At 38.4% G+C, this 124,136-nt stretch overlaps 4 protein-coding genes and 9 non-coding genes across 18 annotated transcripts; 11 read left to right on the forward strand and 2 right to left on the reverse strand.

Moving 5' to 3' along the window:
• Positions 1-4,267: 4,267 nt before the first annotated feature.
• On the reverse strand, positions 4,268-10,331 carry LOC117296127 (hepatoma-derived growth factor-related protein 2-like; the record flags this gene model as incomplete). The annotated part of the gene is given in 3 exon segments (XM_033779000.1): positions 4,268-4,347; positions 5,475-5,834; positions 10,153-10,331. Coding segments are annotated over 2 exon segments (186 nt in total), but the record flags the coding sequence as incomplete, so codon positions are not given.
• A 6,411-nt stretch (positions 10,332-16,742) lies between these two features.
• LOC117295511 (beta-hexosaminidase subunit alpha-like) lies at positions 16,743-39,088 on the forward strand. Of its 4 annotated transcripts, none has more exons than XM_033778202.1 (12): positions 16,743-17,062; positions 21,049-21,263; positions 22,191-22,256; positions 23,720-23,763; positions 24,220-24,330; positions 26,524-26,625; positions 28,131-28,441; positions 29,469-29,628; positions 32,041-32,221; positions 36,932-37,022; positions 37,433-37,537; positions 38,348-39,088. In XM_033778202.1, the coding sequence occupies exons 1-12, from the start codon at positions 16,869-16,871 to the stop codon at positions 38,409-38,411; spliced, it is 1,644 nt and encodes a 547-aa protein (XP_033634093.1). In that variant the 5' UTR covers positions 16,743-16,868; the 3' UTR covers positions 38,412-39,088. The 4 variants fall into 4 exon arrangements, with proteins under 4 accessions (XP_033634093.1, XP_033634092.1, XP_033634090.1 ...); XM_033778201.1 differs by lacking the exon at positions 32,041-32,221 and adding an exon at positions 30,243-30,423 and having other exon boundaries at positions 16,744-17,062; XM_033778199.1 differs by lacking the exon at positions 32,041-32,221 and adding an exon at positions 32,797-32,977 and having other exon boundaries at positions 16,747-17,062.
• A 3,338-nt stretch (positions 39,089-42,426) lies between these two features.
• Positions 42,427-58,174, forward strand: LOC117296013 (snurportin-1-like). Of its 3 annotated transcripts, XM_033778849.1 has the most exons (8): positions 42,430-42,554; positions 48,315-48,495; positions 50,162-50,330; positions 51,563-51,667; positions 52,044-52,140; positions 53,200-53,375; positions 54,387-54,467; positions 56,999-58,174. In XM_033778849.1, the coding sequence occupies exons 2-8, from the start codon at positions 48,338-48,340 to the stop codon at positions 57,248-57,250; spliced, it is 1,038 nt and encodes a 345-aa protein (XP_033634740.1). In that variant the 5' UTR covers positions 42,430-42,554; positions 48,315-48,337; the 3' UTR covers positions 57,251-58,174. The 3 variants fall into 3 exon arrangements, with proteins under 3 accessions (XP_033634741.1, XP_033634740.1, XP_033634742.1); XM_033778850.1 differs by lacking the exons at positions 48,315-48,495; positions 50,162-50,330; positions 51,563-51,667; ... (2 more) ...; positions 54,387-54,467; positions 56,999-58,174 and adding an exon at positions 44,921-46,799 and having other exon boundaries at positions 42,427-42,554; XM_033778851.1 differs by lacking the exons at positions 42,430-42,554; positions 48,315-48,495; positions 50,162-50,330; ... (3 more) ...; positions 54,387-54,467; positions 56,999-58,174 and adding exons at positions 43,436-43,498; positions 44,921-46,799.
• Positions 58,175-77,288: 19,114 nt separating this feature from the next.
• Positions 77,289-93,091, reverse strand: LOC117296029. The gene is made up of 4 exons (XM_033778877.1): positions 92,966-93,091; positions 90,466-90,649; positions 87,901-87,974; positions 77,289-80,354 (listed from the first exon to the last, which is right to left on the reverse strand). The coding sequence occupies exons 1-4, from the start codon at positions 93,033-93,035 to the stop codon at positions 80,251-80,253; spliced, it is 432 nt and encodes a 143-aa protein (XP_033634768.1). The 5' UTR covers positions 93,036-93,091; the 3' UTR covers positions 77,289-80,250.
• A 7,953-nt stretch (positions 93,092-101,044) lies between these two features.
• LOC117296202 lies at positions 101,045-101,267 on the forward strand. Its single transcript, XR_004519726.1, has one exon. It is a non-coding gene; the product is annotated as a small nucleolar RNA U3 (small nucleolar RNA).
• A 1,222-nt stretch (positions 101,268-102,489) lies between these two features.
• On the forward strand, positions 102,490-102,712 carry LOC117296203. Its single transcript, XR_004519727.1, has one exon. It is a non-coding gene; the product is annotated as a small nucleolar RNA U3 (small nucleolar RNA).
• A 705-nt stretch (positions 102,713-103,417) lies between these two features.
• Positions 103,418-103,640, forward strand: LOC117296199. The gene has a single exon (XR_004519723.1). It is a non-coding gene; the product is annotated as a small nucleolar RNA U3 (small nucleolar RNA).
• Positions 103,641-104,345: 705 nt separating this feature from the next.
• On the forward strand, positions 104,346-104,568 carry LOC117296200. Its single transcript, XR_004519724.1, has one exon. It is a non-coding gene; the product is annotated as a small nucleolar RNA U3 (small nucleolar RNA).
• A 705-nt stretch (positions 104,569-105,273) lies between these two features.
• Positions 105,274-105,496, forward strand: LOC117296201. Its single transcript, XR_004519725.1, has one exon. It is a non-coding gene; the product is annotated as a small nucleolar RNA U3 (small nucleolar RNA).
• A 705-nt stretch (positions 105,497-106,201) lies between these two features.
• Positions 106,202-106,424, forward strand: LOC117296198. The gene has a single exon (XR_004519722.1). It is a non-coding gene; the product is annotated as a small nucleolar RNA U3 (small nucleolar RNA).
• A 3,304-nt stretch (positions 106,425-109,728) lies between these two features.
• LOC117296206 lies at positions 109,729-109,951 on the forward strand. The gene has a single exon (XR_004519730.1). It is a non-coding gene; the product is annotated as a small nucleolar RNA U3 (small nucleolar RNA).
• Positions 109,952-111,230: 1,279 nt separating this feature from the next.
• Positions 111,231-111,454, forward strand: LOC117296204. The gene has a single exon (XR_004519728.1). It is a non-coding gene; the product is annotated as a small nucleolar RNA U3 (small nucleolar RNA).
• Positions 111,455-112,728: 1,274 nt separating this feature from the next.
• On the forward strand, positions 112,729-112,952 carry LOC117296205. Its single transcript, XR_004519729.1, has one exon. It is a non-coding gene; the product is annotated as a small nucleolar RNA U3 (small nucleolar RNA).
• Positions 112,953-124,136: the final 11,184 nt, after the last annotated feature.

Consider the following 124,136-nt stretch of genomic DNA (forward strand, 5'->3'; position numbering starts at 1 on the left):
CTTAAAGGGCTTCAGAAAGCATGAAGTATTTTGATATTTAAGTGAAAATGTACCCTTTTTCCTCAAAATCTACGTTATTTTAGAGGAAGCCGTTTCTTACAATGTGTCATACTATCAACAGCTCTCCCATTGCTCGTTACCAAGTAAGTTACTATGTTATAATTATTTTGAGTAATAACCAATAGTGTCCAGTGCCTTTAAAGGATTTGGGTACTTTTTCAAAAATGTCCATAGATTTACATTAACTTACCGGCTTTGAAGATAATGATAGTGGAAAGCTTCCCTTCAAATCTTACTTACTGAGGTGCTGTAGTTTTTGAGAAATGAGTAAAACAATGTCATGAAAATCCGTTTGTAAAGGATTAAAATAATGTTCGTCTCATGAGACGAAAATTATTTCATGACATTGTTTTACTCATTTCACCAAACTATACAGCACATCAGCACGTAGTATTTTCAGGGAAGCTTTCTACTATCGTTATCTTCAACCTGTGAAGTTTTGTGTAAATCTGTGGACATTGTGTTTTTTGTCTTACAAAAGTTACATAGACCCTTTAAGCAATATATGTGAGATGATTGATCAAACTACAGCATTGCTCATCCACACACACACACAAAGGAGTAAAATAAATAAAGGGAAACAAAAGACAAACAAGGACGGACAGATAATTTATCAAGTGAATCAAATTGCCCGGTAACTGTTTATACAGCAATCCAGTGGGCTTGGTCATATTATTTTCTGAAAGTGCTCTGAAAGTAATTGAAAACGCAAACCGTGGACGGCAAATTAAAGCACACAGAAATATCATTTGGATAGACTTAAATAAGGAAATGTTCACAGAGGAACTGAGAGGTAGGTACGTCTTAAAGGCAGTGGACACTATGGTAATTACTCAAAAATAATAATTATTAGAAATCTACAAAAAACCTCGGCAAGTCGACATCGTGTGTTCAGAATGTTGTTAACCGGAGAACAATATTTAGGGAAGTCGACCCCCTTACTTTCATGATTTGTTTTCTTTCTTTATTTATTAAACTCCCAACAGCACAATCGTGCCAATAACAGGATGGATATGAAACGAGAACAAAATGTTCAGTATCATAAAATATTATATGTCGACAGGCTATCATACACTATGTGGACACCCTATTTTCATTATGTCGACATCCTTCATCCATAATGTCGAAATCATACTTTCACCATAGAGCAAGGAACAGAAGGAGTTACAACTAGTCGTCTTCAAAGGTTCCATGTGTGTTACCGCGGGCGTATAACGACCAGTGCTAATCGGCAGAAACATCTGTGGGCGCATTTCCTAACGAGCGAAGTATAAAGAACTAGCTACCCAGTTACGCCACAGAAAAATACACAGATTGCATTGCGTTCAAGCGTCCTTCTCAACCAACGACATACGGCAATGATTATTTTAGCTATGAATAACGACATTTCAATGATTTTGGCAAACAAAAATGCAATAGGAATTACCTCTTTGGAGTATTCTTATTAAACAAACACAAAATCAGTTGAATAATTACGGCTCTCTCAATCTTCTTAACCAAAAACATCCTACGCGAAATTGTATAAAAGAAAAGACGAAAAAAGAAAAAAAAATACTTTTATATTCCCTTTTTCAGTTTGTGTCTAATTGTGTCTACCGTTCAAATGCATATCCCCCGCTAGGAAAAGCGTTTGCAAACAATCTCAATTTGTTTTCAACGGCAGGAGACCACCGACATTCTTTTCATGATAAAACAATCAATACCACATATTTTATAACTTTCCCGATTAGCCAAACCTAACAAATGTCATAATTCATCACAGGAAAGGCAAAAATGTTTGCTTCAAAATTCAGTCAAAAGCTCAAAGTCTACAGTTTATAATGTAGCACTGTGCGCATGTAACGTAGGTGACATTGATTACTGCGCACGCGTTGAACTTGTGTGTTGCTACTTTACCACTCCAATAATTATGAATGGAAAACGACGTGATACCAGCGACTGCAGCGAAAGGCGGTAACACACATTGGGTACAAAGAGCTCGCTGCGGTTGGAATGTGTACAGCCTTTTACAGGCGCTGCGGTTCACATCCATAGTGTTTCCACTGGAGGTGGATGCAGCACTAATCGGTTTAATTTTAGCTTCGGGGATTAAGACTGGAGTTGTAACTCCTTCTGTTCCTTGCTCTATGCTTTCACTATGTCAACATTAAGTATGTCGACATCCGTCATCCATTAAGTCGAAATCATACTTTCACTATGTCAACATCCTACTTTAAGTATGTCGACATCCTTCATACATTAAGTCGAAATCATACTTTCACTATGTCAACATCCTACTTTAAGTATGTCGACATCCTTCATACATTAAGTCGAAATTATACTTTCACTATGTCAGCATCCTACTTTAAGTAGGGGCCTAGGTCGACATCCGTCATCCATTAAGTCGAAATCATACTTTCACTATGTCAACATCCTACTTTAAGTATGTCGACATCCTTCATACATTAAGTCGAAATTATACTTTCACTATGTCAGCATCCTACTTTAAGTATGTCGACATCCTTCATACATTAAGTCGAAATCATACTTTCACTATGTCAACATTCTACTTTAAGTATGTCGACATCCTTCATACATTAAGTCGAAATCATACTTTCACTATGTCAACATCCTACTTTAAGTATGTTGACATCCGTCATACATTAAGTCGAAATCATACTTTCACTATGTCAACATCCTACTTTAAGTATGTCGACATCCGTCATACATTAAGTCGAAATCATACTTTCACTATGTCAACATCCTACTTTAAGTATGTCGACATCCGTCATACATTAAGTCGAAATCATACTTTCACTATGTCAACATCCTACTTTAAGTATGTTGACATCCGTCATACATTAAGTCGAAATCATACTTTCACTATGTCAACATCCTACTTTAAGTATGTCGACATCCGTCATACATTAAGTCGAAATCATACTTTCACTATGTCAACATCCTACTTTAAGTATGTCGACATCCGTCATACATTAAGTCGAAATCATACTTTCACTATGTCAACATCCTACTTTAAGTAGGGGCCTAGGTCGACATCCGTCATACATTAAGTCGAAATCATACTTTCACTATGTCAACATCCTTCATACATTAAGTCGAAATTATGCTTTCACAATGTCAACATCCTACTTTAAGTATGTCAACATCCGTCATACATTAAGTCGAAATCATACTTTCACTATGTCAACATCCTACTTTAAGTATGTCGACATCCGTCATACATTAAGTCGAAATTATACTTTCACTATGTCAGCATCCTACTTTAAGTATGTCGACATCCTTCATACATTAAGTCGAAATCATACTTTCACTATGTCAACATCCTACTTTAAGTTTGTCGACATCCTTCATACATTAAGTCGAAATCATACTTTCACTATGTCAACATCCTACTTTAAGTATGTTGACATCCGTCATACATTAAGTCGAAATCATACTTTCACTATGTCAACATCCTACTTTAAGTATGTCGACATCCGTCGTACATTAAGTCGAAATCATACTTTCACTATGTCAACATCCTACTTTAAGTGTGTCGACATCCGTCATACATTAAGTCGAAATCATACTTTCACTATGTCAACATCCTACTTTAAGTAGGGGCCTAGGTCGACATCCGTCATACATTAAGTCGAAATCATACTTTCACTATGTCAACATCCTTCATACATTAAGTCGAAATTATACTTTCACAATGTCAACATCCTACTTTAAGTATGTCAACATCTAAGTCGAAATCATACTGTCACTATGTCAACATCCTACTTTAAGTAGGGGCCTAGGTCGACATCCGTCATCCATTAAGTCGAAATCATACTTTCACTGTGTCAACATCCTACTTTAAGTATGTCGACATCCTTCATCTATTAAGTCGAAATCATACTTTCACTTTGTCAACATCCTACTTTAAGTATGTCAACATCTGTCATCCATTATGTCGAAATCATACTTTCATTATGTCGACATCCGTCATCCATTTAGTCGAAATCATACTTTAAGTATGTCAACATCCTACTTTAAGTATGTCAACATCCTACTTTAAGTATGTCAACATCCGTCATCCATTATTTCGAAATCATACTTTCATTATGTTGACATCCTACTTTCATTATGTCGACCCGCTACTTGCTATAGTTTTATCCACAGAGCTCCATTGTTTAGAGAACACTATAAATTATTTGTGTATGCCTATACACATTGTATTTACCTGGGCATTGATGTTTAGTAATGATATAGATTCTACAGCACCACGTCGTTCTCTCAGCGGTTCATACTCATCTTCAAAAACTGAAAAAGGAGCAAGACAAGATGTTATGTTAGCATATTTCCATACATTCACCCCGGTGGCATAAACGTAGACACGTGTTGCTGTTGGGGCAACAAAATGCGAGGGGGGGGGGGGGGGGATATTATACTATACTAGGGTGACAGATAGTGATAGGATCATGCCTTTTGATGATGTAGTATGTACAAATTTTGCACATTCATTGGGAACGGGAAAGATATTTGCCTACAGGTCCATCGCTGATTAATTTGTCCTTTGAAAAATATTTGGCATTTTTTCAAGCACAGGCAGGCGTTTTATACATTTTTTAAATTGATTGATTAAAAAAAAGCAATGAACATAGCAAACACACACTTACAGACACTGGCCACTGATGGTAATTGTCAAAGGCCAGTAATCTCACTTTCACTTAGTGTATCTCAGCATAAGCATAACGTAACAAACCTGTGAAAGTTTTAGCTAAATTGGTCGTCAAAGTTGCGAGATAGCCATGAAAGAAAAAACTATCACACGAAGGTGTGTGCTGTCAGATGCTTGATTTCGAGATCTCACAATCTAATTCCGAGGTCTCGAAATAAAATTCTGGGAAAATTACTTCTTTCTCGAAAACTAAGTTACTTCAAAGGGAGCAGTTTCTCACAATGTTTTATACTACATGTATATCAACAGCTCCCCATAAACTCGTAACTAATTGACTAATTATCAATAGTGTCCACTGCCTTTAAAAACACTGGACACTATTGGTAATTGTCAAAGACTAGTCTTCTCACTTGGTGTATCTCAATATGCATAAAATAACAAACCTGTGAAAATTTGAGCTCAATCGGTCGTCGAAGTTGCGAGATAATAATGAACGAAAAAACACCCTTGTCACACGAAGTTGTGTGCTTTCAGATGCTTGATTTCGATACCTCAATTTCTAAATCTGAGTTCTCGAAATCAAATTCGTGGAAAATTGCTTCTTTCTCGAAAACTATGGCACTTCAGCGAGAGCTGTTTCTCAGAATATTTTATACAATCAACCTCTCCCCATTACTCGTAATCAAGAAAGGTTTTATGATAATAATTATTTTGTGTAATTACCAATCGTGTCCACTGCCTTTAAATAATGATTTGACATCCAATTTACCTATTTGTTCAACTGCCATCCATCGAGATATCATCGTAGCAAAGCCAAAAAGGTAGAGTACCAAAACGAAGCTGAACATCGATCGAGTGGTTGCTAAGAATGACATTTTGACCAACAGTCATTGGATTCACTTTTTAATCGGTATAAACTGAGAATACAGCCCTGTAAGCCGACACAGTGTAGTTCTTCCGGGTATATTTCCTATAATGGCGGCTTTTGAGATTTGAGGGGCGTCTCAACTGTCGGTGTCGCCTCAAAATTATTTTTCAGCATAGCCTGAAATTTAGATGAGTATTAAGACGGAGTGACGTCTTTGGCGTTGGTACAAGTCATCAGATCCTTGAAGAGTGAGAAACAAGACTGTAATGACAAAAAAAAGGATGGGGATGAAATGTACTTTATTTAAGAGACTGTAGTCCCTCATCAAAAACTGGCAGGGATGCTGTTCGCAGTGAACTAAAAAAAAAGAACTAAATAAAAAATAACGGCACTAAGCCTATTACTCAAAAAGAATGTTTCCATCCTTTTTGAAAGTGTTCTCGACAATTTGAAATATTTCAGGGTTCGGCCACTATATAATGATGAGAAGGTATACGTTTGATAATCAATTTAAAAATAATGACAATAGAAACATTTGGTTAGCAGCAGCTTTTGATAGTATAAAGCATTTCGAAAACATCTCACCTCGAAGTAACGTGTTAAGGTAAAAATATACCATTGTCGTTTCCCTAAAACTTGAATCTAAGAAGCGCTACCGCGTAACGCTTCTCATATTCTGTGGGTGCGTTCGTTTAGCTTCCCTGGGTCTACCCCGCGGTGCTCACTCGGGTGAGCCCCCGACAAGAGCTAAACGAACGACCACTCACCGCTCTCTTCGTGACGTCGTTTACCTGGGGCCAGCCTCCAAGTGACCCGATCCACAAACAGGGCACTGGGGGCTGACCCGGGTGAGCCCCTGGAATGACGTCAAAAGCTATTCAAACGTACCGGGGTAGACCAGGGATGACCCAGGGGAAGCTAAACGAACGCACCCTGTATTCCGATTAGAGATTATTCTTCCTGAGTGGACATTCACTCTATCCGGATTTTTCGGCGATATTTCAAAAGGACGCTTCAAAATCAACTTTCACAATGAACACTTCAGACATTAGTTTTATATAGGATTACAACAATCGATCGGTTCTAAAAACCAGAGGTGTGTACACGGGACAGTCAACGGAAGTTTTCAACTACAGCAGACCGATTTGCGCTCCAAATCACATGAAAAGTCGGTTTATGTTTTACGTTGATGATTTTAATTTAAAAAAATTACAAGTTAAAACTTGTGATTTCTTTTTGATTTTTTTTCTTCCAATTTTCAATTGGGTTTTAGAGGCACATTTTCTTTCTGACACCCTTCTTAACAATGTTCAAATATCGCTGGGGAATTACACAAGAAAATTTTTGCCCCATCACCGAAAAAGATTCACCTAAAGGGTCTATGTATTTAAATGTATTATATAGGCGTATTGTTGTATAATCCCGATAAATTAACAAACTAAGCACGTCCACAATTTCTAAACGTTTCATAACTGATTCATATTATTACAGTATAAAATATTTTGTTATTTTCTTTGTATAACAAGCAGAGACCGTCCAGGTTAAGGCAAAAGTAAAACTATGTACCCTCCCTGACCATATTATGCTCATTTAAAAGAGATAATACTATAAGCCAATACATAACACGGAAAATCTAAAATGATAGTGAACATTCAAACGAAGATGGCAAACTTGAAACACTCAAATGTACAACAAACACCGTATTAAAGGCAGTGGACACTATTGGCAATTACTCAAAATAATTATTAGCATAAAACCTTCCTTGTTGACGAGTAATGGGGAGAGGTTGATGGTATAAAACTTTGTGAGAAACGGCTCCCTCTGAAGTGCCATAGTTTTCGAGAAAGAAGTAATTTTACACGAATTTGATTTCGAGACCTCAGATTTAGAACTTGGAGGTCACGAAATCAACCATCTAAACGCACACAACTTCGTGTGACAAGGGTGTTTTTTTCTTTCATTATTACCTCGCAAGTTCGATAACCGATTGAGCTCAAATTTTCACAGGTCTGTTATGTTATGCATGTTGAGACACACCAAGAGAGAAGACTTGTCTTTGACAATTACTAATAGTGTCCACTGCCTTTAAGTCAGAGAATAAACTCTAAAGTGTAGATTTGTGAATACAATGTATAACACGCCTTCGGCTCGTACATTATATTCACGAATCTACACTTTATCGTCAATTCTCCTTAACGTAATATATCCCCTTAATTCTTAAAAGCTGTGAGATTTTTATGTATTTTTCGTGTTTTTTTAATTTTTTAATTTTTTTATTTATTTAGAATTTTCCACGGTATGCTATATGGGGATTTATTTAGCGGGGTGCACCCACAGGTGCTGTTCACTCTTAACGGGCAATATTATGGAGTCCGCGAGCAACGTGAACGAAAACGTCAGAAAATTGTTGTCGTTTAAGTGGTGGACACTATTGGTGATTACTCAAATAATTTTTATCATAAAACCGTTTTTGATTACGAGTGGGCCTAATGGGGAGAAAACTGATAGTATAAAACATTGTGATAAACAGCTCCCTCTGAAGTGACGCAGTTTTCGAGAAGGAAGTATTTTTTTCACGAATTTGATTTCGAGACCTCAGATAATAAATTAAGAATTTGAGGCCTCAAAATCAAGCATCTGAAAGCACAAAACTTCGTGTGACCATGGTGTGACAAGTGTGTTTTTTCCCCCTCGCAACTTCGACGACTGATTGAGCTCAAATCTTCACAGGTTTGTTAGTTTATGCATTATGTTAGATAGATACACCAACTACGGTCAAGACTAGTCTTTGTAAAAAAAATCGTTTTAATCATAAACCTATACACGTGAAGTTACCAGACGGTTGGTCTCATTTTATAAATATTTCACAACATAAAGAGGCATTAATAAGGAGTAGAAATCGGGGAGCCACCCGTTCGCGCGAGAACAGTGATCTCGCGAGAGCACCGCCACAACTCGGCTATCTCACCGCGTAAGACCGATTTAACGACTTGTCAACAAGTCTAGAAGTTACCAGACGTTAAACGTGAGCATGCAATAAGGCCGTGTCCGAAACGACGACTTCGGCTACAGCTACGTCTAGATCAGCGCGTCTACCAGTGTTGAAGAATAGGCAGACGCGCGCGATCTAGCCGTAGCTCTAGCCGAAGTCACCGTTTCGGACACGGCCTAAGCACGAAGTGGTTATGTCACAACAGTGACGTTCACGTGTTGCTCGCGTAACTCGGCCCTGTCAATCAAACTGTGCGCGTTCACCCATTTGACCAATCACAGCAATGATTGTGGTCGGACAAACTCGGTCATGCGTGCGCGTATATTTGGCACGCGCGGCAGAATCGTGCAGAATGTCATTGGGAGTGATTGTTGTACACGTGTCTTGCTCACGTGCGCGGTAGGTGGAGCTTAGTGGAAAGCCGGAACGGTCCATTAAGCTCAAGCAAAAATTTCAACAAAACTATTGGAAATAAAAATAAAATTAAAATTAAAATCAACTTTAGAATCAACCAACGCTGCTGAAAAAAAAATCAAGGGGCTGCAATGGGATGATTAATTGACCTTTCTCTCTGGTAGTTCAAACTAGAACCATTACATATTATAACCCATGCACAACATGATTTTAAAAAGATTGGTGTTTTTAGACAATATCGGGTGAGCCCCTGACAAGAGCTAAACACGACACTAATCGCTCTCGTTGTGACGTCGTTTACCTGGGACCAGCCCCCAAGTGACCCTCCACAAGCAGGGCACGGGGGCTGACCCGGGTGAGCCCCTGGAATGACGTCAAAAGCTGTTCGAACGCACCGGAGCAGACCGGGGATGACCCAGGGAAGCTAAACAAACGCACCCACAGTGAAAACATGCAGTTAATGATTTTCCACCGAATTACTGTTCCCAAATCCGTCAAGAGCGACAACATTAATGTTCCAAGTCGGTTTCCAAATGAAGAAAACAAAAAGTAGCACTATGCGAACAGCACGAAATTTCCTGGAGCCATTTCAGCAACAAATTTCCTCAACAACTATATTGCTTGCTAAGCGAAACTATAAAGCAAGAAACCACGTGCCAGAACACGCGACATTGTTTTTTGGCTGGTTGCGTTTATATTCAAATTAATGCTTGGCGACTTTGACACTGTGCCCATTAGATAAACAGATTATAGATCCACCTTATTACACGCATTCGTTTCAGATCATGGACGTTGATAAATAAAAAAAAAGTGGGGAATAAATGCAGAAGAACATGGCATTTCGACATCGAGTCATCCTATAATTGATTTGCAGACCTCAGTACTATAGTGCTGAACTTTGGCAGTCCAGATCGAAAACATCAACATTAAAATACTTCAAATCTTGCGTACCTACTTCCATGCTTGTACATTGTTGTAACTTTGACATGGGTTGAATGATAGCCACAATATTATTATAAAAAGAAAACGGTTCTTATTTATACGACGACGGTTTCAGTAAAAAAAGTGGCGAGTGACACCCTTTTCAACATTTGTTTTATTATGTTTCAGACATGGTTTAAAAGTTGTTACCATGATGAAAAACATTACTCTATGGTGTACTTACCCACTTACCCACTTCCCTGCAACCTCCAACTTTCCAGTCGCAAAAGTGTTATGACCGGAAGCAATTAAGGACTTTGACACAAATGTTCAGCATGGCCATGTTGAGTCAGTCGATCCATCTGTCAGACTTGTGCATATTCGAACTTCATCATTATGGAGGTATGGTCGTACACACCACACACCCCATGAACATACATACTACATTTACTGAGCTGGCCTCCATAACTTATGCAAATGCCTTAGACACACAAGATACTCACCGATGTGAAATCAATCTTACGTAACAACTCTCATTGTCCACCTTTCTCAAGAGGAACGAAGCAAATGCAAGCAGTGGAGCCATTCTCTCAGGGACATGGGTGCACCCATAACGACCGCTGGGATGGGCTGATGAGCTTCAACCAGGTATGGAGGAAGAATTCTACCTCTCCATACCAATGACGCTCTTGAATGCTTCAACAAATTATTGTTCACCTAAAATGTGGAATGCTCAACGGGGAGCGCTCACCTATGTGGAATGCTCAACGGGAACGATTTTCAACGGCGCACCCAATGTCTTGGAATTGGGGAGGTTGGACAACGAAGGAAAGCCATAAATGCTAATCAAAAACAGATAGCCATAATACATGTAGTTTGTAAAAATGTTACACAAATATTTCAAAAATACGCTGAATTTGTTTGTGTGCATGCAGGCGTTTTACTCCACATTAGGTGGTATTTGCTACTAGCGCAGAAATTCGGCTCTTGAACAGTTACCGGAGGGATACAAATTATTAATAACAGTAATAATAATTAAAGATTATACACAAGTAACGCTTTACAAAAGTAACAAAAGTTCAACTTGAAACTTCTGAAAGATATGATGAAGGGCAACAAAACATTGGCAAGCTGAATATTATGTTATCTTTCAAAAACTGTTTCCAGATTAGAAAATTCACTTTAGTAACACAAGTTATTGTTAGCTGAGCAAACTGTACTCGATAATGTTGCAATGCAAGCACTAAAGAATGCCTCTTTATGTTGTAAAATATTTATAAAATGAGACCAACCGTCGTTTGTTAACGTATACGAAATTAGATAGACTAGTGTTGTAACTACTGAGAAACCTAATTCATTGAAACTGTACCCAATGGAGGAAATAGATTAAGTCGGAGAATAGACTCTAAAAAGTAGATTTGTGAGAGTACTCGCCTTCGGCAATACATTTTATTCACGAATCTACACTTTATCGTCCATTCCCCTTAAAGTCACCTGGAAGTGGTATTTTTTCAAAATAAAGCATTTGCCACTAATATATGTGTTTTGATGAGTGGAATATGAATAAAATCAGTTCTTATGTTTTTACAAATTTGAGAGTAGACCCCGACCCGAGAGGGCGCTGTTCGTGACGTCAATCGAGGCAGACTTTGCCCGTAATGCGTAGAGTAAACACAATTGCAAAGTACATGTACGGACCAAGTCGTGAGTTTGTACGTTTCAAAAAAATATATATATATTTTTTTTTCCGGCAATGCCGACCAGGTGTATTGCTGCTGAATGCAGAAAAACACTTTTGAAAACGTACCATCTCACGACTTGAACGAACATGATACTTTGCACGTGTGTTTACTATACGCATTGCAGGCAAAGTTTGCCTCGATTGACGTCACAAAAGGGGTAGGCGGAGTCAGCCCCACAAACAACTTTATATATTTTTTAAACATATAAATCGTGACAAACAATTACTAAAAAAATGGTTTTATTATTCGTAAGCATATACTCTTATGTTTGAAAGAAGAAAAAAATCTATTTCCAGGTGACTTTAACATACTATCCCCTTAATTCTTAAAAGCTGTGAGACTTTTATGTATTTTTTTTTTTTTTTGTATTTTATGTTATTATTTATAATTGTTCACGGTATGCTTTAATAAAATATGGGGGTTTATTTAGCGGGGTGCACCCACAGGTGCTCTTCACTCTTAGCGGGCGATATTATGGAGTTTTTTTTAGCGACACGTTTCTAAGTCCGCGAGCAACGTGGACGAGAACGTCAGAAAATTGTTGTCATTAAAGCGGTGGACACTATATTGGTAATTAATCAAAATAATTTTTTATCATAAAACCGTTTTTGATTACGAGTAATGGGGAGAGATTAGTGTTTTTAGACAATTATTGGCAAGTGTATAGGCCTATGTGATTTATTCCGATAGAGTCATTTAAACCTAACAAGGTTTGAGTGATGGAGTCGCTTGATGAGCTTATTCGCTGACTTGTTGGTACTATCAACATTACTAAGCCCAACTGTATTCTTCGATTAGGCCTATAATAGACTTGATGAATGATTCTAATTATTGTGGGCAACACTTTATAAGCGAAGCCCGAGAGCTCGGGCATGCCAAAACAGTACGTTATTACACGTGCGGCCCGTATACTAATAGAGGTAGAAATGTTCCATTTACCTCAATGGTCTCATACACCAATGGAAACATTTTATTGGGAAATGTCAAACTTCAGGTTCTAAAGATCAGAGTGCCAACTGCAAAGTTGCTCGTGTATGTATGACCATGTATGACCTATACCTCTTCATGATACAGTGAAAACGATCATGAGGGAAACCCATGCAGTTAATGATTTACCACCGAATTACTGTTCCCAAATCCGTCAAGAGTGACAACATTAATCTTAATTAACATTAAGTCGTTTTCCAAATGAAATTTCATGGAGCCGTTCCAGCAACAAATTTCCTCAACAACTATATTGTTTGCTAAGCGAAACTATAAAGCAAGAAACCAAGACTCAGAACAGGGGTACACTGTATTTTGGCTGGTTGCGTTTATAAATATTCAAAATAATGCTCGGCGACTTTGACATAACTGTGCCCATATTTTAGATAAACAGATTATAGATCCACATTATCACGCATTCGTTTCAGATCATGGACATTGATAAATAAAAAAAGGTGAGAAATAAATGCAGAAGAACATGGCATTTCGACCTCGGTACTATTTCGACCTCGGTACTAGAGTGCTGAACTTATTGGCAGAGATCGAGAACATCCAAATTACAATACTTCAAATCGTGCGTACCTACCTCCATGCTTGTACATTGTTGTAACTTCGACATGGGTATTATAAAAAGCAAACGATTTTTTTTATACGAATTAATGTATGTACTAACGGTGGCCAACAACGACGATTTAAGTAAAATATAATGGCGAGTGACACCTTTTTCAACATTTCTTTTATTAGGGATCATGCATGGTTTAAAAGTTGTTACCAGTGGTGAAAAAGGAAACCTCTCTGTATGGTGTAACTTATCCATCACTTACTGATTCCCTGCAACCTGCAACTTTCTAGTCTCAAAAGGGAAAAGTTTCCGTATGGCGCCACCACTTTTTCATTCGATATAAAATAATATAGGAACTTATTTACCTGATTGATATATCCCTTTTTGTAAAAATGAGTGAAAAAGTGGTGGCGCCATACGGAAAGTTATCCCTCAAAAGTTTTATGACAGGGAGCAATTAAGGACTTTGACACCAATTACCAGCATGGCAATGTTGAGTCAGTCTATCCATCTGTCAGACTTGTTCATTATTCGAACTTCATCATTGCCACACGGTCGTACATGGTCGTACCATGGAGGTATGGTCGTACACACCACACACCCCATGATGAACATACATACTACATGTACTGATCAGTCCTCGCTTACTCTATGGTCCTCGTAAGTACTTTATGCAAATGCCTCAGACACACAAGAGACGGGCTCAACTGATGTGAGATCAATTTAGCTTACGTAACAACTCTCATTGTCCACCTTTCTCAAGAGGAACGAAGCAAAAACAAGTTAGTATACATTGGGTGCGTTCGTTTAGCTTCCCTGGGTCGACCCCGGTGTGTGACGTTTTTTTTTTCCCAGGACGAATGTGGGTAATTATCTGCACACGTTCGTCCTGGAAAAAGAAAACGCCGGGGTCGACCCAGGGGAGTTAAACGAACGCACCCATTGCAAGCAGCGGAGCCATCTCTCAGGGACATGGGTGTACCCATAACGATCGCTGGGATGGGCTGATGAGCTTCAATCATTGAGGTAGAAATCAACCTCCATACTTCAACCAAGGACGCTCTTGAATGCCTCACCTAATTCAAGGTGGAATGCTCTAATTACGGGGAGCGATTTGCAACGGCGCACCCAATGTCTTGAGATGGGACACCTAAGAAAAGCCATAACTGCAAATCAAAAACAGATAGCCATAGTTTGTAAAAATGTACACAAATATGTTTTAAAGAATACGTTGAATTTTTTTGTGCGCAGGCAGGCGTTTTACTCCACATTACTAATATGTTAGGCGGTCTTAGCTTATCTAGCGTAGAAATTCGGCTCTTGAACAGTAACCGGAGAGATAACAATTATTAATAACAATATAATAGTATAGGTTTTATCGGTCAATTTCGGCAACTGAGCAGCCAATTTAACCACCAAGCTATTCTACTAAAAAGGGTCATTCGATTTCGTTTTATGATTTATAGTCAAAATGTAATGTTGCGTCGTTCGATTTAACAAAATAATCATTCAATATTTAGCAATTCATAATAGCAGCATTCAAATTCGCAGACGCTTCTTGAGGCGTGTGCGTCACGAAAAAGAATGTCGTTATACGCTAAACTGAACAGAGTGCTAAAGGAATTTAACTCGACTCAAAACGAAATTGAATGGCCGGATTCTAAATTTGAAAACGCAGAACAACTGGAGAGAGAGGAAACCGCAATGGGGAGAGGTTGATAGTATCAAGGAGGAATAAATTATCCTCCATGATAGTATAAAACACCGTGAGAAACGGCTTTTTCTGAAGTGACGTAGTAATTGAGAAAGAAGTAATTTTATAACAAACGGTTACAAGTGCTTTTTATAGACCAACTCGACCGTTTCAAGGCAACGTGTTCCTTTAACCATAACGAGCAGGTTTAGCCTGGGCTATAATGTACAATGTGATGCTTAATTTGGACTTGGATGTAGTCTACCTCCATGGGTAGGGGCATTATACTAGAAGTTTGTAATCACTGCACAAGTTATCCGAACCTTGCGAACTAACACGGTCAGCCAAGTTTATGGTGTCAACTTTTTTATTGACTCTACAAAATGGCGTGCCGTGTTAGTTTGTTGATAATGTGTTTAAACATTTATTTCAATATTGACAACAACAACAAAAACCATCAAATTCAATAAACAAACCGCCTTGGTTGTAGCCACCATCTCAAGCTCTTCGCAGATGACTGTCTGTTCTTCCGTACCATCGAAACCAATTCCGAAACTATACGCAGATGAAAGCACACAAGTTTGTGGAACAATGATATTTTTTTCTTTCATTATTTTTTTAGCAACGTCGGTAATCAAGTTTTCACAGAGTTGCTATTTTATGCAACCAAGTGTACACTGGTCTACATTACCAATGTGTCCAAACTTTTGGAACAATATACGAAGTCTGTGTTTACAAAAACATGCATAGCAAGTTTCATTTAGCCTTGGCCTAAACTATATAAATGAAGGACGTAAAGTGGTCATCTCTTTTCTGGTATCAGAATAGCAGATTTTATGGGGGTTTACATGAATTTTAGGCAGATTGAACGTTTTGTAAAAATGCATTTTTTACTTTTCTACTTCCTGTTACCAGAAAAGCAGCTTTTACTTCATCTCCTAATGCTGGCGGACGAAAAGCGGCTTTTACTTCATCTCCTAATGCTGGCGGACGAAAAGCGGCTTTTACTTCATCTCCTAATGCTGGCGGACGAAAAGCGGCTTTTACTTCATCTCCTAATGCTGGCGGACGAAAAGCGGCTTTTCTTCTACCAGAATACTGCTTTTCTGGTACAGAAAAGTAGAAAGAGTAGAAAATGCATTTTCACAAAACGTTTAAAGGGAAGGTACACGTTTGGTAATTACTCAAAACAAATATTAACTTAAAAACTGACTTGGTAACGAGCATTTGAGAGCTGTTAATAGTATAAAACATTGCGAGAAACAGCTCCCTCTAAAGTAGCATAGATTTTGAGAAAGAGGTAATTTCTCACTAAAATAATGAAAGACTTCTATTCATATCTGAAAGCACACAAATTCGTCCAACAAGGGTGTTTTTTCTGTCATAATTTTCTCGCACCTCCATTTTGAGCTCAAATTTTCACAGGTTTGTTATTTTATGCTTACGTTGGGATACACCAAGTGTGAGAAGCATGGTCTTTGAAAATTACCAAAGGTGTAAATTCCCTTTAAAAGAGTAGAACATGCATTTTCACAAAACGTTCAATATGCTTTTCAGATAGCAGAAAAGTAGAAAAGGAGAAAAGTTGATATAAACCCCCCCATAAAATCTGCTTTTCTGCAATTCTGATACCAAAAGCAGATGTCCATGCACTTTTCGTCCTCCATCTAAACCGGAAACAGCGCGGTGCTCCCCGACGGTCTTTGCACGTCTAATAATAAACACGGCTGAACTGCCTTCGATTTGGTCTCACACTTCTTTGATCTGTTGAATAAAACCCGCGCATGTTAGAAACTAGCACTGACATTTCGCAAACTGCGCGGGAGGAATAAAAATTAGGCGCGTGCGTTCTAAATTTGCGCTGGTTTTATTTTTGCGCTCCCTTCCCCGATTGATCAGAACATCATGGACAGAGTGTACTGAAAGTAACAAGTGCAAGATCACGCCCCCGGTATATTAGCATTTATTTACAGAAGTGCAACTCAAAATGTCGTCAATACTTTATGGACTTGTCATTATTGTGATGCTTTCTAGTATTGATGGTAACATTCAGCTTAACTCGTTTGACCCATCATTTGGAAAGGCTGTCCAGCCGCAGTCGGTTGGCTCACCATGGCCAATGCCACAAGTTATCACAACGACACCAGTGACTTGCAAACTCGCAGATCAGAGTTCATTCCGGTATGTATAGCCTTCAGCAAGTCCATAATCCCATTTCGATGCTAATATTTACTATACAACCATATAAGGACATGTCACTCTAACTATCAAGATGGTTTGAGTCATTTGAAACAAAGGGTCCAGACAGGCCTGTGCCTATAGCATGTTCTGCATGCATGATCATGCTATCATGTAGCTAACATAACAAACATGGAGTGAAATTTCCCTTTTATTATTTATAGGGCTTTTGAATAACATCCAAACCACTTGTCCGCATTGTATGCTACAATCTACAAAGTACAAGGCCACTTCCTCACCATTGGGAATATAACAGTTACTGTACGTAGCCACTGCCAGGTATAATAAATTAGCAGCCTGACCCCTGAGTTGGCCTATGATCCTTCACGTGCAAATGACAATGTTTTATTCTGACTATTCTATAAAGATAGCTTCGAAGGACGAAAAGTGGCCATCTGCTTTAGTATTATCAGAATAGCTAACTGCAAAGTCATACTAATTAATTACATTTATACGGTAAAAACCGTATCTGAGTAAAATTTGCTCTTCCGGTATCGAAAAAGCAGATAAAGTAGAAAAATGCCCATTAATTGACATACATAGCCTCTGATTTTCTGCCACAGGTGGCAGATTTTTCGGGCACCAGAGTAAAAATGTATTTTCATGTGGCAGAAACGGAGAAAGTTAAAAGTCAAATCGTTCAATGTACATGTGTACTTTTATTTTATTCTGATAGCGAAAAGGCCAACGAAAAAAGAGGAAATTGAAAGTAAATGAGTTTGCTTTTCTGGAGTGGTAGCAGAAGCACAAAACATTCAATCCCATATACTTGGTTTTTAATAATAAACAGTTTGGGGTCCGACAAAGGACAGTTGATTGGTTCCATCTAGAAATTGTTCTACCCCAACTTGTCAGTTTTTCCTTGTGGTTTAAAGTTTTCTGCTGGTTGCTTGATTATGAAGTAAAGACTCTCTGACCACCACCGAAAGCAAGACATACTAGGCCTACTCTTATCCAGGCATGTAACTATTATATACAAACTTTGTAAAAAGAGTAACAATTTTGGGGTCCTCTGAACAAAAGTCTGCTCTAACTTCAAGTTTGAAGAGAAACTAGAATCTGTTTGGGTTTTGTTCATAAACCTAGACTGCCTGACTGCATCTGATTCGGAAAATGCATGGTTCAGTGCATAAACTCGTAGACCTTGTAATGTGTACGTACATGTATACATGGACGTACATGTTTACATGTAGGCCTACTTCTACACTCCCCAAATTGGAATGCCTCCACTGTCCCTGAATTTGAATAAGAATAATGCTATGCAATATTGCAATGAGTTGATGGAGTTAAACGATTTTGTACCTTAATTGAATGCAGAGCCTCAACAGGAAACTATTGGACCAGGGAGACTATTATGCATTACTCACATTAAGTTATTAGTTTTTTAGTCACAATAGCCCCTGGTTGCCCAAAGTCATCTTGAAGGTAGTGGACACTATTGGTAATTACTCAAAGTAATTATTAGCATAAAACCTTACTTGGTTAAAGCCGAAGGCGAGTTATACATTGTATTCACAAATCTACACTTTAGAGTTTATTCTCTGACTTAAAGGCAGTGGACACTATTGGTAGTTGTCAAAGACCAGTCTTCTCACTTGGTGTATCTCAACATATGCATAAAATACCAAACCTGTGAAAATTTGAGCGCGAGATAACTATGAAAGAAAAAAACACCCTTGTCACACGAAGTTGTGTGCTTTCAGATGCTTGATTTCGAGACCTCAAATTCTAAACTCCGTCGACCAATCAAGCTCAAATTTTCACAGGTTTGTTATTTTATGCATATGCTGAGATACACCAAGAAAGAAGAAGACTGTTCTTTGACAATTACCAATAGTGTCCAGTGTCTTTAAAGACCTACTTGAACGAAAATGGCAAGTCGTAATCTAAGTTGCTGAATATCACTTAAAGGATACGCTTTTTTCAAAATGTCCACAGATTTACATTAAACTTACAGGGTTTGAAGATAATGATAGTGGAAAGCTTCCCTTCAACTACTAACTGAGGTTGTGTCGTTTTGGAGAAATGAGTAAAACAAGTCACACACAAATTTTTCCCCGGGAAAATGAAAATTATTTTAGCATGTAAAATCCCATTAACCAGTTATGATATTATACCATAATAATAAATAATAATAATAATAATAATAATAATAATAATAATAATAACAATAAGACTTGTAATGCGCACATATCCACCCTGCTGGGTGTTCAAGGCGCAGAACCATAACTGGTTAATATGTTTTTACAATTACATGCTAAAACTGAGCAGAAAAATGTTTGTTTTACTCATTTCTCAAAAACTACAGCATCACAGTAAGTAAAATTTCAAGGGAAGCTTTCTACTATCATAATCTTCAAACTGTGTAAGTTTATTGTAAATCTGTGGGCATTTTGTTAAAATGTATTTAATCCATGAGAAACTGCATTGCTCAGAATCTAGCGCCAAAGAAATACGCAGCACATAAAGTTATAACAGATACAGAAAAAACAGATGACGGGAAAAAATGATTTCGTTCCTGCAAATTAGTAGGCAGGTAGGGCCTTTTTTATTCCCTTAAAATTGTAAATTTGCATGTAACAATAATATTTATTTCTTGATAGATAATAGTTTGAGAAAATTTAACATTTAAGGGAGCAATTCCGAGACCGCGATTTGCAGAGTACCGTGTCATCACACTCGCACTCGCATATGCATTTGATATTGATTTTATTCAAATTCTCCAATAAATGATTGTCAGGTGGTAGTGGTCAATGTTTTGGGGCGAATAAACAGGTGTTCGAGTGCAAAATTAAAGTGGCGCGTGATCTCCGAATATCACAACACGTGATACCGTACAACCTTGGCGGCGCGACTAGACTGTGGTGGCAGTTTCTGTCAAGTGTTTTTGTCTGCAGCCAGGTGTACAGTTTACTACATGTTTATGAACAACATTCAACGTACAATATGTCGGTTGCCCTTATTGTAGCTGCTTTAGGGATGTTTATGATGAATGTTCATGGAAATCGACAGATGACAGAAGAAGTAACTTGCAGTGGTCAGCAACCGATCAACACGAACCGCCTGCAACATCAACAGCAATCGGTCGGCTCACCTTGGCCAATGCCACAAACGCTCATCACAACACCAGATATTTACACATTGGAAGATCAGAAATCTTTTAGGTTTGTTTAGAGATGTTGGGAGCCAGTAGTGTACTACTGATTTTAATATATTCGAAAAAGTTTGCGTATTCTGCCACCACTTTTCATTCGTTGGAATACAAAAGTATCTTATTCTAAATTTGCTCAAATGACTCATTGAGACATTCCTTTTTTCTAAAAGTTAGTGAAAAAGTGCGTGGCACGATTACCCAATTAGATTGGATGTTTTCCCTCCTTTTACCTTCATGGTCTGACCATTATTTACTTCTAGAAACTATAAGGCTCCCCCGTGAGCCTTGTAGGGGTCTAACATTTTGGGCGTCCTTAACGCTATACATTTTCAAAATCATCGTTGATAGGTGAATATTTTACAATCTGTTTGCCATCAATAACTTCAGTTTCCTTTATATACTCCACAATCAAAAGTTCCCCCACACACAATGTTCATCCATAGTGCTTGCTTTGCCTTTTTGTTGAGTTAAATAAAAAAAATCTTCATAAAAATTATTTTTTTACATGGTACTTACTGTTGCTTTTTGTCGCACTGCACGTTTTTTGTTAGTGCTTAATTTTTTGGTCACCAAGCGCTATACACGTTGATACCAGCTTACTGGATCAACGAACTGCTGAACCGCGACCGTCAATTTTCACAAATAAAAATTAAAAAATACCAAAAATGTTCTATCCCCTCCCAACTACTCCCCCAATCTTGAGTGATGAAATTTTAACAAATCTTTTTTAACCGGCATTATATAACTCTAAGTTTTACCTTTTATTCTTCTGCAGATTTTACCAGAAAACAGCTGTATCTTGCCCAGTCTTGGCTCAAGCATTAGTTCGCTATAAAGAAATTGTCTTTTCTCAACTGCCTAAGCCATTGGCCAAGCAGAGTGAGAAGAGACAAGAAGGTACTGATGAGGCCCCTCTTCCTCTGACAGGTCTTGCAGTCAGCATCACTGACTGCAGTGAGCTCTACCCTTCACTCGAGTCCTTAGAAAACTGTGAGTATTATAGAATAAAATAAAAAGAAAGACCTAAAAGAGTTTTGGAATTTTAAGACCAATGCAAATGGAAATGCAAATGGTTTGGGACTTTCAGCGGTACTGGCTGCTTATACATAGGATTCAAGCTGCCTCTAGCTACCGGGCTAGCTTGGTGGTCCAGTGGTAAGACATCAGGGCCCAATTTCATGGCTCTGCTTACCGTAAGCACAGAATCGGCGCTTACGGAAGCAGTGAATTTTGTGCTTACAGCAAGCGTATTTCATGGGTTAGGGGCGAATTTGGGCTTCTACGCTTACAAGGCTAGCGTAGAAATTTAGCGCTTGCTCGTAAGCGGGGAATCGTGATTGTAAGCGCAGAATTCGGCGGTAAGCAGAGCCATGAAATTGGGCCCTGCTCTAGCAAAGCAAAGACCGATGGTTCAATCCCACCCAAGTGATTTGCCTGTGCTTTTTTCAAAGACCCTAGGAAAGTTTACACTGCTTGATACATGTTGTGTTAGGGGAAAACCAAATTGTATTCTTTATCGCTGATGCAAAACTAACATCTATTAGACTTTCACTAAATCGTGCAAAAAAAACAACATTTTAAATGTCCTTATCAGTTTATGAAGAGACACTTTTTTTTATACCACTGGAAGTCCCTCATCCGTACTCTCAAGGTTTTGAGGTCTCAGTTGAGCTAGTATTGAAACCCTCCCTTTCTGAGGTGCCTATATAGTGGTTGTCATGCTTCTGCTTGGGTCTCTGTCAGAAGAACATTATTTTTAAGCGACTGTTCAGGATAATCAGTGTTCAAAAGTGTTTTTATTTATTCATTTCAACACTGTTTTGACCCACCAATGCACCCTAAAGTTTAATGTTGACAACTTTTTGTGAGTGGAAGAAGGACATGCATGACAATTTATGTTTTTTACTTAATCCACAGACACATTGGAAGTTGGTGGAAATGATGCTGTGCTAACAGCACACTCAGCATGGGGCGCATTGAGAGGTATTGTAAAACAAATGGTGTACAAAACCATTGGTTCTAAATTGCATTAAAGGCATTGGACACTATTGGTAATTACTCAAAATATTTTTTAGCTTAAAACCTTACTTGGTAACGAGTAATGGGGAGAGGTTGATAGTATAAAACATGGTGAGAAACGGCTCCCTCTGAAGTAACGTAGTTTTCGAGAAAGAAGTAATTTTCCACGAATTTGATTTCGAGACCTCAGATTTAGAATTTGAGGTTTTGAAATCAAGCATCTGAAAGCACACTACTTCGTGTGACAAGGGTGTTTTTCTCTTTCATTATTATCTCGCAACTTCGACGACCGATTGAGCTCAAATTTTTACAAGTTTGTTATTTTATGCATGTTGAGATACACCAAGTGAAAAGACTTGTCTTTGACAGTTAGCAATAGTGTCCAGTGTCTTTAAACTGATGTTTTTGGAACACTTTGATTTTTAAGTCCTACTTGATGTCACAGCTTACCCCGCAAGGCACTCATGAATGAAAGACTTCTACGCAAAATCAAATAATTACAGACAAGTGACACCAGAAATACATATATAGCAAATAGTTACTAGTTTAACATAAACACTTCTCTCTAACCTTCACCAAGTTTGGTGTTTTTTACAATTATACTAAATATTGTTAAATCTCGGTAACAAATTGTGAAGTTCTATTGGTCAAGAACCAATCACGTGATGTGATACAAAGACGCGTGTTACATGGCTTTCAGGGTCGAGTAACATGAAAAGTGATGTACACAGTGTACATCACCTTGATCGTTCCCAACCGTTGGTTGATTTCCATCGCTGTGTAAAGAATTTTTTTTTATTTGAACTGTTTGTCTGCTTATTAAACTATACTCTGTCGTAATAATGTTTGAAGATGACAACATAACTTTGAAAAGAGGAATTACAATTTTACAAAACAATTGTTGCACGCTGTGACTGGGGTCCATGGGTTTTGTACACCCTCGGTGGCAAACTGTACCCGAGGCGAAGTGTACAAAACTCCATAGATCCCGTCACAGCGTGCAACAATTGTATACTGATAAAATATTCAAGAGGTACAGTAAACTTTTGATAAACTCACAACTACTGACGAGGGAGATTCTAAATTCTCATGTGTCCATGAGATTAAATTCTGACAATAATATAGCTTCATAAAATAAAACTAACTCGTGAAGGTTTCATGTAAAAAGTTTTTGCATTTTTGGTTGCGTTTTTGATATAGCTAAAAAGCGGGAGCGGTTATTTTCAAGCAGGAAGAATAATCCGTCATTGAAATACTTAATCTGAGAAACCTTATTGTCAGTATAGCTTCTCAGATTAAAATTTTGATAATTTTACCAAACCTTTGTGTTCCCTTCAAGACATTTCCTCAGAATTTGAGATTATGAGCTTACAACCAACAACCTCTGTATTAATTGCTCCCATGTTCATGGTGTGTTTCCTTAATAGGCTTGGAAACGTTCAGCCAGATTGTGTACCCATCAGCAGGATCGGTAAGAGTTTTCTTTTTCATAGCAATCATTATGACTTTAAAAGGCACTGGACACCATTGTTAATTGTCAAAGACCAGTATTTTCACTTAATGTATCCCAACATTTGCAGTTGCAAGGAAATAATGAAAGAAACATTGTTGCGCATATAAAGCAAGACAAATTTGATCTACCCAGCAAGTAGATACACACATGGTGCTACTTAAAACCAACTGTATATTGATACCTCACCATGCAAAAGACCTTTATCATAATGACTCCATCTTGGTCACGTTCCTTGTATCGAATAACAATAATGAATGTTGATGATCATTTTGCAAATTGGAACCGTACTATTTTGTTCTTCCAGCCTCAGTTTGGTTACATCGATATCAATGAGGAAAATTCAAGATGGCTGCGCATTGATAAAGGTCTATGCCTCAAATCCCACATACAATAACGATGTTTTTTTCTTCTTAGTTGGTTGTGAACAAGACCAGCATTGTGGACTTTCCACGCTTTGCTCATCGTGGATATCTGGTGGATTCATCAAGGCATTTTCTACCGGTGGGAAAACTTCTCCAGTTCTTGGTATGAGATTTTATCATCTTATTCAATTGCATACAAGGTTTCAAGGAAGTAATGCACCTGGCGTCGATTTCACAGTGCATTAACATCCATCGTAAGACAATTGTCAGTGATTACCATAGTGATTTGCATTGTGACATCACATTTTACTAAGCATCTACGATTGATTTACAGCTACTATCAATCTGCATTCATAATGCTTTAGAAATTTGATCCAATCAATGTTGTTGAAGGAAATAATATGATTTTATGACAGCACTGAATTCTCACCAATCCATTTACCATCACAGGCAATTGCCTATTTTGGCTGTTTACTAAAGCCGGCCTCAGGTCGACCTTGCGTCAACAAAAAACAGACAGCGACTTACTTTTCAAAATCACACTGCGCCTGAGCTAAGACCATTCGGGAACTTTTCAGTCGCCGATTATTTACAACCTGAGTGTAACTGCGATGGTTTTAAGACAATCTTAAAAAGTCATCGCTCGAAAAAATTAGCAGTCGCAAGAGTAGAACAATTTCAACTTGTACGACGTGATCCCGACTGTCAGTAACCAATCGTGAGTGCATGATTTCTCAGTTGTTGTGACCTGAGCATATTTTGTCTGCGCGTTTCCGACAGTTTGTTGCGTGCGCAAGAAAATTGTAGGTCGACCTGAGGGCCGCTTAAGTTCACATCTGTAACTATGCGCAGTGTACTAGACTAGACTGTTACTGTGGTACCATGAATGTACAGAAAAGCTCCATTAAATAACGGACCATAAGAATACATTCTTTTTCATCCTAACAAGTTATCACACACTGTTATCTCCATGTAATTCCTTTTCCAAATAGTGGACTTTAATCTTTTTAATGGATCATGAACAAGCCATTGTCCAGACAGATTAACTGCTAATGGGAATATAACAGACTCACTCACTAAAAGGAACATTACAGAATTGGCTAACAAAACAGTTGCTGGCAGTGTAAGCACTTACTGCAATTCACCATATACATAAACTGACAAGCCTGTAGAAATTTGAGATGGATCGGCCATCTGGGTCACGAGAGAATAGTGAAAAACAGTTTAAAAATTTTGCTTTGCATCAATGCCAAAATAAAAATGAGTAAAAGGCTCACTGAGGGATAAATTCCAAATGTGAAGTTAGATTATTTATTTCTCATCAAATATGACATTTCAGATAGAAATATTTCCAGGGGTGGATTTCACAAAGAGTTAGCACTAGTCTTATCTCGAGTTGGGATTAGTTACTGGTCCTAACTAAGGACTATCCATGCAGTTTGTAGTCCTAACTCTTTGTGAAATCGACCCCAGGGCTGTTTTCTACTATCATCAATAGACCATGTAAGTTTTATGTAAATCTGTGATCTTTACAATTTTTGTTGCTTACCAATTCTGTAACGTTCCTTTAAAAATATGTATATAGTTTTAGATTGTTTGTAGCTAAACTCAGAATCTCCTGAAATGGGTAGCTCCCTTCAATTATTGTAGCCCAGTTGTATTTGGTTCACCTTGGGAACTACTTTGTAAATTCTTCCAATGCCCAAGGAAGCTTTTTTGACTGTCCAGCCTCAAACCATAATTTGTTATCCTTAAAGGCAGTGGACACTATTGGTAATTGTCAAAGACTAGCCTTTACAGGTGTATCTCAACATATGCATAAAATAACAAACCTGTGAAAATTTGAGCTCAATCGGTCATCGAACTTGCAAGATAATAATGAAAGAAAAAACACCCTTGTCACACAAAGTTGTGTGCATTTAGATGGTTGATTTTGAGACCTCAAGTTCTAAACCTGAGGTCTCGAAATCAAATTCGTGGAAAATTACTTCTTTCTCGAAAACTATGGCACTTCAGAGGGAGCCGTTTCTCACCCTGTTTTATACCATCAACCTCTACCCATTACTCATCACCATGAAAGGCTTTATGCTAATAATTATTTTGAGTAATTACCAATAGTGTCCACTGCCTTTAAGCTAGCTTGGTTTTAAAAGTGACACATTTTCTGCAATTTCTGTCTAATAGCAAAAATTAAATAGTTGTCCAAATTGAAAACTTAACTTAATGTCTTGAAAACTTAACTAAATGTTTCGAAAACTTAACTAAATGTCTTGCTTTGGCCCTAAATGTCTTGCTTTGGCATTATCCAGAGTTGTTGTTACTTATGTGTATCTTTGTGTCTTCTTTAAATTTTAAGGATGCGATGGCGTACAACAAGATGAATGTCTTTCACTGGCATATCGTTGATGATCAGTCTTTCCCATATGAAAGTACTACATTCCCCTTCATGAGTGAAAAGGTAACGTTATATTTGTTAAAGAGCCAGGGCCTAATTTAAAGCGCTGGGCACCTCTGGTTATTGTAACAGACAGGTCGTCTCACTTGGTGTATCTCAACATGTGCATAAAATAACAAACCTGTGAAAATTTGAACTCAATTTGAAGTTGCGAGAAAATAATGGAAGAAAAAACACCCTTGTCGCACAAGTGTGTGCTTTCAGATGCTTGAATTCGAGACCTCAGCTGAGGTCTCCAAATAAAATCCAATCTTTAAGTGAGAAATTACTTCTTCTTGAAAACTACTTTACTTCAGAGGGAGCCGTTTCTCACAATGTTTTATACTATCAACATCTCCCTATTGCTTATACCAAGTAAGTTGTTATGCTAACAATTATTTTGAGTAATACCAATAGTGTCTAGTGCCTTTAATCATGGAGGAATGCTTAATAGAGCTGCTTAACTCTTTCAGTGCCAAGGTCGTACAAGTATGATACATTTTTGTGTAGTCCAAATGTCTATTATCGAACATGTATGATTTATTTTATGTACTCAAAAAGTGTCATCAATAGCACATGTACAAACCATAATATTATGTTATAACGAGAGGACATTATCACTCTAGTAATTGAAAAATTATTGACTTTTGGATGGGCTAAGAAAACATAAATCAGTAAGTTGCATTTTGTTTGATGTTAAATTTTTAAAAAAAGTTTTGTGATGCAGAATTTTGAAAAACCTTAAAAAAGCTAAGCTCATTAGGCTCAGAATGCAAACAAATGCAGACACTGAAACAGTTCAGCACAAAATAGTTGCTAGCAGAAAAGTTATACTTATCAAAACATGCAGAATAAGGAATTACCAGCTAAAATACCAAGTCGTATGTATACATCTGTCACTGGGACGTGTACTTTAAAGTTTATTATCGACCACAAGAGGGAGCTCTTTGAGTTTCTGTTGGGTGTAAAACAGCAGTAGAGTTGTAACTTGTAGAATATCAACTACATTCACACTGGTAAAATTATTATCTGCTCTCATATAATCAGTATGGAAAAAAAAGAACAGTTTTCAAAGAAAATACAGAAACAAAACAATTAAGGTTCTCTTATTATTATTAAAATCAACTTAATCTTGCACTGCACAATACAATAATCAGTCTAGCTGAAACTTTGATAAAATGAGTACAAACTAATCTTTCTACTCAATTCTTCAAAATGCAAATTCTTGTTAGGATCTTTAATCTAAAGTAGTAGTCCCAGCCACTCTTTACCTTCCGACCGGTTAGTAGTTTAAAAGCAGGACAGTTCTTTTCAGAACTGAGAAGTCTCCCGAACATCCAATAAATCTACTCCGTGGTAGTAGAATAAAGAAAGACAGTTTTCTAAGAACAAACTCTACCTGGCAAGTAGATACACACATGGTGTTACCGCAAACCATATATTGATACCTCACCATGCAAAGCCTCAAATCCTATCTTTAACCTTGTTTGTTGTGCAGTATTGAGTAAATAGATTTATATGTGTTTCAGGGAGCATTCATGTCATCTTATGTCTACAGTCAGCAAGACGTATTAAATGTCATCAACTATGCACGAGATCGTGGAATACGAGTCATACCGGAGTTTGACACACCAGGTCACACTCAGTCTTGGGGGTCCGTGCCTAACCTCTTGACTCCCTGTGCAGATAAGACAGGGAAACCCACCGGTTCCTACGGCCCTGTTAACCCCATGCTGAATTCAACCTATGATTTCTTGGCCAAGTTTTTTAAGGAGATTGCATCGGTGTTCCCTGATCAGTATATTCATCTTGGAGGAGATGAAGTTAACTTTGCCTGCTGGTGAGTGGTGTGTTTAAAGGGTTTGGCATGTTTGGTTACTTTTTGTAAGACACACAACACAAATGTTCACCGATTTACATTAAACTTACACGATGTAAAGATAATGATGGTAGAAAACTTCCCTTAAAATATTTCTTGCTGAGGTGATGAAGTTTTTGAGAAATGAGTAAAATAGTTTCACAAAAATTATTTTATCATGTACAACAGATTTACGCCACTCTCGTGAAAACATTGCTCTGCAGCAGCTTTCGATAGTATAAAGCATTTTGAGAAGCATTTCGGTTCAAAGTAATGTGTTTTTGTTAAAAGGTATCAATTTTTGTGCCCTCAAACGTGAATCTGATAGGTGTTACTTTTCATTCAGGCTTCTCAGATTGTTTATTAGTATTAGTGATTATTTGCTCTGGATTTTGAGAGATATCTCAAAATGACACCTTTTGAAATGAAATGTCACATGTTAGTTCTTTGTATACATCTTCATTTATATAGGATTAAAACAATGGAACGGTTTCAAATACCAAAGGTACATGTAACCTTTGCTTTTAGCCGATGTTTATTAAGAATTGTATACTCTGTGTTTCCAAGTTCTGTAAAAATATCTACAGGTATACATGTATCACTCGGGTGGGATTTGAACCACGACCTTGCGTTAACATCTGTTAAAGACACTGGACACTATTGGTAATTGTGTCAGACCAGTCTTCTCACTTGGTGTATCTCAACATTGCATGAAATAACAAACCTGTGAAAATTTGAGCTCACTTGGTCGTCGAAGTTGCAAAATAATAATGAAAGAAAAAACACACTTGTCACAGGAAGTTGTGTGCTTTCAGATGCTAGATTTCGAAACCTCAAATTCTAAATCTGAGGTCTCGAAATCAAATTCGTGGAAAATTACTTCTTTCTCGAAAACTACAAAAACTCAGAGGGAGCCGTTTCTCACAACATTTTATACTATCAATCCTCTCCCCATTACTCGCTACCTCGTAAGGTTTTATGCTAATAATAATTGTTTTGTTTGGTTTAGGAAGAGCAACAAAGATATCCAAGCGTTCATGACGCATATGGGTTATGGTCAGAATTACTCGCAACTGGAGGGTTATTATGAGCAGAGGTTTCTGGATATTGTGGAAGGACTGAAGGTGCAGCCTCTAGTTTGGCAAGAGGTTGTAGACAATGGAGTAAAGGTAGGAACAACAAACTCAGTGTTTCTTAAAAGGCAGTTGGGTTAGAGAATAATTTCATAAAAAATATATCAGAGAAAACCATTCCAGATTGCACAGGAGGGCTTTTAAAACCAAGATAAACACCAAGTAGAAAACATTCCAAAGACATTGTTCAATTCAGTGGGCTTCGGCCAAACAAAACAACTTTTTTTCCAGAATGTCAAAATGTTAGCACTGAGCCGTCGCATTGTTTCTTAGAACCCCAAGAAGGCACTCGCACAACAAAATACCCTGAAACAAAATGCACAGAATGCCCTGCAACGGAAAAAGATGAATTTTGTTCTATATACTTAAAGTTGTTTTGTATTATAGAAGGTTAACGTACAACCTTTTGTGAAGAATTAAAATACATGTATGTACATTCAAGTAAACATGTAGCTTTAGATGTCACAAAATATCAATTGTGGCTTAAATAGTTTAATCCAAAGTTGTTTGTTGACTTGAGCCTGTGCTAACCTTCTGAAACTAACTCCGCAAGTCCAGATTCGCCTTAAGTTGGGAGGGGGGGGGTGGGGTGGCATGGCATGTACGTGCCGTCTATCATCATTATAACAACCTCAACTTTTATTTGGCAGTTGAAGGAAGGAACGATAGTTCAAGTTTGGAAATCTCCAGGCTTTACCGACACCCTGTCCAGGGTGACCAAGCTAGGGTACAAGGCTCTCCTGTCTACCCCATGGTACCTTAATTACCCAAGAAATCCTTATTTGGAGCTGTGGCAACTCCAGTACCTTGTGGATCCGCATAACTTTGAAGGTGGTTATTGTTGGTGTTTAAAAGAAAAAAACAAGTGGCCACTTATCATGGGTTAGGGTTTATGTTTTCAAATAGACTTGAAATTTGACCGTTCGCTTGTGTTTTTTGTCAATGGTTTCTGAAGCATTCTTTTGCCCGACGAACGTTTACACATGACACATTCCAAATCAAATGATTTAATTTTTCATGAGAGTACTCATTAATTTTTTTCTGATATTCTAGGAAGTAAATTTTCACTAGCCAGCAGTTTCATGTTTCACAGTGTTGTGTCGTCGCTTGAACTAAACTTTTGGCATTGTTTTGGCATCCTTAAACTGTTTCTGCTTCATTCCGCTTACAGAATTTGTGGTATCCATAAATTCATGCTGCTTTATTCTGCTTTTAGATAGGAAAGCTAATGTCCCATGATTTTTTTACAAAGGTTGATAGTGGAACAGTTGTCCATGTTTGGAAGACGCCATGGCAGTCAGAACTCTTCAATGTAACCAAGAAGGGTTATAAATCATTGATATCAACTCCTTGGTACTTGAATTTGGCCGGTGCTAGTCCATACAATCAAGATTGGCGGAGCATTTACTCCGTAGAGCCACTAAAATTCAATGGTAATCCAATTGAGCTGTGGCTGTTTTTGTTGTGACTCTGCATGTGCATGGGTGGTGGACACAAGCTAACGTTACTCTTGATATAGCTTTAGCCTGGTTCATACTTCCTGCAAATGCGAATGCGAAGCGAATTTGACGTCACAACCCTCCTTTTCCCAGCGATATTCGTAAGTGAGTTGAGCAAAGTTGAACTGCTGCGAATAATTCGTTGCGAATTTGTGACGTCAACATTCGTATCGCATTCACATTCGCAGGAAGTATGAACCGGGCTTTACTGGCATTCCGTGTTGTAGCTGTGTTTCTTAAAGCCATGGGACACTTTTGGTAAACAGTATTGTCCAAGGCCCACACTTCGTGTACCACAACATATACAAAATAACAAACCTGTGAAAATTTAGGCTCAATCGGTCATTTGAGTAGGGAGAAAATAACGGGAAAACCCACCCTTGTTTCCCCTCGTTTCGCGCGTGTCATGACATGTGTTTATAATAAATCTGTGATTCTCGCTAACGAAAATTGATATTAGTTTAATGTTTTCTCAAAAAGTAAAGCATTTCATGGAATAATATTTCAAGATAAGTCTTTCACGATTACCTTCTGTAAACCCTGTAAATTATTTGTAAATCTGTGAAATTTTAATTGTTTTTCTGTACCGAAAGTGTATAATGGCTTTAATCCTTGCATGTACGGTTTTGTCACCATTGCATGTGTTTTTTTGTTTTCAAGGTACTTGCTCAAGTTTTACACATGGCACATTCCAAGTTAATACCTGACAAAATATTTGTGAGAGCATTCTTACGAAGTTTTCCCAGCAGTGTCTTTTGACAAAGTGTTTTGTGAATGGGTCGTCGCTCAAAATACTTTTGGCATCCTCGAACTGTTGTTGCTTTATTTTGCTTACAAAATTTGTGGTATCCTTTAAATCGTGCTGCGTTATTCCTCTTACAGAATTTGCCAAGATAAAGATATTGCTGAGTTTGAAACAGAATACTAATGTCCCATGATTTTTACCAAGGTCGATATTGAAACAGTGGTTCATGTTTGGAAGACGCCATGGCAGTCAGAACTCTTCAATGTCACCAAGAAGGGTTATAAATCTTTGATATCAGCTCCTTGGTACCTGAATGCGGCCGGTGTTAGTCCGTATCGTCAAGACTGGCGGAGCATTTACTCCGTAGAGCCGCTAAAATTCAATGGTAATCCTAGTGAGCTCTGGCTGCTTTTGTTGTGACTCTGCAGGTACCTGCTAACTTTACTCTTGATGTAGTCATTAACTAGCATTATGTGGTGTTGCTGTGTTTCTTAATCCAATGCACTGTTTTTTCACCATTGCATGTGTATTTTGTTTTGCAGGGTACTTGTTCATCATTTGTGCATCAGAGAATTTATTCTACGATAATTTTCCTCAGTGTGTGAGCCCTAACTTCACGGTGTGCCTTGCCGCTAGCTCTTAGCTCTATAGTGATATCGATCAAGCATACTTCTTGCTCAACAAAGTTTTACACATGACACATGACACATTCCAAGTCACACAACCATTTTTTCATCAGAGCATTCTTGAAAATGTTGCTGATTTTCTAAGAGGTAATTTTCCCGTTGCTAGCAGGTTCCTGTTTTTCGTCGCTTTAACTGCTTTTGTTTCTGCCGATCCCGCTTACAAAATGTGCGGCATCCTCTGACTGTCTGCTTTATTCTGCTTACAGAATTTGCGACGGATCTTAAAATTGCTGAGTTTGAATCAGAATACTAATGTCCCATGCTTTTCACAAAGGTCGGTATTGAAACAGTGGTCCATGTTTGGAAGACGCCATGGCAGAAGGAGCTTTTCAAAGTCACCCAGAAGGGTTATAAGTCATTGATATCAACTCCTTGGTACCTGAGTAGGCCCGATGCTGGTGGGTTCGGTCAAGATTGGCGGAGCATTTACTCCGTAGAGCCACTAAAATTCAATGGTAATCCAATTGAGCTGTGGCTGTTTTTGTTGTGATTCTGCAGGTACCAGCTAACATTACTATTGATGTAGCAAACTGACATGCTGTGGTGTTGCTGTGTTTCTAAATTATAAATGTGTTATGCTTCTTCTCATGCAATCTAAGTCTCGACACTCGTGGGGTGACAGGTCTTTTTCTTCAGCCCCGCCATGCATCTGGAACTCTCTACCACTTAATCTTGGAGCTTGTCTTTGTACCACAACATTCAAATCTCTTCCCAAATGTTATCTTATGTCACAGGTTTTCAAGGACTAATTTTGTTGTGTCTGTTTTTCTTTGTTTTGTTTGTTTTGTTTTTGTTTTCACCTTGCCTTATGAACACCCAGCAGGGTGGATATGTGCGCATTACAAGTCTTATTATTATTATTATTTATGATTTTGGAATCTAGCTACCATGATAATTTACCTCACTGTGAGCCCTAGCCTTCATTATGGGATGATTAATATATTACTTCTCAAACAAGGCTGACCAAAAAAATGATTACGATTTATCTTGTGTTACTTGCTACATGTGGTAGTGGTAAATTAAGCATCCATTCACCTAAGGCTCTATCAGAATAACTTTGCCATAAGTTGCCTAAATTTTCAGCACTAACATTTCCAAAGGTCGTAGCTGAAGCAGTGGTGAATGTTTGGAAAGGGGCCTGGGAGCAAGAACTGACTAAAATCACCAAACTCGGCTACAAAACCTTGCTGTCTACTCCATGGTACCTGAACTACGCTGGTAGTCCCTATGGACAGGACTGGAAGAGTTTCTATTTAGCCCAACCTTTGAACTTTGTCGGTAAAAGAGACACAAAGAAAAGATTAAAGTCCACAGGCTGCTTTTGCCTCCACTCATCAAACCCTTTTGAAATTCATCTTTAGTTAAACAAATTTTCCGGTAATTTTTTGCCAAAATTTATTTTGATTTTATTTGTTAGTTCATGAGGTCCTCACTTTTTGTCATAGCTTTGATTATTGAAGGCGTTCCATGCAGCTTTTTGATATAACCATTTCGTCATTGTTGAACTGTGGAGGACGAGTTTCATATTTCTGCTCATGGCATCACTCGACGGACTCTACCATCAGTGCCATTTTTGTCATAATGTATCCTAACTGGTTCTTTGACATGACTAAGTTGAAATCGTCAGATAGGTTGATTGTTACGGTGGGAAGTAACACATAGGCCTGTGCTTATTTGTTTTTTAACTTTACTGATTACATTGGCATTCCTCTGCCGTACAACCTTAGCCACTGTTTAATAAAAAATCCCTGTAACTGGCAAATCAGTAACAGGAACAGAGAAGAGTAACACATGAATTATTTTGAAGCTGTGATGGATGATCGTGTTAATGATATTTAGATAGTTTGACTCTCTAAGTTTTGACTCTCAACACTCATCTTCAAAGCATCATTCCATGCATAAACTTTTTTTTACCCAGTTAATTGGCTTATTTTACTTGCTTAAATATTGTGTGTAAAATATGCATTCTTGTCTGACTCCAGTAACTCTCTCCTTTGAATGTTGAGGCACTTACGTGTTAAAATCAAAGGTCTTGATTAACTTCTCTCTAGCTTTTAAGCTTTGTTCTTTTGTTGTTTTTCTGCTGTACACATCAAGAAGTTAACTACCACCCATTAATCCTTGTTTATTTATTCTGCTCGAACCTTGTTTAATGTTGGTCTGCACGAGTGTCAAATTGATATTGTTCTATAGGTTTTCAAATTTGAGTCAGAGTGATTTTTACCATTAGTCATGTCAGTGTTTATGTTTGGAGGTTTTTTTTTGTTGGGGGGGGGGGGGGGGGTTAAACCCCCTTCAGTACATTTGACTTCCAAAACTGAAATTCAAATGCAAATTGTCTGATTCATAAATCAAATCCACAGCACATGAAGTGGCCACTGGTTGAAAATGTTTACTTTTCTGTTTGTTTGTGTGTGTGTACAAACTATCATTAGCAAGCTCAGAGGAGGATAGGAATAGTGCTTAACACCTACTAGGCCTTATTTCATATTTTATAATAACTTTCTGCTAAGCAAAACAAAAATCCAATTAACACCTAAACTCTGCCAATCTTACAAAACTGAATTACAATTTTTTGATTTATATGTCATATACACAGGTAATTTAATCAGATCTGATAATTTGATAACTTTTGTGTTTTGCAACATATATCCACATACTTTGTTTTCTTTGCAAAAATTGTGATATTGTTTGTTTCTCCATTGTTTTTCTTCTTGTAGCCCTTAACCAAGAGTGGCATTTAGTCTTGTTTTGGGGGTGAATTTGCATTACAAAATTGCAACATAATATCACACTTAGAATGCATATTTCAATAGCAAGCCCCTCTTTTCAAAGATTAAGTCTTTCAGCTTTCACTGTTTTTTTGTTGTAAATTTGTCGGTCAATACAAAATACAAATAACTTTTGTTGCGAGTAGAAAAAACAAAATTCGGCTAGGTAACATAACACTCTAACTCTAACAAGCAAACAGCACATTTGGGATTAAAAAAAAAAAAAAAAACCTGGTGTGTTGTTGAGTATTGAGGAAACCTGAGTTAATCTAATAAAGATTCCTTTGCTGGATTTGAAGGCAGTAGCTTTGGTGCACTGACCTGATAGTTGTAAAGGAATGGAGGGAATCACCATCACATCACTTGAGCTCTTTTCCAATTCTCTTGCTGGCCGCTTCACACTTGCAGCCCTTTACCCCTGATCTATCCTGGCAAAATGTGCATACCCCAGGGAGTATACACCCCTTGCTTTGGAGTAGGGGGGTAAGCGGTAAAACCCTGGGGTACTCTTGAAACGTGCAGCCAGAACCCTGTGGAGTAGGGACGTAGGCGGGACAGTGTGAAAGTGTGCCGAGATTATCTTGCGTTAAAACAACTTTTGGGGCCTCCCCAGGGCTGTATTCCACTTCGATAAGTGATAGTGTGAAAAGGGCTTCCTGTGGGGAATACTTAACATATAATTTTCAGGGGGCTGGAAAAGTAAAGCAAATGATACAAGTTGTATGTGAAATTAAGCTATAGTTTACTGTTGTGACAAGGTTGTGCATTACTGAATAAGAATATCAGACTTGAATGTTTGCATGGTGGAAGACAATAACATCAGAAATTTGCGGTGACACCAAGTAGTTAGATCTCTTTTGAGTGATTGGGGGTTCTGAGAAGAGCTGATGGACTCAACATTTCAGTCAGGATACTCTGTCCGTTGTCTGGAAACTAGAAGATTTTCCTCATCTTACTCTGACTATCTAGTTGCTTGTTAATCTAATCAGCCTTATAACCCAACACCTTCAGCTTTCTAAGCTCGCAACCTGTATTACACTCAAGCTTACCACATGCAACTCGGTAAAGTGCAGGCTTTTTTATCACATTAAAGTCATGTTTAAAGGCAGTGGACACTTTTGGTAATACCAACTTACATGGTAACAAGCAATGGAGAGCTGTTGATAGTATAAACAATTTGAGAATCGGCTCCCTCGAAGTAACGTTGTTTTCGAGAAAGAAGTAATTTTCGACTAAAATATTTGAATTTGATTTTTGAGACCTCAGAGTAAGATTTTGAGGTACCGAAATCAAGCATCTGAAAACACACAACTTCGTGTGACAAGGGTGTTTTTTCTTCCATTGTTTCGCAACTTCGACGACCAATTCAGTACATGATTTCACAGGTTTGTTATTTGTTCATACACCAAGTGAGAAGACTGTCTTTGACAATTACCAAAAGTGTCTTGTGTCTTTAACATGCCTGTATTTTATCTGATAAAAGTTGTTAAGTTAGCATTGCACTTTGAGAAGTTTGCAATTTCATCAAAGAAGAAGACGTTATTATCATGCATCACTGCACAAAACTACCAAACCATTCTGTTGGGTAATATATCAGAGAAATGTTTCTTGACATAAAGTCATTTTTTTATTTGACAGGTACTCAAGCTCAGAAGGATTTGGTGTTTGGTGGAGAAGCATGCATGTGGGGAGAGTACGTTGATGCAACAAATCTGATGCAGCGAAGCTGGTAAGCAATTACAGGTTATGGTTAAAGTCACTGGCTACTATTGGTAATTACTCTAAATAATTGTTAGCATAAAAACTTGGGTAACAAGCAATGGAGAGCTGTTGATAGTATGTCAGACGGTGTTAGTTCACAAAGTAAAAGAGGACAACCACTCAAGTTCGAGGCATACTTGTGTGGATTATTATATTTTACTTTTAAAGCACTTTTTCGATCATATGATTTCAATTCATTTCACATAAAACCCATTTTTTAAAGCCTAAATCGTAAAATTCAAGGCAACGCAGAGCAAAAAGTATCAATGAATTGGAAGGATTTGTTGGCTGTATTTGGTAAATGTTGACTAGTCAAACACTGTATCAGGTGGACCTCCTTCCAAACAGCTTACTGTTATTTTTGTGATGTGTATATAGGCCAAGAGGTTGTGCAGTAGCAGAAAGACTGTGGAGTGCAGAGACTGTTCATGATGTTGGCAAAGCAGCTCCTAGAATAGCCGAACAACGCTGCAGGATGCTAAAGTAAGGCTACATTTGTCTCTTGTTTTACCACATCCCCTCTTAAACTAAAAATTTGTATCAATTCATCACTACATGTTGTTACTGACAACCTTACATATCGTATTTCCACCATGCAAAGTTTCAAATCCTACATAACAATTTTTTGTTTATCTTCAAGACAGTTTTACAAACCAAAACATTTTTATGAAAAATAATCTGAGACTTGATAGTGATTGCAAACATTTTGGATTCTCCACACACATGAGTTGGACACGCAGTCTTTTTTAAGTTTCACACTGGTCGAAGGTATATGCCTTAACTTATTTCCAGCCGCAAACTACATTAACCAAATCTGGAAAATACTGAGTGCATCGTGACAAACAATTACTCAAAAAATTGTTTTATTGTTAATAAACATATACTCTTATGTTTAAAAGAAAACAAATCCTATTTCCAGGTGCCTTTAAGAATTTAAGAACTTTTTCAGATTTGTACATGTACACATCTTATTTTTAGATATCAGGTTATAAACCACCATTGGGCTGGATAGCTCAGTTGGTAGAGCACTGGTATGTTAATCCTGAATTGGTTGGTTAAAGTGATTAAAAAAACAAAACTACAATAGCTTATTTTAAGATTACAAATCAGAAAGGGTCAGACTTTGGCGGAAAACAAATTTAAAAGTAGGATTTTGAAATTAAACCAGAAAAGTCACATCTCTGTATTCACTAACTCATTCCAGACAGTTGCACTAAGGTGGTTTTAATTTAAAGCATAGAATGAAAACAAAACTCTGTTAATTTTTAAATGTTTTTTCTCCTTATCCACTAGGCGTGGTTTGCAGGCTGAACCGGTGACTGGTCCAGGATTCTGTGACGTTCCACTGGGCCCGTGATTGCTGTGGTGATTAGGACAATAAGGACCGGATACTACAAGATGACAAATAGCTTTTGGAGGGAACAAATAAACAATAAAACTAAAATTTATGCAGAGGTAAAATCAACTACATGTAGGTATGTGGTGTTGCTTTTATATGTAAACAATTTTTTAGAGTAAAATCTCTGTATTTAAAAAACAGTCACATTTCTAACAGTGGTACTTAAGTGGTACAACCATAAGCCTTACTAGTACTTACTCAGTTACTCCCACCTCAAAAAGATGCAAGTTTATAATACAGCAAGATGTTTTAAAAGGTGATAAAGTCGCCATATTTGATATTGCTTATTTCTTGTTTTGTTTAATGAGCATTATCATTAAACTTGTAGTAGTTTGCTACAATTTCCAAAATTGTAATGTTCTTCTACACCATTATTCTCGGCCTCATTTCTAAAAAATTTTATCAGATATTTTTGATATTGAACTAAGTTCAAATGTGATATTCATGTTCTGTTTCTTGCACTAGTTAAAGCTCCAGCTCAGTGTTATCTCATACCCATGACTAAAGTGGCATAAATATAAATTTGAAAAAATAAAATCAAAGTCCACACATAATTTTTCTTTTTTTGAAAACAAAATGTTTTTTATGCCAAACTCTGGAGACCTCCAAACTCAATTTACCAGGGATGGATTTGACAAAGAGTTAAGACTGGTATTATCTTGAGTAAGACTCCTCCTAACTTAGGACTAGCTAGTCGACCACAGGGGCTCCAATATCTGCAATACCCAATTCTATTAAGTACTCTAACAAACTCACAGATGACCAGTCCTGAGCCATCAATTTTAGCTTCCCCTGAAATTCATATTTTTGTGTTGAAAGTAATATGCAATACTTGCCCATCCTTCTTTACTGGTCAGCTTTTTGCTCTATGTGATTTAAAATGAGCTTAATACTGCACTGTCCAAGGCAGTGGATTTGCAGGACCAACTAAAAATAACAAGTTGTAACCCAAATAAAATATGGAATTTCAGCTTTTGAACATGTGTGTTTCCCTTACTGTGCTGTATTTTCAGTTTATTTAAAAAGTAGTAATTTACAGCTGAGAAATTCTAGGAAATACACAATAATACAGGTCTCATGATAGCGTTAATAACAAGTGTTTACTAATACTTTTCATTCGCTGTAAGATTTTTGACTCTACCATTTAGTTTAATACACTCACGCTTTAAGACAGTGGACACTATTGGTAATTGTCAAATACCAGTTTTCTCACTTGGCTGATCTCAACATATGCATAAACTAACAAACCTGTGAAATTTGAGCTTGATTGGTCGTCGGAGTTAACAATGAAAGAAAAAACAGCCTTGTCACACATAGCTGTGTGCTTTCAGACATGTCAGATGCTTGATTTTGAGACCTCAAGTTCCAAATCTGAGGTCTCAAAATAAAATTCGTGAAAAATTACTTCTTTCTCGAAAACTACGTCACTTCAGTGGGAGCCGTTCCTTAGAATGTTTTATACTATCAACCTCTCCCCATTACTCTTTACCAAGCGAGATTTTATGCTAATAATTATTTTGAGTAGTTACCAATAGTGTCCACCGCCTTTAATTTGAATAATGAGTCATACCTAGTCAGCGTAATATTTTAAATACAAACTGAAATTGACAGGAAAAAAGTTGGAAATTGTTGCAATATTTTTTAGCAAAGCTCATTTTGCTTACTGTATAATAATTTGAAAGAAGTGCCTTCTATTCTCCATTATGTTGATATGTCAACCTTAGCTATAAAGTATAAACTGAAATCAGATTTCAGAATTGTACCAAAGTTTGTAATAAATGATGGATTGACACTTTCTTTAACCTTGATTTGTGTGCATTACACTAATCAATGGTCTTTTAATTGCAGTGTATAACAACTACATTAAAGGAACATTACAGAATTGGTTTTGCTAGCAAAACAGTTGTAAGCACATTATGTTATTCACTTTATACATGAACTGACAAAGCTGTAGTGTTTGAGATCCATTGACCATCTGTGGCACAAGAAAACAGTGAAAAACCGTCTTCACATTTTGCATGACATCGATGCAAAACAAAAAATGAGTCAAATGCTCACTGAGCGATAAACACCAAAGCAAATATAGATTATTTATTTCAGACAGAAATATTTCAAGGGGTGTTTTCTACTATCATCATCATTTTTGGAACAGCTTGATTGTTTTAATCCTATGTAAATTTTGATAGATACAATAAAAGCAACCTGTGAAAACAATAACTGCTACACTAAACAATGAAAGTGCCAACCGGAAATTATGTTCCAATTTATTTCAAATTGTTCTATTATATGAGATTTATTCCAGTCTTTCCAATTGTTGTTCAGTCTGTACTTTATTTTATTGTTATGAATGGTCCTGTGTTCTGTTCTAAACTCAAAAGCATTCCGAAGCAAAATGTATTAATACAAATAAATGTGTGTTCAACTTGTGGCACGACACTAAAACTACTTGCCTCACAGGCCTGCAGTCCGGTGTAAAAATTGTAGCTCTGCGATAAGCGCAGGTCGGTGGAACATTATTTCACATTAAATTCTACCCCACAAACACCATTTCTAAAAAAAATAGAGCAATTATCTCTCACATTCAATCTCTTGACTGAGTAGTTTATTTTGTAATCATAGAGCAAATTTTAAGGTAGAGGGAATATTTGGCATAACAGGGAGCTAGGCTTCGATCTGTGGGATTTTTTGTGTGTGTAGTTTATTTTTTATTTGAGTATGTTTTGTAAAAACTACTTTAAAAAAATGTGCTACAGATTCTTTAGTTATAATATGACATTAAGTTTAAAAGCCCTTTTTAGGCATACTTGCTTTTAAAATTAGTACATTAATTAGTCACAGGTGTTTCTGTTTAAAACATCTCACTTTCACAATGAGCATCATTTGACATTGAAGAAAATGCTTTTAATTTCAGAAAATAATTGTAGATTTTCAAAATAAATTTGAAACTTGAAAGTACTTTAATACGTGATATAATAATTTTGGTGGTTGTAATTATTTTAAATTCGATTTTATTTTGTACTAGTTTGAACTATAATTTAAAAAGTAAAAGGTGAATTATTTTGAGTTAATTTGGAATTATTCTGAGGAAGTTTAATATTAAATTTCATTTGAGCTTAGACAATTTGAAAGTGTGTGGTTAGTGTGCCTTCATTAGGTTTCCTGATTGGTGTTCTCTCTGTGGACCCTGGTTGGACTGGAGCGCGGCATGCTGGTTTTCAGAACCTACAACTTGTGCGGGGTTTCCCCTGTTTGTGCCTCCAAAGTCTCAAACTGAAATTGCTTAAAGGCAGTGGACACTATTGGTAATTACTAAAAATAATTATAGCATAAAACCTTTCTTTGTGACGAGTAATGGGGAGAGGTTGATGGTATAAAACATTATGAGAAATATCCCTCTGAAGTGCAATAGTTTTCGAGTGAGAAGTAATTTTCCACGAATTTGATTTCAAAACCTCAGATTTAGAACTTTGTGTGACAAGGGTGTTTTTTCTTTCATTATTATCTCGCAATTTCGATGACTGATTGAGCTCAAATTTTCACAGGTTAGTTATTTTATGCATATGTTGAGATACACCAACTGTGAAGGCTAGTCTTTGACAATTACCAATAGTGTCCACTGCCTTTAATTGTCTTTGAGAAAAGTTTGTGTGATGTTTCGATAGGATGCTATGATCACTTATGAAAAAAAATAAACTGTATATGTTTCGATAGCATGCTATGTATGATCACTTATAAGAAAAAAAACTGTAATACAGTTTATTTTTATTTTTATAAGTGATCATAGCATCCTATCGAAACATCACACAAACTTTTCTCAAAGACAATGTTGAACGGCATGAACAATTAATAGGGAGCAATTCCAAACAGCAACATTGGATGTCATTTGAAGCAAAGAATTTAGTACCGTTCAGACCCAGCATACCCGGCGTCCCTTAGCCCCGCCCCGCCCACTTTTAATGACAACAACAGACAGTACGTACCACAATCCTTTGCGTTAAACAAAATGGCAGCGCCCACGATAACTCTCGTGTCTAAAACCTACACACATCTGAACTTCTTTTAATCGATTAGTTACAGCATTGTTTGATAATCCTGTCAGAGGTAGGTTGAATGATAGTTCTTAAGATTCTGAATATTAATTTTACATTGAGTTTAGGGCATTGTGTTTCTGTTTTGTCTCAGTTTTTACAACCGAGTCGAGTCGCGTCGTTGGATCGCGGTACGTTTGACGTTGTCGATGACTAGACCCAGCAACACTGGGGCGCTGTACTCCTGTTTTCGAAATTTTGACATTCTCGGTCTGGGGCGCTGTACTCCTGTTTTTTGAAATTTTGACATTCTCGGTCTGTACTCCTGTTTTCGAAATTTTGACATTCTCGGTCGACCGAGAATGTCAAAATTTCGAAAACAGGAGTACAGCGCCCCAGTTGCTGGGTCTAGTTTTCAACTCGTTTAAAAAGTAATTAAAATTCATTAAATAATTGCACAATTTTTTTAGATGAACGGAAAGCTTGATTGAAATCTCAGCTTTGCCTTTACAATCATGTACAAATCACTGTAGAAGCGCAGATACCATAGCCCCGAGAAACACATGAATGAACGTCTGTCGCTCTTCCCAGCTTTACTGATCCCCCCCCCCCCCCCCCCCCCCCCCCCGTGGGAGGAGCCTTATTAATGTTTCTAGAAGGTCACAAGATGCACCTCGCGTGCCAGTTTTGACAGGCAAAATCCAGCGCTTGGCCAACAATCCAAGTCGATCACTACTCATGTTTAAGGATCCAAAGTAATCGATAGTCACCAGGTTTTGTTTTTGTATTTTGGTAGGGTAGCGTTTGCTCTTGACCAAGTGACTGGGGCGCTAGATTCCTTTTTTCGAAATTTTGACATTATCAGTCATGACCTAGTCACTGGGTCTACGTTTGCTCCATGTCAACAAGTACTACAGAAGCAGAGATACAAAATTACGATTGCGTGGAGGAAAATTGACAAACAAATCCCAGATTCCGTCCAATTTCAACACCACTTTCATCATTTTGATTTTTCAAGTGAGTATTTCAAATCTATGGTATAAACTCCTAAGGAATAATTAGGTGCTGTTTAAACACCCAGAGAGCGATGTTTTGTCATGAAATGTACCATGTTTTCATGTGTTCAAGCTTCACTATTGTACGTGTTTCAATAGGTGTTCTCACTTGGTGTATCTCAACATACGCATAAAATAACAAACCTGTGAAAATTTGAGCACAATAAATTGGTTATAGAAGTTGCGTGATATTAATGAAAGAAAAATAAACCCTTGTCGCACCATGGTCACACGAAGTTGTGTGCTTTCTCAGATGCTTGATTTCGAGACCTCAAATTCTAAATCTGAGGTCTCGAAATCAAATACGTGGAAAATTACTTCTTTCTCGAAAACTACTTCACTTCAGAGGGAGCTGTTTCTCACAATGTTTTATACTATCAACCTCTCCCAATTACTCTAAATCAATATCAAGAAAGGTTTTTTGACAATTGTTATTCACCAATAGTGTCCACTGCTTTTAAAAATGGGACAAAATTAATTGATAATTAATTAGTTTGCTGCCCCCTCCGCACCATGAAATAAATGGTACCTCCCAATAATGTGTATACCCCTTAGCAGCCGCATAGGTCTAGCTGGGTTATTACATTTATCCAAATTGGAGTGTGCATACATAAATGAGGGGAGGTAGTGTTTATGAATATACACCATGCAGGCTGTTCAATTTAAAATGTATATCATTTCCTTTTTATAGTTTTTACACTTTAGTTTAAAATTCTGAAATATATATATTGAACAGCAGCTATTTTTTTTTTGGGCTGTTACAAAACTACTAATTAAGGCCAAACTTGACCAAAAAAGGGAGGCATATTATATAGGCCTATCACTTATTCTTTAAAGACACTGGACACCATTGGTAATGTCAAAAACCAGTCTTCTCACTTGGTGTATCTCAACGTATGCATACAATAACAAACCTGTGAAAGTTTGAACTCAATAGGAGACTTTCCAACGCTAGGCGGCAGCAGACATACCGGGTAAATTTCCATTGTTTACGTAGTTCTGAACATGCGTATAATTCTGAGAACAATGGATTTACCCGGTAAGTCTGCTGCCCTCTATCGTCCCAGAAAGTCTCCCATTGGTCGTCAAAGTTGCGAGATAATAATGAAAGAAAAAACACCCTTGTTACACAAAGTTGTGTGCTTTCCAATGCTTGATTTCAAGACCTCAAAATCTAATTCTGGGGTCTCAAAATCAAATTTGTGGAAAATTACTTCTTTTTTGAAAACTATGTTACTTTAGAGGGAGCCGTTTCTCACAATGTTTTATACTATCAACCTCTCTCCCCATTAGTCGTTACCAAGAAAGGTTTTATGCTGATAAAATATTTTGAGTAATCACCAATAGTGTCCACTGCCTTTAAATTACTTAATTTTTTTCCCAGATCATCTTGACACTATGGCGGACGACAACAGAGACGACAATTGCCTTCTTGGTCCCTTTTCCAAGGAATGTGGGTTGACTGTGCTAGACCTTACCAACCCAGTTGAAAAGAAGGTCTCAACCATCAAGATTGGTCTAGTACTTGAACTGATAGACAACATTCCTTCACACAATCCAAAAGAAGCTTGTATTGTACTGCTTGCACTGACTCATCCAGATTCTGCCATTCATAGATCAAAACCTGAAAGCCTCAGACAGAAGACTGCCGGAGTTGTGAAGAAGAAGAAGGAAATCAAACGCAACAAGTCTTCGTCTCTTCTAGCCTTTCAGAATGAAGAGTTTGTGCCTCCTGTTACTCCCCCACCCCCACCCCCACCCCAACCCTCTGTTAAACGAACATATGCAGAGCTAGAACAAGACTGTGAGGACTGTAAACAAGAACTCAAACATGCAGTTGAAGAACGCAAACAGAGTAAAGAACAACTAGCACTAGCAGTGGAGAAATCCAATAAACAGAATCATGAGTTAGAAAAAGTTGTTAGAGAGCATAGAATTGCTCTGGCTACCAATGCAAATGAGGATAAGAAACTGACACGGGAGAACTTGAAGCTGCAAAAGCGCTTGGATACAGCTTTGAGTGAAGTTGATGCAGTGAAAAACAGAATAAACCCACTGCGGGAAAAGATGGAAGAAAAGTCAAGCTGTATCAGTGCCCTAAGGAACAAAATTACACGAGATGGTGTCAAAGATGAGAAAAGAGTGAAGCGTATAAAAGAATCGGAAGATACAAACACAGGGATACAGAAGCAGTTGACAGAAAAAGATCAACAAATACATCTGTTGCAGCAACTGATGCAGTAGTTGAATTTGGTGGTGTGTGGAAGTTATGACGAAGTAGAAGAAAATTTGAGGTGCTGAATACATACCAAAAAGAAAGGGTGCACTAAAAGCCCAACTCAAATACCACAAGAAGGTCCTTAACTTTAAGGATGTGATTCCTCCGTTTTAAAACAGAATTCCGTTTTTTTTTTCAAGATCAATTCATAAAAGAAATGGAGATATACCATACTAACGGTATGCAGAGTAGGGCTTTTCAAACTGAAGATAAATGTTAATAAATGGGCTTCATGCTCGCAAGTTTTTGAGCTTGCATGCTTTCGCACTTTGCGCTCAGAGTTCAGTATTTTTTCAACAGCCTATCACATCCCTGTCTAAAGGAGACCATAGACTGTTCAATAAATCTAGGCACGATGTAGACTTCTCAGGGGAAACATCGATAGAAAATTAAAAAACTTTGTTAACTTAACGAAATTACAATCGAAACTGTTGAAGATGGTACCATTGCTAACTTTCAAGATCATACTCAAAATATAAATGTCCAACAAAGTAAAAACAATCTGCATGAAAAAATAGCAACACGAAGAAAGCATTTCAAAGCAAAGCAACAACAGACATAGATTGGTAGATTGGGTGTCAAGTAAGACGCAAGTGTTGTAATAGTCAGAGAAGAATAGTTGTTTTGTGCCTTTTTTGTATATAAAATATCAAGTATAGTCGAAGGAGATCACTCACCTTTAGTTTCTAATATTTTCTGGGGTGTGTTGTCATAATATTTAAGGGAATCAATACAAACATTGTTGACTTAGGATAATTGTTTTCATTTAAAAGATTGAGACGAATCAAGCGTGTGACGAATCTCAGTGTGTTGAGTTCATTTGTTAATTTCAGTAGAACTGGAGATAGAGTTATTCATTGTACAGCTTCAGACACTGGTGGGAAAGATTATCACCAGTGTCAAAGATTGGTACTGTAGAATAGGTCAGTTCAAAAGTAAAAGATGGGGGTGCTTGAAAAGCAAATGTTCCCAACACAGTCTATGCTACATACACAGTGTATGATGATTTCCAGTCTCTTGCCGTGTTGTGTTTGGGAAAAATGACAGTTAGTCTTGGATGAAGGTATTTGAAGCGAGACGTGGATTGTGAAACTATTAACTTTGGTTCATCTACACATAGTTTCCATGGCAAGTGGGGAAGAAGACATTATAACAAATGAGTTCATAGTTTGAATTTGTTCAATGCACGTTTGCATGCAGCCTTTTCTGAAGTTTGGTGATGATATCTTTTTAAAGTGTAAAAATTATCATGATGCAAATTTGTGCGTTTCTTAATATTTTGAGTTGTTGACCTTAAATCACACTGTTTGCATTTTTTTAAATTTATTTTATCCACATTAGCATGAACAAATTCTGTAATTTGTGTGAAAATCTAAATAAATGTTGAAATGGCGTTGAAAACAGTGTTTTCTATTGTCTTATTTAGGCCTAGTTTGGTATTATAGGCCCAATAGATAATGCATTGTCCTCATCCAAATGATCTCACTTTGATATTAAAAATGGTGTAAAGATAAAAAATAAAAAAATCACCTATTGACTCCATTTAAAAAAAAGCGTTTTAATGTGTTCTGAATTCCCTTTAATTTGACACCAAAGTCAGCACCCTACTCCATTGATAACCTTTTGACCTGAAAACCCTACTATAGGCCTGGCCATCAGATACACTATTGCTGGCCTCCGTCAGGGACAGTGTCTTCCAGGCCTGGATTCATAACAACTCAAGCCAGTGTGCCAATACGCCTCTCTTAATATTTATGCATGACATTATCATTCTTGCCCAAAAAGAGGCTATGGACGTATGTCCCCCATCACTTGCAGTGGCTGCGCCCATCGCCTCGTTTTGAGTTAGTATGTGATGTACCTCGTGCATAAATATTCAGAGGGAGGCGTCATGACAAGACGAGTTTCAATTACTTGCTTGCTTCAAATGCACCTATGGTTACATAATGTCATAGACCTTTATCATGGTGTGGGCATCTTGATTTTACTCCATTCCAACTCATTGTAACCAAACTGAGGCTGGACGAAATAATAGTCTGGTGCCATGCGAAATGAATGTTAGCATTCATTACTGTTATTGGAAACAGGGAACATGACCAAGATGGTGACAGCATGATAAAGGTCTATTGAGCAGAGTGTGCTTAGCATGCATAAAGTGATTGGTGCGTTTGTGCATACTGCTTAGCATGCATAAAGTGATTGGTGCGTTTGTGCATACTGCTTAGCATGCATAAAGTGATTGGTGCGTTTGTGCATACTTGGTGGTGGAACATTTTTTAGGAGGTAAGAATAACAAAGTTTCTCCAACCATACTTTCCCCCAAAGATGATGTCAAAACCAACCACCATTTTCACTCCAAACCATATAATATGTAACAAAAACAACTTAGTGTTCTTTCTGTTGTTACTAGTGAATAAGTGGGTTTGAATGTAGAGCTAGGTCTGATCATGGAGGTAGAAATAGACTGATAGATCATTTCAAACTTGTGTTTCTTATGAAGGTCGTTTCTGCCGTCTTCTCACCATGGAGGAACTACAGCAAGCTTTCACCGGATCATTACATGTCAACAGGAAAGACAATGACACTGCTGCACCTCATCCAAGACTGAGTCAATTCAAACAGAAAGGAAATAAGCTGAATCAAGAGGAAAGAAGACTTAGCCAATTGGAATCACAGAAAAGGTCAGTTTGCATTTCATGTTCCAACTATTATATTTATATTTCAGCAGCAAACTTAATGCAACCAATGTGTTACATATCGGGATCAAACTAAAACTTTTTCATAATCGGAAAGAATACAAGATTAATGATAAGCTAGTATTACCTACTGAACTCCCCTCTACGTCTTTGGTCAAGGCACTTCTGGGGGCCTGACTGAAAACACTCTTTGCTTAATGCAAGTCAAAGAACAATAAATGCTGGAGTTTAGCAGTATGAAAAACTAGGCCTTATTGCTCCATTTCCAATCTGTCTTTTTTGTTAAATTTCAGTGTGAAATTGTTGCGAGCAGGTTAAATGCACACTTTACAAAATATCAGTCGTCAGAGAGCCTGAGCAATCTGGGTGCAGAAGATTTCAAAATGTTCAAATGACTCCTCTTAAAGTCCACAATGAGTATAATACATGTGCAGAATACATGGTACATGATTGTATACATCAAAAAGGTTTAACGGCTAGTCTTAGTTAACCTCTCAGCAGTCTTTGAAACAACACGCCATAAACTACTTCAACGTACATTTACGGTACATTTATTTATTGTTTTAAAACTCAAGAATCCACTCTTAGCTGACTTGAGTCTTTGCCTGCCGGTTGTCAAGATACTAGAAGAGTCTTCAACTCTAGCTAATGTTTCGTATGGAGCCCCTCAAGGCTTTGTCCTTGGCCCAGTACTCTGTATATACACTGCACCCCGGCCCCTAGGCCAAAAAGTGAGCCAGATATAATGCCTGGCAATTTTGAGCGATGTTTGAATTCTGTAAGGAAAATGACTTGATTGGATTAACATTATCATGATAACAATACTGGGTTTTTATATGCGCTTAATCACACTCTTAGGGGCATAAAAGCATTAAAAGTATTCTTTCCTGCGAGGTATGTTTTTAACTTATGAGACCTAATCCTATTGAAGCAACATGTAACATACATGTATGTGTAATGGTTTACAAGGTGCTGTGGCGCAATATGCTGTCGCTCAGACCAGGAACTTTACAACAAGTGCACCTTGGGTTCTTTTAAGTTATTACACAACACACATGACCTAAGGCTTTTACATCCCATCTAAAGTACGCATCAATGATGGTCAAGTGTTTTGCATAAGGACACAAACGTTCTGACTGGGACTCTACTCTGCTGATCAGAAACACCAGAGCTTGAGTCCAGGGTTCTTATTCACTCGACCACCAAAATTCTGGCAATTCTAATTTTGAAACTTTTATTTAAAGACACTGGACACTATTGGTAAATGTCAATATCCAGTCTTCTCACTTGGTGTATCTCAACATATATGCATAAAGTAACAAACCTGTGAAAATTTGAGCTCAATTGGTTGTCGAAGTTGCCAGATAATAATGAAAGTAAAAAACACATTGTCACACGAAGTTGTGTTCTTTCCGATGCTTGATTTCGAGACCTCAAATTCTAAACTTGAGGTCTCGAAATCAAATTGATGAAAAATTACTTCTTTCTCGAAAACTAAGTCACTTCAGAGGGAGCCGTTTCACACAATGTTTTATACTATCAACAGCTCCCCATTACTTGTTACCAAGTGAGGTTTCATGTTGATAATTATTTTGAGTAATTACCAATAGTGTCCACTGCCTTTAAATGACTGTTTTGTTGTTGATTACAGAGAAAGGCTGGATTATGTGAATAAAGCCAGATGCTTGGCTGAAGAAGATTGGGACAATTATAAGGATGAGGAAGAAGATGATGGGGATAATAAGGAGGAGGAAATGGAGAGTGCATCCTCCAAGACAAATGTCAAACGCAAGAAAAGACCTCGATATTACAGAAATCAGGTATTTTCACTCTCTTAATGTGTGTGTGTGGTTTTTTGTACTAACAATTTTGGGGGTGAACAAAGAGAAATTGAGAGGGATTTTATCTTGTGATTTTGGATTTGATGTGGTGCTCTAACCATACTGCCTGACTTAAAACTACTTGTAGTTTCATCGTACCTCTAGACTTGATTCTTCTTTGATTAGGCAAATATAAATAATAAAGATCTGATTGCTTCTTTCCATTACATAAACATGTACATTGTACAGGCCAAGTTCGCACAAATACAATTCGACCAGGTGGCTGATAAACCGGTACTCGTGCTCAAAAATGTGTTTGGTAACAAGCAGTATCAGCGTCTAATCAACAGATAGTTCTTGGGCCTACTTGGCCCTTGCATCCTTGTCTAATGTCTGCAAAAGTTTTAGATTGATATTCAAAATAGGATGCCCAAATTTGCTGCAACTTTGCCCCAACACTTTTAACAGAACTAAAACGAGCCTCGTCTTGTTGCTGGGCACACTGGGTGGTCTGCGATTAAAACATTATCTGCTCTAGAAAGCCAGGGTCATTGTTAACCTTGTGAGTTTTTTTCCACAAGACTCTTAGAACTTCTTTTGAGTCCATCATATACTCTTCAAACAATTGTTTGGCCACAGCCTTTTTTATTGCTACCATCAGGTGTTCATTAAAGTAGCACTGCTCCTCAAGGGCTAGGCATCTTAGAAGGTATGGCATACATGTAGATTGGGGTGATGTGCCACAATCGCAAATGGTGTCATCATCAATGGTATACCCCCATTTCGTCATGTTTGTCTATCATCGTCCCGCCTCCGTACATAGTCTTATGAGGGACTTCCATGTTCTCCAGTCCTGCCTGTGACTAGGTGGTTACTGTGCTTGAGTTGGGAGGGGCAGCTTCTTGCGATGGTGACTGTTGTAACGCCTCTTCTCCCACAGTGCAAGGCTGCCACCTCGGGAGAAACTGTCAGTGGTTCAACTGAGTGAAGACACTGCAGCTGGTTTCACAAAATGCTATGATTAATCTTGAGTTAGGACGAGTAAGGACGAGTTAGGATGAGTTCAATGCATCCTAACCTCTGTGGATACGGAACTTACAAATGTAGCTCGTCCTAAGTTAGGAAGAGTTTGGTGAAATTGACGGCAGGACACTGAAAAGCAATGAGTATATGTTGCTTCTTATACATTAAACAATGACAATTAAAAGTGATTTATTCTTATTGGTTTGTAGTTGATGCTATCTGAGTGGTTGGTGGAGGTACCGAATGACTTGGCAAAGGATTGGCTGATGGTTTTGTGTCCAGTTGGAAAGAGGACATTTGTAGTGGCAGCGAAGGTGAGTCATTGCATATTAAATAATCATTAGTGCATATTGTTTTTAGTAATCAAATCTGAGATACATGAAGGCACCCAGGCCAAGATGAGGGCAACAGAGGCAATTCCCTCAATGCCCTTGTTGTAAGTCCAGGCCTGCTATAAGAATGTACTGCTTTAGGCTAATTCCAAACAATACTATTAACAAAAATAAGTATAGAGTTGTCAACCACTGTTTTTTTTTCTCCACCATCACTACTCTATTAAACATGGTGCCACTGCAAACCTCACCTGATTATACTCCCACCCTGCAAAGGTTCAAATCCTACTTAAAAATACGTACTGAATTTCTGGGAAAATGTCTTGACTAAAAGCTTGTTCTTGTTTTCTGTCCTAAGGGGAAGACTTCAAGCTACAGTAGGAGTGGGTATCGTTTGTCAACATTTCCGTCTCAGTTACCAGGAGGCTGTAGGAAAAATAAACACAATAATACAGGTAAGTGGACAATGTACTACAATGCACTACATAGAGACAAACAAATGGCAAGGCACAAGTCATGGTTAAAGGCACTGGACACTTGGTAATTACTCAAAATCAATTTTAGCACCAAAATCTACTTGGCAGCTTAGTAACGAGAAATGGTCGGGCTGTTGTAGTATGAAACACTGTGAGAACAATTCCTTCTGAAATAAAATAGTTTTTGAGAAAGAGTTAATTTCTCAATCAAATATTAAAAGAAACCCCTTCAGGTCTAAAACCTACATGTATAAGTAAGGCATTTGAAAGTAAACGTATTCGTGCAACAATGGTGGTACTTCTTTCATTATTCTCTTGCAACTTCGATGACCAATTAAGTCAAATTTTTTTCACAGACTTATTATTTTATGCAAATGTTGTGATATACCAAGTGAGAATATTGGTCTTTGACAATTACCAATAGAGTCCAGTGCCTTGATCCTGTGTATTTTCACATACACCCATGTGTGATAAGCTCTATACATGTATATACTCAGTGCTTGCCTGCCCCCTCCCCACCCCCCCCCCCCCCCCCCCAACAGGCTAACTAATACATGAGTGGCATTTTAACCTTCCCATAGGTTACTTCTCTGTTGGGATCTGGACCGCAATTCCCCCTACAGGTTTACTAATAGAGTTTAATTCAAACACACAGCCACAACCCCCAGCAGGTTTACTAATTGGGTGGGGTTCGAACCCACAACCCCCTGGGTTGGATCTGAACCCAGAACCCCCAATAGGTTTAATACTTGGGTATGAATCAAACTCTCATCCCCCACAGGTTTACTTATTGGGTGGGATTCGAACCCACAACCCCAACAGGTTAATTAGTTGGGTTGGATTTGAATCCACAACCTCCACTAGGTTTACTAATTGGGTGGGGTTTGAACCCCTCCCCACTTTCTTTTTTAGGTTGAACTCAGGAAATTTTTCGATGTTGGCTCAAACATGCCTCATTCACTACTCCTGAGAAGGTCTTTGACTTGGTTCAAGAATCAGCTTGTAAGTTTGTGTTTTGTTTATTTTGTTTGTCTTTAGAGTACAGTCTTCTTGACTGCATATTCCACGAAGCATCCAGGACGTTCTACATTCTTGATATTATGTGCTGGAGGGGTCATCCAGTCTATGACAGTGACACAGAGTTCCGATTCTTTTGGCTTCATTCCAAGGTTGCTGATGTACCAATTCTCACTAAGAGCTCATCTACCAATCCAGTAAGTATGCTTGAAGTTGCCAATGTCTACGATTTGTAGTGAAATTCCACATGCCAAATGCATTTCTTGTGTATTAGTGCTGACAACAATAAATACCTCAGACAGTTTCGCTATTCCGATGGGTAGAGAGTGCTTCCCTTTTTTGTTTTTTTACGGTTGATAATGACCAGCTGGACTCTGTTTATATCGGGTTAGTCTTAGTACAAGATGTTTCTTGTTACGGGCGATGTGGGCGCTATTGGTGAGTTGGTCGCGCTGTTTGTGAAAGGAAAACGAGAACGTCTTGCACCAAGACTATACGCGCTAAAAACGGAAACTGTCGGAAATAGGCGTCTCAGTCATAACAGTGCAACACACAGACATACAGAGCTCAAGCCCTTTTACACAGTTTCTTACTTTATCACACTTAACCAAACAGGCATTTTTAAATGGGAATAAAAGAGCATTGACTTGTTCTTAAACGGCCGTTTAAAACCTTGCAGGGTCATTGCCGTGCGATAAATCACACGGCCACGACCCTGCCTGTTTTAAACGGCTGTTAAAGAACTCGTCGCTACCCTTTTATTCCCTTACTAAACTATTTTTGTGACGTCACTCTATTGATGAAAGTGAAGACTGTTTTTAAGAATCTACACTTAACTGTAGATTTGTTTATGAATCTACATCCACTGTATATTTGCTACAAACCAAAGTGATCCTTCAACTTGAAATGAATGTATAACACAAAATTGAAAGATATCATGATGTGCAAAACACAGCTGAAAACATGTTATTATTTATTTATTGTTTCCATGCTTTTGAGTAATTTCCAATAGTTTCCAGTGCAATTAAAGGAGTTACACAAAAACAGACTATTTTGTGAATATGCCGACTGAAATAAAACTGGATTATTGATACATCAAATTGTGGTCAAAATATTCATTTATTTCCCCCTGCTCCCATAGCACCCCATACTGTTTACTTTGTTTAAAATAACCAAACATTTTGTCAACCTTTACTTCCCCATCACAGTTCAGGTTTCTTCCCCTGCCCAACTTTCCATGTCACACCAACGTTATAGAAGAAACTATGGCCAAGCCTGCCCCATTCCAGGTACAGTTAAGATCTTCTTTTCAAATCTTGCATGAAATTACTTTAAAGGCACTGGACACTATTGGTAATTGTCAAAGACCAGTCTTCTCGGTGTATCTCAACATATGCACAAAATAACAAACCTGTGAAAATTTGAGCTCAATCGGTCATCGAACTTGCGAGATAATAATAAAAGAAAAAATACCCTTGTCACACGAAGTTGTGTGCGTTTAGATAGTTGATTTAGAGACCTCAAGTTCTAAACTTGAGGTCTTGAAATCAAATTCGTGGAAAATTACTTCTTTCTCGAAAACTATGGCACTTCAGAGGGAGCCGTTTCTCACAATGTTTTATACCATCAACCTCTCCCCATTACTCGTCACTAAGAAAGGTTTTACGCAAATAATTATTTTTATTAATTACCAATAGTGTCCACTGCCTTTAAAGGTAGGGTAAATAGATTGCTGAATTTCAGTCAAAATTATAAAGAAAAATACAATAAAAGACACATGTAAAAGTTTCAGCTGAATACAGTATCTATTTGTTGAGAAAACAGCAAAAACCTTTCATGATATTCTCCAAGAAAACTTAGCATCCATCCACTGCATCAAATCTTGCAGAGATTTGCATGAGCTACATGTACATGTATAGGCATTTTCGGTACGAGCCGTTTGCAGCCGCTATGGTTTCAAAAGGTTGAAAGAGCAATTGCTAAAGAGGCTTCTGACTTTCTCCAATTATCATTTTTCCATTTCTTTTCTGATTTATTTTCTGATTCTCGTGGTTCAAGTTGCATTATGTTGCGGATCCACTTACTCCGTTACCATGGGAAACATAATTCACCTGGGTTATCGAATCCCTGACGGGATTAAGTTAATCCATGAAGAGATTTAGTTAATCAGTAAGGGGATAAAGTTAATACCTGAATGATTAAAGATACCCTTTTTTGAGGGACTGCTTCTGATATGTGATCAATGATTAACGAAGGCAACTATCTGGCAAATTGGCTTTGTGACAGGGAAAGGTTGGAGTTGGAATTAACTGCCGAGAAATTGTTCTTCTTTGTCAATTACGTGGCGCAACATGCAATGATGCCCGAAAGAAGGTAGCTAGGTCGAGAAAGGGCGTAGGAAATTAACGTGCAAACTGTGTTTCGAGAAAACTGATCGTGAAATTGATCAGAGGAAGGTTAAAGTATGCATTGGAATGGGAAAACATGTCTTTGGGAGAATTTTCGCAAGAAAAATAAACCAGTAATGTCGAATTGTCAGGGCCCCATTTCATAGCGCTGCTTGGCAGCCGATTTTGTGCCTACTCTGCAGTTTCTATTTCATAGCGCTGCTAACCGTAAGCACATAAAAAGGCATGCTAACCTTCCGGTGCTTACTGCATGAAAATAAATGACGTCACAATGCAAATCCACAGTAAACACGCAATATGACCTGTGAAATACGCTAAGGCTTAAGCAAATTTTTCTGCTACAGTAAGCATGCAAATTTGCTTACCGTTAAGCAGCGCTATGAAATAGGGCCTTGGTCAGGAGCAGTTTGGTCATTGCTTACAGCCTTCTGTTGTACTCCAAAAGATACTTGGTGGTACTTTGTGGCCCAGGAAGAAGGGTGTCAAGCCTGAAAGTCTGACACCCCTGTAAAACGCATCAATGGTTTTTAGAAAATGTACGTACAAGCCCAGCTTTCCCAGGCACTGAATGGTTGTTACTAAAAAAGGTTTTGCAGTACAATTATCTGGATATCTCTTTGAGTAGTGGTGGTCCTGAAAAGAACTGGCAGTTAACGTCTAAACGTTTCGATCAGTATGCTCTCATCGTCTTGTTGTCAATGTACTTTTGGTGAGCAGGGCCCAATTTCATGGCTCTGCTTACCGTAAGCACAGAATCGGCGCTTACGGTAGCAGGAAATTCTGTGCTTACGGCTAGCATATTTCACGGGTTAGTGGCGAATTTTGGCTTCTGCGCGTGCACACTCCACATTACTAGGTTTTCTATGCTTACAAGGCTAGCGCAGAAATTCAGCGCTTGCACGTAAGCGGGGAATCGTGATCGTGAGCGCAGACTTCGGCAGTAAGCAGAGCCATGAAATTGTGCCCTGGTTGACTTGCATGTTTTGACCTTGCCTTCACCTCCATGGACTTAGTACAAATCCCACCAGAGCTTTGTATATGGATTTGATTTTCAGTCCATCTTGATTACAATGCTAGCTACTTTTGATAACTAGTTGGCTCCATTAACAGAAAGGTTTAAACAATGATTTTTTGATATAGTAAGGTTTAAAGATAACCTTTAATTTAGTTTGGGTTGTTCTGAAAAGAACCGTTTGTTTCAACTCGATGTTTCGATCAGTATGCTCTGATCGTCTTCTGGAGAAAGCTGGACCCTGATGCTGCATGCTACTTAAGCACTGGTGATGTGGATTAGCTTAGTGACGCACCATCATATTACATGGTGTTACAGCAAACCTTAATGTATATTGTATTTCCACCATGCAAAGTTTCAAATCCTACTTAATAATGATTATTTGGTTTTTATATTGCAGGCAGATTTAGACGGCGTCCTTTTTTACCACAAGCAGACGCACTACACATCCGGCAGCACACCTCTTGTAGGATGGCTCATGCCTTGGATGCTCCCAGACATGCTTGGTGTACCTGTTCCTGACTCCATCATGGCATCCAGACCACCAGGTGCAGATATGAAACCCCCTGATCCTAAAATGGAAGCAGCCATTGTAAGCACAGACGAGTCCAAAGTGGAAGACAATCTTCCAGAAATAGGGGTGGCCAGTTGAAGATGACGGACAAGGTAACTGTAAGGCCTCATGCTCACTAGGATCAGGTTACCTCAGTGGTTTCTATCTTGGCCTTTCACCTCTGTGAGACCCCGATTAGAATCCCATCTCAGACCGGAAGCCTTGCATGTGGATTGGGTTTTCGGTCCCTACTTGTTCCTGGCTCATTCTAAAACTTAACATTACGCAGAGGTGCAATTCACATGATGTGGACTTGACAACATTGCGTTGTTAGGACCATGGAACCGCTGTTTATTTTCCTCATGTGAAAAGGGCTCTATTTTTTATTTTGTGTGAATTTTTTGTGGAGCCCACTCATCCTTACTCGCAGCTAAAAGCTTATTTGCGAAGAGCGTGGCTACAAAGTGTTCGAGAAGCCGGCATGCAAGGCGCGCCTTAACCCATTATGACCATGGAGCACAGCCAGAGATCCCAAGGGAGGGAAAACTGGATGATCTGGAAAACCCTTGTGGCACAGCAGAGAACCAGCGCACAACTCAACTCACATATGGCCCTGTCCGAGTATCGAACCAGGGTCATCTTGGTGAGAGGCGAGTGCTTTACGCACCACCCAACCACGCCAACCACTCATCCTGTCATTGTTGCTAACAGTGCTGTTGGATTTGTATTAATAATTAAACATATTTGAGCATGTTGAGTGTTCAAAGGTACATTCTCTTAAAACAAACCAAATGACAGATGCAAGTATTTGCCATGTCTTAATGTTTTTGTTTTTGACTACTGGAAGTTAATTCTCTACTTGAAGTCCTCTTGTCAAGTCAAGTAGTGTCTTTATAAATCATCAATGACTTCCTATTGCTGGATATAGGCATAATGTTGGTTGACCTATCAGCTTTAAAGGGAAGGTACACATGTCAAAGGCCAGTCTTCCCACTTGGTGTATCCCATCATAAGCATAAAACAACAAGCCTGTGAAAATTTGAGCTCAATTGGTCATCGAAGTTGCGAGAAAATGATGAAAGAAAAAACACCCTTGTGGGACGAATTTGTGTGCTTTCAGATAGAAATAAAAGACTTCTAGCTAGAAGTATTTTATTATTTTAGTGAGAAATTACCTCTCTCTCAAAAACTACGTTACTTCAGAGGAAGTCGTTTCCCACAATGTTTTATACTACCAACAGCTCCCCAATGCTCGTTACTAAGTCAGTCTTTAAGTTAATATTTGTTTTGAGTAATTACCAAACGTGTACCTTCCCTTTAAGAATCCTACTAGAGACATATTACTTCTTGAAGGCATTAATGAGTTTCTGCATCAGGAGAAACAGCATATACAATGTTCGTTAGTGCCGAGTACTGGATTAATATTCCCTAAAGTATTAGAATTGTGTTCTAGGCTCAATCTCGATCATGTATTAGCATCACAAACAGTTTGACCAGCAACATAGCATGTCATGGCCAAGCAGTCTAGAGCATTGTACTTGACTGAAGTTTTGAATCTAGGTTGTGATTTTTGTGTTATTGGGCGGGACGTTAACTGCTTCTCACCACCCTGGAGTAAATGGGTACCTGTGAGGGTAGAGATTGTTCATGTGAATGATTAGCAACCTTTGTGCCAATTTGTCTACCAGAGTGCTGCTCTTAAAGAGTAAGGACGGTTTCAGGAATGCTTAAGGCTAATTAATGATTTTAATGTAACATGCCCATAGAAGCCTAATTTTCTTGGAAAGCACACAATAAATGCACATTGTTTTTAACATTATTATCATTTGTTCATGCCATAATTGCCAAGTTGAGTCCAGCTCGTGCGGGCAGCTGTCAGATTGAAGCCAATAGCCAAGTTATATTTTTACATTTTGTTGATATTGTAAACAGGTTGGCTGGGCTGCATACCAGTATAGTTTTGTTGTGCAATAGCTAGTATTTATCCCTCACATGATTTGCCTGAAACTAGCTGGGTTTGATCATGGAGGTAGGGTTGCTCTCAAACTACCCTCTCTTAATTAAGCCAGGCAAACAACACTCCAAACCATGTTTTGCTGATCTGAGAGGAGAGGGAGTTTATTGATGGATTTGATGCAGAACCCCCAACCACCCACTCTTATTATTATTACTGGTATTATATAATAATACCAGTAATAATAATACGTGAACGATTAATAATAACAAATAATCAAGTCTTACCCCCCCCCCAATTTACTCAGCCCTTCTTACTAAACCAAAGTTGCAGAATAACACTTTTCATATAAATTATACTTGCACCGTTTTTCTTGAAAAATTTCTAACACAAAATGTTGGTGCAGGTTGTCGGAACATAGTGGTGTCGGAATATAGGGGTGTCGGAACATAGGGGTGTCGGATTAGAGGTTGAGTTGTCGGAACATAGGGGTGTCGGAACATAGGGGTGTCGGAACATAGGGGTGTTGGAACATAGGGGTGTCGGAACATAGGGGTGTTGGAACATAGTGATGTCGGAATATAGAGCAGTCACCATTTAAACATCCCATGTATGTGTACTGATTATGGAGCTGAGCATACAGGTACTATTGTTATGGTTCTAACATTTTCGGTGTTTAGTAACCATAGAGCGAGGCATTTTGATGGATTAGGGGCAGTTTGTGGGCAGAACATCGAGGGAGTTTGAGTTAAAGTGGAACTACTTGTAAATGTGATAATTAAATACCATATCAGATGCCATAGTGTATTTTTAAATGTATTCCACTTAGAAAATCACTCATTTGAAAATGAGTTCCCTACGCAGTGCAGTGCTTCAGAAACTGGATTCACAGTCAGTGAACGAAATTCTATGTTTTTATATGATGTGAAAAGAGTACGAGAGGTTCCTATTTGAATCTTATCTGTAAATATGTTTTTGGTTTCTACTTTTGTCTTGGGAAAATGAAATCGAAAATGAATTGGAAGGTACCGGTATTATCAGACAAGAATACTGTTTCTCTTGTTTTATTTTTCATTCATAAATACCTCAGACAGTTTCGCTATTCCTATTGGTGGAGAGCGCGTCACGTGGGTGTTAATAAACCTTTGTTTATGACCAGTAAAAAGTGTTGAAACATGGGCGTGACACGCGAGTTTGCACCTGTTCTTATAAGACAGTTTCTTCATTTATATTGGTCGAGAGCAACGGCTGAAACAGTTGTGCCACATCACGCGATACGCGCGACGCGCTCAGCATTCCCTTATAAGGAGCTGTTTACCATTTTATAGCTGGAGGGGTGTTGTGTTGAAAGAAATCATTGAACAATTATAATTTTTGCATTTATTTTACTTTTGATGGTTTTTGACCGAAAACGTATTTATGAATGGGAATCAAAGTGTGTTGAATCGGTTTTCAACTAGTTGTTTAAACCCGCCGACGCCTGGTTCTTGATAATTTACCTTTGACTTTGTCTTGAAATGATAAACAAAACTTAATGAAGTGATGAAGTGTAATATGAATCTGTTATTTATGTTGTTGGTATTGCTGTTGTTTTTGATTTTTAGTTTGTTGTCGTTTGAAAACTCCACAGTTTTGATTTGGAATCACTGAAAACAGAACACCGGGTTCAATGAACTCTGTTTAAACAACATTTTGGAATTTTGTTGTAAACACTGTTCCTTTAGCCGCTGGCTTCTTTTCACCATTAATAATAAATCTCTTTAAAAAAAACCTCAGATGCACTTTATGTAATACGAGAAGGAATCAAGTACCAATGCCGACAATTTGATAGTACGTGAGATGTAATGTAGTGTCAACGTGTTGTAACCCAAGCTGTGAGTTATTCGCTGATATCATATTACGACTTGCGTACTTTCCTAGCACCATTGGACTTATCAAATCACACACCTTTATATCTCCAATGGTACCTTATTTATTCTAGAATTACTTGGGATACCTTCCACTAAGCGTGACAGTGTAAAGATCGTAAGACCATAATTTGAGTGTTTTTATTTCTCCGGTTGTTCACTTACGATTCGTGTTTTGTGACAGGCACTTTAACGGTGTTGAGTCAAACCCCGTGCGTACAGAATATACATACTCCTGCAATGTTTAGTGCACAACGTTTACTTAAGCGTTTACTCTGTACAATTTGGTAAAATGTATCGGTTTTAATATTTAAATAACCACATAAATTAACGGATATTTGCTCACTTAAACTATCCGTGCCTATATAGTAAGCGTATCATGGCCTGGTTTTCTTATCACTTTTGGTGAGAATAGAAAACCTCAAGTTTCACCGACTGTCGAATTATGCAAGCGAACCGACGAGTTACCAAAAGCAAAATATGTCTTTAAAATCACCCTTGTATGTCTTTTCCCGCGCTTTTTTTCCTTCTGTTGGCGCACCTGCCCCTGCATACTATAACACCTGTCTTGCCTCTGGCTGCATTGCTTTATTGGCACGGGTTTCTTTCATACCTTAATAAGTATGTAAGCAAGAAGGCGAGGCTTCTATGAAGCACCGGGGGGCAAACAGTCGCACAGTTTCCCCATGCCAACTCGAGTGTAGTCAGGAAATTCAATACTAGTGGGGACAAGACTTTTTTGATTGATTTTAAAATGCAGCATTTATGTATGCATATTCAAATATTGACTTAAGTCACTATAGGGATGTCACCAGTGCTGAGCATCACTATGGGTTTCTTTGCTGATGTATTTTATCATGACACTCTGCAAACCAACTCCCTCAAGATGTCCACTCTTCAATTGAAATTCATGCCTTGGTGTAAAGTCATGAACGAATAATGTGCGTTGCCGGGTTACATATTAAAGGGGAAATTATGTAGTAGGTACGCGGCTCGGGTTCGATGTAGACTTGATTCAAGTCCCCTCGTGTGAGAGGTCCCTAAGCTATTACCTCAACTTACTATGAAACAACCCCGTAGCATACAGTACAGTGCGCGCTCGCCGTCAAAATGTGGTCCCGAGAATGCGGAACAGGTTTTGGAATGCAGAGCATCACAAAACAGTAGTTTCCTGGGGATGGCACGGGATTGGGACTTGAGTCAAGTCTAGATTTGATGGGAAACTAAATATTGAAATTGCCATCACAACTGAGTATACCGAGAAATCTTGGAAACACAAATTTTTTCATAGAAACAAGGATTCATAAAAAAACACTCTGAAACCGTCGGAATTCGATGGTAAAAGTAATCTCTAACACTCAGAAATCAAGTATAAATTCAAAATTCAAAGAAAGATATCTCTAAAACCCGGAATCTGATTTTATTGTATCTCTAAAACTAAAGATTCAATGATAAGATAATCTTAGAAACTCGGATTTCAATGATAAGGAAATTCTTAGAAATTCAGAATTCGATTACTCTTAAACACGGGATTCAATGATTATATTGGTATCTCTGAGTCTCGGAATTCAAGATAAGATACCCTCTAAAACTCGGAATCTGATGATAGGGTATCTCTGAAGCTCAAACTTAAAGGCACTGTACACGTTTGGAAATTTTCAAAGACCAGTGTTCTCACTTGGTGTATCCCATCATACCCATAAAATAACCACCCTTTGAAAATTTGGGCTCAATTGGTCATCGAAGTTGTGAGAAAATGATGAAAGAAAAAAAACACCCTTCTTGGACGAATTTGTGTGCTTTCAGGATAGGAATAAAAGACTTCTAGCTAGAAGTCTTTTCATATTTTATGGAGAAATAACCTCTTTCTCAAAAACTACTTTACTTCAGAGGGAGTTGTTTCACACAATGTTTTTTACTATCAACAGCTCTCCAATGCTCGTTACCAAGTAAGTTTTTAAGTTAATATTTGTTTTGAGTAATTACCAAACGGTTACTTCCCTTTAAATAAGGTAATCTCTGAAACTCGGAGTTCAATGATAAGGAAATTCTCAGAAATTCAAACGTCTCAAACGTCATTGGGGTAAATTGAATTGTTCCATTGTTAAAAGGCACTCGGCAGGGTCCGTGCGCCAGCCCCGCCACCCGGAAATTCGGATACAGGAACAACAGAAAGTACACTAGTATCCTCACGTAAACGTCAAACACTTCTGGTATGGGTGTTCAATTTTAAAGGAACACGTTGCCTTGGATCGGACGAGTTGGTCTATGAAAAGTGTTCGAAACCGTTTGTTATAAAATGCATATGGTTAGAAAGATGTTTTAAAAGTAGAATATAATAATCCATACATTGAAACCGTTTGTTATAAAATGCATATGGTTAGAAAGATGTTTTAAAAGTAGAATATAATAATCCATACAAGTATCACTCAAAATTGCACGGTTTTCATTTTTCGTCGCGAACTAACACGGTGAGCCATTTATTAAATGGCCGACCGTGTTTGTCGACGAGGTAGAACGAAAACCCATATGCTAAACGGTTACAAACGCTTTTCAAAGACAAACTCGACCGATCCAAGGCAACGTGTTCCTTTAACACTAGCCCATATTTCGTAAAGACAGGGGAACAATGACACTAAGGAACCCACAAGCTGAATTTGGAAGGTTGTGTGTGAATTTGCTTCCCAATGATATCGATAACTTATAGAAAGATGGCAGACCGATGTCATCCCCGTTGATGACAGACCGATGCCGTCCTCGGTTCATTTGCGTACAAAACAATGGAAGAACAAAGATACGTTTCTCTACATGGTCGCGATTGTGCCACTGTGTTTACACCTATACTTAGAATTGCATTAAGGAGTGAAATTTGAGCGACAGGCTTCTCCAACATGGCAGTGTAACAACACAATCGGAATGTCTATAAAAGCCCAAGTAACTGTCAAGTAAGAGGGATGCATTCGAATTGGGCACTTTGGGCTAAAAGCGTTTGTTTTGAAAGGAATAATGGATGATCTATGTTTTAAAGGCAGTGGACACTATTGGTAACTACTCAAAATAATTATTAGCATAAAATCTTTCTTGATTACAAGTAATGGGGAGAGGTTGATAGTATAGAACATTGTGAGAAACGGCTCCCTCTGAAGTGGCATAGTTTTCAAGAAAGAAGTAATTTTCCACGAATTTGATTTCGAGACCTCAGATTTAGAATTTGAGGTCTCGAAATTTAAGCATCTGAAAGCACACAACTTCGTGTGACAAGGGTGTTTTTTCTTTCAATAATATCTCGACGACCGATTGAGCTCAAATTTTCACAGGCTTGATATTTTATGCATATTATGTTGAGATACACCTGGTACAACTGTGAAGACTAGTCTTTGACAATTACCAATAGTGTCCACTGTCTATAAAAGTTGAATATAATAATTTGTAAGTAGGATTTGAAACTTTGCATATGGTGGGAATACGTTATAGAAAAGTTTGCGGTAACACCATGATCTCTCAATGAGTTGGGTGTGATTCATGTTTGCGGTAACACCATGATCTCTCAATGAGTTGGGTGTGATTCATGTTTGCGGTAACACCACGATCTCTCAATGAGTTGGGTGTGATTCATGTTTGCGGTAACACCATGATCTCTCAATGAGTTGAGTGTGATTCATGTTTGCGGTAACACCACGATCTCTCAATGAGTTGGGTGTGATTCATGTTTGCGGTAACACCATGATCTCTCAATGAGTTGGGTGTGATTCATGTTTGCGGTAACACCATGATCTCTCAATGAGTTGGGTGTGATTCATGTTTGCGGTAACACCACGATCTCTCAATGAGTTGGGTGTGATTCATGTTTGCGGTAACACCACGATCTCTCAATGAGTTGGGTGTGATTCATGTTTGCGGTAACACCATGATCTCTCAATGAGTTGGGTGTGATTCATGTTACGGTAACACCACGATCTCTCAATGAGTTGGGTGTGATTCATGTTTGCGGTAACACCATGATCTCTCAATGAGTTGGGTGTGATTCATGTTTGCGGTAACACCATGATCTCTCAATGAGTTGGGTGTGATTCATGTTTGCGGTAACACCATGATCTCTCAATGAGTTGGGTGTGATTCATGTTTGCGGTAACACCATGATCTCTCAATGAGTTGGGTGTGATTCATGTTTGCGGTAACACCATGATCTCTCAATGAGTTGGGTGTGATTCATGTTTGCGGTAACACCATGATCTCTCAATGAGTTGGGTGTGATTCATGTTTGCGGTAACACCATGATCTCTCAATGAGTTGGGTGTGATTCATGTTTGCGGTAACACCATGATCTCTCAATGAGTTGGGTGTGATTCATGTTTGCGGTAACACCATGATCTCTCAATGAGTTGGGTGTGATTCATGTTTGCGGTAACACCATGATATCTCAATGAGTTGGGTGTGATTCATGTTTGCGGTAACACCACGATCTCTCAATGAGTTGGGTGTGATTCATGTTTGCGGTAACACCATGATCTCTCAATGAGTTGGGTGTGATTCATGTTTGCGGTAACACCATGATCTCTCAATGAGTTGGGTGTGATTCATGTTTGCGGTAACACCACGATCTCTCAATGAGTTGGGTGTGATTCATGTTTGCGGTAACACCATGATCTCTCAATGAGTTGGGTGTGATTCATGTTTGCGGTAACACCATGATCTCTCAATGAGTTGGGTGTGATTCATGTTTGCGGTAACACCACGATCTCTCAATGAGTTGGGTGTGATTCATGTTTGCGGTAACACCACGATCTCTCAATGAGTTGGGTGTGATTCATGTTTGCGGTAACACCACGATCTCTCAATGAGTTGGGTGTGATTCATGTTTGCGGTAACACCATGATCTCTCAATGAGTTGGGTGTGATTCATGTTTGCGGTAACACCACGATCTCTCAATGAGTTGGGTGTGATTCATGTTTGCGGTAACACCATGATCTCTCAATGAGTTGGGTGTGATTCATGTTTGCGGTAACACCATGATCTCTCAATGAGTTGGGTGTGATTCATGTTTGCGGTAACACCATGATCTCTCAATGAGTTGGGTGTGATTCATGTTTGCGGTAACACCACGATCTCTCAATGAGTTGGGTGTGATTCATGTTTGCGGTAACACCATGATCTCTTTTATAATGAGTTGGGTGTGATTCATGTTTGCGGTAACACCACGATCTCTCAATGAGTTGGGTGTGATTCATGTTTGCGGTAACACCATGATCTCTCAATGAGTTGGGTGTGATTCATGTTTGCGGTAACACCACGATCTCTCAATGAGTTGGGTGTGATTCATGTTTGCGGTAACACCATGATCTCTTAATGAGTTGGGTGTGATTCATGTTTGCGGTAACACCATGATCTCTCAATGAGTTGGGTGTGATTCATGTTTGCGGTAACATCATGATATCTCAATGAGTTGGGTGTGATTCATGTTTGCGGTAACACCACGATCTCTCAATGAGTTGGGTGTGATTCATGTTTGCGGTAACACCATGATCTCTCAATGAGTTGGGTGTGATTCATGTTTGCGGTAACACCATGATCTCTCAATGAGTTGGGTGTGATTCATGTTTGCGGTAACACCATGATCTCTCAATGAGTTGGGTGTGATTCATGTTTGCGGTAACACCACGATCTCTCAATGAGTTGGGTGTGATTCATGTTTGCGGTAACACCATGATCTCTCAATGAGTTGGGTGTGATTCATGTATATATTCGTCGAAGTTGTGTAGTTTTCATTGTACTTCGTTAACCAACACGCTCTGTCATTTTGTAGGAACCAAGTTTTTGACTCCACAAAAGTACGGACTGATGAGTTAGTTCACAAAATAAAACGAAAACCAAACAGTTTTGAGGTATATTTTGTGTGAAGAATTATTATATTTTACTTTAAAACATCTTTCCAACCATTTCGTATTGAGCTATAAAAGGCGCGTTACGCATTTTATAGCACCCAATACTAGGTGCCTCTTTAATCGAGTATAAAGTTTCACAGTATTCGTTTGTGACACAATCATTATCACTGCTGCAAGACGTGTCTTCAACATCCATTATCGCAGTAGTATTTCTAACGTGATGTATCATGCCTTCTATACCCTCATAACTACATGCACGAGACAGATTGATTTCTTTTCAACTTAAAGTCTTGTCAAACACGTCCATTGTAATGAAATTTACCTGCTTGGATATTTCTGGGCAATTCTATATAGATTCAATCTTCAAAGGGAAAGTATATACGTTAGAAGCCTACAGCAGCGTTTGTTAGTATAAAGCATTGTGAGAAACATTTCAACTTGACGTAATGTGGTCATGGTTATGTCAAAATATTGTGTATTCATAATTTATCAGGGATCATTTTTCCTGCGTGGACATTTGCTCCGGATTCTCGGCGATATCTCAAAAAACGCGATGTTTTACATAATAAGTTTACCCACAGACCCACATACTATTGGGTGAACAACCCTGATCAAAACGAAATAATGGGGGGGGGGGGGGGTTACACAAGAAGGACTGCTGTTTGCTATAGCCCATCGCGTGCTGCTTTTTTGTTTTAATATTATGTTATTAACTCATTCATGATGTAGATGTTTTTTTAATGTGCTTTGATGTGGAAAACAAGTGAGCTGAAATGAATAATATTGACTATACCTAATATCAAAAGTTATCGATGGCTCACATCGGCTTTGATTTGAAGCCCTTTAAGGACACTGGACGTCTTTGGTAATTGTCAAAGACCAGTCTTCTCACTTGGTGAATCTTAAAATAATTATGCATAAAATTGCAAACCTGTGAAAATTTGGACTCAATCGGTTGAAGTTGCGAGAGCCTAAATGGAAGAAGAAACACACTTGTCGCGTTTTCAGATGCCTTGAATTCGAGACCTAAGCTTAGTATATCTTATTCGATTAAAATATTTTAGTGAGAAATAACTTTTTTTTTCGAAAACTACGTTTACTTCAGAGGGAGCCGTTTCTCACAAGGTCTATTACCATAAACAGCTCTCTGTTGCTCGTTACCAATTTTAATTAAATTTTTTTTAACCTAGTGTCCATAAACACATTTAGAGAAACGTTAAAGAGTCGTAAATATCGGGAAAAATTAACAGTAGTTCAGTCTGAAATTTTACTCATTATAAATATCAAAATTAGTTTAAAAAAAATCTTGGAAAAACAAGTCTAGGGAAAACTGTACAGAGTAGCATTCCGAAGCATTTAAAATCACCATTCGATTGCAGCATTGAAAATAAGCACATATCTTTACAAAGAATATCGTACAAAACATGAAACGTTTTCTATAATGAAAAGAGACCAACGTATAGATAGCGTGCTTATTGAAAAACAAGAACTAGGAATAATTTTTTTTCATTCATCAACAATGTATTCCATGTAGGCAATTTGAAAGAGGAAATAAAATCAGCCAGACGGACGGTTTCAAACATAGTCAATGCATTAAACAAGATATTTGATTCCAAAGACATAAATACCCAGACCCCAATGTCTAATAATAACAACCATCTAGTTAATTAGGCTTCAAACGAAAAAAATATGATATGTGATATTTTGGCCAATATTGACAGATGGATATATTGACAGATGGATATACATAGCTGTACGTACGTGGCAAACCCCTAGGTGTGCATACATCAGCACGATTATAAATATACTGTTTGTTGGACTCACAATGTGTTATTAGATTATTGTAGATCGTGGTACGGGGCTAACGTATCCACTGGAGACTCAAAGATGGCCGTCATATCCGCTTTCAACGTAAAAAGCAATATCGTCTACTGACGTTATGTCAGAACTGACTCCGCGGCAGTACACTTAACTACGATCATATAAGCTAAAAGTAGCGGTCCAAGTCTATTTTCTATACCATCCGCCCTGGTAATAGTTAAAAGGCAGGACAGTTCTCTTTATAGAACTGAGAACTCTCCCTACCCCCGATAGTACAATAAAGCAAGACAGTTCAAGAACAAACTCTACCTGGCAAGTAGAGACACACATGATGTTACCGCAAACCAAACATACATTGATACCTCACCATGCAATGCATCAAATCCTAAATATCGTCTACACTTGTTGTTTCTCAATTATTTTAAAGATGTATAGACGTGTAACTTCGGAAGTAAATTGGCTCATGTCTTTGAAGTACTAACAAACTTTAGTAGGGAATTAATCGGCATGTACTTAATGTTTGTGCAAAAATGTTTACTTTGAAATCTGATTGCAAACCTTTTAAATAATGAACGGATCGGAACATGTTTTTGATTTCTGAAACTCTGTTACAAAATTTCGCTGGTGAAAAAAAAATATATATATATATTTCGCCGATCCAATTTGATTAAGATTATCATCTAGAAACGTCACCAATTATATTGACCATGAAAATGTCGATCTCATTCATGCTGACATTCGCTCATGTGAAATGGTGTAATGTGAACATGTTCTGGGAATAGACCCCCTTTGTTGGCCGCCATTGTTCTGAGAATAGATCCCTTTTGCATTGGCCGCTATTGTTCTGGGAATAGACCCCCTTTGTTGGCCGCTATTGTTCTCAGAATAGACCCCTTTTGTTGGCCGCTATTGTTCTGGGAATAGACCCCCTTTGTTGGCCGCTATTGTTCTGAGAATAGACCCCCTTTGTTGGCCGCCATTGTTCTGAGAATAGACCCCCTTTGTTGGCCGCTATTGTTCTGAGAATAGAACCCCTTTGTTGGCCGCTATTGTTCTGAGAATAGACCCCCTTTGTTGGCCGCTATTGTTCTGAGAATAGACCCCCTTTGTTGGCCGCTATTGTTCTGAGAATAGACCCCCTTTGTTGGCCGCTATTGTTCTGAGAATAGACCCCCTTTGTTGGCCGCCATTGTTCTGAGAATAGACCCCCTTTGTTGGCCGCTATTGTTCTGAGAATAGACCCCCTTTGTTGGCCGCTATTGTTCTGAGAATAGACCCCCTTTGTTGGCCGCTATTGTTCTGAGAATTAACCCCCTTTGTTGGCCGCTATTGTTCTGGGAATAGACCTCCTTTGTTGGCCGCTATTGTTCTGAGAATAGACCCCCTTTGTTGGCCGCTATTGTTCTGAGAATAGATCCCCTTTGCATTGGCTGCTAATGGTGATAAAACGCACACGAGTGAAGACCCACCATTGGCTGAGAGTCGTGTGATCACATTATGCACTACTGGTATTAACGTTATTATGTAACCTATTTGTAGTAAGCATTTTATGTTTTTTTTTTTTTTTTAATATACGAAAGAAACACTTAAATTAGTTAAATCGAAATGAAGTGAAATAACTATCAATTATCGGAAGCAAACTCGAATTTGATTTAGTTCTCCCTTGAAGATTTCATTGTTTAATGGAATGTATAGCAGGAATGGCGCGCTGACCATAGTAACCAACGTTCTTGGTTCAGCTCAACTAATTAGGATTTGTTGTAAACACAGTACATGTAAAGATATTGTTGGAAAAGCAACCGTGGGTCGCAGCTTTGCAACGGCAATCCAGATTCGATGAAACAAAAGATCGGTCAGACAAAACTCAACACAAGAAGGACTGCTGTTTGCTATATCCCATCGCGTGCTGCTTTTTTGTTTTAATATTATGTTATTAACTCATTCATGATGTAGATGTTTTTTTAATGTGCTTTGATGTGGAAAACAAGTGAGCTGAAATGAATAATATTGACTATATCGATGGCTCACATCGGCTTTGATTTGAAGCCCTTTAAAGGCACTGGACGTCTTTGGTAGTTGTCAAAGACCAGTCTTCTCACTTGGTGAATCTTAAAATAATTATGCATAAAGTAACAAACCTGTGAAAATTTGGACTCAATCGGTTGAAGTTGCGAGAGCCTAAATGGAAGAAGAAACACACTTGTCGCGTTTTCAGATGCCTTGAATTCGAGACCTAAGCTTAGGTATCTTATTCGATTAAAATATTTTAGTGAGAAATTACTTCTTTTTTTTCGAAAACTACGTTTACTTCAGAGGGAGCCGTTTCTCACAAGGTCTATTACCATAAACAGCTCTCTGTTGCTCGTTACCAATTTTAATTAATTTTTTTTTAACCTAGTGTCCATAAACACATTTAGAGAAACGTTAAAGAGTCGTAAATATCGGGAAAAATTAACAGTAGTTCAGTCTGAAATTTTACTCATTATAAATATCAAAATTAGTTAAAAAAAAATCTTGGAAAAACAAGTCTAGGGAAAACTGTACAGAGTAGCATTCCGAAGCATTTAAAATCACCATTCGATTGCAGCATTGAAAATAAGCACATATCTTTACAAAGAATATCGTACAAAACATGAAACGTTTTCTATAATGAAAAGAGACCAACGTATAGATAGCGTGCTTATTGAAAAACAAGAACTAGGAATAATTTTTTTTCATTCATCAACAATGTATTCCATGTAGGCAATTTGAAAGAGGAAATAAAATCAGCCAGACGGACGGTTTCAAACATAGTCAATGCATTAAACAAGATATTTGATTCCAAAGACATAAATACCCAGACCCCAATGTCTAATAATAACAACCATCTAGTTAATTAGGCTTCAAACGAAAAAAATATGATATGTGATATTTTGGCCAATATTGACAGATGGATATATTGACAGATGGATATACATAGCTGTACGTACGTGGCAAACCCCTAGGTGTGCATACATCAGCACGATTATAAATATACTGTTTGTTGGACTCACAATGTGTTATTAGATTATTGTAGATCGTGGTACGGGGCTAACGTATCCACTCGAGACTCAAAGATGGCCGTCATATCCGCTTTCAACGTAAAAAGCAATATCGTCTACTGACGTTAAGTCAGAACTGACTCCGCGGCAGTACACTTAACTACGATCATATAAGCTAAAAGTAGCAGTCCAAGTCTATTTTCTATACCATCCGCCCTGGTAATAGTTAAAAGGCAGGACAGTTCTCTTCAGAACTGAGAACTCTCCCTACCCCCGATAGTATAATAAAGCAAGACAGTTCAAGAACAAACTCTACCTGGCAAGTAGAGACACACATGATGTTACCGCAAACCAAATATACATTGATACCTCACCATGCAATGCATCAAATCCTAAATATCGTCTACACTTGTTGTTTCTCAATTATTTTAAAGATGTATAGACTTGTAACTTCGGAAGTAAATTGGCTCATGTCTTTGAAGTACTAACAAACTTTAGTAGGGAATTAATCGGCATGTACTTAATGTTTGTGCAAAAATGTTTACTTTGAAATCTGATTGCAAACCTTTTGAATAATGAACGGATCGGAACATGTTTTTGATTTCTGAAACTCTGTTACAAAATTTCGCTGGTGAAAAAAAAATATATATATATATTTCGCCGATCCAATTTGATTAAGATTATCATCTAGAAACGTCACCAATTATATTGACCATGAAAATGTCGATCTCATTCATGCTGACATTCGCTCATGTGAAATGGTGTAATGTGAACATGTTCTGGGAATAGACCCCCTTTGTTGGCCGCCATTGTTCTGAGAATAGATCCCTTTTGCATTGGCCGCTATTGTTCTGGGAATAGACCCCCTTTGTTGGCCGCTATTGTTCTCAGAATAGACCCCTTTTGTTGGCCGCTATTGTTCTGGGAATACACCCCCTTTGTTGGCCGCTATTGTTCGGAGAATAGAACCCCTTTGTTGGCCGCCATTGTTCTGAGAATAGACCCCCTTTGTTGGCCGCCATTGTTCTGAGAATAGACCCCCTTTGTTGGCCGCCATTGTTCTGAGAATAGACCCTCTTTGTTGGCCGCTATTGTTCTGAGAATAGATCCCTTTTGTTGGCCGCTATTGTTCTGAGAATAGACCCCCTTTGTTGGCCGCCATTGTTCTGAGAATAGACCCCCTTTGTTGGCCGCTATTGTTCTGAGAATAGATCCCTTTTGTTGGCCGCTATTGTTCTGGGAATAGACCCCCTTTGTTGGCCGCCATTGTTCTGAGAATAGATCCCTTTGGTTGGCCGCTATTGTTCTGGGAATAGACCCCCTTTGTTGGCCGCCATTGTTCTGAGAATAAATCCCTTTTGTTGGCCGCTATTGTTCTGGGAATAGACCCCCTTTGTTGGCCGCTATTGTTCTGAGAATAGACCCCCTTTGTTGGCCGCTATTGTTCTGGGAATAGATATCCCTTTGTTGGCCGCCATTGTTCTGAGAATAGATCCCTTTTGTTGGCCGCTATTGTTCTGGGAATAGACCCCCTTTGTTGGCCGCCATTGTTCTGAGAATAGATCCCTTTTGTTGGCCGCTATTGTTCTGGGAATAGACCCCCTTTGTTGGCCGCCATTGTTCTGAGAATAGATCCCTTTTGTTGGCCGCTATTGTTCTGGGAATAGACCCCCTTTGTTGGCCGCTATTGTTCTGAGAATAGACCCCCTTTGTTGGCCGCTATTGTTCTGGGAATAGACCCCCTTTGTTGGCCGCTATTGTTCTGAGAATAGATCCCCTTTGCATTGGCCGCTAATGGTGATAAAACGCAAACGAGTGAAGACCCACCATTGGCTGAGAGTCGTGTGATCACATTGTGCACTACTGGTATTAACGTTATTATGTAACCTATTTGTAGTATGCATTTTATGTTTTTTTTTTTTTTTTAATATACGAAAGAAACACTTAAATTAGTTAAATCGAAATGAAGTGAAATAACTATCAATTATCGGAAGCAAACTCGAATTTATTTTAGTTCTCCCTTGAAGATTTCATTGTTTAATGGAATGTATAGCAGGAATGGCGCGCTGACCATAGTAACCAACGTTCTTGGTTCAGCTCAACTAATTAGGATTTGTTGTAAACACAGTACATGTAAAGATATTGTTGGAAAAGCAACCGTGGGTCGCAGCTTTGCCACAACAATCCAGATTCGATGAAACAAAAGATCGGTCAGACAAAACTCATTATAAATTGCGAGCACAGTCGGAGACTGATATTAGCTCATTGGTCATGATGTTGAGATGTGTTGAGAAAAACATGTTAAGTGATCAAATCGTGATCCAAGACTCCTAGTATGTGTATCAAAATTAAGAACATTTTCAGCTCATCCATGACTGGAAGTGACAGAGACGGTGTTGCATCTGGATGGAACTCGTACACCGGTAAGAAGGCCAAGTAACTAGGTAACTTATTAGGTGTGACTAGGTATCGAAGGCCAATCAGGTGTCGAGGTCATCCGTATATAGACATGAAAGTTGTGGAGAGAAGACCCAAGATGGTACCATGAGGGACTCCATCAATAAGGGCCCACCAATCAGATTGAGTATCAGCAATGGACACCATTTGGTGCGAAGAACTAAGACACCAGTACAGGTTGAATTCACGAATTGTTCTGTATCACACTTTCTTAAACTGGAGCTGAAGTTTTTTTTTTAGGTGACACGTGAAGGAAAGTGCATCGTCTGACTGGGTTAAACCAGCATGAAGTTGTCCTTCGATAATTATTGTCAAAGCCTGTTCAGTTTCTAGACAAGGTGCGAGGACAATGAAGACAATTCGATTTTAGAAGTTGGAGGGAAATCCCAAGAGAATTATTCCAGAGAAAATCCACGCAGCCGGGTAGAGACTGAAAACCCCAATCCACAAAGTGCCCCCGGTAGAACTCGAACCGGGTCCCAGAGGCGGAAGGCGAGGCAAGACACACAATCTTGTATAAACCTTCAATATTGTGGACCTCTTGTGCCTTTTTAAAAATTTATACTCAAACTTTTGGAAACAGCACTCATTGTCCTCTTTTGTTGTAGGCCCCCGGTTTGATTGTGTTAAGCTCACCAATGACTCTCACGCGCTGATAATTATGAGTCTGCTCTCCAGACATAATGTGTTTGACAATGTATCCTCACAAAGGTTTGCGAAATCCATGCTCCGAGTGTCAGGTGGACTATTACTAACGAATAGGAAATTGTCTTTTCATCGAGTGAACGAGCGTCTATAATTAACGGAAAGCCTTTAGGAACGAAAACCATTTGGACGTGATTAATTTTCCACAAAGTTTCTTGGTAAACCAACCTTACCTTTTAAGAAAATCCCTCTTACAGACGGACAAAACACATCAACATGATCAAACACACAGCAATACCATAGAGTAAATACAGAGTACTCTATGGTAACACAAAACTCTTTACTTAGGAGGTTATATTATTTGCAAAACCTCTTTGCTAATAGGTGGTGTAGGTATTAGTTTAAGAGACATGAACGGGCTGCTGAACATGAAGTATTTTTATTCAGTTTGAACCATGCTCTGCACTCCCTTTTTTCTTTATTAATTGTGTTTGTGAAGAGTTTTTAAAACCAACTTTCAGTCTAAGATGTGGGAGGAATAACACGATTTTTTCCCAAGGAATAAACCCGGCCACACAACCTGGTATGGACTAAAACTCAATCCACATAGTGACCCTGCTGATTGGAACGAGGTCATATAAACCTTTACCACGGTGTGGTCATCTTGATTTTACTCCGTTCCAACTCATGTACCCAAACAAAGGCTGGCGAAGTAATAGTCTGGTGCCATGCGTAATGAATGTTAGCATTCATTACTGTTATTGGAAACAGGGAACATGACCAAATGGTGACAGTGTGATCAAGGTCTATAGAGGTGGAAGACGAGAGAAAATGCTACGCCAACCGTATTAACGAAATATTTGTTCATCAAAGCTGACAAGTGTCAAGTTTATTTACAGTCAACTCTTCTTCGCAAGTCTTTTGGATTAGTACCAATTATGGTAATTAACCTTTGACCATAGATGAAATGAAAACAACAGGTTAGAATTCATAATATACATTATAATAGTTTAAGTTTATATTGTAATATTAATTATTTTATGGTGGCCATGTCACCTTAATTGTAATTACTAAATACTTACTTCATTTTTATAGTGATTTTATATTGTGATAGAAGTACGAAATACGTACTTGGACTTTGCACTTATTGGTATACTTAGAGTTGCCTGCAACGGAAATCAGTATAAATGATCCTTAAAGGCACTGGACACTATTGGTAATTGTCAAAGTCTTTTTACTTGGTGTATCTCAACATATGCATAACTTAAAAAACCTGTGAAAATGTTAACTCAATTGGTCGTCGAAGTTGCGAGAGAACAATGGAAGAAAAAACCCTTTGTCGCACAAGTGGCGTGCTTTCAAATGCTTTGAATTCGATACCTCTCAACTGAGGTCTCGAATTCAAATCAAATATTTTAGTCAGAAATTACTTCTTTCTCAAAAACGTTACTTCAGAGGGAGCCGTTTCTCACAACGTTTTATACTATCAACAGCTCTCCATTGCTCACTACCAAGTAAGTTTTTTTATGCTAATAATTATTTTGAGTATAGTTACCAATAGTGTCCAGTGCCTTTAAGCGCAAAACATAGTTAGGTAAAACTTAAGTAGTATTGTTATTAAATAACTGAATTCTAAAAAAGCCATTGATGTACAAAATGCACTCGGTTACCTTGGTTATGTTTTGTATATTTACCAAGCACTCATTAATGTAGGCCTTCTTCATGAAATTATGAAAACAAACAAATATTGCGAAAGTAAAGACAGTCAAATTAACTGAAAGATAAATAACATTATTTGTTTCAGAATGTTACCACTCATTGATGAACTCATGGTTGAAACGTTTGCACTTAGTCCCTTTTTAGAAATCGGTCATTATGTAAATTAAATATCCAGTTCCTGGTTCACCTTTCGCATGCATTACATGCCAACAGTCTGAAGGGTGAAAGTATTTCAATAATAGTGTTCGGTGAGTGAATGTGCATGTATAGCAACTCCAACCATGGAACCAATGGAGCAGTTCCTAATAATGTTCACGCATCAATGTCAAGCAGCCAGAAACTGGTTATTCATGCACGGTCAGGTAAAGTAATGGAAAAATTAGTCAAGAAGTAGATGTTATTCACGTGGAATTGACCACAAACGGTGAAATAGCCCATAATGCCTTTAAAGCCATTATACACTTTCGGTACAGAAAAAAAATATTTTACAGGGTTTACAGAAGGTAATGGTGAAAGACTTATCTTGAAATATTATTCCATGAAATGATTTACTTTTTGAGAAAACATTAAAACAATATCAATATCAATTCTCGATAGTGAAAATTACGGGGTTATTTTAAACACATGTCATGACACGGCGAAACGTGCGGAAACAAGGGTGGGTTTTCCCGTTATTTTCTCCCGACTCAAATGACCGATTGAGCCTAAATTTTCACAGGTTTGTTGTTTTATATATAAGTTGTGGTACACGAAGTGTGGGCCTTGTACAATACTGTTTACCGAAAGTGTCCAATGGCTTTAAAGGTATACCACAATGCAGTATGGGAAACAGTACAGTTAAAAAATAAACTGACACATGATGCTGTATTTATCATGATACTATTTTAGGTTGTGTACCGCATTGTTTCGGAATTCGGAATGCTTTAATGAAAATATGGTGGAAAAAGTAAACGTTAATAAGAAACCCCTATCTGATGCGTGAATTGAACCGGGCCAAAGTTGATACCACTCCGGACAGGTAGGCCTACCGGTATTTCGAATCAACGGAGGTCAAGGGTCGACGGACCTAGTAACATAATTATACCAAAATTAATATTCTCTTATAATTCTCTTATACCATTAAGTTGACGTGTTTTATTATCATGTTGTTCCTTCGGTTATTTTATCGATATAGCTCTTTCCACCTATAATTGGCCCAAATCACGTCTTAAACCTTTCGCAGTCAATAGTATGTCCGAACAGTACACATTTCCTCATTGCTGTACTCTTAGACGTAAAAAGGAACTTGCGGATATTAAAAGTCCGAGGGTTTCTTTTGGCACTATCACATTCACTCGCCGAACCCGCTTTCAAACAGCCACCACGCACTGAACGTATAAAGGTCAACATAACAAAAATCACAGAATATTTCTTTATTATGTGTAAAGAGCTGCTAATGCCCCGTTAATTATACACGGTATTGACAGTGAAATATAAGTTAAGAAAGTTGATTGGTCAGAAGTCGTTGGTAAACAACACAACGACACAACTCTGTGTACTTAGAGTGCATTGAAAGGCGGGGGGGGGGGGGCGTCATGCAATTTAGCATGCAACTAAAAAAAAGGAAAGACTGGTATGAAAGAGATAATCTGCATTTCCTACAACCAGGTTGCAAAACATTTGATTACCTTCTGAATAAATTATGCTTGATTTTAAAGATTTCTTTCAAACTAAGAGTTTAAACGTTCCCTCTTTCCAGCCTATGTTGGGGTTCATAAGCTTTTTTGAGATAAGATGGACACCTGCAGAATTGCACTTTTGGTAAACAGACAAATTCACCATAAACCTTTTACTATAATAGTTATACCATCACAATGTGCTCACCAATTATAGGGTATTAAATGGTGAGAGCAAGATTGCCCACGTGTGTAGTTTTAAAAAGGTGTTCTGTACAATAGTTTGGATTTGTCTTTAAACTCAAACAACTTTCTTTTGCAGGCAGGGTTGTTCCGAGTCAACCATCTCACTCACCACTCCAACTCTCTTAATGTAAAAGAGTGAACATTTTACTCTCCCTTGTCTGAGTGGTGTCAGTTTCGCTGTTTTGAGAGTGAAAGTCAATCTGTGTCACTCTTTTTGTTCGTGAAATTGGAACGAACCTCACTCTAAATCGAGTTAAAAGTACGCGTCTTTCATTCTAAAAGGAGTTGTCCGCCAAATGGCTCTTTGCAAGAGTGGAATGGCGGATAAAACGAGAAGTTTTTCACTCTTTTACATTCAAAGAGCACTTAAAGAAGTTATTATTTGTTATGTAAACCTCTCTACAGGAATGATCGTGGCTCTGAAAAGAGCCATAAAGCCATGTTTAGATATGGTGGACACTCAAACCAAAAAGTGCACTCCCTAATACAATACCCCCAACAGAATATTGGTATGGTCTCGATCGATGTTTTGTGCACTCTGTCTCTTGTTGTTCTTATTGTGAATGCTGGACTGCTGTAATGGGGGCGCTCGTAGCCCTGGGTGCAAGTTTATGATCCGAGTTGCGATTGACCGGTGCTGCCTGACTATTGTCTGCACTGATTTTGCTAGAAATAGTCACTTTATTAACATCCACACCCTGCCGTTACATCTCGTCGTTGAGGGCGTATGTCTGTTCTCGTTCGCAGACTAGCTTATCGTAGTGCAACCTATTGCAGACACCATCCACTAACGATGTACACGTCACTAACATTTTGGTCGATAACGATTCATATTGATAATAAATTACATACCGGTGATTAATGAATGAGTGTTGTGGATGTGCGCTGCATTTCACTGACACTGAGTAGGGAATAAATACCGTAGGCCTACACTAAAAAATTATACTGAGCTTGGTTTGTGGTTTGGACATTGGCATTGACGTAAAAATGCCGCCATATTATAGAGGAAACGGTGATGACACATACGTCCTGAATGGTTTCTCTTTGCGATTCTGTGCCGAAAGTAATCTGATTTTAGTTGTTTCTATGCGGCCTTGCTTCAAACGTCGAACCACTGCCTCGTCGATCCATAACATAAATTATAATCTAAACTCAAGCAAATTAATAATGCAATGAGTTTGCGTGTTCCTCCTCCTCAAGAGGCAGATTTTCCCCCTCATTCGCCCATCGACAACAGTTCTCTGGAACTTCAACTATCGCTGAATTCGACTCTCCGTAGCAACACCAAAATATTCCTTTGAACTCGACTCGTTCACAGCAGTATGCCCATGTCTTTATCAGTGTTGAGCACTTCTGCTTATGATGCAAGCCAAGCCTTGCATGTAGAAGGAACCATGACGAGTGTCTCGTAGCTTCTTGATATATATAGTCCATCCTTGAAAACTAATGTATATGGTTGATAGTCCACTAGTGTAAAAGTCCAGTATCGAGTTTCTTGATCCTTCACAAACAAAGGGCGAAAGGGAGTGACCACAATCACTTGGGTTGGTGTTGTGTGTTTTACTGGGCAATTGCATTGGTGTCTTGGTTTTTACCTAACAAAACCTAGTGTCGACGTAACTGACATTGCATTGTGGTTTCCATGTTTTGGTCACAAATGAATGTCTTGATAAAGATTTTGTTAAATTTTATTGTAGACCGTGTCCGAATTGACATGTGGCTGGACTTGCGCTTGGACAGTCAATGAAGCCAACAGCCGTAGCCGAAGTCGTTGATTCGGACACGGCCTTGCTTAGGGCTGGATGTGCTTCGACCGTCCACAGCAGCAGAATAGTCGTCGACGTAGTCTAATTAGGCTGCTGTGATGGTGGATGGAGGCTACGTGCACGATATCATCTGGACAAAATTAAAAGTAACACCAAAGAAAGAAAGAAGTGAGATAAATAACAACTGGAAGACGCTGTTTGATGAGTAGCTTATACAATGGTTATATTCATTCAACGGGGTTGATGTGTTTGGCCCTCACAATGGTGTTGTCACGAGTACAATTTGTGTTACTTGTAGTTCTAAAAAGATATGACCAAACTGCGAATGAAAAATTAGCAACACGATTGAATAATAAGTTCAGTGTGTGCGTCAATGATTAATTATTGAGCCAGGGGCGCCTAAATGGGTATGGTAATCCGTATATCTGAAAATGGAGAGGTGGGAATGGGAGTTAGGCAAATCAATGTTCCCGAAGGATGACTATGATATCCCCGAGATTGCATAGGCTGCTACAGATAATATGCCACGGGGAGGACTGACGTTTTAATACTCCCCTCTTGAACCCCTATACTGGAAACCAACTGACTGGAATGTCTGTACACCATCCCCTGCCCAAACAATGTTACATCAGAATTCGCTATTTTAAAGCCATTATACACTTTCGGAACAGAACAAATATATAAAAGTTCACAGATTTACAAGTAACTTACAGGGTTTACAGAAGGTAATGGTGAAAGACTTCTCTGGAAATATTATTCCATGAAATGCTTTACTTTTTGAGAAAACATTAAAACAATTATCAATTCTCGATAACGAGAATCACGGATTTATTTTAAACACATGTCATGACACGGCGAAACGTGCGGAAACATGGGTGGGTTTCCCGTTATTTTCTCCCGACTCCAATGACCGATTGAGCCTAATCTTTTACAGGTTTGTTATTTTATATATAAGTTGTGATACACGAAGTGTGGGTCTTTGGATAATACTGTTTACCGAAAGTATCCAATTGCTTTACAGGCAACTGGACACCTTCGTAATTTTAAAGACCAGTATTCTCATTTGGTGTATCCAAAAACATGAATAACATGAACACTCTGTGAAAATTTGGAATTAATTGGTCATTAATCGTTGCAATTTGTGTTCCTTCAGATGCCGGCCGGGCTTCGTGCATGAAGTCTTTAAATATTCCAGTGAGAAATTACATCTTTTTTATACTACGTTACTTCAGAGGGAGCTGTTTCTCACAATGTTTTGTACTGAAAATTCCCCATCGCTCGTTACCAAGTAAGCTTTTATGCGAACATGAGTAATTACCATTGTCCAGTGCCTATAAAAAATAAAACGAATTCTGACGAGGTCTTATTTGTGTGTAAGGATGCAATAATTATGTTTAACTGTGGGTTGCGATCATTGACATTTCACAACTATTGGTTCCTCTATTGTGTACACAAAATGACAATTTGTATTTACTCTATTATGGTGAAGATAATGATGCATCCCGTCATCGTTAATACTATGGAGACCAGGGTCATTGACGGTAATTATACCAGCCAAAATCGATTGACTCAAACTGCCTAAAAGATTATTCATTGTTAGTGTCTGTTATTAGCAGCCATGGTTGGTGGGGAAAATATTGGGGGGGGGGGGGAGGGGACACGTAGGGTGCTGTACACCACGCCTCTTTTTGGATCACGGTACACCATGGAAACACCATTATTACTTTTGGAAAAGAGTCGTTTGGTTCTTATCGTTGTTTCAAATATTGACAATAGTATGAACCTTTTATAATTGATTTGCCTCTTAGAATGAAGTTAATTTTGCTCCCGTGACGATATTATTAGTACTGCTTAGTATTTAGTAGTTCATTTTGTCGTTTCAATGTCTGGTATTGAAACTTAAGGATGCCTCATAAGTGAACTTAAAGAAACCTGAAGAAACCTGCATACAAGGGTGCTTGCTAAAATGTGAACCATGCCCAAGGGTTAACCTCTACTCCTACTTAATACGTATTAGGGATGATTTTACTTGCACTACCAATCCTATAGTACACAGAACCTACGGCTTAATGTCCCACCCGAAGGATAGCGCAATTATGGTTAAATATCCTACTCAAGGCACAAGTGTCGACCGGGACTCGAACCCATACTATGCCGATCGAAGCACAAGAGGTTGAGTACGAAGCTCTTAACGACCCAGCTATCGACACGCCGAATGCTGACTGTTTGAATACCGTACCAGATTAATAACTACACATGTTTGAGCGTTTTGTTATGTTGATCTTTATGCAAATGACGGTGGTTAAAATGCAAGTTTGGATCTTTCTTTCAGCATTGAATTTGTTTGGGTTGCAATGACTAATATTACCATATTAATTTTGCATAGGTCTTTTTGTTGGTGACACAGCATCAGTCATATACGTCTTAAATAAAAGGTGATGCATGACCATTGACAACAAATCGTTCGTTCCCACTTAAAGGAACACGTTGCCTTGGATCGGTCGAGTTGGTCTTTGAAAAGCGTTGGATCAGTCGAGTTGGTCTTTAAAAAGCGTTTGTAACCGTTTGGTGTAAAATGCATATGGTTAGAAAGATGTTTTAAAAGTAGAACACAATGATCAACACACATTTGCCTCGAAATTGCGTAGTTTTCCTTTTACTTTGCGAACTAACACGGTCGGCCATTTATGGGAGTCCCATAAATGGCCGACTGTGTTTGTCGACGAGGTACAAGGAAAACCACGCAATTTCGAGTGATACTTGTGTGGATCATTATATTCTACTTTTAAAATATCTTTCTAATCATATGCATTTTATAACAAACGGTTACAAACGTTTTTTTAAAGACCAACTCGACTGATCCACGGCAACGTGTTCCTTTAAGACACTATTTAAATGTCCTGCAAATATCGGCGTTTTATGAAAAAGAAACGCTGAATAAATGTTTTTTTTCCAAAGGTTTTCAAATGTACGTGAAATTTAGGTAAAACCACATTGCTGTGGTTTGATTTCCTCGCCATTCACAGTCTTTCGAACGGATATTATGTATTTTGTTCCACCTACTTTGAGTCTGGAGAGATGTAATTGTATTCCATGTGGAAAAACATCTTTCCAGTTATAATAAAATACATGCTATGATTAACTTTTTCGGATCCCCTTTAGGTTAGACCAGTCGCTCTCACGATATGAATTCATGCACGTTGTGCCAGTGCACAAAACGCAAGACCTCTCTCTGTATTAAGAGAAACATGGTTGTGTTAAAACTCAACTGAATGCAGTGAAGTGATGTAGACTCGTTGAGCACGAATCACCCTGACGACGTTGCTGGGGAAACGGGCAGGAAAATGAACATCTACTGAGCTAGTTCATAGGGTTGTAATGGCATTCCCAGTTTGGTCACAATTCGCGATGTGCCGTTTGTTTGCGGAATTAAGGGAATTCTTCGACATGTTAAACACACGGGTCTTGAATTACCCGTTGTGTATAGCGTTGTTATGCTAGTAACATATCGCATGCAATCTAGAGCTACTGCCTGATACATGAACCCAGTACATGATACTATTTATCGTACTGTGTATAATTTGGATGTACCGAACAATGGCAGATTTTAATCGTTCAATCAAAAAAGCCTTCCGGTTATTTCAAAATCATTAAGAACATTTTTTAATAACGAGAATAGGGCACTGGATTGTAAGAAGGTTGGTATTAGAGGGGGATTGCACTTATGGCTAAAATTATATCCTCAATAATTTGAGTAGCATATTGAATCGAATATAAAAACATTGCCCTGAGATATACGCGACTTGAACATGTATGAATTTATGATTATTAAAATTGCCACAAACTTACCTCATATAAAAACGAAAAAACAATCAAGCGCTAATTAAAAAAAAAACAAGTAAAGGGAAGTGGTATGTTTGTGTGTAAATATCACTAGTCTACATTGCGACAGTTTAGGCTAAAACAGTTTAGATAAAACAGCAGAGAAAATAAAATAAGCAATACATTACATGTGGACTTTAAGGCAGTGGACACAAGTGGTAATTACTCAAAATAATAACAAGCATAAACCTAACTTGGTAACGAGTAATTGGGAGAGGTCTAAAACTAGATGGTCTAAAACCGTGTGAGAAACGGCTCCCTCTGAATTAATGTAGTTTTCGAGAAAGAAGTTATTTTCCACGAATTCGATTTCGAGACCTCAGAATTAAATTTTGCACAACTTCGTGTGTTTTTCTTTCATTATTATCTCGCAAGTTCGAATACCAATATTGAGCTCAAATTTTTACAGGTTTGTTATTTTATGCATATGTTGAGATACACCAAATGAGAAGACTGGTCTTTGACAATTACCAATAGTGTCAAGTGTATTTAATGGTGCAAGTATAAGCTGTTGGATCCCAAAGCGTCGTAATGAATTCAGAACTTCGAGACAAGCACATCCAAGTGATGCTCTTGTATTGCAAACTATTGGTACAGTATTTATTTTAGGTTGATATTTCGGCTTATACATGCACATGTTTGAGGTACCACCGTCTCTCTTATAGCCACACCCAAACATCATCTCTGAACTTGCACCGTGCTAACATTCAATTTTATTGAATTATAATAGATGTTAAATTTGCATCGGGGATAAAGCATATTAATTTCGAACTGCCTTTAACCACAGGGCAATCTCGTTGGTCTCGTTAGTATGACACTGCTCTATAATTGCAAGGGTTGTGGGTTCGAATCTTATCCGAGTTATATGCCTGTGATATTTTTCGGTGTATGGGTAAAAACCAAAAGTTTATATTTTAACTGGATTAATTTTTTTCGTTGGTAGGTCTATCAAATGCATACTTAATCACCGTACGTTCCTTTTTGCAATCATTATACCATCATTAGCGGTCATATAGTGGTATCACGCTCGCTATCCACCATCATCGCCTTCAATCTCTTGAACCCCGGTGCAAATCCCACCGGGGCATTCTGTGGATTGGGTTTTCAGTCCCTACACTTGACTGCGTGGAGTTTCCCTGTAATAGGTCTCTAAGGTTTTCCTCCCACATCTAAAACTGAAATGTCTTTATTGTATTCTCTCTTCTCGTTTGGCTCTAATTAGAGCGTTGGGAATATATATCCAAATCTAAATGCACAAAAAAAAAATAATAATATTTTTTGTTTCTGTACACAAGGACGAGATGCATGACAGTCACCTAACTTGGTAAAATGTAAAAGCTCGTCAGACTGGATCAAGTCTCTGTTGAGTAACCTCGACCATGATTTAGGGTTTCACAATAAGTGTTTTTTTCTGCGGGGTCGATAATCTCCAAGGGTGACAAAATTATCTTGCATCAATATAATGGCGTTTTACGAAGAAGCGAAAACTTTTGTTTTTTGTAGAACTGTTTGTCATACACTCATGTGACCGTAGACTCGCCAAATATAGTGTTGCACTGTCACTTATGTGTTCATCGCGGTGCTTCTAACTCAAATAAGTGACCGTTTTTGTGTTTGCTTATTTCTTTTTCTGTGTGTATGAAAATGGATGTTCCTTTTAAACGAGAGGGACAGAATACGTTTTCCACTCTAAGCCTCATCTTAAGGTGTGATGTATTGATTAAAACAACAGTGGTCCAAACTCTAAGTATAGGAAAGTATTTCTACATGGAAAAACATACTAAATATAGTAACCATTTACCGGAATGATCACCGCAAGCAATTGCCGTTGGCGGGAAACATAATATTGTGATAGAGTGCTACAATGTATTGTGATCAATGATCTGTAGTATTTGCAGTTTGATTTAACCTAAAGATCGATTTTAACATCTCAACCCATGCCGTCGGTTGAGACCGTGAGTAGAGGATGTTTAGTCAGCCAAGCTTCAAACTATCGGTCAGTAACTCGCACACATTTACGTTGGCCTCGGTTTGTTACCCTTAAACCGAGGTCTATATAAGGCAGTGGACACTATTGGTAATTACTCAAAATAATCATTAGCATAAATAAAAACCTTACTTGGTAACGAGTAATGGGGAGAGGATGATAGTATATAACATTGTGAGAAACGGCTCCCTATGAAGTGACGTAGTTTTCAAGAAAGAAGTAGTTTTCCACGAATTTGATTTTAAGACATCAGATTTTAAATTTTGAGGTCTCGAAATCAAGCATCTGAAAGCACACAACTTCGTGTTACAAGTGTGTTTATTTTTCATTATTATCTCGCAACTTCGACGATAGGTTGAGCTGAAATTTTCACAGGTTTGTTATTGTATGCATTATTTGAGATGCACCAATAGTGTCCAGTGTCTTTAAGCACTGTATACTTTCCTGAGTTCTGAGGGGGAAAACCTATCGGCAAATCAGAAGTCAGAAGTCATAACAATTACTATCAAAATAATACAATACGATCCGAGAAGCGACACTCAGGGGTCACCTAAAAGGGTGCGATTTTTTTTTAAATAGAAAGCATAAGCCAAAAGTGTTGGTACACTTATTAAAACGTAAGCATTTCGTTTATTACAGGCTCTATCCAGTACATGTGTTAACCGCATTAGTGGCGTGTCGTGGCTGAGCGGGTAAGAGCGCCAGTGTTTCTGATAAGCAGAGTGTATGGTTCGAGTCCCAGTCATGACACTTGCATCCTTCGAGACCTCAGCTGAGGTCTCGAATTCAAGCATTTGAAAGCACGCAACTTGTGCAACAGGGGCGCTTTTTCTTCCGTTATCCTTTCGCAACATCGACGACCGATTGAGTTCAAATTTTCACAGGTTTGTTATTTTATGCATATGTTGAGATACACCAAGTCAGAAGACTGATCTTAAGAAATTAGTAATTAAAGGCAGTGGACACTATTGGTAATTGTCAAAGACTAGCCTTCACAGTTGGTGTATCTCAACATATGCATAAAATAACAAACCTGTGAAAATTTGAGCTCAATCGGCCATCGAAGAAAAAACCCACCCTTGTCACACGAAGTTGTGTGCGTTCAGACGGTCGATTTCGAGACCTCAAGTTCTAAATCTGAGGTCTCGAAATCAAATTCGTGGAAAATTACGTCTTTCTCGAAAACTATGGCACTTCAGAGGGAGCCGTTTCTCACAATGTTTTATACCATCAACCTCTCCCCATTACTCGTAACCAATAAAGGTTTTATGCTAATAATTATTTTGAGTAATTACCAATAGTGTCCACTGCCTTTAATAAAGAAATTTACACAAAAGGTATCCAGTGCCTTTAAGCAATATAGGTCCCGTGCCGTGCACTGTTGGTAAGTGCACGTAAATGAACCCAGAACACTGTATCGTGGAAGAGTAGGGGTCAACCCAAGTTTTGTCCTGTTCACATTATATTCATCTGGTATTTCTGATTAGCAGAGTGTGGGGTTGGAGTCCCGGTCGAGGCACTTGTACTATAATTGCCATTCGGATGGGACATAAAGCCATTGGTCCCGTGTACTCGGATTAGTAGTGCACATAAAATAACAAAACATCGTGGAAGAGATGAGTTAACCCCGAGGTTTGGTTTACATGGTTCACTGGTTTCCTCGGGCTTGCGAGCTATTAAATGAGTCAGTTAAATTGAAATGCATCCTTGGTCGCATTACAAGAAAGCTATATTGAATATTCCAAGGAGCCGAAAAATGGCTTTGGGATATGGTTGTAGCTGTGGGTGATATGCGGCTATGGCTTACCGGGTGATCGTTGTCGAGGAATCATCTCATCTAGATCGACCTCTCGTAGCATCTTTCGTACCTCCTCCATGTCTCTAAATAAACAAATCGAGCAAACAAAGACGTCAATAACCAGCATTATTAATGTTGACTCGGGGATTCCCCCGAGTGTGGCATAATTCTGCCAATCGTAGTTATCCTTGATGGTTGAATGACAAGAAATGAAAAGACTGATGTTTCTCTTTGTTTCTTCTTGCACGCAAGCGGGGAATGTTAATCGTAAGCGCAGAAATCGGCGGTAAGCAGAGCCATGAAATTGGGTTCTGCTCTAGAGGCAAATTCGAATCCCACCCGAGTATGCCCGTGTTTTTTTCCACATGACTCTGGAAAGTACTGAGTTTACAGTGCTTTAAAACCATTGGACACTTTCGGAACAGAAAAAAAAAATCACAGATTTACAAATAACTTACAGTGTTTACAGAAGGTAATGGTGAAAGACTCCTCTTGAAATATTATTCCATGAAATGCTTTACTTTTTGAGAAAACAGTAAAACAATCATCAATTCGTGATATCGAGAACTACGGCTTTATTTTAAACACATGTCATGACACGGCGAAACGTGCCGAAACAAGGGTTGGTTTTCCCGTTTTTTTTCTCCCGACTCCGATGACCGATTGAGACTAAATTTTCACAGGTTTGTTATTTTGTATATAAGTTGTGATACACGAAGTGTGGGCATTTGGACAACACTGTTTACCGAAAGTGTCCAATGGCTTTGAACACATCGATGCAATGAGCCTAAGGGTGGAACCAAATAATGTTCTGTATTCCTGAAACAAATTAAATTAAATGCTCTGTACTCAAAACATTACCACAGACAGAGAGAGACAAGGGTCTAACAATTAAAGAAAAGTATGATAATATTCATACGACATACACTCTTAAAGACATCGCATGCAACCTGAACCATTGTTCAAATTGAAAAGTACGAATAGTCATCCAATTTTGATTCGAGAATGACAGATTAAAGTCTTTCAAGTATTCTTTTTGTATTGATGTTTACCGACAAAACAATTTTTGTAAAAAGAAAAAAATCGTAATGCATTCAACCTTTGGTGTGCTGGCAATTTACCAACTCTTTTGTGTGGACGGTAGAAAATAATCCTTTATTGCGGCAGTCCGTTTTATTGTGATGAAGTGTTTTTTATTTTTATTGTAGCTGTAATCGAATTTACGAAAGGACCCTTTTTATAGCACTGGACGCTATATATATTTTTGAATGACTGTATACAGCCCATACTTCATTTTTAATGCATATGGCTATCAGTCGATAGTGGTAAATGAAATTTGTTACACAAACTTCAAGATTATTACTCGATTCGCTTCTAATTCACCTTGAAGAGTGTCATTGTTTGACAGGTAATGGTTTTGCTCAAGGGCAGTCGATGACATGTCTCAAACATTTGATAGACCATTCGTAAATATGGTCACTGCCTATAAGTTACAACGTTGTTAAATTTACGGTAGATGACAGGGTTTGGGATGTGGGCTTCTACAACCATTTTGAAGCCGTCCAGTTTTGCATTAAGCAATTGTTTGAAGAAGTCCCGCCAATCGTGGTTTAAAGCACCGTCACTAAAAAATTACCACGTACATTGCTTTGAAGTTTGAAGTGAGAAACTGAAAAAGCAGGGCCCTTTTTATGACTCTGCTTATCGCCGAATTCTGCGCTTACAATTGCCATTCTTTGCTAAAAGGGCAAGAGCCGAATTTAGGCGCTAGCCCTAAGCGCAACGTGAAGTGCATAACACACAAGCAACATTTCCCCTGAAATTCTTATTGAGATAAACCATTTAAAAGTAGCCGTTCTTCAGGCTGCCCCATGTTACGATAAATTGTTTATACCCATTGCTCATTCATACTGGGCTCTGGTCGGCTTTTGAAGTCGTGCACTGATTTCGGCACCGGGATTCAAGAAGGCTAAGCCTAGGCCAAGTTTGCGCAAGGACTAATGGTAGATAGTCCAAACTCTGGCTAGTCGACGGCCGAATCCACGGCTTCACGTGCTTTTCATACGCGCACTCAGGGCTGCTTCAGTCGAGAGGGCGGAGCCTGAAGCCAATTACAAAGCCGTAGCCGTGGTTTCGAAAAGGGCCAAAGACTAAGCTAGTCGACTATTTTGGAACCAGCCTACTGGGCGTGCTTGCATTGCTGGTTTTACCAATAGTCGTTTTCATAGCACAGTGCAGGGTGGACCGGTTATCAGAAATTTAACGTGCTTTGAGTCGTTGGTTGCGATGACACGAGATGACTAGAGCCGTTCGAGCAACAACTTCTGTGCGCATGACCTGTACGTTACTAAAACAACAACTACTTATAACCATTGGTCCTTGCGCGAACTTGCCCTAGTTTATGGCGAGGCTAAAGCCAAACGCCTCGGTTTCGAAAAGACCGTGTTCGAATCGAGTGACTTCGGCTGAGGCCACCGGATGCAATGACAACATTGAAGATAATGACTTCTCTGTACTGCGACCATAATGTAATAAACCTGGACACGGCCTTATTAATAATACAACCTTCCTTACTTAGCAATTAGCTGCAGGTCTTCTGATGTTGCCATTGGTCCATCAAGTATAACAGACTCCTCTAATTGGTCAGATATCTCAGATACCGTCAGCTCCCGACCCTTGTTGCTGCCGCCTCTACGGTCTGACGGACCCGCAATATCCATCATCATCACCATACCTGGGAGGTTTTCATACGGATGGCCTGATAATAAATATTGTGGACGAGATGGGAATATATGTATATAAAAAGAAACAAACCGAAATGCTTTCGTGCGTTGAAGCATGCCGTGCTAAAATGAATGCAATGCGGTGAGTTGAGGAAAAGAGATGATTCTTTGGGGATTTAGGGATAAAGGGATGGGAGCGAAGTGGCAACTGATAAATCATGCAAACACTAATGTGATTATTGTGCAGATATAAAAGGTTCTCTACAATAAACATTCTGGAATTAGTGGGCAGAAAATGGAAATATTGTGGGGAATTGTGCCTTTGATTATAATAATAATACAAGTATGGAACTTGGCACAGTCTGTCACGAAAAAGATATGTGTATAAACCACAAGGGAAACTGACTGGGTAAATTTTGAAATGAGTTTTGGGTTGAACAAAGAATTGACTAGAGTGGGATTCGAACCAACGACCTCCGGATTAACGTGCCGGCGCTCTACCAACTGAGCTATCTAGCCCTATATTGGCGGTGTCCCTATTTTGTCAATATCTTTGTTCGGGGGTGCCAGAACAAAGATATTATAATAATATGATAAGGACATAGCAAATTTGCCGTTTAATTAAATATTGGGAGAACGACGAGACATTTTCAAAATGGCTGCCCTTGGCTTCTGCTACTTCCTTTATATATATATTTTTCCTTCAAAATTACATCAGCAATGACCCTATATATAGCCAAATATCTTCTTCTGTCTCATGACAATAGGCTTCTTAGACTGCGCCTAATTCCATGCTTGCGTCATCAAATTCACAACTCCGTACTTTGTTCCGTACTGAGTCAACCATTGCTCAACTTCAATCAATCATTTTGGAGTTTGCAAACAGACAAAGTCAAGTATTCTTGTTGGTTCTATGTTTTGTCTCCTGTGTAAGCTCCCCGGCGTATAGATATTAAAGCAATGACAAATCGGCATGCTTGTTAAAGCCAGGCTTGCATCGAAAGTATAATTGCAAACTCAAAAGGCATCTTGCTGTTACAAATTAAGCTATACAATAGATAAAAGCAGTTTAAAGGCACTGGACACTATTGGTAATTACTTAAAGGCAGTGGACACTATTGGTAACTGTCAAAGACTAGCCTTCACAGTTGGTGTATCTCAACATATGCATAAAATAACAAACCTTTGAAATTTTGAGCTCAATCGGCCATCGAACTTGCGAGATAATAATGAAAGAAAAAACACCCTTGTCACACGAAGTTGTGTGCGTTTAGATGGTTGATTTCGAGACCTCAAGTTCTAAATCTGAGGTCTCGAAATCAAATTCGTGGAAAATTACTTCTTTCTCAAAAACTATGGCACTTCAGAGGGAGCCGTTTCTAACAATGTGCTTATAAATGTGATTGCCCGAATAAATATTATTATATTATTATTAATGTTTTATACCGTCAACCTCTTCCCATTACTCGTTACCAAGTAAGGCTTTATGCTAAGTATTATTTTGAGTAATTACCAATAGTGTCCACTGCCTTTAAAATAATTGTTAGCATAAAAACTCACTCGGTAGCGAGCAATGAGGAGCTGTTGATGTAACCGGTTCCCTCTGAAGTAACTGAAAGCACACAACTATCGTTCTTTTGCAACTTCGATGACCAAATTCAGTCCAAGTTTTCACAGATTTGTTATTTTATGCATATGTTGGGATACACCAAGTGAGAATAATGGTTTTTTTTTTTAAATTACCAGAGGTGTCCTGTGCCATGAAACTCTGAGCGGTAAATTATATATTATAAGCAAATGGCTTATATAATAAGCAATTCTGAAAAACAGAATAATGTTTATGCCATCAAATCAAGTTAAAGGAGAATATTGCAACAAAACCAAAATCAATACTTGTTGGCTCATGCAACAAAACATATAGTTGGGAGAAATGCTCAAGCATTAACAGAAATTTAAGTTAATCTGTTTTGATCTTTACCTGTTTTTAATTTAACAGTTGATTTAATCATTCAATAATTTTCGAACTTATGTGGCACGTTGGTGGCATTATTACCTCTGATGCACTTTAAAGCTACGAAAATCACTGTGTGATGGTGAAACTTGTCAATGGATGGTTTTCATATTTATTTTCGAAAATGATAAATGTTTCAAAATAATCTGCCTATTCTTTGGGTCAAAATAACGAATGCGAAAATAGGCAGAACCGTGTGGATACATGGCACTGGCAGAAGCAACCCATCAAACAGAAATTTCAACATAAATAGCTGACTTTAAAACAAATCCCGTCGAAGAGATGAGTAAAGATGTCACTCAGCATTTTCTTTAGCTTACGGGAACCAGCTACAACTTACCAATCTGATCTATCGGGAATGCTGAGAGGAGTACCAGCGATTTTCTCATCTCTGCTATAAATAGATGCATGCAGCCTGTCAGCTGAATGAACAGACGTTGGAAGTCCGGCTTCGTAAGGCTCCTACATAGGAGGTAAAGGGGAAAGAGAAACAAGCGGTAAAAGAACGAGAAGTCTTTCTTTGTTTGATCATTTAACTCCGAGTTCAGTCTGGGACGTGCAGATTGTCAAAACCATGTTCGGAAATCGCCTTCAGTGAATAAACATTGCAAGGGCTCTTGTGCTCGTTATTTATGCAGCATGGGGCGTGCTGTGCTGCTCATTTGAAGAGAAGCTATAGCCTTACACATAGGGCTATGTAAACACACATCAATGTTTGGAGAAGTGAGCAATTTCACATCACTAATATAATTCCATCCATATTTTGTACAATAGGTACGAACAAAATAGGTTGTGGAGTTATTGCTAGAGTTTGATTATCAATGACATTTGTTATGGTTGACTGTACAGGGAAGCAGGACGGTGGTGTACGTATAACCGCTATATCAACCTGCTGTATTTAATATGTATCCCCAATAACATTAACATCTTAATTTCATATCAGCGACTATTCATAGTTTATCCAAACAAATTGTCTACATGATCATAAGAATACACGAGTAATGGGCTTAAAAGTTCTTTTGAAGTGCCAACAATACTTTCTACCAGATGCATACTTGCATAATTGTATATATGTATTCGAATATCGTTATACATTCTAATGTGCATTTACTTCGTGCTGCTATACAATAAACTCCATTGCGAATTAACATAATCCATTCCGTTACATTCCAAGCTTTCATAATAAGTACAGTGAGCAGTTATTATCACAAGAACTGTGACTTGTATGGCTAAATTCGAACCCGATTACGTCAACAGTTGACATTTAAACCACAAAGTATATTTTATAGCCCATGGTTGGGCCATTAGGCCATGCATTATGGCTTTTCAGCGTTTTAAAGCCCCCGGTGTCGAAACTTTGATTTGGCTGTTGGTGTATATGCAACCACTGCGCACAACGTGGAGTTTTATAACAATTCTCACTTTGACCAGTGTACTCGAGGGTATGGATCTGCTTGGGGCGTTAACTCACCATATACACCACCATTTAGCTTTAACCACACGTGAAATGGTAAACAGGGAACCAGACTACGCCAACGGGCAGCTCTATCATTGTCATGACACTGAAGTGTTAGTCCCCACCGTACCCTGACTCATTATCCCACTCAATTTCAAGTATTTGGCCCTTTTCCAAAACCAAGGCTTTCGGCTTTGGATTCGGCTTGAGGCTCCGTTCTCTCGTCTGAAGCCCTGAGCGCATGTACGCAAAGCACACACAGTTGTCAACTCAACCGGCGGGGCAAAGCTAGCCTGAGCCGAATCCAAGGCCGAAACACTCTAGAACTAGAGAGGGTTGCACCTGCGTACTTACAACGGAAAACGTACCCTGCCCTTTCTTCAGACTCCATCTTAACAAAATACCACATGTAATAATGGGAGACTTTCTGTCACGATAGAGGGCAGCAGACTTACCGGGTAAATCCATTGTTCTCAGAATTATGCGCATGTTCAGAACTACGTAAACAATGGAAATTTACCCGGTATGTCTGCTGCCGCCTAGCGTTGGAAAGTCTCCTATTGGTTGTGGCTTTTTAATGCTACAGGGATATGGTTTATTCATTGGAAATCTCGTTAGTTTGAAGTTACTATGCGAAGCTTTTCATATACTGCGTTTCTGCTGACGGCGATACTAGAGCAACGACATCACAAACAGTATCCGTTAGAAATGTTCATACTGACAATTTGTGCAAGTCTGTATGTTATTTCGTACACGAAAAGGTCATCTGATGATGAAATAAATCAACGATGAATTTAAACTGCTTCAAAAAGCTTTCCTCATACATGTTGATTGATAAAAAAAAAAAAAAAAAAAAAAACAACGAAGGGAGTTGATAGCCAGAAAGGGGGAAAAAGACACGTCAACTTCATCTTAAAGGTCAATGAAAAACAACTACCTGAAGTCTATGCTTCGTGGAGTGTTTTTGCCCATCGACTTGAAATTGTATCCACCCAGTAAAAAGCACGAGGATGCATGTATAGTTTGGCGATTACCGGATATTTATTCTCGAGAAAGCACCGGCGAGTGTGTGGCTGTAAGAGCAGGGGGTCGTGCGCAGCCTGGGGCCAAACAGACGCATGTTAATGTCTCCATAACGAGCGAAAGCAGTTTTTATGATTATTTCTGAAATCCATGGCGTCCTTCGCATTTATTGAGACATTGAAACAATTAGGTTATCTGGGTGCCGTATGGATTAAAGTATTAATACACAATGCTAATAAGATGCACCAATTACCACGACAATAGTGTAACCGAGATCACCTTTTTCACGCCAATATCAGAGGTTGTCTGTAAAGAATCTCGGAGGTCGGGTATTTTATACAGAGGTTATAGATTAAAGGGAAATTATATCTTTGGTTTATAGACAATAAAACTAACATGTGGAAGTTTCATTTGAAGAGGCGGTGCGGTTTTTGAGATATCGCCGCAAATCAGGAGCTGTTATTTCCACGCAAGGAAAATAACACGTAATTTGAATACACAATCTGAGAAAAGTATCTACAGGCAAGCTTTTCAGATTCAAATTTCGGGGATATAAATAGATAAGCCTATTTTTTCCATACTCACACTATAATCTGAGGTGAAATGATTCTGAAAATTCGTTATACCATCGAAAGCTGCTGTAGGCCTACTTCTAAACATGTTAGTTTTTATTAACATTAATTTTAATTAGTGATTACCAAACGTATACCTTGTTCCCTATTTTTAATTAAGTAATTGTGGCTTCTTATATAGCGCACATTTCCGTCACCCAGTGACGCTTCTGGCGCTGTAACATACAGTATTTCATGCCAGATGTGGGACTACGTTTGAATTATGAGACCTAATTCTGATAGCACCATGTAATGCTTTACAATGTGCTGTGGCGCAATTTGCTGCCGATCGGACCAGGAACACCGGGGCGAACCCCTTCTTTTTTCGATAAGTGCACTCGATTCCTTTACATGCGTTACATAACACGTGGGACCAACGGCTTAACGTCCCATCCGAAGGACGGAGCAATGGTTTTAACATTTGTGTCCTTAAAAATATCTTGCTTAAGGACACAAATTTCACGGCTGGGGATACGAACCAACACTCTACTGATCAGAAACACCAGAGTTTGAATTCACTGTCTTCACCGCTCGGCCACGACACTTCCTATATTAGGGACCATCTAAAATGTCAACATTTTCCCAGGCTGTAGGCCTATAGAGAGGACTACGTTCGAGGACACCCCCTCCCCAAAATACCTATCGACATAATTACTTTCAAAATTGTAGCACATCACTCTTCAAATATCAACATCTTACACACCTTTGCAAAGTCTTATATCTCCATCTCCACCCTTTGTACTCTTTGTTTGACCATGAATAAGTTGATAACTTTGTATGGCTTTGTAAGGTGTTGGTTAGGAGCAAGCTTAGTATAGGTTTTCTCGGTCAATTTCGGAAAATGAGCAGTCAATTTAACCTCCAAGCTATTCTATTTCGCGCGAAATCGAATGCAACTGAAAAGGGTCATTCGATTTCGTTTTATGATTAGTCAAATGTAATGTGTCATTCGACTTAACAAAATAGTCATTCAATTTAACAATAATTCATCAAAGCAGCATTCAAATTCGCAGACGCTTCTTGGGGCGTGTGTGTCACGAAAAAGAATGACGAACGCTTAATTGAACAGAGTGCTAAAGGAATTTGACTCGACTCAAAACGAAACTGAATGGCCGAATTCTGAATTTGAAACGCAGTAACAACTGGACAGGCAAAACAGCTTTAATTCGAACGCACGAAAATGAAATTGACTGCTGGTTTGCCTAGCTTGTTGGGATGATGATTCATGTGTTGTTTGGGAGTTTCTCCACGCTCGTAAAGCTAAAATCCAATATCGAAACACTAAAAAACCGAGAAGTTATTTTAGTGTTCATGATACACATTATTTGTAACAAAAATATTTTCCAGGAGTACTAATTGTTGTTATAAAAACAATCTTTAAATAGTATTACAAATGTTTTGATGGTTGCTAATCGTGTGTAGCAAACCACGAATGACGTCACAACCATGAAGATTTCCGTATAGTCGACACAAAGAGATCAATTAATGATGACCGCGGAAACAACTAGAATGGAGATATCGGAGTGTTGATGAACTACGTCAATAGTAGCCTTTCGTCAAGGTCTTCGTGACGGAGGTAGCTATGAAGCCGTGGGGCGACTGGAACCGGAGGGGCATGGTTTCGCAACCCTCATCTTGTATCACCCTGTATCATCAAAATGTCCAATGTCGTAGTGATTTTCAATGGGGAATGTGTTCTTCTAAATCGATTCAAACCGGGAATCCTTTAAAAAAAAACATTTTTGAGGATGGCAATTCTTTACAACAGAAAAAGGGTAGCATAATTTTCAAACCCGTCAGCATACATTAAAGTCACCTGGAAGTGGTATTTTGTGAAAATAAAGCTGTTGTTCCTAAAATATGTGTTTTGATGAGTGTAATTTTGAATAAACAAATAACTGAGGTTTTAAAAAATTAGTTTACACGTTATTTACAAAATTGAAAATAAGCCCGACCCGAGAGGGCACTGTTCGTGACGTCAATCGAGGCGCGATGAATTCGTCTTTCATGTACCTTCTTCGACTTCCCCACTATCTTGAAAAATTATTGGGATGGCGTCATGTTTTAGAAAAGAACTTTTTTCTTCATATGAAAATGTGTAGTGTATTCCGGATTCTCGAAGCACGAAGGCTCGAAGTGTTTGCTACACAGCGCTGGAAAAGACTTGCAAACTGACCCCATCTTTAGTTGTTTTGCTGCATCTAGCAGCATATTCCTGGTCGACATTGCCAGAAAAATGCAAGAAAAACCCTTTTCGAAACGTACAAACTCACGACTAGGACTTGATTGTACTTGCACGTACGTGTGTTCGATGTATTGACGTCACAAAAGGGGTAGGCGGAGTCACCCCCATACAATTTTTGTTTAACATATAAATCGTTTAAAACAATTACTCAATACAATATTTTATTGTTAAGAAACATATCTCTAATGTTTGAAGAAAAAAATATATATTTCCAGGTGACTTTAACCTATTATACTTTGTGATTGGTTGATGTAAGCGGTTGCGTCAGCATACATTAACTATTATGCTTTGTGATTGGTTGACCTTTCAGCACTTACTTATCTGCATGGTGTTTTTAATACCTATTCCCCGGTTCCAGATGCTTTGCGGCTATGCATTCTAAGCCGCGAATGCCCCGACGAAAGGCTAAGTCAGTGTTGACTTACGGGTTCAATCACACTGCTTCTTTCTAGCATTAAAACAATATTCTTAAATCTTAACGAAAGCTCGTTGTCAATTAAGTAAATTTAGAGTTCCGTAAAATTTCAATTTTCACGCATATCATCGCTAAAGTCATAGTTAAAGGCAGTTGACACTTTGGTAATATTTATTAGCATAAAACCTTATAACGAGTAATGGGGGAGCGGTTGATAATATACAAATATTGACTGCTTCGAGTGCTGTGATTAAAACTATGACTCCCGATGTGATCCCCGGAGCGTTCTATTTTCTCGAGGCGATGACTCCCGATGTGATCCCCGGAGCGTTCTATTTTCCCGAGGCGAAGGGAAAATAGAACGCTCCGGGGATCACATCGGGAGTCATAGTTTTAACCATTGCACGAGTAAAAGCAGCCAATATTTTTTGTATAACACCCCAAACATTTCTAAATACTGTACTATTATGTTACAGACCGGAATGCTACAATCCACGGACGACGCGAATACAGATTGCGAAAACTTTTACTGTGCTCTGCATGTAGTGTCATGTAATCCGAAATGGTTACAGACTATTAATATATCATCCTCGTACACGCAACGGACGTCTGGGTACTGCACGCCGTGTGCTAGTCTTTCGGACTAGCGCACGGCAAATTGATGCACTATCACACGCCCGTCGTCTAGCAAAACTAAGACATATCATGTGACGCGCTCTAAACCAATGAAAGGGCAGAATATTGGTAAGGGGTGTTATAATATAAATACATTGTGAGAAACGGATCCTTGTGAGGTAACGTAGTTTCCGAGAAAGAAGTAATTTTCCACGAGTTTGATTTCGAGACCTCAGAATTAGATTTTAAGGTCTCGAAATCAACCATCTGAAAGCACACAACTTCGTGTGACAAGGGTGCTTTTCTTTCATTATTATCTCGCAACTTCGACGACCAATTGAGCTCAAATTTTCATAGGTATGTTATTTTATACATATGTTGAGATACACCAAGTGAGAAGACTGGTCATTGACAATTACCAATAGTGTGCAGTGTCTTTAAGAATCCAATATGCTAGTAGTAAGCTCATCGGCCCCTTTCCCATTAGATTAATGTGACAATCCAGTGATCTAGTGTCCTTTTCGGTGTGATGATTTTCTACCGTTTTTGAATCATCACTGTCTATACTTGGCCCTTTTCGAAATGGCTGGGTTTTGGCTCAGGCGTAGGAACCGCCTGCCTGTTTGAATCACAGTGTGTATTATACACAATGTCAACATGAATTAACACAACCTACCTGACAAGTAGATACATGTTGGTGTTACCGCAATTGATACCTCAGTATGCAACGCCCAAAGTTCCATTATATAAACGATTGGCAGCTGAAGCAAAAACCGTGGTTTCAAAAAGGCTTATAATGAAAGCTCCAATAAGCGATTTGGACAGAGAAGAGAAAACAGGATTAGCAGTTGCAAACTGCTTACCGACCAAAAAGACCTATAGTATGCACACACACAAAACTGTTAATGGCCTGATATTTTGACCCAGATAGTCTTTCATTCAATGGATAATCGACAACACGACTCAACGGTAATTTTGTGTAACGGAAACAGTCCAGAGGAAACAAATGAAAGGAGTGAGAGGTTGCCGAAAGGACGATGAACAAACGCGAAAGAGAAAGGAGATATAATAGAGGAAGGGATCTGGTTCAACCAAAGGAGGTTGGGAACACACAAAAAAGATAAATAATATAAGATGTGAAGAGGGAGAACAAGTAATTTATTTATGAGACAGAGGGGGGTTGTAATTTGGGATTAAAGACACTGGATACTATTGGTAATTGTCAAAGTCAGTCTTCTCACCTGGTGTATCTCAACATATGCATAAAATAACAAACAGGTATGTGAATGAGCTCAATTGGTCGTCGAAATTGCGAGATAATAATAAAAGAAGAAAAAAAAACACCCTTGTAACACGAAGCTGTGTGCTTTCATATGCTTGATTTCGAGACCTCAAAAACTAACCGAGGTCTCGAAATCAAACTCGTGGACAATTACTTCTTTTTTGGAAACTACGTTACTTCAGAGGGAGCCGTTTTTCACAATGTTTTATTCTTAACAGCTGCTGCAGAGCTCCCCATTACTCGTTATACCAAGTAAGGTGTTATGCTAATAGCTATTTTGAGTAATTACCAATAGTGTCCACTGCCTTTAAAAAGAGCTCTGCTCTCCCAATTCGGCTCGTTATGCGAATTGCTTTACACCGTGTTTTAGAATAAAACTAGGTGGACAACTTCCGAGAATGGTCAGGTTCTAATCGCACTTGAGAATAGTACCAGTGAGGGTAGAATTTGCGAAGGAGACTAGACCACATGCAAGTAACTCACGCCCCTGATGTGGTTAATATTCATAATCATGACCCTTGAACCAGCACAGAATTATATTTCTTCAAGCAGTGAAAAAATATCGACTTATGTTTTTCCTTCACAAATATGACAATATTATTTAAAACAATGATGTTTTCGTGTAGTGCAATTGTTATGTTTTATTCGTGGTCGGGAAAAGTATATTTCATGGATGTATTCAGAATCGTAATTTCTAAGTTTGAAAATTTACCACAGTGGCTGTAACGTGAGTGATGAAGCTAGTCTTGTTTCGCAATTGCAATTTATCAGTAAGATCATACTTTTAGGGATCATTTCTATAGTGTGTTTCTTCTCTCACGAATGCACATTAGACCAACATACGCGAACCACGATGATGAGTCGCAGTGTTCCTCTCTGAGCGCGAAGCGGATCCGAGGCGTCACCCTCTTGAGGCTGTCTTGCTGAGGATCATTGATGAACGTTCCTCCTTCCCGTTAGAGGCAGTTGGAGGAGAGGAACACATTCTGAGTGGTTTGTGATCTCGTGAGAACCAAAGGGTTTATTAAAATAAAGATAGATACAATTAATGTTATGGAACTCTACAAATAATATCGTTACGTCACCAATGTGAACACGCTTCACCTTTAATCAGTTTGTCGTAATCAACTTGTACTTATAATTAGGGAGTTTTCGTTTTTGACGACGGATGGTTCCGCGATGGTGAAAACGAAACATCGAGTTTTGTGCCCTCAACTTCTACGACAGTACCTGTGAAATACATATGGACCCCCATTTCAGTAAGCCAAGTGTTTTATTGATTACTGATAGCAATGGTTATTGTCTGTACTGATCTATTGCTGCATCAAAAGAGTTACTCGCTAAAATGGCGTCCAGTGCACATTTCACATTTCAGCAAAAATTCCCCGCTTGCGCCTTTGGCTCTCAACAGTGAGACTGTGCATTGTAGCAAAAAGAGGTACAGATCACAATCTCAATTTTGTGTCAATTTGTCGATACAATTGTACCCTTATGCCTTTAACCGTTGCATTTTTCTTCGTATTAAACAGTCTTCAGCACCCTAGATCAATCCTGCATGATTATGGCGCTTGGTAAATGTTGGTGCTGTTATTATTGTAAGCTTTCTTGTTACAAACATAAATTATGTAGTACAGCATGCTATACCCACTTATTCATAAACTTGGCTTATGATAACTAACTTGTATTAAAAATGAAGATATAATTCGTATAAGAGCTCATTTGCTGAACAAAATGCTGTTTTGTTGGACAATGTGTTTCGTCGAGGCAGTTTGGATGCCACCGTTTAGTTGGCCTACCAGAGATGCACTGGACAACTTGCGGAAATGGCCAGGTTCTAATACCACCGTAATTGGGAGTAGTACCAGTGGGAGAAGTACCAGTGCGGGTACAATTTGAAATGGAGACTAGACCACATGTAAAAAAGTCAAGCCCCTTATGTGGTTAATATTCACAATCATGACCCTTCAATCAGCACAGAATTATGTTTTGTGCCGCTGCAGTGAAAATATATCGACTGATTTTTTTTTCTTAACAAATATGACAATATATCAAACAGCGTTGTTTTCCTGTAGTACAGTTTATTGTCATGTTTTGTTTTTGGAAAATTATAACTAACGAACGTTTTAAGAATCGTAATTTCTGAGTTTGAAAATTTACCACAGTGGCTGTAACGTGAATGATGAAGCTAGTCTCGTTTCGCAATTGCAACCAAACAGTAAGATCATACTTTTAGGGATCATTTCTATAGTATGTTTCTTCTCTCACGAATGCACATTTGACCAACATACGCAAACCACGATGATGAGTCGTAGTGTTCCTCTCTGAGCGCGAAACGGGTCCGAGGCGTCACCCTCTTCGGGGTGTCTTGCTGAGGATCATTGATGAACGTTCCTCCTACCCGTTAGAGGCAGTTGGAGGTGAGGAACACATTCTGAGTGGTTTGCGACCTCGTGAGAACAAAATTTATTCAAATAAAGATAGTTATAATCAATGTTACGGGCGCTTGATAAATGTTGGTGTAATGTTGTTACGAACCTATCCAACTATTTGAACAAAGCAATGTAGTACACACCATGATATACCCATACTATCATGATGTATAATAACTTAAAGAAATAAAGATATATTCGTATAATAAAGAACTAAGCTCAATTGCTGAACAAAAGGCTGTTTTGGTGGAGAATGTGTTTCGTCAGGGTCCTTTAGATGCCATCGTTTCGTAGGCCGACCAAAGATGTTGATTCAAGTCCTGTTCTCGTGCGAGAGGTCCCTAAAGCATACATAAACAATAGTTTTCTGGCGATGACATGGGATTGGGACTTGAGTCAAGTCTAACCAAAGATGTGCTATAGGGAGTAATACCAGTGGGAGTTGTACCAGTGAGGGTTTGAGAAGGAGACTAGACCATTTTATTTTTTAAGCAGTGAAAATATATCGGCTCATGATTTTCCTTATAAATATCACAATACTATTTAAAACAGTGATGCTTTCTTGTAGTACAATATTGTTATGTTTTATTTGTGGATGGGAAACGTATAATTCACGGATGTTTTCCGAATCGTACTTTCTAAGTTTGAAAATTTACCACAGTGGCTGTAACGTGAGTGATGAAGCTAGTCTTGTTTCGCAATTGCAACCAAACAGTAAGATCATACTTTTAGGGATCATTTCTATAGTATGTTTCTTCTTTTACGAATGCACATTTGACCAACATACGCAAACCACGATGATGAGTCGTAGTGTTCCTCTCTGAGCGCGAAACGGGTCCGAGGCGTCACCCTTTTCGGGGTGTCTTGCTGAGGATCATTGATGAACGTTCCTCCTACCCGTTAGAGGCAGTTGGAGGTGAGGAACACATTCTGAGTGGTTTGCGACCTCGTGAGAACAAAATTTATTCAAATAAAGATAGTTATAATCAATGTTACGGGCGCTTGATAAATGTTGGTGTAATGTTGTTACGAACCTATCCAACTATTTGAACAAAGCAATGTAGTACACACCATGATATACCCATACTATCATGATGTATAATAACTTAAAGAAATAAAGATATATTCGTATAATAAAGAACTAAGCTCAATTGCTGAACAAAAGGCTGTTTTGGTGGAGAATGTGTTTCGTCAGGGTCCTTTAGATGCCATCGTTTCGTAGGCCGACCAAAGATGTTGATTCAAGTCCTGTTCTCGTGCGAGAGGTCCCTAAAGCATACATAAACAATAGTTTTCTGGCGATGACATGGGATTGGGACTTGAGTCAAGTCTAACCAAAGATGTGCTATAGGGAGTAATACCAGTGGGAGTTGTACCAGTGAGGGTTTGAGAAGGAGACTAGACCATTTTATTTTTTAAGCAGTGAAAATATATCGGCTCATGATTTTCCTTATAAATATCACAATACTATTTAAAACAGTGATGCTTTCTTGTAGTACAATATTGTTATGTTTTATTTGTGGATGGGAAACGTATAATTCACGGATGTTTTCCGAATCGTACTTTCTAAGTTTGAAAATTTACCACAGTGGCTGTAACGTGAGTGATGAAGCTAGTCTTGTTTCGCAATTGCAACCAAACAGTAAGATCATACTTTTAGGGATCATTTCTATAGTATGTTTCTTCTTTTACGAATGCACATTTGACCAACATACGCAAACCACGATGATGAGTCGTAGTGTTCCTCTCTGAGCGCGAAACGGGTCCGAGGCGTCACCCTTTTCGGGGTGTCTTGCTGAGGATCATTGATGAACGTTCCTCCTACCCGTTAGAGGCAGTTGGAGGTGAGGAACACATTCTGAGTGGTTTGCGACCTCGTGAGAACAAAATTTATTCAAATAAAGATAGTTATAATCAATGTTACGGGCGCTTGATAAATGTTGGTGTAATGTTGTTACGAACCTATCCAACTATTTGAACAAAGCAATGTAGTACACACCATGATATACCCATACTATCATGATGTATAATAACTTAAAGAAATAAAGATATATTCGTATAATAAAGAACTAAGCTCAATTGCTGAACAAAAGGCTGTTTTGGTGGAGAATGTGTTTCGTCAGGGTCCTTTAGATGCCATCGTTTCGTAGGCCGACCAAAGATGTTGATTCAAGTCCTGTTCTCGTGCGAGAGGTCCCTAAAGCATACATAAACAATAGTTTTCTGGCGATGACATGGGATTGGGACTTGAGTCAAGTCTAACCAAAGATGTGCTATAGGGAGTAATACCAGTGGGAGTTGTACCAGTGAGGGTTTGAGAAGGAGACTAGACCATTTTATTTTTTAAGCAGTGAAAATATATCGGCTCATGATTTTCCTTATAAATATCACAATACTATTTAAAACAGTGATGCTTTCTTGTAGTACAATATTGTTATGTTTTATTTGTGGATGGGAAACGTATAATTCACGGATGTTTTCCGAATCGTACTTTCTAAGTTTGAAAATTTACCACAGTGGCTGTAACGTGAGTGATGAAGCTAGTCTTGTTTCGCAATTGCAACCAAACAGTAAGATCATACTTTTAGGGATCATTTCTATAGTATGTTTCTTCTTTTACGAATGCACATTTGACCAACATACGCAAACCACGATGATGAGTCGTAGTGTTCCTCTCTGAGCGCGAAACGGGTCCGAGGCGTCACCCTTTTCGGGGTGTCTTGCTGAGGATCATTGATGAACGTTCCTCCTACCCGTTAGAGGCAGTTGGAGGTGAGGAACACATTCTGAGTGGTTTGCGACCTCGTGAGAACAAAATTTATTCAAATAAAGATAGTTATAATCAATGTTACGGGCGCTTGATAAATGTTGGTGTAATGTTGTTACGAACCTATCCAACTATTTGAACAAAGCAATGTAGTACACACCATGATATACCCATACTATCATGATGTATAATAACTTAAAGAAATAAAGATATATTCGTATAATAAAGAACTAAGCTCAATTGCTGAACAAAAGGCTGTTTTGGTGGAGAATGTGTTTCGTCAGGGTCCTTTAGATGCCATCGTTTCGTAGGCCGACCAAAGATGTTGATTCAAGTCCTGTTCTCGTGCGAGAGGTCCCTAAAGCATACATAAACAATAGTTTTCTGGCGATGACATGGGATTGGGACTTGAGTCAAGTCTAACCAAAGATGTGCTATAGGGAGTAATACCAGTGGGAGTTGTACCAGTGAGGGTTTGAGAAGGAGACTAGACCATTTTATTTTTTAAGCAGTGAAAATATATCGGCTCATGATTTTCCTTATAAATATCACAATACTATTTAAAACAGTGATGCTTTCTTGTAGTACAATATTGTTATGTTTTATTTGTGGATGGGAAACGTATAATTCACGGATGTTTTCCGAATCGTACTTTCTAAGTTTGAAAATTTACCACAGTGGCTGTAACGTGAGTGATGAAGCTAGTCTTGTTTCGCAATTGCAACCAAACAGTAAGATCATACTTTTAGGGATCATTTCTATAGTATGTTTCTTCTTTTACGAATGCACATTTGACCAACATACGCGAACCACGATGATGAGTCGCAGTGTTCCTCTCTGAGCGCGAAGCGGGTCCGAGGCGTCACCCTCTTGAGGGTGTCTTGCTGAGGATCATTGATGAACGTTCTTCCTACCCGTTAGAGGCAGTTGGAGGAGAGGAACACATTCTGAGTGGTTTGCGATCTCGGGACAACCAAAAGGTTAATAAAATAAATTTGGTTACAGTCAAATGAAGATATTCAACAAGTCACCAGTCTATTTTCTTCGTCCATGGTGATACTTAGAATTGAGGAGTGTTCGTTTAGGACGACGGATGGTTTTGCGAAGGTGAAAACGACACATGGAGTTTTGTGCGCATGCGTTGACTTTGAGGACGGTCCGTCTCCAATTTCATCGACAGTACCTTTGAAATACACATGGACCACCATTTCAGTAAGCAAAATGTTTTATTGATCATTGGGTGCGTTCGTTAAGCTTCCCTGGGTCGACCCGGTCTACCCCGTTGCGTTCGAAAAGCTTTGGCGTCATTCCAGGGGCTCACCCGGGTCAGCCCCCAGTGCCCTGCTTGTGGAGTGGGTCACGATAAACGAAAGGTTGAGTGATAGTTCGTTTAGCTCTTGTCAGGGGCTCACCCGAGCGTATTAGTGAGCACCGCAGGGTCGACTCAGGGAAGCTAATCGAACGCACCCATTAATAGCAATGGTATTGTCTGTACTGATCTATTGCTGCATCAAAATAGTTGCTCGCTAAAATGGCGTCCAGTGCATACTTCACATTATCAGCCCGAATTCCCCGCTTGCCCCTTCGGCGCTCAATAATCAGACTATTCGTTATAGTATAACGAGGTACAGATCACAATTTCAATTTTGTGTCAATTTGTCGATACCCTTTAGCTTTTAACCATTGTCATTGTCTTGGTACTAAACAGTGTTCAGCACCATAGAGGAAGCCTGCATGAATAGGGCTTTATATACATTAGTGTTTTGTTATTACTAAAAGCTTTATATTAATAAGATAAATTAATAATGAATAGGGTAGATGGCCTTAGCTTTCGATCCAATCCGGACCTTCTTCAGAGGCATAAGACAAGTACAAACAAATACATATCCATTTATAGAAAAAGAGAGGGGAAAAGGGATTAAGGAAAGGATCCAGAAAGAAGCGGGAAAATAACAGCCAATCAAAGTTCCTATTTCAGAAACAATATTGGGGGCTATGAACCAATAGGAGTGAAGTGGCGAGGACAAAGGATGTTTAGAATGAAAGGAAGGGTTACTGGACCATAAAAGTGGTAAATGTATTGTTCGACAACAATGGAGGGAGACATGAAAGGGTAGGATTAGAGAGCAAGTTGCATCATGATGCAACTAACAATGGTCAATTAATAAGAATAGCAAGATCAAAGGTATGATGATTTTAAAAATAGGTATGAGGGACCTGTGGAAAAAAAGGGGGGGGGGTTACTTACATCAGATAGTTACAGTGATGAATTTATAAAAACAACTTTAAACTAGGTTAATTTATACTTTATGTACAGAATATATACAACATATGAGTTCTTAGGCAGAAGTGAAGTGGAGGGTAATGAGAAGTTATTTAACACCAGTGTTTATGTTAAGTCCAAAGGGTTTTACTGTCTTGAGTTGGTGAATCCAGTGTGATTCTCTATTCTTGCGGTGTGTGTCATCACCATTGCAAGCTTCAATCACCAGAAGTTCAACATCAATGACACTATGATTGGGGCTGTTGAAGTGGATAGAGACTGGGTACGGTTTCTTAGTCTTTATGGAAGAGACATGATTCGCAAAGCGAAGACTAAGTTTGGTCTTAGTCTCTCCCACATATTGTAGCCCACATCTCTTACATGATATGACATAGACTACATTAGACGTGCTGCATTCAGAGTCGGTCTTGATGTTGTATGAAGAGCCAGTGGTATGACTCTTCACCTTAAGTGAGGGCTTAATGTGCAGACACGTTTTGCATTTGGAACGGGTACATTTGTGACAGCCCAGTATATCTGTCGGGGGTTGTGTTTGGACTGTACCTGGGGGAAGTTTGGCCCTGACTAGTATGTCACCAAGGTTCTTAGGGCGGCGGAATGCAACCATGGGAACCTCAGTGATTGCTGAGTGTAACCTGCTGGAGGAGTGAAGTATAGGCATGTTATTATTGAGAATTGAGGGAAGTTTGGGTAGTTTGGGGTGGAAGGTGGTGACCAAAGCAACTCTATTGGTAGGAGGTTTTTTAGCTCCCGTGTTAGTCAACAGAGTATGACGAGGTACGTTGAGAGCCCTGTTGATAGCAAGTTGGACCCTACGTTCGCTGTGTCCCCTAGATACAAGGTGTTTCCTTAGCTCTGATGAGCGCCTCTTGTACAGGGTATCTGTGGAACAGATACGCCTGATACGTAAGGCCTGACTGTAAGCAATTGCCTTCTTACAGTGACTAGGGTGACAGCTATTGGAGAGAAGGTACTGGTGGGTGTCGGTGGGTTTACTGTAAACATCTGTGACAAGGCCATTAGGAGACTTGGTTATTGTCACATCTAGAAAGTTCACACTGGTGAGAGATTGTTCGGTAGTGAACTTTATGGTGGGGTGAAATGAGTTGATATGGGCAATAAACTCATCCAAGCTGTCTTGGTCACCACACCAGATGGAGAAAATATCATCAATAAATCTCCACCAAACTAGTGGTCGGTTGGGGGCGGAGGACAGGAGTCTGTCCTCCAACTGAGACATGAATAGGTTAGCATATGAGGGTGCCATTTTGGTACCCATGGCAGTACCCTGTACCTGTAGAAAATGCCTGTCAGAAAATGTGAAATTATTCTTCATTAGAATGTGGCTCATGAGTTCCTTAATATGACTCACTGAGGGGCGGGACTGATTACTGATTAATAAGATAAATTAATAATAATGAATACAGAACACAAATATTCGTATTAGAAAGAACTGAACTCAACTGCTGGACAAAATGCTTTTTTTGTTGGACAATGTGTTTCGTCATGGCAGTTTGGATGCCATCATTTCGTGGGTCGACAAAAGATGCGCTGGACAACTTGGTCAGGTTCTAAATACCATCGTAATTGGGAGTAGTAATTGGGAGTAGTACCTGTTGAAGAAGTACCAGTGAGGGTACAATTTGAGAAGGAGACTAGACCACATGCAAATAGGTCAAGCCCCTTATGTGGTTAATATTCACAATCATGGCCCTTCAACCAGCACAGAATTAAACAAAAAATTAAGCAGTGAAAATATATTGACTGATGTTTTTTTTCTTATTAAATATGAAAATATATGAAACAGTGTGGTTTTCTTGTAGTACTACAATTATTATAATGTTTTGTTCGTGGTTTGGAAAATTATATTTAACGAATGTTTTCAGAATCGTTATTTCTTAAGTTTGAAAAGTTACCACAGTGGCTGTAACGTGAGTGATGAAGCTAGTCTTGTTTCACAATTGCAACCAAACAGTAAGATCATACTTTAAGGGATCATTTCTATAGTATGTTTCTTCTCTCACGAATGCACATTTGACCAACATACGCAATCCACGATGATGAGTCGTAGAGTTCCTCTCTGAGCGCGAAGCGGGTCCGAGGCGTCACCCTCTTCGGGGTGTCTTGCTGAGGATCATTGATGAACGTTCCTCCTACCCGTTAGAGGCAGTTGGAGGTGAGGAACACATTCTGAGTGGTTTGCGACCTCGTGAGAACAAAATTTATTCAAATAAAGATAGTTATAATCAATGTTACGGAACTCTGAAATTATGATCACAATCGTCAAGTAACCAATGTGAACACACTTCACCTTTGATCAACATGTCGTTATCAATTTGTACTACAGAGTTTTCGTTTTTGACGACGGATGGTTCCGCGACGGTGCAAACGATCGTCTCTCAATTTCTACGACAGCACATGTTAATACATCATGGACCCCCTTTTCAGTAAGCAACATGTTTTATGGATCATTGATAGCATTGGTTATTGCCTGTACTGATCTATTGCTGCATCAAAAGAGTTACTCGCTAAAATGGCGCCCAGTGCATATTCCCCAGTTGCGCCTTCGCGCTCAATAATCATACTGTCATGAAAAGGTACATATCACAATTTCAGTTTCTTGTCAATTTGTCGATACAATTGTACCTGTTTAAGCTTTTAACCATTGTCATTTTTCTTGTATAGAGCTATCCTGCATGATTAGGGCGCTTTATAAATGTTGGCATATTGTTACTACTAAAAGCTTACATGATACGAACCTATCTAAATATTTGCACAAAGCACTAGGCCTATAGTAGAGCATGCTATTATCCATATACTTGACTTATAACGTAAATAAGTACAGATATATTCGTATAAGACAGAACTGAGTTAAATTACTGCCGAACAATGTGTTTCGTCAAGGCAGATCGTGTCGTAAGCCGACCAAAGATTATACTTGATTCAAGTCCCTTTCTCGTGCGAGAGCTCCCTAAAGCATATCAAAACAATTGTTTTCTGGTGATGACATGGGATTGGGACTTGAGTCAAGTCTAACCAAAGGTGCGCTCGGTGGACAACTTGCGAAAATGGTCAGGTTCTATACTATTGTACATAGGAGTAGTACCAGTGGGAGCTGTATTAGTGAGGGTACAATTTGAGAAGGAGACTAGACACCATAGGCCTACACATAGGTCACGCCCCCATAATTAAATATGTTGTTAAATGTTCCAAATCGTGACCTTTCAACCAGCACAGAGCTAGATTTTTAAGTAGTGAAAGTATATCGACTGATGTTTTTTCTAAACAAATATGACAATATTATTTGAAACAGTGATGTTTTCTCGTAGTACAATATTGTTATGTTTTATTTGTGGTTGGGAAACGTATATTTCACGGATGTTTTCCAAATCTTACCATCTAAGTTTTAAAAAGTTACCACAGTGGCTGTAACGTGAGTGATGAAGCTAGTCTTGTTTCACAATTGCAACCAAACAGTAAGATCATACTTTTAGGGATCATTTCTATAGTATGTTTCTTCTCTCACGAATGCACATTTGACCAACATACGCAATCCACGATGATGAGTCGTAGTGTTTCTCTCTGAGCGCGAAGCGGGTCCGAGGGCGTCACCCTCTTGGGGATGTCTTGCTAAGGATTATTGATGAACGTTCCTACTACCCGTTAGAGGCAGTTGGAGGTGAGGAACACATTCTGAGTGGTTTGCGACCTCGTGAGAACAAAATTTATTCAAATAAAGATAGTTATAATCAATGTTACGGAACTCTGAAATTATGATCACAATCGTCAAGTAACCAATGTGAACACACTTCACCTTTGATCAACATGTCGTTATCAATTTGTACTACAGAGTTTTCGTTTTTGACGACGGATGGTTCCGCGACGGTGCAAACGATCGTCTCTCAATTTCTACGATAGCACATGTTAATACGTCATGGACCCCCTTTTCAGTAAGCAACATGTTTTATGGATCATTGATAGCAATGGTTATTGCCTGTACTGATCTATTGCTGCATCAAAAGAGTTACTCGCTAAAATGGCGCCCAGTGCATATTCCCCAGTTGCGCCTTCGCGCTCAATAATCATACTGTCATGAAGAGGTACATATCACAATTTCAGTTTCTTGTCAATTTGTCGATACAATTGTACCTGTTTAAGCTTTTAACCATTGTCATTTTTCTTGTATAGAGCTATCCTGCATGATTAGGGCGCTTTATAAATGTTGGCATATTGTTACTACTAAAAGCTTACATGATACGAACCTATCCAAGTATTTGCACAAAGCACTAGGCCTATAGTAGAGCATGCTATTATCCATATACTTGACTTATAACGTAAATAAGTACAGATATATTCGTGTAAGACAGAACTGAGTTAAATTACTGCCGAACAATGTGTTTCGTCAAGGCGGATCGTTTCGTAAGCCGACCAAAGATTATACTTGATTCAAGTCCCTTTCTCGTGCGAGAGCTCCCTAAAGCATATAAAAACAATTGTTTTCTGGTGATGACATGGGATTGGGACTTGAGTCAAGTCTAACCAAAGGTGCGCTCGGTGGACAACTTGCGAAAATGGTCAGGTTCTATACTATTGTACATAGGAGTAGTACCAGTGGGAGCTGTATTAGTGAGGGTACAATTTGAGAAGGAGACTAGACACCATACACATAGGTCACGCCCCCATAATTAAATATGTTGTTAAATGTTCCAAATCGTGACCTTTCAACCAGCACAGAGCTAGATTTTTAAGTAGTGAAAGTATATCGACTGATGTTTTTTCTAAACAAATATGACAATATTATTTGAAACAGTGATGTTTTCTCGTAGTACAATATCGTTATGTTTTATTTGTGGTTGGGAAACGTATATTTCACGGATGTTTTCCAAATCTTACCATCTAAGTTTTAAAAAAGTTACCACAGTGGCTGTAACGTGAGTGATGAAGCTAGTCTTGTTTGAAAATTGCAACCAAACAGTAAGATCATACTTTTAGGGATCATTTCTATAGTATGTTTTTTCTCTCACGAATGCACATTTGACCAACATACGCAATCCACGATGATGAGTCGTAGTGTTTCTCTCTGAGCGCGAAGCGGGTCCGAGGGCGTCACCCTCTTGGGGATGTCTTGCTAAGGATAATTGATGAACGTTCCTACTACCCGTTAGAGGCAGTTGGAGGAGAGAAACACATTCTGAGTGGTTTGCGAAGGTCTTGAAAAACAAGCTAGTAAACATCAATGTTAAGAAACTATGAAAATATGACGAAAATCGGTCTTTGTTTACAATAAAATTCTTCATTATAAGTTTGTGTATTTTCCTGGAGGTCCGTACCAGATAAACAATGCTCTTTCCTACATTCACACGCATGTTAATTATTTAGCATATATTTAAGAATGTTCTTCTACATACCTTGATATTGCTGTAACTGAACTTTATAAGGCTTCTGTATGTTTAATAAATTGTTTAATTTGTATGGAAAAAAAAATGTTAAAGAACTGAACTGAACAAACACGCTGCACCGCCTATTAAAGACAGTGGACACTATTGGTAATTGTCAAAGACCAGTCTTCTCACTTGGTGTATCTCAACATATGCATAAAATAACAAACCTGTGAAAATTTGAGCTCGATCGGTCTTCGGAGTTGCGAGATAACTGTGAAAGAAAAAAACACCCTTGTCACACGAAGTTGTGTGCCTTCAGATGCTTGATTTCGAGACCACAAGTTCTAAACTTGAGGTCTCGAAATCAAAATCGTGGAAAATTACTTCTTTCTCCAAAACTACGTCACTTCAGAGGAAGCCGTTTCTCACAATGTTTTATACTTTCAACCTCTTCCTATTACTCGTTACCAAATAAGGTTTTATGCCAACAATTATTTTGAGTAGTTACCAATGTAGTGTCCACTGCCTTTAACTTGTCGTAATATTTTAGATTGTGTAGTTCTCCCGACGAGTACAAAAGAAGAAGCTCCCATCAGAGGAAGTTGTCTATTCTCCACTGCTGTATATGCAAGAAAGGTTTATGTCTTATGGGACATTGGGCACGCAATGACCTTTAATCGTCATAGAAGAATCGCAGACAAAGGAGAGAGATCACCCCGGGCGACAACTTTGAAGTGCAACGCGTTATTTGATTACTTTTCCCGGTGAATGTCTTTAAATGGATTTGCCGAGTGATAAAGATGCAGAGATTGCTGCGCGAGATACCGGGCTGTCTCCCATCCTTTATTATTGCCGCTACGTTTAGCTTCAATATTGTAAGTACGGAACTATCATCATGGTTCACCCATGCATGGACAACCAACATTCTTATTGCAACAGTAATGGAAGAAGCACATTTGTTCTTGCTTACAACCGAAGAGGTCATACATAAACATATAAATAAAACAAGTAAATGAATAAATAAATATATTGTGTGTTTCTATATATGGGTTATTCTACTTTTCGGCGATATCTCCAAATCGTTACCACATTTTAAAGCCATTGGACACTTTCGGAACAGAAAAAAAAAGTTCACAGATCTACAAATAACTTACAGAAAGTAATGGTAAACGAATTCCCTCGAAATAATATTCCCTGAAATGCTTTACTTTTTAGAAAAAATTAAAACGGATATAATTTAAACACAAGTCATGACACGGCGAAACGTTATTTTCTCCCGACTCCGATGACTGATTAAGCCTAAATTTTCACAGGTTTGTTATTTTATATTTAAGTTGTGATACACGAAGTGTGGGCCTTGGACAATACTGTTTACCGAAAGTGTCCAATGGCTTTAAAGTGAATTTCCAGAGGTTAGTTTTGTGTACATACATATTGTTTCGAGTTGTAGACAAAAATGGGCAAAGTATACCTGTGTTTCTACAATTCGAAACATCACTAATATAGACAAACCCAGCTTAATACGAACCCCGTTATTGGTAGGCGCCATTGGCTCTGAACAAAACCACCCAGGGTTTAAAGGGGCCAATTGCCTTAAAATGTCTACAAATGTTGCTGTTTGGGCCAGAGGTGCGTTTTGACGACGGTAAACCAAAAACTGTTTCAGTTGTTGGTCGTTGGTTCTGCTGTTCAGACTGACCGATAACCGAGTTGTGAGCTCGGTCACAGTTTTGGTTGTGACGTCAGAAACAATTATTGGGTACAGCCGCCAAAACGTACCCCTGTTTGACACGCAATCCGTGTCAGTGTGTCCCGAAATCCGTGTCATTGTGACCAGAAATTTTGGTTAAAAGCGGCGATTTGACTCGGATTCCGGGACACATTGACACGGATTTTTTTATAGAGTGTGTAAGCCTAGAGGAAGGCTGTTATGTAACACGTTTCGAAACCGAACAACGACGTTTCTAAAACGTTTCACCTTCTGACACAATCGGCGATATAGGTAGAGCTCCCTTTGTGGGGCTCTCCTAAGTTTTAGACCAAAGTTTTGTTTTCTTTTGTATATTGTAAATAGTTTTCTATAAATACTGCATTCGGACTTGAAACATACATTTAACAAATGTATGTTTCAAGTCCGAATGGATTATTCGAACGAATAAACCAATTTTAAAAACAAGTTTACTCCTTATCAATTTATTAGAGTTGTTCATGAACACAAACTACAGTGTGTTGTAATTACTTAGTAGTGATTGGCCCCAAATAATCTTGACTCTACAACCATGCTAAATCTAAATACAATAAGTTACAGCAGCGTCTTTTCTTTTTAAGGAAACTTAATTCATTCCATGTGGACAGAACCATTTTGCAAATGTTTTATAAGTCTGCCCTGCAAAGTATTATTACATATTGTCTTGTTAGTGTTTTTAGGAATATGCGGGCACAGGATCGGGGCAAGTTGGACAGGGTCATTAAACAAGCAAATAGAATAACCGGTACTGATGGGTCAATGGTTGAAGGTCTATACAAATCTCTAATGCTAAATGATGAAACCCACCCCCTAAATGTACAGTTCAATCGAAGTGCTAGAAGCAACCGCCTGTTACAGCTCAGAATTAATACAAAGCGATATGCTAACTCATTTGTCCCCTCAGGTGTCCGAATTTTTAATGAACAATTGCAACGTTAAAATATTTTGGTAAAATCAATCTTTTATACTTCCAGTTTTCCATGTAAAATATATATATTTCTATAGATTTTTGTGGCCTGTAGTGTTTTTTGTTCTGTTTTATATAATATTTTAAATATTTTAAATAATCTTACGTAAATTTGTATAAATTGCTGTTTAAAAGGCCGAAATGAATTTCCCATCGTGGATAATAAAGTGAATTGAATTGAATTGAATTGACCTATCCGGTCCGCCATTTTTGTTGAGTACAACATGTGGTTCTACGTTCAGACCACGTTCTTTTGTTCACGAAATTAAACCAAAACCAAGTGATGCTTGTGTGATTTATTATTACAAAATCTTTATAGCCGTATACATGCATTTCAAAACAAACGCTTTTTATAACCCGAAGTGCCCAGATCCGAAAGTATTGTGCCCCATTGAGGTTAGATTTGTGGTCACACTTTGATACTTCTGAACGTTATTTTTAAAAAATCCAGGTCGTGACACTTGCTACGTAAATTAGGGAGGTATAGTGCTTTCTGCTCTACCGACCAGGCTTCGGACTGATGATTATACGCAAGTCCACATCCGTATGGACTGTACGTGAAAGGGGTAACTGTTTCAGCCCTAGGAGTAGGTGGCAACGGCCTCTGAAATAAATAATTGTAGCTCACACCTTGAAGTGGCCTTCAGGCCTTGTGTGTCTGGCGATTTATTTTTCACGAACAACTTTTTGGGGTTGTGTACACATCTAAGTGTGCATTGTATTATGAGGCTGCTGTGATGTTCTAATTGACACGTTTCGTGAATATTTATGTACATTCGTAACACACTTAGAGATGTATAAGTCCAACTCACACCTTATGTTTTAGGACTGATCGAAAGTCACCAAAAACTTTTCTTGACACCCCACAGTCGCTCAAGACACTCATGTTACCTTTGCACATTAAATCTCAAAAGCTGTTCATTGACTTGTTCCAATAAAACCAGCAACGTCTCATGCCTACTTCTTGATTCCTCCACATCAGCAGGAACGAGTAATTTGATATAGTTGGAGGTGCGACTTAATTTGGATGCATGCCTTGTGGTTAGGCTTTTGCAATGTCTGGTGTGACTTTATGTTTTACTTTGTAAAATAGAAAAAAAACAGTCTTGTCGAAAATGTCAAGTGCATGATTTATGTTCCGTAACATTGATGTAGACCGACTTGCATTTACTGTCAACCTATAATGACCATTAATACATTTGATGCTGTGCTGCAGTTGGAAGTCATGCTTGAAATTTATTTTAATCTAAACTTATTTATTAATATTGCTAGATTCATAATGTATTAGTCTATAATAACATGTGTTTTGCATTGGTTTTCCTGACACATAGCAAACTAAGAATAGAAATAGACAAGCACAACGGAATAATTGCTTGTGATTGCCCAATTAGCTTCTGCATTGGACAGGTTTGAGTTAGGTGTTTCTTTCCTCTGTTAAGAAGAATGTTTACAAGAAATGTTTATCACGAATTAGGTGCAACTCATCCGTTGCATCTTTCACTATTGATTGTATTGGACGTGTACGTTTAAAGTCACAAAGCCTTGATCAAACATAATGTGTTGTTGATGTCAGTTTTGTTTTTTTCTAAAAGTATACAAGACTTAACTCTTGTATATGACTAAAACATTGCATGTGTCTTAAAGGCAAAATGTACGTTTGGTTTTTGGAACCGTTTGATCGTTTTAATCAAGTGCTTGCGTTTTCGATGTAAAATTATCGCCAAAAGTCTGAGAGCGGTTTAGTCCAGTTTGGAATACACAATCTGAAAGACGTCACTGTCAGTAACGTCTCTCAGATTCAAATTTTGGAGATTTAAACTTCAATATTTGTCCATAGCCACACTATCTCAATGTGAAATTACTCTGGAAATGCTTTACACTATTGGAAGCTGCTGAAACCTTCTTGCCTGGTCCTTGCTCTATGTTCAATAAACCAGGTAAGTCTACCAGGTAGAGTCTGATGCTTTCTTTTAAAGAGTGATAAACGTCTACATTCCCTTTGAGTTTTATCCTATGAATGCGTTTTTTTCTTCAGTGATTCCACATTAAAACTGTGGATTTTTTACCAAACGTATACCTTCCCTTTAAATTTAGTATTAGATTTCTACATAGAAGTCCTTGGTAAATTGACCTTCTGTACATTGCATTCTGGAATTAAATGTATATGGATGATAGGCGAATGATCGAACTGATGTTACTGCATTTCGCATACAAAAATCATTAGTCAAAGTGAATCGTGGCCAGCATTTTACATTCTGTAACCTGCCTCAGCACCCTACGTGCACCGGCCTCAGACACGACGCCTAAATAGTCGTCATGACTGGTAATAATCTCTACGAGGCATCAGCGAATATTGGTAACTAGATTGAGCTTGCATATAAATTGGGGGTACATCAGTACATAAGCGAATAATAGATTGAGCTTGCATATAAGGCCACATAACAAAAAAAAATTGATCGTCCATTTCTTTTGCGGATGGGGGAGGGAGGGATTTTTATTTATTTTTTTATATTATTTTTTTAAAAGTTTTGTTGACATGCCAAATATGAAATCAAGAATAAATAAATCATCACAATCACTATAAAATAGAGGGTTTGTGTATTTTTGATGTTTTCAATAGTTTTGTCAAACAAATTTAAAGGCAGTGGACACTATTGGTAATTACTCAAAATAATTATTAGCATAAAACCTCACTTGGTAACAAGTAATGGGGAGAGGTTGATAGTATAAAACATTGTGAGAAACGGCTCCCTCTGAAGTGACGTAGTTTTCGAGACAGAAGTAATTTTCCCCGAATTTGATTTCGAGACCTCAAGTACAGAATTTGAGGTCTCGAAATCAAGCATTTGAAAGCACACAACTTCGTGTGACAAGGCTGTTTTTTTCTTTCATAGTTATTTCGCAACTCCGGCGACCAATCGAGCATAAATTTTCACAGGCTTTACTTTTTTACGCATGTGTTGAGATCCACCAAGTGAGAAGACTGGCTTTTGACAGTTACCAACAGTGTCCACTGTCTTTAACTCCTAGATGACATTTTCTGTAAACTTTTTCAAACAACTAAGCACAGTGTAGCCCAAGTAAATATTTGAAGAATTGTTTTTGCTTTACCAACATGAATAAAAACCTGTACATTTTGAAAAAAATGCTGCTGAAAAGGTTGCTTTTTATGATGAAAAAAAAAATGTGGTTGGGGGTTTTGAACGGTCGGGCGGGGACGATCAACAATTTTTTTTGATGTGGCCTAAATTGGGGCTACATCAGCGAATTATTGGTAACTGGATTGAGCTTGCATAATTGGGGGTATACCTTCTCGTGTCACGTTCATATTTGATTCGGGATGTTGATATCATGTCATATTATCATTACGTGAATCTTTAGCTTCGTGCGGGTTTTGATAAGTGCAATTCACTGGGGGTTCAGTTTCACTTTAGACTATACACAAATCCATATAATTTAAAGACACTGGTCACTATTGGTAATTGTCAAAGACCAGTCTTCACACTTGGTGTATCTCAACAGAAGCATAAAATAACAAACCTTTGAAAGTTTGGACTCAATTGCGAGATAATAATGAGAGAAAAAACACCCTTTCATATGCTTGATTTCGAGACCTCAAAATTTAATTCTGAAGTCTCGAAATCAAATTTGTGGAAAATTACTTCTTTCTCGAAAACTACGTTACTTCAGAGAGGGAGACGTTTCTCACATTACTCGAGTAAGGTTTTAAGTAAACAGTTATTTTGAGTAATTACCAATACTGTCCGCTGCCTTTAAAATGTTGTCTCATATTTGTGTGTGACAAATATGAGACAAGATTTGCATTGGATCAGTATCGGTTCAAACAAACGGTGTTGCAAGAGTATACTGTAACAATTTGAAGTTTTGTACGGTGATATCTGACAGCATGGATGTCAAATATTACGACCCTCTTGATATCAATAACACTTTAAAGGCAGAATATACCTTGGTTATTGTTAAAGACCAGTACCCTCACTTGGTGTGTCCTAACATGGGATCAATTGCTCATCGAAGTTACAAGAAAACAATGAAAGAAAGAACACCAATACGCCCATCTTAATGCATGAGGTTCATGTGGTGGACGTGCGCCCATAGCCTCATTTCAAGAATTGTGTGATTTAAGATGCACAACTTTCTCTAGTGTACATTAATTCAAAAGTGTGTAATTTCTAACAATGTTTTAAAATAGCTCTCTAGTGTTTTTTTGCCAAGTAATAATAATAATAATAATAATAATAATAATAATAATAATAATAATAATAATAATAATAAGACATTTGTAAAGCGCCTAATGCAAAAGCCTCTAAGCGCATAAAAGAAACAATAAAATAACAATTAGAGAAAGATACAAGATACAAATAGGCAAATTACAAAAAAGAAGCTTTAAACAAATGAGTTTTCAACAGGGACTTAAAACATTGTAAAGCATTAGCTTGGCGAATATGCACATGAAGACAATTCCAAAGAAACGGTGCAGACTATAGTCTCCCCACTTGGTGTATCTAAACATATGCACAAAATAACAAACCTGTGAAAATTTGAGCTCAATTGGTCGTCAAAGTTGCGAGATAATAATGAAAGTAAAAACACCATTGTCACACAAAGTTGTGTGCGTTTTAGATGGTTGATTTCGAGACCTCAAGTTCTAAACTTGAGGTCTCGAAATCAAATCCGGGAAAATTAATTCTTTCTCGAAAACTACTCCACTCTAGAGGGAGCCGTTTCTCACATTGTTTTATACCATCAACCTCTCCCCTCTACTCGTTACAAAGAAATGTTTTGTGCTGATAATTATTTTGAGTAATTACCAATAGTGTCCACTGCCTTTAATGGGCTCAGTATTTGTTGGATTAATACCAAAGGTACCCTCTCTTTAAGGAAAGTCACGTCAGTTTTGCAATTGTTGATAATATTTTTTTATGACAATTTATTGCAAAAATAATGCAATGATATTGTGTCGTGTGTCTGTGTGTGCTTGAAATGTTCAACACTTCATCGGCTTTATGCCCCTCGTATGTACTTGGTCTAAAAAATGTCACGCTACATCGTCTGTTGCTAAGCATTAGTCAATAGCTGCCCGTGTACACTGTTATGCTAAATATTATACTTCTGACAGCAATACCGCGATGTTAAAGGGCAGTAAATAACTGGCCATTATTAGAAAAACACAAAATACATTGCTGATTTGAAAGATGAGACGTAATTTTATAAAGGGATAATGTTGGTACCGTTAGTGTGGGGTGTGGGTTCAAATCCAGGTCATGACATTGTGTTATTGGGCAGGACAGATCACCGTAAATGGTTCCCTTTACTCTGGGGGTACGTGCGAGGGTAGAACTGGATATTGTGATTGAAAAAGCTCTCGGAGCGCCAAGGCATCCCGGGCTGTATACTCCCTATGGAACCGAGACAGTTTACATGAATGTTAATGACCAGCCGTATATTTCACAAAGAGTTAGGACTCGTCTTATCTCGAGTTAGGACGAGTAGCTCTTCCTAACTTAGGATTAATCTTAAGGTCTGCATGCTACAGTGCAGGGTTGGGACTCGTCTTAAGTCTTAAGACTAGTCTTAAATTAGGAAGAGTTTTGTGAAATCGACAGCTGTGCACTTTTAATGTACAACGCATTGATATACGTTTTTATAAATTGCGCCATTACGTTAAACAAGTTGTACTTGCACCTAAGGCGTTTTATTGCCATCACCGTGCCCTCAATATGCTTCTGAAAACAATGTGCACCTATGTGTCTAATGGCAACAGGGTGTGACGCTATATTTCGGCCACATTTTATCTATAAATGTTATAAGAAAGAAAGAGGGAGAGAGAGAGGGAGGGGGGAATCACAGCCATAAAGAACCGTCATAAAGGTTCTTTATGTTTGTGGGGAGTATGCAGTCAGTGGAAGCAAGTGATTAACAACGGAAAGGGAGACATTGTGGAGAAGGGTTTGGATTAATTATCTTTAGGTTAGATCGCCGTCATGATGCCATGCCTCTTCTAAGATTGCTTCATTGGTTACCAATTAAACAGAGGATTGTATTTAAGATTCTTTTATTCGTTTACAAATTCTTTCACAATCAGGCACCAGTGTATTTTAATGAATGTCTTGAGTTGTATCGACCTTTGCGTACAAATCTTCGCTCCAATGCAGATCCATTTCGCCTTACTTTTCCCATGACTCACAGTAAGGCGGGAGATCGAACATTCACTGTTTCAGCAGCTAAAGAGTGGAATGAACTTCCCTCCTATATTAAAGCTACTGAAACAGTGAATGTGTTTAAGAAGATTCTCAAAACATACCTCTTTCTTAATTGATTTTGTTTTTCTATTGTTGTTTGTTTGTATTATGTTTAATATATTGCTCTTTGTAAACGCTGTGATATGGTTTTACCATGAATAGCATACCTATATGCTTAATAATAATAATATAATAATAATAATAATAATACTAATAATAACAATAATTAATCAAGGAGGTTGGAAACATAAGGAACAAAATCAAAGATAGAAGAAGGAGACAATTACATAATAGTGAATGAGAGAGGCAGAGGACACCCGTGGAAAAGAGGAGGAAAAGACGGCAAGTTCTTGTCAAATTCCTTCTTGGATGTTCAGACCTTTGGATTGAATGATCTTGAGGCGCCTTATCTCAGGTAAATGTTGGAATCAGAAGTAGCGGGAAAACCCGTACTTTTTTTTTTTTACAAAGCCCGTCCCGTTGTCCTGACATTATTTGCATTTGAAATGCAATCATACACGTGTTTGAACCAGAATGCATTATGCGAAGAAAAAACGACATGTATGTAGCAACTGCAATCAATTATCTCGAAAGGTGAGTACCAATATTCCTCGGCAACTGATGCGTTATAAATATTCAATGACCTTGAGCGTTGAGATAAATGTATTTAAAAAGATAATTATAATAACTGAAATTGTCTACCGAAAACACGTTTGTTTGTATCATCCCGTGGAATGATGGTTATCCATGGCTTTAAAGCGAGGACAAGTTTGGTAAAATGTCAGAGACCTCAGTTGGTTTATCCCAACATTTTGCATAAAATAATAAATCTGTATGAAAATGTTGACTCAATTGGTCATCGAAGTTGCAAGAGAATAATGAAAGATAGAAAAACACCGTTGTTGCACAAATTGTGTGTGCTTTCAGATGCACGATAAAAGGCTGCAGGCCTGAAGTCTTTTAATAATATTAAGTGTGACAAATATTACCTCTTTGTCAAAAACTACTTCAGATGGTGCCGTTTCTCACAATGTTTTAGCTTATCAACAGCTCTCCATTTCTCATTACCAAGTTAGTTTTGATGTTAACAATTGTTTTGAGTATAGGTCCCTATTACCAATAATGTCCAGTGCCTTTAAAGGGTATAGGTACTTTTTGTAGGACACAAAACGCAATTTTCATAGATTTACATAAAACTGAGACACCTAATGATGATAGAAAGCTCCCCTTAAAATATTACTTGCTGAGGTGCTGTAGTTTTTGAGAAATATATGAGACGAAATTTATTTTAGCATGTAAAACGTGTTTTCGTTACATTGTTTTACTCACTTCTCAAAAACTAAAGCACCTCAGCAGCTAATATTTTTGAAGGTAAGCTTTCTACTATCATTATTTTCAAACGGTGTTAGTTTAATGTAAATCTGTGGACATTATGTTTTGTGCTATACAAAGTGACTGCCGGCACTGGTATATCGACGGCACGGTGACTGCTCCGTGCTTAAGTAGCCGCTTGGTGATAAATAATGAAAAGGGGAGAGTTGTCATGCATTAGCAACTGGCCACTTAAAGGCATTATGCTTGCCCTTGACTTGGTGCCCATACTCGATGTGTTCAATGACGCATCTATATACTGTATGAGGCATACAACTTTCATCAAAATAACAGGTTTTCAGCCATTTCACAGCAGCTGTTTTTTTTTATTTTTAAAAGGTAACTAACCACAAAAGTGTGACTGGGTAAATCTTAAATAACTCAGGGTTGAACAAAGACAAATTGACTAGATAAGAGCGGGATTTGAATCAACGACCTCCGGATAAACCAACCAACCGGTGGAGTACAACATGGGAAACATGATGTCATGATGGTTAAAGGCTCTAGATACAAAGGTCGTGGGTTCGAGTCTTACCCGAGTAATAAGCCTGTGATTTGTTTTTCCCACATAGCTCAGGCATGTACGTACAGTGATAACGCACATCGGTGTATATGTGTGTAAACACAAAAAGATTATATTATTGTATGAGTACTACGA

This window comes from Asterias rubens, chromosome 10 (genome assembly GCF_902459465.1).
Source record: "Asterias rubens chromosome 10, eAstRub1.3, whole genome shotgun sequence".
Taxonomy (NCBI): domain Eukaryota; kingdom Metazoa; phylum Echinodermata; class Asteroidea; order Forcipulatida; family Asteriidae; genus Asterias; species Asterias rubens.

What these genes read in the sequence shown, in the direction of transcription:
- LOC117295511 (XM_033778202.1), top strand. Translation starts at nt 16,869, where the DNA reads ATGTCGTCAATACTTTATGGACTTGTCATTATTGTGATGCTTTCTAGT. An exon ending in ACTCGAGTCCTTAGAAAACT is followed by an intron (nt 21,264 to 22,190) that starts GTGAGTATTATA and finishes CTTAATCCACAG; the next exon opens with ACACATTGGAAGTTGGTGGA. An exon ending in AATCTGATGCAGCGAAGCTG is followed by an intron (nt 37,023 to 37,432) that starts GTAAGCAATTAC and finishes ATGTGTATATAG; the next exon opens with GCCAAGAGGTTGTGCAGTAG.
- LOC117296013 (XM_033778849.1), top strand. Translation starts at nt 48,338, where the DNA reads ATGGAGGAACTACAGCAAGCTTTCACCGGATCATTACATGTCAACAGG. An exon ending in CAATTGGAATCACAGAAAAG is followed by an intron (nt 48,496 to 50,161) that starts GTCAGTTTGCAT and finishes TGTTGATTACAG; the next exon opens with AGAAAGGCTGGATTATGTGA. An exon ending in AGAGCTCATCTACCAATCCA is followed by an intron (nt 53,376 to 54,386) that starts GTAAGTATGCTT and finishes TCCCCATCACAG; the next exon opens with TTCAGGTTTCTTCCCCTGCC.
- LOC117296029 (XM_033778877.1), bottom strand. Translation starts at nt 93,035, where the DNA reads ATGCATCTATTTATAGCAGAGATGAGAAAATCGCTGGTACTCCTCTCA. An exon ending in ATTCCCGATAGATCAGATTG is followed by an intron (nt 90,650 to 92,965) that starts GTAAGTTGTAGC and finishes ATTTATTATCAG; the next exon opens with GCCATCCGTATGAAAACCTC. An exon ending in TCCTCGACAACGATCACCCG is followed by an intron (nt 80,355 to 87,900) that starts GTAAGCCATAGC and finishes AATTTTGTCCAG; the next exon opens with ATGATATCGTGCACGTAGCC.